General features: G+C 42.2%; 1 protein-coding gene across 1 annotated transcript; it reads left to right on the top strand.

Moving 5' to 3' along the window:
* The first annotated feature begins 17,533 nt into the window (after nucleotides 1-17,533).
* ADGRE1 (adhesion G protein-coupled receptor E1) lies at nucleotides 17,534-94,052 on the top strand. The gene is made up of 21 exons (XM_052643222.1): nucleotides 17,534-17,588; nucleotides 21,302-21,334; nucleotides 24,817-24,963; nucleotides 28,395-28,550; nucleotides 28,663-28,782; nucleotides 31,071-31,217; nucleotides 58,725-58,865; nucleotides 58,952-59,098; nucleotides 62,872-62,960; nucleotides 64,517-64,600; nucleotides 70,746-70,923; nucleotides 72,003-72,122; nucleotides 76,057-76,256; nucleotides 76,917-77,087; nucleotides 79,715-79,909; nucleotides 83,772-84,007; nucleotides 86,420-86,486; nucleotides 87,185-87,276; nucleotides 88,330-88,498; nucleotides 88,614-88,718; nucleotides 93,653-94,052. The coding sequence occupies exons 1-21, from the start codon at nucleotides 17,552-17,554 to the stop codon at nucleotides 93,656-93,658; spliced, it is 2,640 nt and encodes an 879-aa protein (XP_052499182.1). The 5' UTR covers nucleotides 17,534-17,551; the 3' UTR covers nucleotides 93,659-94,052.
* Nucleotides 94,053-113,300: the final 19,248 nt, after the last annotated feature.

Below are 113,300 nucleotides of genomic sequence, written 5' to 3'. Positions count from 1 at the left end.
GTGATGGGACCAGCTGCCATGATCTTAGTTTCTTGAATGTTGAGCTTCAAGCCAACTTTTTCACTCTCCTCTTTCATCCTCATGAAGAGGCTCTTTAGTTCTTCACTTTCTGCCATTAGAATGGTATCATCTGCATATCTGAGGTTGTTGATATTTCTCCCAGCAATTTTGATTCCAGGTTGTGATTCACCCAGCCCAGCATTTCACATGATATGTTCTGCATGCTGCTGCTGCTGCTGCTAAGTCGCTTCAGTCGTGTTCGACTCTGTGTGTCCCCAGAGACGGCAGCCCACCAGGCTCCCCCGTCCCTGGGATTCTCCAGGCAAGAACACTGGAGTGGGTGGCCATTTCCTTCTCCAATGCAGGAAAGTAAAAAGTGAAAGTGAAGTCGCTCAGTCGTGTCTGACTCTTAGTGACCCCATGGACTGCAGCCCACCAGGCTCCTCTGTCCATGGAATTTTCCAGGCAAGAGTACTGGAGTGGGGTGCCATTGCCTTCTCCGATATTGTGCATAGAAATTCAATAAGCAGGGGAGGAGGGTAAGATGGAAGAAAGAGTTGAGTAAGGAGGTGGTCCTACCTGGAGCCTAGGCTTAGCCTGTTCCCACAGGGCTCCCTGGAGCCTGAATAACACCCCCAAGTTGACTTCACCTTGGGGTGAGATTTTGACCTTCATGACCATCGGTTATTGGCCATGGGTTGGGTCTGAGGGTTTGTGCAGGCATTGAACTGAAGAGCAGTTGTCTGCAGAAGGGGAAGCTGTGAGCTGTTAGCAGGCAACACCCACAGAAACTGAAACTGGGGGATGGGTGCTCCAGCAGCTAAAGGTGGCTGGACAAGGCCACCAGCAGTGTCCGTTACAGGAGACTTGGGTTAGTTTAGGATGACTGGAGCTTTGGAGGGATGAGGGAGCAATGAGGCCAGAGGCGGACCAGTATAAGGCTAGTCAGGGTCTTTGTGTGTGTGTGTGTTTGCATTGTTCTTCTTTTAATTTTTAAAAATTTACTTATTTTTAATTGAAGAATCATTGCCTATGATATTGTGTTGGTTTCTGCCATACATCAACATGAATCAGCCAGAGGTATACATATGCCCCCTTCCTCCCTCCCGCTCCCGTCCCATCCCACCCCTCGAGGTTGTCGCAGAGTCCTGGTTTGAGTTCCCTGAGTCATACACCAAATTCCCACTGGCTATCTGCTTTACATATATTAGTATATATGTTTCCATGCTGCTCTGTTCATTCATCACACCCTCTCCTTCCTGCCCCTGTGTGCACAGTCTGTTCCCTAGCAGTGCCATGTTTCTAGGTTTCATGTATATGCACTAGTATACAATATTTCTTTTTCTCTTTCTGACTTACTCCACTCTGTGCAAAAGGCTCTAGGTTCATCTATCTCATCAGAACTGACTTAAATGTGTTCCTTTAAATGGGTGAGTAATATTCCTTTGTATATATGTACCACAGCTTTTTTATCCATTTGTCTGTTGATTGACATCCAGGTTGGTTCCATGTTCCAGTAATCATAAATAGTGCTGCAATAAACACTAGGGTCCATGTGTCTTTTTCAATTATGGTTTCCTCAAGGTATGTGCTCAGTAGTGGGACTGTTGGGTCATATGGTAGTTGCATTCCTAGCTTCTTAAGGAATATCCATACTGTCTTCCATAGCAGCTGTATCCATTTACATACCCAGCAACAGTGCAAGAGAGTTCCCTTTTCTCCAAACCCTCTCCAGCCTTTATTGTTTGTAGAGTTTTTGATGATGGCCATTCTGACCAGCATGAGATGATATCTCATTGTAGTCTTAATTTGCATTTCTCTAATAATGAGCGATGTTGTCACCCTGCTTATTTAACTTATATGCAGAGTACATCATGAGAAACGCTGGACTGGAAGAAGCACAAGCTGGAATTGAGATTGCCGGGAGAAATATCAATAACCTCAGATATGCAGATGACACCACCCTTATGGCAGAAAGTGAAGAGGAGCTAAAAAGCCTCTTGATGAAAGTAAAAGAGGAGAGTGAAAAAGTTGGCTTAAAGCTCAACATTCAGAAAACGAAGATCATAGCATCTGGTCCCATCACTTCATGGGAAATAGATGGGGAAACAGTGGAAACAGTGTCAGACTTTATTTTGGGGGGCTCCAGAATCACTGCAGATGGGGAGTGCAGCCATGAAATTAAAAGACGCTTACTCCTTGGAAGAAAAGTTCTGACCAACCTAGATAGCATATTCAAAAGCAGAGACATTACTTTGCTGACTAAGGTCCATCTAGTCAAGGCTATGGTTTTTCCAGTGGTCATGTGTGGATGTGAGAGTTGGACTGTGAAGAAGGCTGAGCACCGAAGAATTGATGCTTTTGAACTGTGGTGTTGGAGAAGACTCTTGAGAGTCCCTTGCACTGAGAGCTATCCAACCAGTCCATTCTGAAGGAGATCAGCCCTGGGATTTCTTTGGAAGGACTAATGCTAAAGCTGAAACTCCAATACTTTGGCCACCTCATGCGAAGAGTTGACTCATTGGAGAAGACTCTGATGCTGGGAGGGATTGAGGGCAGGAGGAGAAGGGGACGACAGAGGATGAGATGGCTGGATGGCATCACTGACTCGATGGACGTGAGTCTGAGTAAACTCCGGGAGTTGGTGATGGACAGGGAGGCCTGGCGTGCTGCGATTTATGGGGTCGCAGAGTCTGACATGACTGAGCGACTGAATTGAACTGAACTGAACTGAACTGAGTGATGTTGGGCATCTTTTCATGTGTTTGTTAGCCATTTGTGTGTCTTCTTTGTAGAAATGTCTGTTTGGGTCTTCTGCCCACTTTTTGATTGGGTTGTTTGTTTTTCTGGTATTTAGTTGCATGAGCTGCTTGTATATTTTGGAAATTAATCTTTTATAAGTTATTTCATTTGCTGTTATTTTCTCCCATTCTGAAGTTCATCTTTTTGCCTTGTTTATGTTTTTGCTGTGCAAAAGCTTTTAAGTTTAATTAGATCCCACTTGTTTATTTTCATTTTTATTTCCATTACTCTAGGAAGGAGGTCATAGAGGATTTATGTCATAGAGTGTTGTGCTTGTTTTCCCCTAAGAGTTTTATAGTTTCTGGTCTTACATTTAGGTCTTTAATCCATTTTGAGTTTATTTTTGCAAATTATTTTTATTTTTTATTATAATTTTATTGGAGTATTGTTAATTTACAAAGTTATATTAGTTTCTGCTATACAGCAAAGTGAACCAGTTAAACATACACATATCCACTCTTTAAAATTCTTTCCCCATATAGGTCATTACAGAGTGTTGAGCAGGATTCCCTGTGCTATACAGTAGGTCCTTATTAGTTATCTATTTTATATGGAGTCATGTGTGTATGTCACTCCCAATCTTCCAAATTATCTCCCACCTACCTTTTCCCTTATGACTCTATTTCTGTTTTGTAAATAAGTTTATTTGTACCATTTTTTTTTTCAGATTCCACATATAAGCGATACCAGGTGATATTTGCTCTTCTCTGTCTCACTCAGTGTGACAATCTCTAGGTCCATCCGTGTTGCTGCAAATGGTATTATTTTGTTCTTGTTTTTTAGTGGAGTAGCATTTCGCTGTGTATAAGTATCCCGTCTTCTCTCTCCGGTCCTCTGTTGATGAACATGCAGGTTGCTTCTGTGTCTTGGCTGCTGTGAACAGTGCTGCTGTGAACACTGGGGTGCACGTATCTTTTTGAATTACGGTTTGCTCTGGGTATATATGGCTTCTCAGATGGTATATATGGTGGCTCAGATGGTAAAGAATCTGCCTGCAGTGCAGGAGACCTGGGTTCAGTCCCCGGGTTGGGAAAGCCCCTGGAGAAGGGAAAGGCTACCCACTCCAGTATTCCTATCTGGAAAATTCCATGGAGAGAGGAACCTGGTGGGCTATAGTCCGTGCAAATAGTCAGACACAACTGAGTGACTGAGACTCTCACTGGGTGTATTAGGCAGGGTCTTGAGCGCTGAATTAATGAGCCTGCACTTCATCCTGAGGTTAATAGGGAGCCACGGGAGGATTTAGGGTGCAGGAGGAAGATAGCTTAGTCAGGCAGGGCTGCCTGGAGCCACCCCTCACCCCACACTCTCTATACTAGTACAGTTGAGTGACGTCTCTGGGGCCTCTCCAAACTGACTTCTTGAGTCATGAATGTCCGTTCAATTTCCTCTTTGCCAGGAAAGTCACAAAGGTTAGTCTTCCGCAAGTCACTTGAGTAGAGTTGAACATTTCCTTCCCTTTCTTCTCTCCTTACGCCCCCGCTCATCCCTAGAGGATCTCTGCCATCCAGATTTCATAGCCTGGGTCACCTCTTTAGTGTTTGAAGGATGACTGCCACCTTCAATCTTCAATCACTCACCAGGACCCCAGACCCTCTCTGTGGCTGGTAGAATAATAAGCCTCCCTTCCAACCCCAGACAGGTTGATCATAGTCCCCAGAAATGGTGAATATATGACTTTACACATCAAAAAGGACTTTGCAGGTGTGATGAAGTTAAGGATCCTAAACCAGGAGATTATTCTGGATTATCTGAGTAGGTCTAACATACTCGCAAAGTCCTTTTAAGTGGGACGGAAGGAAGGTCAGAGAGAGAGGGAGATGAAGAGAGAGAGAGAGGATGGAGACAGAAATCTACCTACTTATTGCCTATCTATCATTTACCTATCCATCACCTATTGTCTGTCTATTTATCTATTGTTTGTTAATCTAGCTGTCTATCAATCCATCCAGCCATGGAGTGAATGTGTGTAATAGCGGGAGAGAGAGATAGGTTTAGAAGATACTGCACTACTGGCTTTGAAGGTGGAGGAAGGGGCTTTGAACCAAGAAATATGGACCACCTCCAGCAGCTGGAAAAGACAGAGAATGGACTCTTCCTTAGAACCTCCGAAAGGAACGCAGCCCCCCTGACACCTTGATTTCAGGCCCTCTGAGACTCATTTGGGATTCTGACCTCCAGATCTGTAATGTAATAGATTTGTGTTGTCCCAAGCCACTAAGTTTGTGGCGATTTGTTTTGGTGCAGCAGGAAACCCATACACCACCTCATCCCACCCCCATCACCCCTGGGGAATCTGTGCTTGATTGAAAAACCTTCTGATTCTTTAGTCCAATCTCCAAAGGTCAATTCCTCCGTTGGTCCCAGACTCCCTGCCCACATCCAGACATTCCCCTCATTCTGCTGTTCCTCTCCATCTCCACAGCCCTTGCCCTAGTCCAGGTCATTACCCTTTTCTTCTCCCCATCTCCCCACCCATGACCACATCCTGCCTGACACCCATGCTACACAGCGCGAGTGTTGTAAGATACCAGCGTGACCGTTCCTCCCTTGCTGAAATGTCTTCTATTGCCCTGCAGGGAAGGTCTAAACTAGCTCACACGTACTGGAAAGTCCTGCCTGAAATGAAATTGCTGACTCTTCCAATTCAGTCATTACGGGTACCACACCTTTGATGAGTAATTGAGACCACATAGCACAGCGGGATAATAATAATGTCAATGATAACGGATAGTGTTGAGCATTTTTTTTCTTTTTTGGTTCGGAAGGATTTAGGGTTTTATCATATTACCCTTTAAACCATGTGATGTAATGATTATCCTTTAAAAGAAAAAAAACTGACAAGGACTATTGCTTCTAAGTGTATCAGTTAGCTTTTGCTATGTAACAAGTTGCTCTCCAAATGTAACAGCCTTAAAACCACACATTTTTATTTTCTTTGCAGTTTCTGAGGGTTGGGAGTCTAAAGGTGGCTTAACTGGATAGAGTTGGATCAGGTCTTCTCAGGAGATCATTGTCAAGTTATTGGTTTGAATCTTAGCTCCCCCTCTTGCGGGCTTAGCTGCCCCTCAAGTGCTACTTGAGTGTCCCCACAACATGATAAACTAGCTTCCCCCCAACCCCACCCAGTGAATTATCCTGGAAAGAAAGAGGAGAAACCACCACGACTCTTATAATCTCAGATGCCTCAGACACCACACAACGTTACATCTTTCCTTTTCCTGATCTTTAGAAGCAAGTCACTCTGTCTAGCTCATACCCAAGAAGGGGAGGATTAGGTTCCCCCTCTTGAAGGGAAGAACATCAAAGAATTTGAGTAACAGCCAAGCCTTGGAGCTTTCCCTGTGTGCCAGGCTCTCTTCTAAGAATGTCACAGCCACTCCTCTGATGCTCACCTCAACCCCAAGAGATAGAGCCTACTATTATCAAGCCCATTTTATAGATGGTAATGTTGAGGCAGAGAGAAATTAAATGCCGGAGAGGGCGTGGAGAAAAGGGAACCCCTCCTACATTGTTAGTGGGAATGTAAATGATATAGCTACTATGGAGAACAGTAGAAAGTTTCCTTAAAAAATGAAAAAAAAATAGAGTTAGCATATGATCCTGCAATGCCATCCCTGGGCATTTATCTGAGAAAAGCACAATTCAAAAGATACACACACCCCGATGTTCATAGCAGCACTATTTACAGTAGCCAAGTCATGGAAGCAACTTAAATGTCCATTAATGGGTGAATAGATAGAGAAGATGTGATATGTTTATACACTGGAATATTGTGTGTGTGTATGCTAAGTCACTTTAGTCATGTCCAGCTCTTTGCAACCCCATGGACTGTAGCCTGCCAGGCTCCTCTGTCCATGGGATTCTCCAGGCAAGAATATTGGAGTGGGTTGCCATGCCCTCCTCCAGGGAATCTTCCCAACCAAGAGATCGAACCCAGGTCTTCCACATTACAGGCAGATTGTTTACTGGATGAACTGCTAGGGAAGCCTATGAATACAGGAGAGGGTGGTCAGTCTTCTCAAGGGGCTCTTCCCCACCCAGGAATCAAATCCACGTCTCTTGCATCTCCTGCATAAGCAGGTGGGTTCTTTACCACTAGCCCCACCTGAGAAGCCCACAGTGGAATATCACTCAGCCATAAAAGGATGAAATGCCTTGTGCAGCAACATGGATGGAACTTAGTATAGGAGACAGGAAGAGTAAAAGAAAAGCAGCCCTTGGCAAGGGCTGCAAGAGAAATTTATAATGATAAACTGGATGCTATCAGGCATGAGACTCTTGGGACAAGTCCAGAGGAAGCAGTTCATAATCTTGAAAACAAGATATGGTTCTGGGGTCGGAAAACTGACCCCAGACTGTTTCTCAACTGGCGTCTCAGAGTCACGTGTTTTACGTATCTGGTGTAAAATCTATAGATACGAATATTAGTCTTAGTTACTGATTAGTTATTGATTACTGTTTCCTAATTACTCAATGGCTAATGATCATTTTGTTCTTTGGCCCTGAAGGCGACACGAGTTAGAGTTTAACTCACCGCTTATTCTTTCATTCATGGCTGAAAGTATAATAAAGCTGTCTTGGATTCAGTTTCAGCACCTTCACTTTGGAGCGGTGTTGGTCCCCTGATCCTCGCTTTTGTCTGAATTCTGTGTCTCGTTTCTCATTCTCTTGCCGTATCACTCTTTCAGAAACCCTGCTTGTCGAGCTGGTCTTGGCGCCTTAGATTATCATACTAAGTGAAATATTTAATACAATAAATCAGAGAAAGACAAATGTTATATGATGTCACTCATAGGTAGAATCTAAAAGATCATACAGATGAATATATTTACAAAACAGCAACAGACTCATCAACATAAACAGCAAAGTTATGGTCACCAAAGGGGAGAAGGGAAAAGGGTTAAATTAGGAGTTCGGGGTCAAAATATACACACTACTATATATGAAATAGGTAACCAACAAGGACCTACTCTATAGCACAGGGAAATATACTCAATATCTTGTAATAATCTAAAATGGAAGAGAATGTTGAAAAGGAATATATGTATATATGAATCATTTTACTACACACCTGAAATAAAACAAATTGTAAATCAACTATTTTTCAATAAAAATAATAAAAAAGAAGAACTTGCCCAGGATCACACATAACCAGCAAGTCGTGCAGACAATATCTGAACCTGCAACAATCTGATGCCAGAGTCTTGTGTTTATCTTCTTCTGCTGCTGCTGCTGCTAAGTCACATCAGTCATGTCCAACTCTGTGCAACCCCATTGATGGCAGTCCACCAGGCTCCTCCATCCCTGAGATTCTCCAGGCAAGAATACTGGAGTGAGTTGCCATTTCCTTCTCCAATGCATGCATGCATGCTAAGTCGCTTCAGTCATGTCCAACTCTTTGCGACCCTGTGGCGCTTCTCTTAAACATGACACAGCTCTACTTACCCTTCTTCTCAGTGGACTTTGCAGGCTTGTAACTGCAGCCTCACCATGTAGGGTCTCTTGATGAATGGTCAGAACCACTAATGAATCTGCTTCAGTCATTGTAACTCCAAGGTGGTTATTTTGCCTTGCACAGAGCAGAAACGAGAATATAAAAACAAGCAGGGGGACTTTCCAGGTGGGCCAGTGGTAAAGACTGCATTTCCACACACTGTTGTATTTAAAATCGATAACTGATAAGGACCTACTGAGCACAGGCAACTCTGCTCAATGTTATGTGGCAGCCTGGATGGGAGGGGAGCTTGGGGGAGAATGGGTACATGTATATGTGTGGCTGAGTCCCTTTGCCATTCACCTGAAACTATTACAGCATAGTTTGTTAATTGGCTATGTGCTATGCTTAATCGCTCAGTCATGTCTGACTGTTTGTGACCCCATGGACTATAGCCCACCAGGCTCCTCTGTCCATGGGGATTCTCCATGCAAGAATAGTGGAATGGGTTGCCATGCCCTCCTCCATGGGCTCTTCCCAAATCAGGGATCGAACCCAGGTATCCTGCATTGCAGGCAGATTCTTTACTGTCTGAACCACCACTCCAATACAAAATAAAAAGTTTTTAAAAAATGAATGAGAGAAAAAAATAAACAAAATAGTAGGACAAAAAAAAGACCACACTTTCAATGCAGGGTGCAAAGGTTTACTGGTGGGTGAGCTAAAATCCCATATTTCTCATGATGTTGCCAAAAAATGAAAGAAAAAAAAGCAATAAAGTAACATTTCTTAGAAACCATTGGTTCTACAAATAAATCTAGGACTGCTGCTGCTGCTAAGTTGCTTCAGTCGTGTCCAGCTCTGTGCGACCCCATAGACGGCAGCCCACCAGGCTCCCCCGTCCCTGGGATTCTCCAGGCAAGAACACTGGAGTGGGTTGCCATTTCCTTCTCCAATGTGTGAAAGTGAACAGTGAAAGTGAAGTTGCTCAGCCGTGTCTGACTCTTAGCGACCCCATGGACTGCAGCCTACCAGGTTCCTCCATCCATGGGATTAAAACTGTTTAAAAAATAAAAGTGGCTATTATAAACAGTGCTGCAATGAACATTGGGGTACATGTGTCTCTTTCAATTCTGGTTTCCTCAGTGTGTATGCCCAGCAGTGGGATTGCTGGGTCGTCAGTTCAGTTCAGTTCAGTCACTCAGTCGTGTCCGACTCTGCTGGCGCACAGCACGCCAGGCCTCCCTGTCCATCACCATCTCCCAGAGTTCCCTCAGACTCACGTCCATCGAGTCAGTGATGCCATCTAGCCATCTCAAACTCTGTTGTCCCCTTCTCCTCCTGCCCCCAATCCCTCCCAGCATCAAAGTCTTTTCCAATGAGTCAACTCTTCTCATGAGGTGGCCAGAGTACTGGAGTTTCAGCTTCAGCATCATTCCCGCCAAAGAAATCCCAGGGCTGATCTCCTTCAGAATGGACTGGTTGGATCTCCTTGCAGTCCAAGGGACTCTCAAGAGTTTTCTCCAACACCACAGTTCAAAAGCATCAGTTCTTCAGCGCTCAGCCTTCTTCACAGTCCAACTCTCACATCCATACATGACCACTGGAAAAACCATAGCCTTGACTAGACGGACCTTTGTTGGCAAAGTAATGTCTCTGCTTTTGAATATGCTATCTAGGTTGGTCAGAACTTTCCTTCCAAGGAGTAAGCGTCTTTTAATTTCATGGCTGCAGTCACCATCTGCAGTGATTTTGGAGCCCCTCAAAATAAAGTCTGACACTGTTTCCACTGTTTCCCCATCTATTTGCCATGAAGTGATGGGACCAGATGCCATGATCTTCATTTTCTGAATGTTGAGCTTTAAGCCAACTCTCCTCTTTTACTTTCATCAAGAGGCTTTTTAGTTCCTCTTCACTTTCTGCCATAAGGGTGGTGTCATCTGCATATCTGAGGTTATTGATCTTTCTCCCGGCAATCTTGATTCCAGCTTGTGCTTCTTCCAGCCCAGTGTTTCTCATGATGTACTCTGCATAGAAGTTAAATAAGCAGGATGACAATATACAGCCTTGACATACTCCTTTTCCTATTTGGAACCAGTCTGTTGTTCCATGTCCAGTTCTAACTGTTGGTTCCTGACCTGCATATAGGTTTCTCAAGAAGCAGGTCAGGTGGTCTGGTATTCCCATCTCTTTCAGAATTTTCCACAGTTTATTGTGATCCACACAGTCAAAGGCTTTGGCATCGTCAATAAAGCAGAAATAGATATTTTTCTGGAACTCTCCTGCTTTTTCAATGATCCAGCCATAAGGCAGGTCTATTTCCAGTTTTTAAGGAATCTCCACACTGTTCTCCATAGCGGCTGTACTAGTTTGCATTCCCACCAACAGTGTAAGAGGGTTCCCTTTTCTCCACAGCCTCTCCAGCATTTATTGCTTGTAGACTTTTGGATAGCAGCCATTCTGACTGGCATGAAATGGTACCTCATTGTGGTTTTGATTTGCATTTCTCTGATAATGAGTGACGTTCAGCATCTTTTCATGTGTTTGTTAGCCATCTGTATGTCTTCTTTGGAGAAAAGTCTGTTTAGTTCTTTGGCCCATTTTTTGATTGGGTCGTTTATTTTTCTGGAATTGAGCTGCAGGAGTTGCTTGTATATTTTTGAGATATACACAATAGAATATTACTCAGCCATTAAAAAGAATACATTTGAATCAGTTCTAATGAGCTGGATGAAACTGGACCCTATTATACAGAGTGAAGTAAGCCAGAAAGAAGAACACCAATACAGTATACTAACGCATATATATGGAATTTAGAAAGATGGTAACGATAACCCTGTATGCGAGACAGCAAAAGAGACACAGATGTATAGAACAGTCTTTTGGACCCTTTGGCAGAGGGCGAGGGTGGGATGATTTGGGAGAATGGCATTGAAGCATGTATATTATCATATGTGAAATGAATTGCCAGAGCAGGGTCGATGCATGATACAGGATGCTTGGGGCTGGTGCACTGGGATGACCCAGGGGGATGGTACAGGGAGGGAGGTGGGAGAGGGGTTCAGGATGGGGAACACGTGTACACCTGTGGTGGATTCATGTTGATGTATGGCAAAACCAATACAATATTGTGAAGTAATTAGCCTCCAATTATAATAAATAAATTTATATTAAAAAAAATAAAAGTGGAACTTTCATTCCAAAAACACAGGTGTGGTCTTTGCACCTAAGTTTTAGCTTAGAGCAGATGTTTTGGGAGCCTGCCCACACCTGTGATGATCTTCAAGGCATGCTAGACTAACACCTGCCAGTCATGGCATTTTGTTACCAGCAGGGTTGGTATGTTATGAACTGGAGCCCATTCTATCTGCTTGGAGGCCAGGTCTTGGGTTCTGTGTGTGTGCGTGTGTGCGCTCATCTGCTTGGTTGTGTCTGACTCTTTGTGACCCCATGGACTATAGCCTACCAGACTCCTCGCTCCATGGGATTCCTCAGGCAAGAATACTGGAGTGGAGTTGCCATTTCCTCCTCCTGGGGATCTTCCCAATCCAGGGATTGAACCGGAGTCTCCTGCATCTCATGCATTGGCAGGTGGATTCTTAATTGCTCAGCCACCTGGGAAGCCCAAGTCTGGGGCTGACACAGCCTTAATCAGTGACTTGCAGTAGCTGGTGGAGAAATACCCCAACTCCTTCGCCCCTCGGTTGGGATAACTCTGAAGTGTGCTCTAAGCTGCCTTCCAGACGTCCCCAGCCACCTTAAGTTTTAGTTTCTACTAGATAACTTGCTTGAGAACATCCACTGTATGTTCTTTCCCTTCCCTCTCTCACTTCCCCCATCCCCAGCTGGAGTTTTCTGGGGTCACCTCTCTGGTGAACTATAATATATGGAAAACCCCAAAAGAACTTTTTGGCCAACCCAATGCTTTCACTAGAATCCTTGTCTCAGTGTCTAAATCTGGGGGACCCTAACTAAGACATTCCTAGATCACCATATTTATGAGATAGCGTGTGTGTGTGTGTGTGTGTGTGTGTGTGTGTGTGTGTGTGTGTGTGTGCTGGGTTGGGGATGGTGCTAGGAATGGGATATGAGTATCACTGTCCAGTGACCAGATATTGTAGGGAAATGAAAGCAAGTAAAATGGTGAAAACTCTAGACCTTGGAGTCAGAGGATCCTGGATTCAAATCTTGGGTCCAGGTAATCTTGGACAAGTCATGTCGCCTCTCCAAGCCTTGGTTTCCATTTTTTAAAAGTAATTTCATTTATTTATTTGGGGCTGTGCTGCCTCTTTGCTGCTGAACAGGCTTTCCCCTAGTTGTGGAAGGCAGGGGCTAATCTCTAGTTGTGGTGCACAGGCTTCTCATTGTGCTTGCTTCTCTTGTTGTGGAGCAAGGGCTGTAAGGCACTTGGACTACAGTAGCTGCAGCTTCTGGACTCTAGGGCACCGGCTCAGTAGTTACGGTGGATGGACTTAGTTGCTTCTCGGCACATGGGATCTTCCCAGACTAAAGGTGGAACCCATGTTTCCTGCATTGGCAGGTGGATTCTTAATCATTGAGCCACCAGGGAAGCCCTTGGTCTCCATTCTAATTGTACTTTTTTTTTTTTTTTGGTGAAATAGGCAGGGGTAAGAATCCTTACTATATGACATTGAATGATGATGAAATTAAATTTTATTGGAAACATGTTTCACACAGTGTCTGATGATTGATGGCTATGATGTTTGTATGGGGCAGGTTGAGAGGGGACCCTTGAGTGTGGGGCTTGCTTCCTTGAGGTTAGGTAGTGGTAGCTTGTTTATTACTGGGTACAATAAAATAAATGGGCTTTCCTCAGTGGCTAAAGAACCTGCCTGCCAAAGCAGGAGACATGAGAGATGCGGGTTCAATCCCTGGGTCAGGAAGACCCCCTGGTTGAGGGCACAGCAACCCACTCTGGTATTCTTGCGTGGAGAATCCCACAGTGAAAGGAGCCTGTAGGGCTACAGTCCATGGTCACAAAGAGCTGGACAGGACTGAAGCAACTTAGCAGGCATGCAATAAAATGAGGTGATGAGAGATGGGAGATAGAGCTTGGTAGGGGTAAGGAAACAGTGAGTGGGAAGAAAAGAGAGAGGGGGAGACAGACCCACACGATGACACACTAGCCAGATGATCTTATCTTCATTGTGGAGAAAGGAGACTTCGAGGCTTGTCAGAGTGTCCTTCCTGAGTAGAGGCAACTCAGCAGAAAAGGGCGTGATGCTCCGGCTGCCTTGAGCAATTCTCGCTCTGCCCTCCCCTTCTCTCCACGCCCTCAGTTGTTGAAAAGCCTGGGAGCAGAGGAAAAGTACTCTTCTTTGAATGGCAGGACCTGCACGATGTGGAGCCTCAGTTTTCTCCTCTTTTGGGGTGAGTGTGAGGTGGAATAGGAGGCCTGGGGGAAACAGACTGTGAGGAGGAGGGGGACCTCGACTGTCCAGCCAGGACGTCATGATTCTAGGCCGGATGCTGTACAACTTCATTGGGGAAACTTTGACTAAAAAGTCAGCCCAGGGAATTCAGCCATCAAGGAAGAGTTTTGTTACAGTCCTTCATTTGGCATGTATTTCCTGAGCACCTACTATGTGCCAGGTACTGTTTTAGGCACCAGAGATAGAGCCGTGAATGAACAGACAAGGTTCCTGCCCTTGAGAAGCTGACATACCGGTGAGAGGAGGCAGGAAGAAAGGAAACCTCTGACGGTAATAGCAACCTTCTAAGTTCCTCAAACGGACTGCATTCAACCTTCACTAAATTCCTCTGATATCAGGTCTTGAAAAATCCCATTTTACAAAGGAGAAAAATGAGGCAAAGGAGATGAAATAACTTGCTCAAGCCCACTTAGCTTGTAAGGGGTTACAGCCAGGATTTAAAACTGGGCAGCCTGGTGACTCAGATGGTAAAGAATCTGCCTGCAATGTGAGAGATGCGAGTTCAGTCCCTGGGCTGGGACGACCCCCTGGAGAAGGGAATGGCTACCCCCTCCAGTATTCTTGCCTGGAGAATTCCTTGGACAGAAGAGCCTGGTTGGCTACAGTCTATGGGGATGCAAAGAGTTAGACACAACCCAGCAACTAACACTAACAACCTGGTTGCGGAGTCTGCAATTTTTTTCTAAACTGTGCTGCTCCAAATAACAAACAAACAAAAGCATTTCAGGGAGTGACAATTGCTAGGGAAGAAATTGCCGTAGAGTGTGACTAGGGATTATGTGATGGGGGAAGTCAGGGAAGCTATTTCTGAAAAACAGTGAGATGGAGTCAACCTTGTTATTTTTCTTCAGATGTCAGCTTTTTCTGGGTTTGATTTTTTTTTTACAGAAGTATTTATTTATGTATAAGTCTACGCCATGTCTCAGTTGTGGCATGTAGAATCTCTTTTGGTTTCGGCACATGGGATCTACTTCCCTGATTGAATCTGAGTCCCCTATATTGGAAGCTCAGTGTCCTAATCACTGGATGACCAGGGAAGTCCTCTTACAACAAAATTTTAAACCCAAGCATTTTGACACTAGAGCTGATATGCTTAAACATGATACTTTGCTGCCTCTAAAATAATTAAAGAGCAAGAGAATTTCAGTTAGAGATAAAGCTTCCTGATGGCTCAGTTGGTAAAGAATCCTCCTGCAATGCAGAAGACCCGGGTTCAATTCCTGGGTTGGGAAGATCCGCTGGAGAAGGGATAGGCTACCCACTCCAGTATTCTTGGGCTTCCCTTGTGGCTCAACTGGTAAAGAATCCGCCTGCAGTGCAGGGGACCTGGCTTCAATTCCTGGGTTGGGAAGATCCCCTGAAGAAGGGAAAGGCTACCCATTCCAGTATTCTGGCCTGGAGAATTCCATGGACTGTATAGTCCATGGGGTCACAAAGACTAGGACACGACTGAGTGATTTTCAAACAAAAAACAAAAGAAAGGTAGGAGTTAGGTTCCTTGGGACTTGCTGACTGGCAGGCTGCATTAGAAGGAGCAGGTCACTTGTGGACCTCAAGTGCTAAAATGCAGACTTGCTTCTTTGACGTGTCAGCATTAGTGCTGGCCATTAGCACTCCAGTTCTGCCCTTAATATGCAAAGAGTGGTGACGATGACGGTGGTGATCGTGATGGTGGTGGTGGTGACAATGGCGATGCTGAAGATGATGATGATGGCAAAGCTATGGTGGTGGCGGTGGTGACGATGAAGATGATGCGATTATGGTGGTGGTCGTGATGGTGACAGAGAAGAGCTTAATGCTGGAGTAGCTGAACTGCCTTTTAAACATTAAAAAAAAACAAGAATTGTGGACTTCCCTGATGGTCCAGTGGTTAAGACTCTGTGCTTCCACTGCAGAGGGCCCTGGTGTCATCCCTCGTTGGGGAACTATGATTCCCCTGTGCCGAGCGGCTTGGCCAAAATAAAATTAAGAATCGTCTTACCCTCCCATCCAATTTAATACTATGGATATACTATGAACTTCCCTGGTGGCTCAAATCATGAAGAGTCTGCCTGCAATGCAGGAGACCTGGGTTTGATCCCTGGGTAGGGAAGATCCCCTGGAGAAGGGAATGGCTACTCACTCCAGTATTCTTCCCTGGAGAATCCCATGGACAGAGGAGCCTAGTGGGCTATAGTCCATGGGGTCACAAAGAGTCAGACATGACTGAGCAACTAACACTTAACACATGGCAGCTCTATGGATATACTATATACTTATTTATATATTATATGCATAACTGTATGTGTTCTATATGTAAAAGAGCAAGATTCTTTTCATCTCTTCACAAGAGCCAAGGTTTGCCTTTTTAAGGGAGAGGTTATTTTCTTTGAGAATGCTTGTTTAAATGTATGTTTTAGAAAAAGAAAAAAAACTTGAACGGACAGAAACCCAAGCTATAAGTTAGTAATTGTATTTAAGTAATTACAACCACTGAAACATGTGATTATAGTTTTAAAGCATTGAAATTTCTTTGCGAACAAGTTGTAGAGGCTCCTTCTCCGGCATGAAATAAACTGGAAGTGTAAGGATAAATCTCCCTGAGGCAGATACAGGCTGGAACCTGAGAACTTAGAAGGTGGACTTTCATTGTGTTGGTCTCCGTTTTCTATTTTGCCTTATAACTCTGATTTCATTGGTTCATAAACTTAAGTTTTACAGCCTGTTACTGAAAGGTGGTGAGCCCAGCTGCTCACTGCTCAAAAGCCAGCAAAAAGGCCAGGTTGGCGGAAAGTTTGCTTTATTTCAATGTTGGCAGCTGAGGAGGGAGGGCAGACATCTGCCCAAAGGCCAGCTCCCCTACACTGGCAGCCAGTGGAACAAGAGTTTTCATGGACAGAAGGAGGAGGCTACACACAGAAACAGCGCAGTCGTCGTTGACAGTCATCTTCAATTTGGTCATCAGTGGTCTAACCAGTGTCACCTTGGTTGTTTTAGGTACAGCCAATCTTCAGTTCCAGGATGGGTTTATTGTCATCTCTTTGAGGCCAGTTCTCAGAATTGTGGCAGCTTATGCCGTGGCTACTGTCTGGCCCTCATGCCGTTAACTTCTCCACCTGGTGGGGCTTTCAGAATAAGACAGCTCACAGGCTGTGGCTCAGAAAATTGTCTGTAGCCCTTGAGAAGGAACTGAAAGTGCCTGACTATGCTTAATGACTGCATTAATCATTATTTGCTCTCCTTTGTTTCTGCCTGTTCTCGTTTCTCGGATTAAACTGATTCTTTAACTCAAATTTTCCGCAGATAAAAGGCAGGCAGAGGACATGGAGGTTGGGGGGAGGCACAAGGACTGTAAGGTCTTGCTCCATTTCAAAGCCCAGAAAAAAAAAATGTATGTTTTTGAAAATCAGCTGGAACTCTCCTTAATTGAAAAGGAAATGAAGGTAATACAAACAAAGTGAGAAACAAAGATAAAGTGCCGAAAAGCAGGAATGGTTGCTGTGAAGACTAGATAATAACTCATGCTTGTCACTCAGCTGGGGCTTTCACTGAGGCTCATCAGATCTGTTTCTAGGGACTTCCCTGGTGGTCCAGTGGCTAAGACTTTGAGCTACCAATGCAGGGGACCTAGGTTGGATCCCTGATCAGTGAATTAGATCCTGGCACAACTAAAGAGTTTGCCAGCCACAGTGAAGATCAAAGACCCCCTGTACTGCAGCTAAGACCTGGTGCAGCTGAATAAATTAATAAATATTTTTAAAAGCCCTGCTTCTATGAGACCACTCCAGGAGTAATTTTTCAGGTTGAGTCCAAAGAACTTCTTGATGCATCATGGTGTTTTTCTTTCTTCACAGGGTGTTGTGGTATATACACCTGGGGAATGCTCACATTACCCTCACTGGGATCAGTGACAAGGCGTAAGTTGGGCGAACAGACTCCATATGCCCAATGTGGTGGGGAGGAGATGCTTCTGTCCCAGGAGGCTGCACCACCGCTGGACACTTGCCACGAGCTAGTTAGTCACCAAGAAAGGGATAACATCCTGTCTCCCGGTTCCCACCTGAGCTCTTTCCCTTGTACCTTAAAATTGCTGTGTGACCTCAGGCAAGTCACACAACCTCTCTGATCTTCAGTTTCCTCAGCTGCAAAATACAGGTAACAAGGGTTCCTATCCCACAGGAATGTTGTGAAGCTTAAACCCAAAGAGGTAACTTTGTCAATCATCTGGCTTCATAAATGGTGGTGCCATGGGCATGGGTATGGAGTTTAATCAAACTACAACTCAATGTGAAAAGAAATGCATTTCTGGATGTTTTGTTAAGTATTCTCATCTTCCACACAAGCTCCTGCTGGATTCAGGAAGAGAAACATTGTCAGTTCTTAATGTTGTCAGTGTCTCAGTTTTCTGGTTCAGCATTGTTTGGGAAACTCAGTCTATATCGTAGCAAGAGTTAATCTTTCAAATTTTCTCACTCTACTCTTGTTCCTACCAAGATGATGTGTGGGTGTTGTCCCAGAGGAAGCCTGTGGGATCTTGCAGCTGTGAAGTATGGACTCTGAATGAGTTGTTTTGTCCATTGGTAAAGCATGGTAACAACACTGGAGTAAACTAATGTATATTTACCCCTGAGACCTGGCTAGAAAACTTACTGCATTTGTTAGAGTACCCCAAGCTAATGCAACAAATACACTCCAGTCAGTGGCTCAAGAAAAAGAAATTTAATTCTTGTTTGTTCAAGAGTCCAGTGAGGATATCTCTTGCTAGTGGGTGGTTTTCTTACATGAAGTGATTCAGGAACCCAGATGCTTTCTGTTTGTGACTCAGCCACACTAGTGCCTTGGAGTCTCTGCAGATAGTGGAGAAGGCACATTATTAAAACTCAGGCTTGGCAGTGACACTTGTCACTTCCACTCGGGGTCGCATGACCATGCCTGGATGCAAGGTGAGCTGGGAAATATAGTCCATGGCTGGGTAGTTGCCTTCTACTGTCAATTTTATACCACAGAAAGGAAAGCGTGGAGTTTTTGTTTGATCTTGGGCTACTGAGCTATCTCTGGCACAGTTAGAGCCCATTTTAATGCAATACTATGCAGCTGTTGGAAAGCATGAGTTCAGTCATGTGAACTGACTTGGCAAGTTGCTCCAAACATTATTTTCTTAATTTTTTTTAAATTATAGAAATAAACATTCAAAGGTAGGAAAAATAGTATAACAAACTCTCATGTACATATTGCCCACCTTCAACACTTGGCAAATTTTGCTGCTCTTGGCTTGCAAGACTTACTGTAACATGGAAAAAAAAGTTATAAGCTAAACAGAGTGGTGGAAAAGAACTTTCAATGAACATGTTCTAGATCTGCAGTAGTCACTGGTCAGTGGGGCTCCTGAGAACTTGGAGTGTGGCTAGTGTAACTGAAGAATTAATGCTCCATTTTACTTAATTTTAACAGATTTCAGTATAAACAACCATCTACTGTATTGGACCGTATACTGCATGATACCATTCACATGAAGCAAATTGTGTGAATGTATACATTTATTTATATTTAACATATTTACATGACTGAGTTTGTGAACAGGACTTAACCTAGAAGTATTCCCTCTTTTTGACAGTGGTGACCTCTTGGTATAAAACGGAGCACAGGGAGATCTTCACTTTTAATTTTATATATTTCTGCACTGTTTGAGTTTTTTACAATAAGTAATTATTATCTTCTTAGCAAAAGATGAAAGGAAATGAAACAACAGATACACAGCACTATATATAAAACAAATAAGCAACAAGGTCCTATTGTATAGCACAAGGACCTATATTATTCAGTATCTTGAAATAATATATAATGAAAAAGAATATATATACATACATATATGTATAGATACGAATCATTTTGCTATATCCCAGAAGCTAATACAACATTGCAAATCGACTACAATAAAGAAGGAAACAAAGTTCAGTTGAGTTGCTCAGTCGTGTCCGACTCTTTGTGACCCCTGTGGACTGCAGCACGCCAGGCTTCCCTGTCCGTCACCATCTCCAGGAGCTTGCTCAAACTCATGTCCAATGAGTTGGTGATGCCGTCCAACCATCTCATCCTCTGTTGTCCCTTTCAGGACCAGCACCTGCTTTTGGTTAGTTTCCAAAGAAACAGAGTAAGAGACGAGGATGCTTGTGAGTAACTTACTAAGGGAGGACTCCCAGGAGACCCTTGTAGGGGAGGAAGAGGAGCAGGGATTGGGACAGGGGCAGGAACAAGTCATTCAGAAGGTGTTTCAGGAAAGTTTCAGTCACAGCCTGATCCTGCCAGGAGCTCTGGAGTATGAATTACACCAGAGGCTGTTACACTCCCGCGTGTGTCAAGCAGTGCTTCTAGGCCAGCGAGACAGTGTGAGATAGGACACCAATTAGGTGAAGTGAAAGAGGGCAGTATCAAGAATGGCTGTTAGCTCCCCTACCCATTTTTTTAAACTTTTTTTTTTTTTTTACTGCACTGCACAGCATGTTTGATCTTAGTTCCCCCACCAGGGGTTAAACCTGTGGCTCCTGCGATGGAAGCAGAGTTTTAACCACTGGACACCAGGGAATTCCCCCACCCCCTTTTTAAGTGCTTCCCAGGTAGTGCTAGTGGTAAAGAACCTGCCTGCCAATCCAGAATAGTAAGGAGACATAACAGACACAGGTTGGATCCCTGGGTGGGGAAGATGCCCTGGAGGAAGGCATGTCAACCCACTCCAGTATTCTTACCTGGACAATGTCATGGACAGATGAGCCTGGAGGGCTACAGTCCATAGGGTCGCACAGAGTTGGACATGACTGAAGTGACCTAGCACACATGTACCCTTTTTTAAAAACTGATTTTTAAAAATCGAAGTATAGTTAATTTACAGTGTTGTGTTAGTTTCAGGTGTCCAGCAAAGTGAGATATATATATATATATATATACCTTTTCATATTCTTTTCCATTATAGGTTATTACAAGCCATTGAATATAGTCCCCTGTGCTGCATAATAGGTCTTTGTTTTCTATTTTATATACAATGGTGTGCATTAGCTAATCCCAAAGTCCTCGTTTATCCCTACCCGACCCCCTTTCCACTTTGGCAACCATAAATTTGTTTTCTATGTCTGTGGGTCGATTTCTGTTTTGTAAATAAGTTTGCCTGTGTCATATACTTAAAGATTCCACATATAAGCCATGTCATATGATAGTTGTCTTTCTCTGATTTACTTCACTTAGTATGATAATTTCCGTTGCTGTAGATGGCACTGTTTCATTCTTGTTTTTGGCTGAGTGATATTCCATGGCACATATGCACCACATCTTTATCCATTCATCTGTGGATGAACGGGGGTTACTTCCATGTCTGGCTATTATGAATAGTGCTGCCATGAACACTGGTATCCACCCTTTGTTACCTGGCAAGGGGTGAAGAATTCATGAGGAGTTCCTTCCACCTCCCCGATGAAGGTAAATCCTCAGGAAGAGCCTGGGTTTTCCTCTTTACCTCTCCACTCCCGCTTTCGCAACTCACCACCGTGATCACTGGTGTCCAGGAAAACAAGGAGCTTGCTTTGAGACAATGGGGCATGGCCAGCTCTCAAAAAATCTACTGACTTCTCTTTTCTTGCAGATGAGCGGCCAAGGCGGTCGTCGTCGGATGTTGGTAAGAGACTCCCCCAGCCTGAAGGCAATTAGACCTTGGGCAAGTGCCTCTGTCTCTTGGTTTTGTTACCTGATTAATATGTATAGTGTAATGTGTGTGTGCTAAGTCGCTTTAGGCATGTCTGACTCTTCGTGCCCACCAGGCTCTTCTGTCCGTGGGATTCTCAGGCAAGAATACTGGAGTGGGTTGCCAGGCCTTCCTCCATGAGATCTTCCCCACCCAGGGATTCAACCTGCATCTTTCACCTCTCCTGAATTGGCAGATAGGTTCTTTACCACTAGCACCACCAAAGTGCGGACTCAACTCTATGTGGAGTTGTCACGAGATGGGCTGTGGAATCGCCTTTCCTGGGTCTGAATCTTGGTTCTAGGGCTCACGCCCGTGGCAACTGTCACGGCAGTCCGAGCGCATGTTGGAAAAGAATTTCCAGACACAGAGCATTTCAGAAGGGAGTATGTTTATAAACAGCAAGGAGCAGAGATAATAAAAGTGAAAGTGAAAGCCACTCAATCATGTCTGATTCTTTGAGACCCCATGGACTGTAGCCCACCAGGCTTCTCTGTCCATGGGATTCTCCAGGCAAGAATACTGGAGTAGGTTGCCATGCGCTCCTCTATGGGATCTTCCCAACCAGGGATCGAACCCAGGTCTCTTGCATTGGCAGGTAGATTCTTTACCATCTGAGCCACCTGGGAAGCCCACATATAAATATGTGTAAAGATTTATTGTAAGGAATTGGCTCACATGATTCTGGCAAGATCTGCAGACCAGAGAAAATTTGGAGAACAGAGCAAAGGTGAACGTGGCTAGTGGGACCAGGTCGAAGATGAGCCAAGAAGGCTGACAGGTGCCCGGTCACACAGGACTGACTGTGCTGCTACTCTGGTTTGGGATGGATTTGAGTTATGAGAGGTAGAGCTAGAGGAAAGTAATAGGAAACTCAGAGTTGAGAGATCACAAGTGGTAATACACCAGAAATCTGCAAAGAGAAGTTTTGCCTCTGCAGATGAAAGAGGAAGCTGGAAATGAGTAGAAAGAGAGAACCCGAGGCATTATGCAGGGAAGGGAAATAGACAAAGCATGTTGTAGGTGTCAAAGAGTCTGGCTGTCAAGACCTTAGTAATGAAAAGCCATAATTTTCATAGTTTTTAAAATCAATGACTAATGACTTTACAATGGTGATTTCTGCTGGACAGTGAAGTGAATCAGCTGTAAGTATACATGTATCCCCTCCCTCTTGGGGCCCCCGCCCCCTGTCCCACCCATCTAGGACACCGCAGAGCACTGAGCTGAGCCCCCTGTGCTAGACAGCAGTTTCCCACTGGCTGTCTATTTTACACATGATGATACCTATGTCAATGCTACCGTCTCAGTTTGTCCCGCCCTCTCCTTCCCCTGCTGGGTCCACAAGTCTGTTCTCTGTGTTTGCGTCTCCATTCCTGCCCGTAAATAGGTTCATCAGTACCATTTTTCTAGATTCCATACACAAGCATTAATATATGATATTGTTTTTCTCTTTCATACTTACTTCACTCTGTAAAACAGGCTCTAGTTTCATCCACTTTACTACAACAGACTCAAATTTGTTCCTTTTTATGGCTGAGTTGTATTCCATCATATAAATGTACCACAACTTCTTTATCCATTCATCTGTCAATGAGACATTCAGGTTGCTTCCATGTCCTGGCTATTGTAAATAGTGCTGCAATGAACACTGGGATACATGTGTCTATTTGAATTATGGTTTTCTCAGGGTATATGCTCAGTAGTGGGATTACTGGGTCATATGGTCATTTTATTCCTAGTTTCTTCAGGCTCTACTACAAAGCTACAGTCATCAAGATAGTATGGTACTGGCACAAAGACAGAAATATAGATCAGTGGAACAAAATAGAAAGCCCAGAAATAAATCTACGCATCTATGGACACCTTATCTTTGACAAAGGAGACAAAAATATACAATGGAGAAGAGACAATTTCTTTCACAAGTGGTGCTGGGAAAACTGGTCAACCACGTGTAAAAGAATGAAACTAGAACACTTTCTAACACCATACACAAAAATAAACTCAAAATGGATTAAAGATCTAAAGGCAAGACCAGAAACTATAAAACTCCTAGAGGAAAAGATAGGCAAAACACTCTCTGACATAAATCACAGCAGGATCCTCTATGACCCACCTCACAGAGTAACGGAAATAAAAGTGAAAAGAATTAATGTCAAAAATGTACAAACAGCTCATGCAGCTCAATTCCAGAAAAATAAATGACCCAATCAAAAAATGAGCCAAAGAACTAAACAGACATTTCTCCAAAGAAGACATACAGATGGTTAACAAACACATGAAAGGATGATCAACATCACTCATTATCAGAGAAATGCAAATCAAAATCACAGTGAGGTACCATCTCACACTGGTCAGAACGGCTGCGATCCAAAAGTTTACAAGCAATAAATGCTGGAGAGGGTGTGGAGAAAAGGGAACCCTCTTACACTGTTGGTGGGAATGCAGACTAGTACAGCATATGGAGAACAGTGTGGAGATTCCTTAAAAAACTGGAAATACAACTACCATACAACCCAGCAATCCCACTGCTGGGCATACACACTGAGGAAACCAGAACTAAAAGAGACTCGTGTACCCCAATGTTCATCACAGCACTGTTTACAATAGCTGGGACATGGAAGAAACCTAGATGTCCATCGGCAGATGAATGGATAAGGAAGTTGTGGGACATATACACAACAGACTATTACTCAGCCATTAAAAAGAATGCATTTGAATCAGTTCTAACGAGGTGGATGAAACTGGAACCTATTGTACAGAGTGAAGTAAGTCAGAAAGAAAAACACCAATACAGTATATTAACATATATATATGGAATTCAGAAAGATGGTAACAACGACCCTATATGCGAGACAGCAAAAGAGACACAGATGTAAAGAACAGACTTTTGGACTCTGCGGGAGAAGGTGAGGGTGAGAGGATTTGAAAGAATAGCACTGAAACATGTATATTACCATGTGTGAAATAGATGACTACTCCAAGTTCGATGCATGAAACGGGGCACTCAAAGTCAGTGCACTGGGACAACCCAGAGGGATGGGAAGGGCAGGGAGGTGGCAGGGGGGTTTGGGATGGGGGACACATGTACACAAATGTCAATGTATGGCAAAACCCACCACAATATTGTAAAGTAATTAGCCTCCAGTTAAAATAGACACATTAATTAAAAAAAACCTCCGTACTGTTCTCTGCGCGTGTGTTTGTGTTAGTCGCTCCGTTATGTCTGACTCTTTGTGACCCCATGGACTGTAGCCCTCCAGGCACCTCTGTCCATGGGATTCTCCAGGCAAGAATACTGGAGTGGGTAGCCATTCCCCTCTCCAGGAGATTTTTCCAAGCCAGGGATCAACCTTCCTCCTCTCCCTTGCAGCTCCACTCGGGGCTCTAACCCAAAGTCCTTCTTCTCTGTTGCCTAGATGTGAATGGGTGTATAGATACCACCTTGTGTCCGGCGTATGCAACCTGCACCAACACTTCAACAAGTTACTACTGTGCTTGCAAAAGAGGTTTCCTGTCCAGCAATGGATTGAAGACATTTAAGGGCCCAGGAGTGGAATGCAAAGGTGAGCTCATGCCCCATCAAACCCCACCCCCTCCTCCCCAGAATTTGGTAGTAAAATCAGATAGAAGCTGGCTGGGCAGCAGATGTAGGTAGGTAAAAGCATTGTTTTCTTCCTTCCTTCCTTCCTTCCTTCCTCTGCCTCTCCTTCTTCCTTCCTTCCCCATCTCTTTCTCTTTCTTTCTTAATTTCTTTCTATTATAAAAATAATTCCTGGTCACTAAAAACTCTAATGATTTTAGAGACAAGTGTTAGAATTAAAAAAAACGAACTTCCTGGTGGTCCAGCCAAGACACCATGCTCCCAATGCAGGGGGACTGGGGTTCGATCCCTGGTCAGGGAACTAGATTCCGCATGCTGCAACTAAATATCCTGCATGCTGCAACTAAGACCTGGCAAAAAAATTCTCATAAAAACAGAAAGAAAATTATGCTGTATGTCAATATACAAAAATAAACACTGATTTTCTTCCTGTCACCTCTCCATGCAAATAATTTTTAATATGTATTGAATACCAGGCCCTGTGTGAAGGTCTTTATGTGCATTTTCACATAGTATAGGCACTGTGATGATCTCCATTGTACAGATGAGAAAACTGAGGCTTAGGGAGCTAAAATGATTTGTTTAGGGTCATTGAACAATTGAACTGGAATTCAAAGCCAGGTCTTTTTGAGTCTAATGGCAGTCTCTCAACCACTTAGCTATTTGTCACACTCCAGATGTGAGATGTTGGGAAATGTATTTAATCTCTCTAAGCTTCAGTCTTTCCATCTGTAAAATGAATGTATAAGAGTACCTACCTTAAAGGATATTTGAGAAGATTAAATGCAGTAATGTATGCAGTGTGCTAGGCACATGTACAGTCCCAAGAGCTACCATTAATAGAAAGAATAGAAACTAAAATAATTTCTAGAATGAGCTAAATTTTAGGTCTATATTCCTTATATTTAGACCCAAACTCTCCTCTTGACAGTAAAGGTCTGACGATGCCTCTGACATAATTTGCAAGGGTCTGCAATCTATTTCTGTAAGGGGCCAGATAGTAAATGTTTTGGAGACTGCAATTTGTATGATCTCTCTCTTAAGTACTCAATACTCCAGTTTAGTGCAAAAGCAGCCATCAATGATACATAAATGAATGAGTGGAAGTGTGTTCTAATAAAACTTTATTTATACAAACAAGTGACAGTCCAGATTTGATTCATGGGCTATAGTTTATTGAGCTCTGAACAAGATTTCCATTTAATAATTTATTTCCATTATTATAGTTCCCAGGGAGCTCCAAACATCCTTTTCTTAAAAAATTAGTTATTATTGAAATATAGTTGATTTAAAATATTATGTTAGTTTCAGGCATTATATATATATAGATAGATATGTATTCTTTTCCACTATGGTTTACTATAGGATATTGAATATCATTCCCTGTGTTATTCAGTAGGACGTTGTTTATCCATCCTATATATAATACTTTGCATCTGCTAATCCCAAACTCCCAATCTACCCATCCCCACCCTTGGCAACCACAAGTCTGTTCTGTATATCTGTGAGCCTATTTCTGTTTTGTAAATAAATTCATTTGTGTCATATTTTAGATTCCACATATAAGTGATGTCATATGGTATTTGCCTTTTTCTGTCTGACTTACTTCACATGGTATAATAATCTCTAGGTTCATCCATGTTGCTACAAATGGTATTATTTATTCTTTTTTATGGCTGAGTAATATTCCATTGTATATACATACCACACTTTCTTTATCCATTCCTTTGTCAATGAAAATTTAGGTTACTTCCATGTCTTGGCTATCGTAAATACTGCTGCTATGAATATTGAGGTATATGTGTCTTTTTGAATTATATTTTTGTCCTGATATACGCCCAAGAGTGGAACTGCTGGATCATAAGCAATTCTGTTCTTAGTTTTTTGAGGAACTGCCATACTGTTCTCCATAGTGGCTGCACCAATTTACTCTCCCATCAACAGTGTGTAAGTGTCCCCTTTATCCACACTCTCTCCAGCATTTATTATTTGTAGAACTTTTAATGATGGACATTCTGACCACTGTGAGGTGGTACCTCATTGTAGTTTTGGTTTGCATGTCTCAAATAATTAGCAATGTTGAGTATTTTTTCATGTGTATTGGTCATCTGCACAAATGTTTTTTAAAAAAATCTTTGGGCTACAGTTTATGGGTTATTCAGTAAACATAGTAGACTTGTTGGGCTCTTGTTTTTAGATAAAGGATGGAAGCAACATTTCCCATCTAGAAAATGGTGGATACTACATAAGAATCTTATATACTCTGTCTTTGACCTGTGGTACCTAATACATTGTGAATATTTTATAGTTCCTTGTCAAATGAAGGAATGTGCTACCTTATTCCTTATGTCAGCTCTAGACTTACTCACCCTGCAGTTGATAGACAATTAGGTGGTTCTAGTGTTTCATTACTTAAGGCTGGAATAAATGTTACTATCTGCATGATAAATACATAGAAAGTATTTATTTAGGGTGATCTGGCAGAGCAGGGGTGAAGGAAATTAGGGGAGGACCACCCCTCAGATGGTAAGGAATCTGCCTGCAATGCGGGAGACCTGGGTTCAATCCCTGGCTCAGGAAGATCCTCTGGAGAAGAGAACAGCTACCCATTCCAGTAGAAGGGCCTGGAGAATTCCATGGACAGAGGAGTCTGGCAGGCTCCAGGGGGTCACAAAGAGTTGGAGATGGCTGAGTGACTTTCACTTTCTTTTTTTTTTTTTCCTTTTCACCCCATGGTACCAAGACTGCACAATTCTATTGGCACTTTAATAAGTAAATTTGTATAATGCGTTTGCAAAATGTTCTGGCTATCTATTTCTGGGTAGCAGCAAACTGTGTGCATTAAAACACCAATGATCATTTATTTCGCTCCTGAATGAATCTTCTACTTGGGCTGAGTTCACTGACAATGGCTTGACTTTGTTCCACATAGTGTCAGTTGAAGTGGCTCAACTGGGAGCTAGAGGATTCATTTTGAAAGAGGCTCACCCACAAGGCTGGCAAGCTGGTGATGGCTGTTGGCTGGTTGCTCTGCCAGGGCTGTGAGCTGGAGGTCTTAGCTCTTCTCCATGAGAGCTGTTTTTTTCATGGCTTATTGAGCTTCCTCACAGTACGGCAATTGAGTCAAGCATGAGCATCTCAAGAGAAGGTGTGGAAGTGTGTGATATTTTGATGACTTATCGTGGTAATTTTAATGACAGTGTCACTACCACCATAGTCACAAGTATGCTCAGATTCAAGTAGAGGAGATATAGACCCCACTGCTTGACAGAAGGAGTACCAAAAAAGGGCATTAAATTAAGGGTATACGAAATAGAAAGCATTGTTTCAGCCATCTTTGGAAAATACAAACTGTATTTGAAGATTTGTAACTCTGACTCTTTTTCCCTCCAGATATAGATGAATGCTCTCAAAGGCCCACACCATGTGGCCCTAACTCAATCTGCAGAAATCTGCCTGGGAGATATAGGTGCAGCTGTATGACTGGTTTCTCTTCTCCCACTGGAAATAACTGGATCTCAGGAAAGCGAGGCCGTTTCACCTGTAGAGGTAAAGGGCTCAGACATGGGTCTTTGGTGGACAGCTCCTACTGTTAGGAACGTGTGTTCTAACTTTAGACAACTAACGTTTTGTCTGCTCACTCTCCTCCACTGCTCTTCAGACTTTAATGAATGCCTCTCCCTTGGGGTCTGCCCTGAGTATTCTGAGTGCATCAACTCTTTGGGAAGCTACTGTTGCAGCTGCAAAGTTGGATTCACCTTTAAAAACTCCATCTGTGAAAGTATAGAGAATCTGATCTTTTTTACCTTCTCAATTAACGGAGAGCTTTGTTTGATGATCCTATGAAGTAAGGGTTATGATCCTCATTTTAGGAATGATCCAACTGAGGCTCAGAGAGGTAAAGTCCCTTGCCCAGAGATACACAGCTATTAAGTAGAAGAATGTGGATCTGAACTCCCATTGAGTGTCTACTGGTCTTTCTTGATGGCTCAGTTGGTAAAGAATCTGCCTGCAATGCGGGAGACCTGGGTTTGATCCCTGGATTGGGAAGATACCCCGGAGAAGAGAAAGGCTACCTGCTCCAGTATTCTGGCCTGGAGAATTCCATGGACAGTCTATGGGGTCACAAAGAGTCAGGCATGACTGAGCAACTTTCACTTCACTCTTCACTCTTGAGTGTCTACTATGAGTTAAGCAGTGAATCAGGCAGGACTTGAGAGTAACAGGGAGCTCTATCATTAGCATGATTCACACCTTTCCACTCCTGAGGGGAGATATTAACAACATCTGGAGATATTTTTGGTTGTTCAAACTGGTGGTGGTGATGGGGTGGTTGGTGTTACTGTCATCTGGTGGGTAGAGAACAGAGATCCTGCTAAACATCCTCCAATGCACAGAGCAGCCTCCCTACAACCAATAATAATCTGGTCCTAAATATCAGTAGTCCTGGGGAAAGCTCAGAACCAAACATCAAAACTTTTTCCTAAAAGATATTTAAATGAAGACCTGAAAGTTCTTTTTCTTTCTTTCTTTCTTTCTTTTTTTTAAAATACTTTTTGGCTGCTCCACATGGCATGGAGGGTCCTAGTTTCCACACCAGGGACTGAACCCGTGCCCCTTGCATTGGAAGTGCTGAGTCTTAACAACTGGATCAGCATGGAAGTTTCACCTGAGAATTATTCTTGATTCTCCTTTCCCTTTCATATTAAATCTGTCATTATGTCATTGGGCAATTGCTGCTACTGCTAAGTCACTTCAGTCGTGTCCGACTCTGTGCAACCCCATAGACAGCAGCCCACCAGGCTCCCCTGTCCCTGGGATTCTCCAGGCAAGAACACTGGAGTGGGTTGCCATTTCCTTCTCCAATGCATGAAAGGGAAAAGTGAAAGTGAAGTCGCTCAGTCGTGTCCGACTTCGCGACCCCATGGACTGCAGCCTATCAGGCACCTCCATTCATGGGATTTTCCAGGCGAGAGCACTGGAGTGGGTTGCTGTTGCCTTCTCTGCATTCTATCTGCTAAATGTGTCTTAAATCTCTCCACTTTTCTCTCTCCTTGGTTTATGTACCATCATTAGTACTGTAACCACCTCACTAGTCTCTCCATTTTTCTAGTGTTACTCCATCAAATTTATCCTCCACACTGAAGCCAGAATATTCTCATGAAGAGATAAGGGCTCCATCTTCCCGAGTCTGCTGCAGCACTATTATATATTTAAAGGGAGGGTGACTCCATCAAGCAATGCATGGAGTGGCTAAGCTCTTATCATATCCTCTTTGCTTGGAGTTGGAGATATTTACAGTCATCTATGACTTTTGCAATCTATTTGTAGCAGTTAGCTATTGCTGAGTAACAAAATCACCCTGAAAGTTAGTGACTAAAACAACAACCATTTATTTAGCTCTCTGGATTCCATGTGTTGGCAGTTTAGGTTCGGCTCTGCTGGTCAGTTCTTTCGGTTTCCACTGGGCTGGTCTATATGTGTTTCTGGGCAGCTGTGTGTCAGCTTCGCTTATCTTGGCTGGGCTGTCTCACATACCTGGAGCTCATCTGGGATGATTCATCTCTCTTCCATCTTGTCTTTTTTTTTATTAGCCTGGAGTTGTTCATATGGCACAGGCAAGGGGCCCAGTGTAGGAGTAGAAGGACATAGATTTCTCCATATCTAAGTTCTGAAGTAGCACCATGTTGCTTGCCCTGTATTGACTGGCTCAATGCAAGTCATAGAGTCAAGGGCTGGGGACCCAAACCCCACATCTGAAAGAGCAGAGTAGCAAGGTAACACTGTGTAGCACAAACCTCATCCAAAATAGTGGACACAGGGAGAATTAAAGGATGACAATGATCTGCAATCAATGATCATTATTGTTTGAAACTATTTGTCACTCTTTTGTGTGCATAAAGTTGGCCTGAATGTATTCTCATGGCCATGCCTAACATCAAGGGAGGTTAGGGAGAAGGGGAAAGTCTGGATATTGGGGCAGGTCAGGTGGAGACAATCTCGTGTTTGTAGTGTCCCATCTTTGCTGCTTCTCCTTCTTTGACATGGGTTTTCATTTCTACTCACCAGATGTGGACGAATGTGCCAATCCCAGAAGTTGCCCAGAGCATTCGACTTGCCACAACAGTGTTGGAAGCTACTCTTGTGTCTGCAACCCAGGTTTTCAATCCAGAAGTGGAAGGAAAAGTTTCCAGGGGCGAGGAGAGATGTGTGAAGGTATTTAGAGGGGTCTTCTGGGGAATCAAGTCCAATGTATTTGAAAAGACAGGAGTGGTGGGGAGAAGTTGAGGTGGGTCTTAGCTGAGTTCAAAGCCCTCATATGCAAAGCTGAAACCAATAGCAATTGATTCATTCATGCATTCATTCAACAAACACTTCTTGAGCACCTACTATATGCCAAGCATTATTCTAGGGATGGAGGATACTGTGATAACACAGAAAAAAAACATTTATTTTACTGGAACTTCTTATCATGGTGACAGAATTAGACAACAAACAAAATATAATCATGTATTTGGGCTGAGTTTGCTGCTCATGGCTTGACATTCTTCCATGCAGTGACAGTTGTGTTGGCTCAACTGGGGGCTAGAGGATCCACGTTGAAAGGGGCTCATTCACAAGGTGAAGGTGGTGCTGGCTGTTGGCTGGCAGCTCTGCCAGAGTTGTAAGCTGGAGGTCTAAGTTCTTCTCCACGAGAGCTGTTTTTTTGCATGGCTAGTTGAGCTTCCACACAGTATGGCAGCTGAGTCAAACATGGGCATCTCAAGAGAACCAGGTGGAAGTGTGTGATATTGTGATGACTTGGCATGGTATTTTTATGACCTAGTGTCACCACCACCACAGTCACACGCATCCTCAGATTCAAGGGGAGGAAATATAAACTTCATTGGTTGATGGAAGGAGTATCAAAGAAAGGACACTGAATTAAGGGCATTAGGAATGAAAGACATTGTTTCAACTATCTTTAGAAAATACAAACTATTTCCCAAGATGAAGAAAATTTATAACTGTTGACTCTGGAAATAATTGGATTCCTGGAAAGCCAGGTCATTTCACCTGTACAGGTAATGTGCTCAGGCTCTCAGGCATGGATCTTTTGTATACAGCTCCAATTGTGTTGGGTGCATACGTTTCCTGGGGGCTTCCCAGGTGCTAAAGAACCGGCCTACAAATGCAGGAGACACAGGTTTGATCCCTGGGTCAGGAAGATCCCCTTGAGGAGGGCATGGCTACCCACTCCAGTATTCTTGCCTGGAGAATCCCATGGACAGAGGAGCCTGGTGGGCTATAGCCCAGAGGGTCACAGAGACTCAGACACGACTGAAGTGACTTAGCATGCATGCACACATATGTGTTCTCACCTTAGACATCTAATCTTTATCTGCTCACTCTTCTCCGCTGCTCCTCAGGTGTTAATGAACGCCTTTCCTGTGGGGTCTTCCCAGAGCATTCTGAGTGCACCAACTGTTAAGCTACCATTGCAGCTGCCAAGTTCAATTCAGCTCTAACATCCTCAGTCAGTGAATGTGTGGAGAATCTGATCTTCTTTAGCTATTCAGTTAATTAAGAACTTCATTTGATGATGCTATGAGGTAGAGATGATGATTTTCTACCTGATTTTGATTGGAGATATTTGAAGTCATCTCTGATGTTTCTGGTCTATTTGTAGCAGTTAGCTATTGCTGAGTAATAAATCATCCCAGAGGTTAGGGGCTGAGACAGACACCATTTCGTTGTCTCTTCACCATGTGATGGCACTTTGAGTTGGGCTCTGCTGGTCAGTTCTTTAAGTGTTGACTGAGCTTGTTCCTGTGTTTGTGGTCAGTTGTGTGTCAGCTTTGCTGATCTTGGCTGGGCTGTCTCACATATCTGGGACTCATCTGGGATGATCCATCTCTCTTCTACTTTGTCTTTTTTGTTGTTAGCCTGGGGTTTATTCATATGATAGAGGCAAGGGGCCCAGTGTATAAGCAGAAACGAATAGGCTTCTTGAGGTCTAAGATTGGAAGTGGCACCACTTTACTTCTGCTGTACTTATTGGTTCAAAGCAAGTCACAGAACCAAACAGTGTGAAAAGGTGATGAACCAAACCCCACATCTTAAAGAGAAGAGTGACAAGGTTGCATTGTGTAGCACGAGCCTCATCCCAAGATGTGGACAGAGGGAGGAGTAAACGATGACAACCATTTCTGCAATCAGTGATCATTATGGCTTGAAAGTATTTGCCACCGTTTTGTGTGTGCATACAGTTGTCCACAGTTTATTCTCACGTCATGCCTCACTGCAAGGGAAGTTTTAGAGAAGGGGAAAATCTGGGTATTTGGGAGCATCAGGCGGCAAACAGGTGGAGTGAATCTCCTGTTTGCAGTCCCCTGTCCTTGCTTCTTCCTCTGACTTGATCTGGGTTTTCATTTCTACTCACCAGATGTGGACGAATGCGCCAATCCCAGAAGTTGCCCAGAGCATTCGACTTGCCACAACAGTCTTGGAAACTACTCTTGTGTCTGCAACTCAGGATATATAACCAGAAGTGGAAAGAAGAGTTTCCAGGGACCAGGGGAGACATGTCAAGGTAGGTGCAGGGGTCTTCTGGGGAATCAAGTCCAATCTGTTTGGAAAGACAGCAGTGCTGGAGGAAGAGTTTAAAGTTGAGGTAGGTCTCAGCTGAGTTCAAAGTCTTGTTTGCAGAACTGAAGCCAATTCATCCCTCATGCATTCATTCAACGAACACTTCTTGAGCACCTACTATATGCCAAGCATTATTCTAGGGATGGAGGATACTGTGATAACACAGAAAAAAACATTTATTCTACTGGAACTTCTTATCATGGTGAGAATCAGACAACAAACAAAATATAATCATGTATTTGGGCTGAGTTTGCTGCTCATGGCTTGACATTCTTCCATGCAGTGACAGTTGTGTTGGCTCAACTGGGGGCTAGAGGATCCACGTTGAAAGGGGCTCATTCACAAGGTGAAGGTGGTGCTGGCTGTTGGCTGGCAGCTCTGCCAGAGTTGTAAGCTGGAGGTCTAAGTTCTTCTCCACGAGAGCTGTTTTTTTGCATGGCTAGTTGAGCTTCCACACAGTATGGCAGCTGAGTCAAACATGGGCATCTCAAGAGAACCAGGTGGAAGTGTGTGATATTGTGATGACTTGGCATGGTATTTTTATGACCTAGTGTCACCACCACCACAGTCACACACATGCTCAGATTCAAGGGGAGGAAATATAAACCTCATTGGTTGATGGAAGGAGTATCAAAGAAAGGACACTGAATTAAGGGCATTAGGAATGAAAGACATTGTTTCAACTATCTTTGGAAAATACAAACTATTTCCCAAGATAGAAAATTTGTAACTGTGACTCTGGAAATAATTGGATTCCTGGAAAGCCAGGTCATTTCACCTGTACAGGTAATGTGCTCAGGCTCTCAGGCATGGATCTTTTGTATACAGCTCCAATTGTGTTGGGTGCATACGTTTCCTGGGGGCTTCCCAGGTGCTAAAGAACCGGCCTACAAATGCAGGAGACACAGGTTTGATCCCTGGGTCAGGAAGATCCCTTTGAGGAGGGCATGGCTACCCACTCCAGTATTCTTGCCTGGAGAATCCCATGGACAGAGGAGCCTGGTGGGCTATAGCCCAGAGGGTCACAGAGATTCAGACACGACTGAAGTGACTTAGCATGCATGCACACATATGTGTTCTCACCTTAGACACCTAATCTTTATCTGCTCACTCTTTCCCACTGCTCCTCAGGTGTTAATGAACGCCTTTCCTGTGGGGTCTTCCCAGAGCATTCTGAGTGCACCAACTGTTAAGCTACCATTGCAGCTGCCAAGTTCAATTCAGCTCTAACATCCTCAGTCAGTGAATGTGTGGAGAATCTGATCTTCCTTAGCTATTCAGTTAATTAAGAACTTCATTTGATGATGCTATGAGGTAGAGATTTTTATTTTCTACCTGATTTTGATTGGAGATATTTGAAGTCATCTCTGATGTTTCTGGTCTATTTGTAGCAGTTAGCTATTGCTGAGTAATAAATCATCCCAGAGGTTAGGGGCTGAGACAGACACCATTTCTTTGTCTCTCACCATGCATTGGCACTTTGAGTTGGGCTCTGCTGGTCAGTTCTTTAAGTGTCGACTGGGCTTGTTCCTGTGTTTGTGGTCAGTTGTGTGTCAGCTTTGCTGATCTTGGCTGGGCTGTCTCACATATCTGGGACTCATCTGGGATGATCCATCTCTCTTCTACCTTGTATTTTTTATTGTTAGCCTGGGGTTTGTTCATATGATAGAGGCAAGGGGCCCAGTGTATAAGCAGAAACGAATAGGCTTCTTGAGGTCTAAGATTGGAAGTGGCACCACTTTACTTCTGCTGTACTTATTGGTTCAAAGCAAGTCACAGAACCAAACAGTGTGAAAAGGTGATGAACCAAACCCCACATCTTAAACAGAAGAGTGACAAGGTTGCATTGTGTAGCACGAGCCTCATCCCAAGGTGTGGACACAGGGAGGAGAAAATGATGACAGCCATTTCTGCAATCAATGATCATTATGGCTTGAAAGTATTTGCCACCGTTTTGTGTGTGCATACAGTTGGCCAGAATTTATTCTCACGTCATGCTTCACTGCAAGGGAAGTTTTGAAGAAGGGGAAAGTCTGGGTATTTGCGAGCATCACGTGGCACACAGGTGGAGTGAATCTCCTGTTTTCAGTCCCCTGTCCTTGCTTCTTCCTCTGCCTTGATCTGGGTTTTCATTTCTACTCACCAGATGTGGACGAATGTGCCAATCCCAGAAGTTGCCCAGAGCATTCGACTTGCCACAACAGTCTTGGAAACTACTCTTGTGTCTGCAACTCAGGATATATATCCAGAAGTGGAAAGAAGAGTTTCCAGGGACCAGGGGAGACATGTCAAGGTAGGTGCAGGTGTCTTCTGGGGAGTCAAGTCCAATCTGTTTGGAAAGACAGCAGTGCTGGAGGAAGAGTTTGAAGTTGAGGTAGGTCTCAGCTGAGTTCAAAGTCTTGTTTGCGGAACTGAAGCCAATTCATCCCTCATGCATCCATTCAACAAACACTTCTTGAGCACCTGCTATATAGAAAAGAACTATTCGAGGAATAGAGGATACTGTAGTGAGTAACACAGGCAAAAATATTTGTTCTCCTGAAACTCCTTGTTGAGGGTGGGGAGAACCAGATGATAAGCAACATACGTGCATACATCCACTATTTTGGCTGACTTTGGTGATGATGACTTGACTTTGTTCCACAAAGTGTCAGTTGAGCTGGTTCAGCTGGGGGCTAGAAGATCCACTTTAAAGGGTTGCTCACTCACAAGGTGAAGCTGGTGCAGAATGAAGCTGTGGGCTTGAGGTCTTAGTTCTTCTCCACATGAGCTGTTTGTTTTTTTTTTTTTCTTTCATGGAGAATTAATTTTATTTATTTATTTATTTTACTTTACAATACTGTATTGGTTTTGCCATATATTGACATGAATCCACCACAGGTGTATACAAGCTCCCAATCCTGAATCCCCCTCCCACTCCCACCCCATATCATCTCTCTGGATCATCCCCATGCACCAGCCCCAAGCATCCTGTATCCTGTATCGAACATAGACTGGCACTTCATTTCTTACATGATAGTATACATGTTTCAATGCCATTCTCCCAAATCATCCCACCCTCTCCCTCTCCCTCAGAGTCCAAAAGTCCATTCTATACATCTGTGTCTCTTTTGCTGTCTCGCATACAGGGTCATCATTACCATCTTTCTAAATTCTGTATATATGTGTCAGTATACTGTATTGGTGTTTTTCTTTCTGGCTTACTTCACTCTGTATAATTGGCTCCAGTTTCATCCATCTCATTAGAACTATTTCAAATGTATTCTTTTTAATGGCTGAGTAATACTCCATTGTGTATATGTACCACAGCTTTCTTATCCATTCATCTGCTGATGGACATCTAGGTTGTTTCCATGTCCTGGCTATTATAAACAGTGTTGCAATGCACATTGGGGTACTTGTGTCTCTTTCAATTCTGGTTTCCTCGGTGTGTATGCCCAGCAGTGGGATTGCTGGGTCATAAGGCAGCTCTATTTGCAATTTTTAAAGGAATCTCCACACTGTTCTCCATAGTGGCTGTACTAGTTTGCATTCCCACCAACAGTGTAAGAGGGTTCCCTTTTCTCCACAGCCTCTCCAGCATTTTTTGCTTGTAGAATTTTGGATCGCAGCCATTCTGACTGGTGTGAAATGGTACCTCATTGTGGTTTTGATTTGCATTTCTCTGATAATGAGTGATGTTGAGCATCTTTTCATGTGTTTGTTAGCCATCCGTATCTCTTCCTTGGAGAAATGCCTATTTAGTTCTTTGGCTCATTTTTTGATTGGGTCGTTTATTTTTCTGGAGTTGAGCTGCATAAGTTGCTTGGATATTTTTGAGATTAGTTGTTTACCAGTTGCTTCATTTGCTATTGTTTTCTCCCATTCAGAAGGCTGTCTTTTCACCTTGCTTATAGTTTCCTTTGTTGTGCAGAAGCTTTTAATTTTAATTAGATCCCATTTGTTTATTTTTGCTTTTATTTCCAGTATTCTGGGAGGTGGATCATAGAGGATCCTGCTGTGATTTATGTCAGAGAGTGTTTTGCCTACATCCTCCTCTAGGAGTTTGATAGTTTCTGGTCTTCTGTTTAGATCTTTAATACATTTTGAGTTTATTTTTGTGTGTGGTGTTAGAAAGTGATCTAGTTTCATTCTTTTACAAGTGGTTGACCAGTTTTCCCAGCACCACTTGTTAAAGAGCTTGTCTTTACTTCATTGTATATTCTTGCCTCCTTTGTCGAAGATAAGGTGTCCATAGGTGTGTGCATATATCTCTGGGCTTTCTATTTTGTTCCATTGATCTATATTTCTGTCTTTGTGCCAGTACCATACTGTCTTGATGACTGTGGCTTTGTAGTAGAGCCTGAAGTCAGGCAAGTTGATTCCTCCAGTTCCATTCTTCTTTCTCAAGATTGCTTTGGCTATTCGAGGTTTTTTGTATTTCCATACAAATCTTGAAATTATTTGTTCAAGTTCTGTGATAAATACCGCTGGTAGCTTGATAGGGATTGCACTGAATCTGTAGATTACTTTGGGTAGTATACTCATTTTCACTATATTGATTCTTCCAATCCATGAACATGGTATATTTCTCCATCTATTAGTGTCCTCTTTGATTTCTTTCAGCAGTGTTTTATAGTTTTCGATATATAGGTCTTTAGTTTCTTTAGGTAGGTATATTCCTAAGTTTTTTATTCTTTTCGTTGCAATGGTGAATGGAATTGTTTGTTTAATTTCTTTTTCTACTTTCTCATTATTAGTGTATAGAAATGCAAGGGATTTCTGTGTGTTGATTTTGTATCCTGCAACTTTACTATATTCATTGATTAGCTCTAGTAAATTTCTGGTGGAGTCTTTAGGATTTTCTATGTAGAGGATCATATCATCTGCAAACAGTGAGAGTTTTACTTCTTCTTTTCCAATTTGGATGCCGTTGATTCCTTTTTCTGCTCTGATTGCTGTGGCCAAAACTTCCAGAACTATGTTGAATAGTAGTGGTGAAAGTGGGCACCCTTGTCTTGTTCCTGACTTTAGGGGAAATGCTTTCAAGTTTTCACCATTGAGGATAATGTTTGCTGTGGGTGTGTCATATATAGCTTTTATTATGTTGAGGTATGTTCCTTCTATTCCTGCTTTCTGAAGAGTTTTTATCATAAATGGATGTTGAATTTTGTCAAAGGCCTTCTCTGCATCTATTGAGATAATCATATGGCTTTTATTTTTCAATTTGTTAATGTGGTGAATTACACTGATTGATTTGCGGATATTGAAGAATCCTTGCATCCCTGGGATAATGCCCACTTGGTCATGGTGTATGAGCTTTTTAATGTGTTGTTGGATTCTGATTGCTAGAATTTTGTTGAGGATTTTTTGCATCTATGTTCATCAGTGATATTGGCCTGTAGTTTTCTTTTTTTTGGCGTCTTTGTCAGGTTTTGGTATTAGGGTGATGGTGGCCTCATAGAATGAGTTTTGAAGTTTACCTTCCTCTGCAATTTTCTGGAAGAGTTTGAGTAGGATAGGTGTTAGCTCTTTACATTTTTGGTAGAATTTAGCTGTGAAGCCGTCTGGACCTGGGCTTTTGTTTGCTGGAAGATTTCTGATTACAGTTTCAATTTCCGTGCTTGTGATGGGTCTGTTAAGATTTTCTATTTCTTCCTGGTTCAGTTTTGGAAAGCTGTACTTTTCTAAGAATTTGTCCATTTCTTCCACGTTGTCCATTTTACTGGCATATAATTGCTGATAGTAGTCTCTTATGATCCTTTGTATTTCTGTGTTGTCTGTTGTGATCTCTTCATTATCATTTCTAATTTTATTGATTTGATTTTTCTCTCTTTGTTTCTTGATGAGTCTGGCTAATGGTTTGTCAGTTTCATTTATCCTTTCAAAGAACCAGCTTTTGGCTTTGTTGATTTTTGCTATGGTCTCTGTTGTTTCTTTTGCATTTATTTCTGCCCTAATTTTTAAGATTTCTTTCCTTCTACTAACTCTGGGGTTCTCCATTTCTTCCTTTTCTAGTTGCTTTAGGTATAGAGTTAGGTTATTTATTTGACTTTTTTCTTGTTTCTTGAGGTATGCCTGTATTGCTATGAAGTTTCCTCTAAGCACTGCTTTTATAGTGTCCCATAGGTTTTGGGTTGTTGTGTTTCATTTTCATTCGTTTCTATGCATAATTTTATTTCTTTTTTGATTTCGTCTGTGATTTGTTGGTTATTCAGATGTGTGTTGTTTAGCCTCCATATGTTGGGATTTTTAATAGTTTTTCTCCTGTAATTGAGATCTAATCTTAGTGCATTATGATAAGAAAAGATGCTTGGAATGATTTCGGTTTTTTTTTTTTTTAATTTATCAAGGTTAGATTTATGGCCCAGCATGTGATCTATCCTGGAAAAGGTTCCGTGAGCACTTGAGAAAAAGTGAAATTCATTGTTTTGGGGTGAAATGTCCTATAGATATCAATTAGGTCTAACTGGTCTATTGTATCATTTAAAGTTTGTGTTTCTTTGTTAATTTTCTATTTAGTTGATCTGTCCATAGGTGTGAGTGGGGTATTAAAGTCTCCCACTATTATTGTGTTATTGTTAATTTCCCCTTTCATGCTTGTTAGCATTTGTCTTACATATTGCGGTGCTCCTATGTTGGGTGCATATATATTTATAATTGTTATGTCTTCTTCTTGGATTGATCCTTTGATCATTATGTATGCTGCCTACAAGAGACCCAAATCAAAACAACGGACACATATAGACTGAAAGTGAAGAGCTGGAAAAACATATTCCACGCAAATAGAGACCAAAAGAAAGAAGGAGTAGCAATACTCATCTCCGATAAAATAGACTTTAACACAAAGGCTGTGGAAAGAGACAAAGAAGGCCACCACATGAGCTGTTTTATCATGGCTCTTTGAGCTTCCTCACAGTATGGTGGCTGAGTCAAACATGAGCATTCCAAAAGAACAAGGTGAAGATGTGTGATAGTTTTATGACTTAGCACAATACTTTCATGAGCTAGTGTCACCACTGCATAGTCACAGAGATGCTCAGATTAAAGAGGAGGAGATATAGAGCCTGCTCAATGGAAGACGTACCCAAGAAGAGACACTGAATGAAGGGCATATGGAAGAGAAGACATTGTTTCAACCATCTTTGGAAGATCCTAGTTGTATTTGAAGAAACTGTGTAACTTTGACTCTTTCTCTCCAGATATAAATGAATGTTCTCAAAGGCCCCCACTTTGTGGTCCTAACTCAATCTGCAGAAACCTTCCAGGAAGGTATGAGTGCAGCTGTTTGACTGGTTTCTCTTCTCCCACTGGAAATAACTGGACCTCTGGAAAGCCAGGTCATTTTGCCTGTACAGGTAATGAGCTCAGATTCTCAGGCTTGGGTCTTTTGTAGACTACTCCTATTGAGTTGAGTACATAGTGTGCTAAACTTGGACACCTAATCTTTGGTCTGCTCACTCTCCTCCACTACTCCTCAGACATTAATGAATGCCTCTCCCATGGGGTCTGCCCAGAGCATTCTGAGTGCACCAACTCTTTGGGAAGCTACCGTTGCAGCTGCAAAGTTGGATTCAGCTCTGGAAACTACACCTGTGAATGTACAGAGAACCTGATTTCTTTTAGCTACTCCCTTAATTAAGCACTTTAGTTGATGATCCTATGAGCTAGAGACTTTGATCTCCATTTTAGGAATGATCCAAATAAGGCCCAGAAAGTAAAGTGACTAGCTCAAGGATACACAGCTAGTAAGTAGAAAAACACGGGTTTGAACTCTTGTTGAGGGTGTACTATGAGTTGAGCAGTGGGCCAAGCAGTATTTGAGAGCACTGGAGGACTCATTCCCTAGCCTGATTTTTGCCCTGCTGGGGGCGCGGGTGGTATTGACAATGTCTGGAGACACTTTTGTCCAAACTGGTGGTGGTGCTGTGTTGGATGTGTAACAGTCATCTGGTGGGTAGAGACCAGAGATCCTGCTAAACCTCCTCCAATGCACAGAATAACCTTCCCGCAAGCAAGAATGCTTGATCCCAAATGTAAATAGTACTGAGATAGAGACACTCCTTCCCAGGGAGATCTCAGACCCAAATGTTAGAACTTTTCCCTGAAAGGTATTTTCATGAACCTGTGAGTTATTCTTGATCCTTGCTCCTTTTCCATATGAAATGATTCATCATGTCATTGGGCAATCTACCTGCTAAATGTGTCTCGAATCTCTCCAGTCTTTTCCATCCTTGGTTTAGGTCCAACATTATTGCAGCAGTCTTCTCATTGTTTCTAATGGTGCTCCCTCAAATCTATCATTTACACTGCAGCCAGTATGTAACACTCTCACCTGGAGTTAAGGCCTCCAGTTTCCTGAGTCTGCACAACACTATTATTTATTTATAGTGAGGATGGATCTTGGGTACCTCATCTTGAAGTTAGAGACATTTGAAGTCATCTCTGACATTTCTGATCTATTTGAAGAAGTTAGCTATCGCTGAGTAACAAATCACCCCAAAAGTTACTGGCTGAAACAACTGCAATTTTTAATTTCTTGATTCCATGATTGGCACCTTAGGTTAGGCTCTGCTGCTCAGTTCTGGTCTCCCCTGGGCTTTTCATGTGTTTGTGGTCAGCTGTGTGTCAGCTTTGCCAATCATGGCTGGGCCGTCTCACAAATCTGGGACTCATCTGGGATGATCCATCTCTCTTTCCCTTTGTCTTTTTCTTATTAGCCTGAGGTTTGTTCAAATGGCAGAGGCAAGGGGCCCAATGTATGAGCAGAAGCAAATAGGTTTCTTGAGGTCTAAGTCTGGAAGTGGCACCGCATTGCTTCTGCCATTTCAATTGGACAGTGCAAGTTATAGAGCCAGCTAGAGTCAAGGACTGGTCAACCAAACTGCATGTCTTAAAGAGAGGAGTGACAAGGTCACACTGTGTAGCACAGACTTCATCCCAAAGTGCGGACACAGGGAGGAGTAAAAGATGACACCCATTTCTGCAATCTATAATCATTACAGTTTGAAACAAATGCCAGCCTTTTGCTTGCATACAATTGGCCAGAATTTATTCTCATGTCATGCCTAATTCCAAGGGAACTTAGAAAGATTGAGAAACTCTGGATATTGGTGGGGGGAACATCTGGTGTAGAACAGGTGGGATGAATCTCCTGTTTGCAGTGTTCTGTTCTCACTGCTTCTTCTACCTTGACCCGGGCTTTCATTTCTACTCACCAGATGTGGATGAATGTGCCAATTCCAGAAGTTGCCCAGAGCATTCGACTTGCCACAACAGTCTTGGAAGCTACTCTTGTGTCTGCAACCCGGGTTTTCAATCCAGAAGTGGAAGGAAAAGTTTCCCTGGGCAAGGAGAGATGTGTGAAGGTATTTGCAGGGGTCTTCAGGGAATCAAGTCCAATGTGTTTGAAAAGTCAGAAGTGGTGAGGAGAAGTTGAGGTGGGTCTTAGCTGAGTTCAAAGCCCTCATATGCAAAGCTGAAACCAATAGCAATTGATTCATTCGTGCATTCATTCAACAAACACTTCTTGAGCACCTACTGTGTGCCAAGCATTATTCTAGGGATGGAGGATACTGTGATAACACAGAAAAAAATATTTATTCTACTGGAACTTCTTATCATGGTGAGAGAATCAGACAACAAACAAAATACAGTCATGTATTTTGGCTGTGTGCTATCTGACAGAGTTTGCTGCTGATGGCTTGACATTCTTCCATGCAGTGACAGTTGTGTTGGCTCAACTGAGGGTACTGGATCCACGTTGAAAGGGGCTCACTCACAAGGTGAAAGTGGTGCTGGCTGTTGGCTGGCAGCTCTGCCAGAGTTGTAAGCTGGAGGTCTATGTTCTTCTGCATGCTGCTAGTTCACTTCAGTCATGACCGACTTTGTGCGACCCCATGGACTGCACCACCCAGGTTCCTCTGTCCATGGCATTTTCCAAGCAAGAGTACTAGAGTGGGTTTCCATTGCCTTCTCAATGAGAGCTGTTTATTTTCATGGCTAGAAGAGCGTCCAAACACTATGGCAGCTGAGTCAAGCATGGGCATCTCAAGAGAACCAGGTGGAAGTGTGTGGTATTGTGATGACTTGGCATGGTATTTTTATGACCTAATGTCACCACCACCACAGTCACACGCATGATGAGATTCAAGGGGAGGAAATACAAGTCTCATTGGTTAATGGAAGGAGTATCAAAGAAAGGACATTGAATTAAAGGCATTAGGAATGAAAGACATTGTTTCAACTATATTTGGAAAATACAAACTATTTCCCAAGTTAAAGAACATTTGTAACTCTGTTTTCTGGAAATAATTGGTTCCCTGGAAAGCCAGGTCATTTCACCTGTACAGGTAATGTGATCAGGCTCTCAGACATGGGGCTTTTGTGGACAGCTCCGATTATGTTGGGTGCATACGTTTTCTGGGGTTTCCCAGGTGCGAAAGAACCGGCCTACAAATGCAGGAGACACAGGTTTGATCCCTGGGTCAGAAAGATCCCCTTGAGAAGGGCATGGCAACCCACTCCAGTATTCTTGCCTGGAGAATCCCATGGACAGAGGAGTCTGGTGGGCTACAGCCCATAGGGTCACAGAGATTCAGACACGACTGAAGTGACTTAGCATGCAGCACACATATGTGTTCTCACCTTAGACACCTAATCTCTATCTGCTCACTCTTCTCCACTGCTCCTCAGAGGTTAATGAACGCGTTTCCTGTGGGGTCTTCCCAGAGCATTCTGAGTGCACCAACTTTTAAGCTACCATTGCAGCTGCCAAGTTCAATTCAGCTCTAACATCCTCAGTCAGTGAATGTGTGGAGAATCTGATCTTCCTTAGCTATTCAATTAATTAAGAACTTCATTTGATGATGCTATGAGGTAGAGATTTTTATTTTCTACCTGATTTTGATGGAGATATGTGACGTCATCTCTGATGTTTCTGGTCTATTTGTAGCAGTTAGCTATTGCTGAGTAATAAATCATTCCAGAGGTTAGTGGCTGAAACAAACACCATTTCTTTGTGTCTTGACCATGTGTTGGCACTTTGAGTTAGGCTCCGCTGGTCAGTTCTTTAAGCGTTGACTGGGCTTGTTCCTGTGTTTGTGGTCAGTTGTGTGTCAGCTTTGCTGGTCTTGGCTGGGCTGTCTCACATATCTGGGACTCATCTGGGATGATCCATCTCTCTTCTACTTTGTCTTTTTTGTTGTTAGCCTGGGGTTGGTTCATGTGGTAGAGGCAAGGGGCCCAGTGTATAAGCAGAAGCAAATAGACTCCTTGAGGTGTAAGTTTTGAAGTGGCACCACTTTACTTCTGCTGTACTTATTGGTTCAAAGCAAGTTACAGAACCAGAGAGAGTGAAGAGATGGTGAGCCAAACACCACATCTTAAAGAGAAGAGTGACAAGGTCTCATGGTGTAGCACGAACCTCATCCCACGGTGTGGACAGAGGGAGGAGTAAACGATGACAGCCATTTCTGCAATCAATGATCATTATGGCTTGAAAGTATTTGCCACCGTTTTCTGTGTGCATACAGTTCGCTAGAATTTATTCTCACATCATGCCTCACTGCAAGGGAAGTTTTGGAGAAGGGGAAAGTCTAGGTATCTGGGAACATCAGGTGGCAAACAGGTGGAGTGAATCTCCTGTTTGCAGTCCCCTGTCCTTGCTTCTTCCTCTGCCTTGATCTGGGTTTTCATTTCTACTCACCAGATGTGGACGAATGTGCCAATCCCAGAAGTTGCCCAGAGCATTCGACTTGCCACAACAGTCTTGGAAACTACTCTTGTGTCTGCAACTCAGGATATATATCCAGAAGTGGAAAGAAGAGTTTCCAGCGACCCGAGGAGATATGTCAAGGTAGGTGCAGGAGTCTTCTGTGGAATCAAGTCCATTCTTTTTGGAAAGACAGCAGTGCTGGACAAAGAGTTAGAAGTTGAGGTAGGTCTCAGCTGAGTTCAAAGTCTTGTTTGCAGATCTGAAGCCAATTCATCCATTCGTGCATTCATTCAGCAAACACTTCTTGAGCACCTGCTATATAGAAAAGAACTATTGAGAATTTCACCTTTTTCTCAAGTGCTCACTGAAACTTCTCCATGATAGATCACATCCTGGGCCATAAATCTAAACTTGATAAATTAAAAAAAACCGAAATCATTGTAAGCATCTTTTCTGACCATAATGCATTAGGATTAGATCTCAATTACCGGAGAAAAACTATTAAAAATTCCAACATATGGAGGCTAAACAACACACTTCTGAATAACCAACAAATCTCAGAAGAAATAAAAAAAAAAAACAAAAAATGCATAGAAACTAATGAAAATGAAAACACAACAACCCAAAACCTATGGGACACTATAAAAGCAGTGCTTAGAGGAAGCTTCATAGCAATACAGGCATACCTCAAGAAACAAGAAAAAAGTCAAATAAATAACCTAAGTCTATACCTAAAGCAACTAGAAAAGAAAGAAATGGAGAACCCCAGAGTTAGTAGAAGGAAAGAAATCTTAAAAATTAGGGCAGAAATAAATGCAAAAGAAACAACAGAGACCATAGCAAAAATCAACAAAGCCAAAAGCCTGTTCTTTGAAAGAATAAATAAACTGACAAATCATTAGCCAGACTCATCAAGAAACAAAGAGAGAAACATCAAATCAATAAAATGAGAAATGAAAATGGAGAGATCACAACAGACAACACAGAAATACAAAGGATCATAAGAGACTACTATCAGCAATTATATGCCAATAAATGGACAACGTGGAAGAAATGGACAAATTCTTAGAAAAGTACAACTTTCCAAAACTGAACCAGGAAGAAATAGAAAATCTTAACAGACCCATCACAAGCACGGAAATTGAAACTGTAATCAGAAATCTTCCAGCAAACAAAAGCCCAGGTCCAGACGGCTTCACAGCTGAATTCTACCAAAAATGTAGTGAAGAGCTAACACCTATCCTACTCAAACTCTTCCAGAAAATTGCAGAGGAAGGTAAACTTCAAAACTCATTCTATGAGGCCACCATCACCCTAATACCAAAACCTGACAAAGACGCCACAAAAAAAGAAAACCACAGGCCAATATCACTGATGAACATAGATGCAAAAATCCTCAACAAAATTCTAGCAATCAGAATCCAACAGCACTTTAAAAAGATCATACACCATGACCAAGTGGGCTTTATCCCAGGGATGCAAGGATTCTTCAATATCCGCAAATCAATCAATGTAATTCACCACATTAACAAATAGAAAAATAAAAGCCATATGATTATCTCAATAGATGCAGAGAAGGCCTTTGACAAAATTCAACATCCATTTATGATAAAAACTCTCCAGAAAGCAGGAATAGAAGGAACATACCTCAACATAATAAAAGCTATATATGACACACCCACAGCAAACATTATCCTCAATGGTGAAAAATTGAAAGCATTTCCCCTAAAGTCAGGAACAAGACAAGGGTGCCCCCTTTCACCGCTACTATTCAACATAGTTCTGTAAGTTTTGGTCACAGCAATCAGAGCAGAAAAAGGAATAAACGGCATCCAAATTGGAAAAGAAGAAGTAAAACTCTCACTGTTTGCAGATGACATGAGCCTCTACATAGAAAACCCTAAAGACTCCACCAGAAAATTACTAGAGCTAATCAATGAGTATAGTAAAGTTGCAGGATATAAAATCAACACACAGAAATCCCTTGCATTCCTATACACTAATAATGAGAAAGTAGAAAAAGAAATTAAAGAAACAATTCCATTCACCATTGCAACGAAAAGACAAAATACTTAGGAATATATCTACCTAAAGAAACTAAAGACCTATATATCCAAAACTATAAAACACTGCTGAAAGAAATCAAAGAGGACACTAATAGATGGAGAAATACACCATGTTCATGGGTCAGAAGAATCAATATAGTGAAAATGAGTATACTACGTAAAGCAATCTACAGATTCAATGCAATCCCTATCAAGCTACCAGCAGTATTTTTCACAGAGCTAGAACAAATAATTTCACAATTTATATGGAAATACAAAAACCTCGAATAGCCAGAGCAATCTTGAGAAAGAAGAATGAAACTGGAGGAATCAACTTGCCTGACTTCAGTCTCTACTGCAAAGCCACAGTCATCAGGACTGTATGGAACTGGCACAAAGACAGAAATATAGATCAATGGAACAAAATAGAAAGCCCAGAGATATATGCACACACCTATGGACACTTTATCTTCGACCAAGGAGGCAAGAATATACAATGAAGTAAAGACAATCTCTTTAACAAGTGGTGCTGGGAAAACTGGTCAACCACTTGTAAAAGAATGACACTAGATCACTTTTTAACACCACACACAAAAATAAACTCTAAATGGATTAAAGATCTAAATGTAAGACCAGAAACTATAAAACTCCTAGAGGAGAACATAGGCAAAACACTCTCCGACATAAATCACAGCAGGATACTCTATGATCTATCCTCCAGAATTCTGGAAAAAAAGCAAAAATAAACAAATGGGATCTAATTAAAATTAAAAGCTTCTGCACAACAAAGGAAAATATAAGCAAGGTGAAAAGACAGCCTTCTGAATGGGAGAAAATAATAGCAAATGAAGCAACTGACAAACAACTAATCTCAAAAATATACAAGCAACATATGCAGCTCAATTCCAGAAAAAGAAGCGACCCAATCAAAAAGTGGGCCAAAGAACTAAATAGACATTTCTCCAAAGAAGACATACAGATGGCTAACAAGCACATGAAAAGATGCTCAACATCACTCAGTATTAGAGAAATGCAAATCCAAACCATAATGAGGTACCACTTCACACCAGTCAGAATGTCTGCAATCCAAAAGTCTGCAAGCAATAAATGCTGGAAAGGGTGTGGAGAAAAGGGAAACCTCCTACACTGTTGGTGGGAATGCAAACTAGTACAGCCACTATGGAGAACAGTGTGGAGATTCCTATAAAAATTGCAAACAGAACTGCCTTATGACCCAGCAATCCCACTGCTCGGCATACACACCGAGGAAACCAGAATTGAAAGAGACACTTGTACCCCAATGATTCAACAAACACATCTTGAGCACCTACTGTATGCCAAGCATTATTCTAGGGATGGAGGGTACTGTGATAACACAGAAAAAAATATTTATCCTACTGGAACTTCTCATCATGGTGAGAGAATCAGACAAGAAACAAAATACAATCATGTATTTGGGCTGAGTTTGCTGCTGATGGCTTGACATTCTTCCATGCAGTGACAGTTGTGTTCGCTCAAATGAGGGCTAGAGGATCCACGTTGAAAGGGGCTCACTCACAAGTTGAAGGAGGTGCTGGCTGTTGGCTGGGAGCTCTGCCAGAGTTGTAAGCTGGAAGTCTAAGTTCTTCTCCATGCTGCTAAGTCACTTCAGTCATGTCCGACTCTGTGCGACCCCATGGACTGCACCACCCAGGTTCCTCTGTCCATGGCATTTTCCAAGCAAGAGTACTAGAGTGGGTTTCCATTGCCTTCTCAATGAGAGCTGTTTATTTTCATGGCTAGTTGAGCTTCCAAACACTATGGCAGCTGAGTCAAGCATGGGCATCTCAAGAGAACCAGGTGGAAGTATATGATATTGTGATGACTTGGCATGGTATTTTTATGACCTAGTGTCACCACCACCACAGTCACACGCATGATGAGATTCAAGGGGAGGAAATATAAATCTCATTTGTTGATGGAAGGAGTATCAAAGAAAGGACATTGAATTAAAGGCATTAGGAATGAAAGACATTGTTCCAACCATCTTTGGAAAATACAAACTATTTCCCAAGATGAAGAAACTTTGTAACTCTGTCTCTGGAAATAATTGGATTCCTGGAAAGCCAGGTCATTTCACCTGTACAGGTAATGTGATCAGGCTCTCAGGCATGGGTCTTTTGTATACAGCTGAAATTGTGTTGGGTGCATACATTTCCTGGGGGCTTCCCAGGTGCTAAAGAACCGGCCTACAAATGCAGGAGACACATGTTTGATCCCTGGGTCAGGAAGATCCCATTGAGAAGGGCATGGCTACCCACTCCAGTATTCTTGCCTGGAGAATCCCACGGACAGAGTAGCCTGGTGAGCTACAGCCCATACGGTCACAGGGATCAGACACGACTAAAGTGACTTAGCACGCATGCACACATATGTGTTCTTACCTTAGACACCTAATCTTTATCTGCTCACTCTTCTCCACTGCTCCTCTGAGCTTAATGAGCGCCTTTCCAGTGGGGTCTTCCCAGAGCATTCTGAGTGCACCAACTGTTAAGCTACCATTGCAGCTGCCAAGTTCAATTCAGCTCTAACATCCTCAGTCAGTGAATGTGTGGAGAATCTGATCTTCTTTAGCTATTCAGTTAATTAAGAACTTCATATGATGATGCTATGAGGTAGAGATGATGATTTTCTACCTGATTTTGATGGAGATATGTGATGTCATCTCTGATGTTTCTGGTCTATTTGTAGCAGTTAGCTATTGCTGAGTAATACATCATCCCAGAGGTTAGTGGCTGAAACAAACACCATTTCTTTGTGTCTTGACCATGTGTTGGCACTTAGAGTTGGGCTCTGCTGGTCAGTTCTTTAAGTGTCGACTGGGCTTGTTCCTGTGTTTGTGGTCAGTTGTGTGTCAGCTTTGCTGGTCTTGGCTGGGCTCTCTCACATATCTGGGAATCATCTGGGATGTTCCATCTCTCTTCTACTTTGTCTCTTTTATTGTTAGCCTGGGGTTTGTTCATATTGTAGAGGCAAGGGGCCCAGTGTATAAGCAGAAACAAATAGACTTCTTGAGGTGTAAGTTTGGAAGTTTCACCACTTTACTTCTGCTGTACTTATTGGTTCAAAGCAAGTCACAGAACCAGAGAGAGTGAAGAGCTGGTGAACCAAACCCCACATCTTAAAGAGAAGAGTGACAAGGTTGCATTGTGTAGCACGAATCTCATCCCAAGGTGTGGACACAGGGAGGAGAAAATGATGACAGCCATTTCTGCAATCAATGATCATTATGGCTTGAAAGTATTTGCCACCGTTTTGTGTGTGCATACAGTTGGCCAGAATTTATTCTCACGTCATGCCTCACTGCAAGTGAAGTTTTGAAGAAGGGGAAAGTCTGGGTATTTAGGAGCATCAGGTGGCAAACAGGTGGAGTGAATCTCCTGTTTGCAGTCCCCTGTCCTTGCTTCTTCCTCTGCCTTGATCTGGGTTTTCATTTCTACTCACCAGATGTGGACGAATGTGCCAATCCCAGAAGTTGCCCAGAGCATTCGACTTGCCACAACAGTCTTGGAAACTACTCTTGTGTCTGCAACTCAGGATATATATCCAGAAGTGGAAAGAAGAGTTTCCAGGGACCAGGGGAGACATGTCAAGGTAGGTGCAGGGGTTTCTGGGGAATCAAATCCAATTTGTTTGGATAGACAGCTGTGTTGGATGAAGAGTTAAAATTTGAGGTAGCTCTCAGCTGAGTTCACAGTCTTGTCTGCAGAACTGAAGCCAATTCATCCATTCATGCGTTCATTCAACAAACACTTGTTGAGCACCTACTGTATGCCAAGCATTATTCTAGGGATGGAGGAAACTGTGACAATACAGAAAAAACATTTATTCTACTGGAACTTCTTATGGTGAGAGAATCAGACAAGAAAAAAAATACAATCATGTATTTGGGCTGAGTTTGCTGCTGATGGCTTGACATTCTTCCATGCAGTGACAGTTGTGTTGGTTCAACTGAGGGCTAGGGGATCCACGTTGCAAGCGGCTCATTCACAAGGTGAAGGTGGTGCTGGCTTTTGGCTGGCAGCTCTGCCAGAGTTGTAAGCTGGAGGTCTAAGTTCTTCTCCATGAGAGCATGGCTAGTTGAGCTTCCTCACAGTATGGCAGCTGAGTCAAGCATGGGCATCTCAAGAGAACCAGGTGGAAGTGTGTGATATTGTGATGACTTGGCATGGTATTTTTATGACCTAGTGTCACCACTACCACAGTCACACGCATGCTCAGATTCAAGGGGAAGAAATATAAGTCTCATTGGTTGATGGAAGGAGTATCAAAGAAAGGACATTGAATTAATGGCATTAGGAATGAAAGACATTGGTTCAACTATCTTTGGAAAATACAAACTATTTCTCAAGATGAAGAAAATTTGTAACTCTGTCTCTCTTTCTCTTCAGATATAGACGAATGTTCTCAAAGGGCCCCAACTTGTGGTCCTAACTCAATCTGTAGAAACCTGCCAGGAAGGTATGAGTGCAGCTGTTTGACTGGTTTCTCTTCTCCCACTGGAAATAATTGGATCCCTGGAAAGTCAGGTCATTTTACCTGCACAGGTAATGTGCTCAGACTCAGGCTTGGGTCTTTGGTAGACAACTCCTATTGAGTTGAGTACATGGTGTGCTAAACTTAGACACCTAATCTTTGGTCTGCTCACTCTCCTCCACTGTTTCTCGGACATTAATGAATGCCTCTTGCATGGGGTCTGCCCAGAGCATTCTGAGTGCACCAACTCTTTGGGAAGCTACCGCTACAGCTGTCATGTTGGATTCACCTCTAAAAACCTCATCTGTGAAAGTATAGAGAACTTGATCTTGTTTTTTAGCTACTCAGTTAATTAAGAATTTTATTTGATGTTCCTATTAGGTAAAGATTACGTTCCTAATGATCCACTTGAGGCTCAGAGAGGTAAAGTCATTTATCCAAGGATACACAGCTATGAAGTGAAAGAAGCTGAATTTGAACTCTGTTGAGTGTCATCTATGAGTTAAGCTGTGGCTCAGGCAATACTTGAGAATACTTCATGGCTCAAGCTCTAGCCTGATTTACACTTCACTGGTGGGAGATATGACAGTATCTGGAGATAGTTTTGGTTTTCCGTTCTGGTGATGTTGGCGGGTAGTTTGTGTTAATCAACTGGTCAGTCTCTGGGTAGAGACCAGAGATCCTGTTAAGCATCCTCCAATGCACATCACAGCCTCCCCACAACCAAGAATAATCTGGTCCCATGTGTCATTAGCACTGAGATAAATTCTGTCCTGGGGAAAGCTCAGATCCAAAATTCAGAATTTTTTTCTTGAAAGGTATTTGTATGAAGATCTGAGAGTTATTCTTGATATTCCTTTCCCTTCCATATTAAATCGGTCATTGTGTTTTGGGCAATCTACCTGCTAAATATGTCTTGAATCTCTCCACTCTTTTCCATCCTTGGTTTAAGTTCCATCGTTATTACAGTGGCCTCCTCACTAGTCTCTCCATTTTTCTAGTGTTGCTTTCTCAAATCTATTCTGCACACTGCAACCAGAATACTGTCACCAAGAGATATGGGCTTCAATTCCTGAGTCTGCTTCCTGCAGCATTATTAATTATCTGAAGGGAGGGTGATTCCATAAGCAAGGCATAGAACGATCAAACCCTCAACATATTCCCTTGGCTTGGAGTTAGAGATATTTTGAAATCATCTCTGACACTTCTGATCTATTTGTAGCAGTTAGCTATTGCTGAGTAACAAATGACCCCAGAAGTTAGTGGCTAAAACTACCCACCATTTGTTTATTTCTTAACTCCACATGTTGGAAGTTTAGGTTGGGCTCTGCTCTGGTCAGTTCTTTAGGTCTCCACTGGGCTAGTTCATGTGTTTGTGGTCAGCTGTGTGTCAGCTTTGATGATCTTGGCTGGGCTGCCTCATACATCTGCAGCTCATCTAGGATGATCTGTGTCTCTTTCACTTTGTCTTTTTCTTACTATCCTGGAGTTTGTTCATGTGACAAAGGCAAGGGACCCAAAGAATGAGCAGAAATAGGTTTCTTGAGGTTTGTTTGGAAGTGCCACCACGCTGCTTCTGCTGTATCTATTGGCTAGTGCTAGTCATAGAGCCAGGTAGAGTGAAGGGCTGCAGAATCAAACTCCACACGTTAGAGAGATGAGTGGCAATGTCACATTGTATGGCACAAGCCTCATGCCAAGGTTGGACATAGGGAGGAGTAGAACATGACAGCCATTTATACAATCTATGATCATTATGGTTTGAAACTATTTGTTACCTTTTGTGTGCATATAATTGGTCAGAATGTATTCTCATGGCCGTGCCTAACTTAAAGTGAGGTTAGGGAGAAGGGGAAACTCTGGATATTGGGGAGGGTCAAGTGGAGATAATCTCCTGTTTGTAGTGTCCCATCTTTACCATTTCTTCTTCTTTGACATGGCTTTGATTTCTACTCACCAGATGTGGATGAATGTGCCAATCCCAGAAGCTGCCCAGAGCATTCGACTTGCCACAACAGTCTTGGAAGCTACTCTTGTGTCTGCAACACAGGATATGAATCCAGAAGTGGAAAGAAGAATTTCCAGGGACCAAGAGAGACATGTGAAGGTAAGTGAAGAATCAAGTCCAATCTGTTTGCAAAGACAGCAGTGGTGGGGAAGAAGTTGAAGTGGGTCTCAGCTGAGTCCAAAGCCCTTGTCTGTAGAGCTGAAGCCAATAGTCAATCATTCATTCATGCATTCATTCTACAAATACTTCTTGAGCACCTAGTATATGCCAAGCATTATTCTAGCGATGAAGGATACAGCAGTGAGTAACGCAGGTAAAAATTACTTGTTCTCCTGGAACTTATCTTAAAATGTGGGGAGAGGAAGGTAACAACAAAATGCATGCAGGAAAATCTTGTGTGTCAAGAATAGTTCAAGGAAAGGTGAATAGGGAATACATGAGGGTGATGCTGTTGTTTTAATAGAGTGGTAGGGAGAGGTCATGCTGAGAAGTTGATTTTTGATATAAGACCTGAGGGAGTGAGATACTGGGTGTCTGGGGAAGGGTGTTCTAGGAAGAGGAAACAGTAGGTGCAGTGGTGTGGAGGCAGGATACCAGCCAAGACACTAAGCTCTTCCAAACATGTGTTCGTTCAGTCCTCCCAACAAATTGATGGTACAATGGTATTTTATACCCATCTTACAGATGAGGAACAGCCTCCATTGTGATGGAATCACCAAGGTCAAATAGAAAGGAAATAAGAGAGTTAAGATTCAGCTCTTCCCAGTGTGACTTCATACCCCAACCACCATGCCCTTTTGCCTCTGAATCAGGTTGCAAACACTAGCATCTCAGGATGGGCTTGTGCAGGACAGATATCAACTTAATCCTCAAATTCCCAGTCTCTGAGACTCAAGACAGCTTGGAAAGCTGTCATGTAAAAACACCAGAGCCAGACAGAACGTGGATTTAAATCGCAGTTGTGCTTTTCATAAGATATGTGATTTTTCACAGTTTTGAAGCCTCAGTTTTCTCCTCTGAAAAATGGGAATATTAGTTTGCAATTCATAGGGCTGCTGTGAGCTTTCATGAAGTGGATGCCTATAAAGATTTTCCTCATTGCCTGCCATAAAGAAAGCGCAACACGTTTGCAGTGCATTTTTTATGTTAGCTAGTGAATACGTCTGTAATATTTGCTCTGCCCCAGATTCCATTCTGAGTATTTAAAGATACTTATTGTTGTTCAGTCACTAAGTCATGTCTGTCTCTTCGAGGACTGCAGCATGCCAGACTTCCCTGTTTTTCACTATGTCCCATAGTTTGCTCAAACTCATGTCCATTGAGTCGGTGATGCCATCCAACCATCTCGTCCTCTATTGTCCCCTTCTTCTGCCCTCAATCTTTCCCAGCATCAGGATCTTTTCTGATTAGGTGGCCCTTCACATCAGGTGGCCAAAGTGTTGGAGCTTCAGTTTCAGCATCAGTCCTTCCAATGAATATTGAGGGTTGATTTCCTTTAAGATTGACTGGTTTGATCTCATCATCTTATTTCCTCTGAACTCAATTGGGTGGGTTCTATTATTGCTTTCATTTCAAAGATGAGGAAACAGAGACACAGAGAGATGAATTTTCTTATCCAGTGTATTAGTTCAGACTGCCATAACAAGGTACCATAGATTGAGGGTGGGGGCTTCACCAACAGAGATTTATTATCTCATAGTTTTGGATGCTGGAGGTCCAAGATTAAGTATCAACATGTTAGGGTTCTGGAGAGAGCTCTCTTCCTGTCTTGTACACAGCTGCATTCTTGCTGTGTCCCCACACAGCAGAGAGAGAGAAAGAGCTCTTGTGTTTTACCTCTTTTTTTCAAAAGTATAACATGTATTTCTTTTTTACACATGGTTGCATCATATTTATTTTGCTGTGTTGTGTCTTAATTGTGGCACTCATAGTCTTCCTTGTGGTGCATGGAGTCATTAGTTGTGGTACACATGCTCAGTAGTTGTGGTGTGAGGGCTTAGTTGCTCCATGGCACGTTGGATATTAACTCCCTGACCAGGCATTGAACCTCCATCCCCTGCATTGCAGGGCAGATTCTTAACCACTGGACCATCAGGAAAGTCCCTCTTCCTCTTCTTTTTAGGGCATTAATCCCATCACGAGAGCTTCACACTCAAGATCTTATCTAAAGCTAATTGTTAACCACATCCAAATGCCATCCCACTGGGGGAGAGGAGGGCTTCAACTTGTGAATTTTGGAGAGACATAATTCACTCCATAATATCCAGTAACACACAGATTATAAGGATCAGAGCCAGGCTTTGAACTCATGACATCCATGCTCTCTACCCCTCCACCTGGATATAGTGATTCCTTGGAAAGGAATTGAAATTCATTAACAAAAGAGGGGACTGATGAATTTGAGGCTGAGGGAACACAGGTGAGAGAGAATGAGCCTCATGAACCGACAGGTAATCGATGAATTTGAATCATGAATTATGAAGGCATTAGAAGCAAAATATGAGAGACTTCCCTGGCAGTCCAGTGGCTAAGACTTCACCTTCCAATGCAGTGAGAAAAGGTTTGGCCCCTGGCTGGGGAGTTAAGATCCCACTTGCCTCACAGCCAAAATCCCAAAACATAAAACAGAAGCAAAATTGTAACAAATTCAGTAAAAACTTTAAAATAATGTTTGGTCGCTAAGTCATGTCTGATTCTTTTGCGACCCCATGGACTTGTAGACTTCCCTGTCCATGGGATTATGCAGGCAAGAATACAGGACTGGGTTGCCATTTCCTTCTCCAGGGAATCTTCTGGATCGAAGGATCGAACTCATGTGTCCTGCTTTGGCAGGCAGATTCTTTACCACTGACCCACTAGGGAAGACTTGGTCCACATTAAAAAAAAAAACAAAAAAAAAAAACAACTTAGGAAAAAAAAAAGAAAGGAAAAGATGAGCTCAGCTGAGAACAGACTCTCAGGGTCTTACATGTTCTAATGAGGAGTGTGGATTTTGTCCTGAGCTGTGGGGGATCCTTATCAGAAGATTTGCATGGGTCACACACACGTCTCTAAATGCTTTCTTTTCGTAGTGACACAAATGAATTTAAGAAGGTGAGCCTGAAGGAGTCAGGGAAACCCATTGGCTTTAGCCAGTGATGGGGCTGTGAACTGCTACTGTACTCTCATCATTCTTCTGCATTTTGATTTTCTGCTTAGATGTGGACGAATGTTCCAGGAACTCAACTCTTTGTGGTCCCAATTCTGTCTGCACCAACATCCCAGGAAAATACAGTTGCTCCTGCTTGCCAGGGTTCTTTTCACCTGGAGTGTGGAGCCCTGAAAAGCCTGAGGCTTTCAAGTGTGCAGGTAACTCTTCCAGCCATTTTGGGGACTTCTCAGTGGGTGTCAAACTACCCTGAAACATGGTGACTTATCAAAACAGTCATTTGTTCTTTTAAAAAAAGTATTTATTTATTTGGGTACTTTGGGTCTTGTTGTGGTACATGGGATCTTTCGTTGGGGCTTGCAGGCTTAGTTGCTCCATGGCATTTGAAAACTTAGTTCCCCAACCAAGGATTGAACCTATGTCCCCTGTTTTGGAAGATATATTCTTAACTACTGGACCACTAGGGAAGTCCCCAGTCACTTGTCTTTGCCCATGATTCTGTGGGTTGACCATACAGTTTTTTTGGGGCCCTACCATGGTTGGCAGGTCCAAAATAACCTTGCTTACATGGCTGGTAGTTGGCAATGGCCTCTGGCTGGGAGTTCAGCTGGCCCTTCAGTTTTCCTTATGGACTTTTCCTCATGGCTCCTTGGGCTTCCTCAGAGCACTCCAGCTGGCTCAGAAACTCTCAGAGGGACATTGGTTATATGGCCAGGGTTCCTCAACTTTGGTACTATTGACTTTAGGAGCTGGATAGCTCTTTGTTGTGTGTCGGGGCTGCTAACCTGTGCATTATAGGATATTTGGCAGGGTTTTTGGTCTCTACCCATTGGATCCAAGTGACCACTAAAAATTTCTCCAGACATTGCCCAAGGTCCCTCAGTTGAGAACCACTAGATCAACAAAATAGAGATTTCTTACTCTCACACCAATCCAATACAGATATACTTGGCCGAGGGGCAACTTTCCTCCATGGAGTGATATAGGGAACCAGTCTCTTTGTATCTCTTGGTTCTTCTATCCCTTAAGACATTAGAATTCCTGGTTCTAGGAACTTCCCTGGTGGCCCAGTGGTTAAGACTCCGTGCTCTCAATGTAAGGGGTGCAAGTTCCATCCTTGGTCAGGGGACTAAGGTACCACTTAAGCCATGTGGGCGTGGCCAGAAGATTTTAAAAAGAAATTTCTGGTTACAGTCAGTAGTGGGGAAAAAGAGAAAAGGTACAGCAACTTCTTAACCCCTTGGCTCAGAAGTTACACATCATACTCCTTCACATTCTATAAGTGAAAGCTAGTCACTTGATCCCATCTAGCTGCAGAGGATTCTGGGAAATGTAGTCCCTGGTTGGGCTGTTATGTTTTAGCAAGAACTCTGTGCTTTGAGGGGCTTCCCTGGTGGCTCAGTGTTAAAGAATCTGCCTGCAATGCAGGAGGTGCAGGCGATGTGCATTCCATCCCTGGGTGCGGAAGATCCCCTGGAGGAAAACATGGCAACCCACTCCAGCATTCTCCCCTAGAGAATCCCATGGACAGAGGAGCCTGGTGGGCTATAGTCCACAGGGTCACAAAGAGTTGAACACGACTGAAGCAACAGAGCACATGTGCACCCTCTGCTTTGAAAGGGGAAGCATGATTTTCATTGGCTTGGTGACCCATCCTGCATCATGCCTGGTCTCTACTCCACAGATGTTGATGAGTGCCTTGACAGGTGCCTTTTCAATGGGACATGCACCAACACCCCTGGGAGCTATTTTTGCACCTGCCACCCTGGCTTTGCACCAAGCAATGGACAACTCAACTCCAAAGATCAAAAGGCAGACTGCATAGGTGAGTAGGAAGTTTGCTGGACCTCCTTGGAAAGAACTATATCCTTACTCCTCTGCACTGTTTTATATCTTCGAGTTTTTTTGCAGATATCGACGAGTGCCTTCAGGATCCCTCACGATGTGGCCCAAATTCTGTCTGCACCAACACCCTGGGCTCCTACAGCTGTGGCTGCATTGTAGGTTTTCATCCCAATCCAGAAGGCTCCTGGAAACATGGCAACTTCAGCTGCCAAAGTAATAATCTCCTTACATGTCTTGGCAATGGAATCTGTGTCTTGCTTTGTAGAATTCTCACTTCTTCTCATTCTGTGGATTTTCCTATTTTTTTTTACTTTATCTACATATTCTCTTATTTTCTGTTCACTTGTTCATTCATTAATCACTCATTTGATAAAGTATTTTTGGAGCAACTGCTAATTAATGAATTCAACAGTCCCCTGCACTATGTCCTCAGGATTTAATATCTACTACTGCAGGCAAGAATCCCTTAGAAGAAGTGGAGTAGCCATCATGGTCAACAAAAGAGTCCAAAATGCAGTACTTGGATGCAATCTCAAAAATGACAGAATGATCTCTGTTCGTTTCCAAGGCAAACTATTCAATATCACAGTAATCCAAGTCTATGCCCCAGCCAGTAATGCTGAAGAAGCTGAAGTTGAATAGTTCTATGAAGACCTACAAGACCTTTTAGAACTAACACCCAAAAAACATGTCCTTTTCAGTATAGGGGACTGGAATGCAAAAGTAGGAAGTCAAGAAACACCTGGAGTAACAGGTAAATTTGGCCTTGGAATGCGGAATGAAGCAGGGCAAAGACTAATAGAGCTTTGCCAAGAGAACGTACTGGTCATAGCAAACACCCTCTTCCAACAACACAAGAGAAGACTCTACACATGGACATCCCCAGATGGTCAACACCAAAATCAGATTGATTATATTCTTTGCAGCCAAAGATGGAGAAGCTTTAAAGAGTCAACAAAAACAAGACCAGGAGCTGACTGTGGCTCAGATCATGAACTCCTTATTGTCAAATTCAGGCTGAAATTGAGGAAAGTAGGGAAAACCACTAGACCATTCAGGTATGACCTAGATCAAATCCCTTATGATTATACAGTGGAAGTGAGAAATAGATTTAAGGGCCTAGATCTGATAGATAGAGTGCCTGATGAACTATGGACTGAGGTTCGTGACATTGTACAGGGGACAGGGATCAAGACCATCCCCATGGAAAAGAAATGCAAAAAAAGCAAAATGGCTGCCTGGGGAGGCCTTACAAATAGCTGTGAAAAGAAGAGAAGTGAAAAGCAAAGAAGAAAAGGAAATATATAAGCAACTGAATGCAGAGTTCCAAAGAATAGCAAGAAGAGATAAGAAAGCCTTCCTCAGCAATCAGTGCAAAGAAATAGAGGAAAACAACAGAATGGGAAAGACTAGAGATCTCTTCAAGAAAATTAGAGATACCAAGGGAACATGGAACATTTCATGCAAAGATGGGCTCAATAAAGGACAGAAATGGTCTGGACCTAACAGAAGCAGAAGATATTAAGAAGAGGTGGCAAGAATACATAGAAGAACTGTACAAAAAGATCTTCAAGACCAAGATAATCATGATGGTGTGATCACTCACCTAGAGCCAGACATCCTGGAATGTGAAGTGAAGTGGGCCTTAGAAAGCATCACTACAAACAAAGCTAGTGTAGGTGATGAAATTCCAGTGGAGCTATTTCAAATCCTGAAAGATGATGCTGTGAAAGTGCTGCACTCAATATGCCAGCAAGTTTGGAAAACTCAGCAGTGGCCACAGGATTGGAAAAGGTCAGTTTTCATTCCAATCCCAAAGAAAGGCAATGCCAAAGAATGCTCAAACTACCACACAATTGCACTCATCTCACTCGCTAGTAAAGTAATGCTCAAAATTCTCCAAGACAGGCTTTAGCAATATGTGAACTGTGAACTTCCAGATGTTCAAGCTGGTTTTAGAAAAGGCAAAGGAACCAGAGATCAAATTGCCAACATCCACTGGATCATCAGAAAAGCAAGCAAGTTCCAGAAAAACATCTATTTCTGCTTTATTGACTATGCCAAAGCCTTTGACTTCCAACAAACTGTGGAAAATTCTGAAAGAGATGGGAATACCAGACCACCTGACCTGCCTCTTGAGAAACCTATATGCAGGTCAGGAAGCAACAGTTAGAAGTGGACATGGAACGACAGACTGGTTCCAAATAGGAAAAGGAGTACGTCAAGGCTGTATATTGTCACCCTGCTTCTTTAACTTCTATGCAGAGTACATCATGAGAAACACTGGGCTGGAAGAAGCACAAGCTGGAATCAAGATTGCCAGGAGAAATATCAATAACCTCAGATATGCAGATGACACCACCCTTATGGTAGAAAGTGAAGAGGAGCTAAAAAGCCTCTTGATGAAAGTGAAAGAGGAGAGTGGAAAAGTTGGCTTAAAGCTCAACATTCAGAAAACGAAGATCACGGAATCTTGTCCCATCACTTCATGGGAAATAGATGGGGAAACAGTGGAAACAGTGCCAGACTTTATTTTTGGGGGCTCCAAAATCACTGCAGATGGTGACTGCAGCCATGAAATTAAAAGACACTTACTCCTTGGAAGAAAAGTTCTGACCAACCTAGATAGCATATTGAAAAGCAGAGACATTACTTTGCCAACAAAGGTCCGTCTAGTCAAGGCTATGGTTTTTCCAGTGGTCATGTATGGATGTGAGAGTTGGACTGTGAAGAAAGCTGAGCACTGAAGAATTGATGCTTTTGAACTGTGGTGTTGGAGAAGACTCTTGAGAGTCCCTTGAACTACAAGGAGAGCCAACCAGTCCTTTCTAAAGGAGATCAGTCCTAAGTGTTCTTTGGAAGAATGATGCTAAAGCTGAAACTCCAGTATTTTGGCCACCTCATGCAAAGAGTTGACTCGTTGGAAAAGACTCTGATGCTGGGAGGGATTGGGGGCAGGAGGAGAAGGGGATGACGGAGGATGAGATGGCTGGATGGCATCACTGACTCGATGGATGTGAGTCTGAGTGAACTCTGGGAGTGGGTGATGGACAGGGAGGCCTGGCGTGCTGCAATTCATGGGGTCACAAAGAGTCAGACACGACTGAGTGACTGAACTGAACTGAAGACAGACATGATAGCTACCCTCATGGAGCTTATAGTCTAGGGAAGGGAGCACATGCATTATTATTTAATAACCACAATGAGTGTGATAATTGAAAAATTGCAGTGCACTTTGTTGTGCATTGTGTAGTGGGATATTTAATATGCTCTGTGAAGTGCCATTTAAACAGAAATTTGAAGGAAGAGTGCAGATTATTTAGATGAAGAGCAGAGATCATGGTGCTCCAAATGATAGCATGTGCAAAGGCCCTGAGCCTAATGCAAAGTGAGGAGGGCATGGGAAATGGCATTTACTTCATCTGAGGATGTGGGCATAAGTCAGCTTCTACAGGACTTGTGTGCCGTGTAAAGAATTTTGTAGTCTTTTTGCTGAGAACCACAGGGAACTTTGAAAGGTTTAAAAATTTTAAAGTTATGGACTATTTGATGTTGTAAAAGTATAGATAACTTATATGGAGGCAAAGGGGTATAATAATAAAATGAGTATATCTTAAGTCCTTAGCAACTTAAGAACTAGAACATCAGCAATGCCAATGCATATCCCTGAGTCCTCTGAAGAGAGGCCCACTTGGAACTTTGTAATTCCTGAACTTAAAATATTCCCTCTCTAAACATTCCTTGTTTAGTATGGTTTGCTTTGGAGCTTTATAAAAATGGTATTGTATTATGTATAGTTTTTTCTGACTTGCTTTCTTCACTTGCTATCATGCTTCTCAGAATCACTGCTGTAGTGTGTAGCTATAATTTGTTCATTTTCACAGTTGTATTGTATAACATGGCAATGGATGGATTTCATGCAGGGGATGATGAACGCAGACTTGTTGGGGTTAAGTTTGATTTGGTTGCTTTTGTTTTCTTAGGAGGGATTCCCTTCAAGTGTAAAGATGATGTGATAGGCAACAACATGCAGGTCCAGTTATGCCATGTGGGAGCAGCAGAGGAGCCTAAATATGTAAGTATTTTTGAAGGTTCCTAGTTTTAGAGGTTTTTCCCAGAAGGCACTTAGGTAGGATGTTGTCCTGCAGCTTTTACTAAGACAAAAATTATCATGGCCTAGACCAGATAGATGTGTATTTCTCTCTTTGTAGCAATCTGAATGTAAGCTGCTGAGATCTGACATGATGGCTCCATAATACCATGGATGATGGCTCTTCCATCATCAACACAAGACTCCCTTATTGTGGCCCAAAATGGCTGCTGCAGCTCCTGCCATCAAGTTTGCATTCCAGTTGGTGGGCAGGGGAGAAGAGCAAGTGAAAGGCACAGTCCTTCCATTTAAGCATATGACCTGTATCACTTTTGCTTATACCTAGCTTCAAGTAAAGCTGGAAAGGAAGGACATTTGCCTTTCTAAAACTTGGGAATTCATTTACTCAAACAAGTAAGAATGTTGGAGTCTCACTTTTTGTGAGGTGTATTGCTGCATCTGTCTGATGTGGAATGGATGATACACAGCCTCCAAGCCAGGCAAAGAGGAATCTGGATATCTTGATTTTCTAATGAAGTCATTCTAGTGAGTAAAGATTCCAGAAGCATTTTCAGAAATTGATATCACTATATTAAATATAAACTTATAAATTAGCTTTGGAATTCCGGTGTACTTCAGACCACAGCTGTTTTTTTTTTAATTGTGAAATATCACATAAAATTTATCATTTTAAAGCGTACAATTCAGAGGCATTTAGTACACTCACAGTGGTGTGAAAACACCACTTCTATCTCCAAAGCTTTTCATCACCACCAAAATAAACCCTATATGCCCATTAGCAGTTACTCTGTCTTCCCTCCTGTCCTCAACCCCCCAAAAACAGTGATCTAATTTCTATCTCTATAGACTTGTTCATTCTGGATATTTCATATAAATGAAATCACATACTATGTGGTCTTCTGTGTCTGGCTTCTCTCACTGCATCATGCTCTCAAGGCCCAACCATGTTGTAGGGAATATCAGTGCTTCAGTCCTTTTCATAGCTGAATTATATTCCAATTGGACCACTGGTTTTTTTCCCACACATTTTCTGTCTGTTTTTGTTCTTGTTGTTCAGTCACTTAGTCGTGTCAGACTCTTTGCGACTCCATGAACTGCAGCACACAGGTTCTGCACTTCTTCACTTCTTTACTATCTCCTGGAGTTTGTTCAAACTCATGTCCATTGAGTCAATAATGACATCCAACCATCTCATCCTCTGTCACCCCCTTCACCTCCTGCCTTCAATCGTTCCCATCATCAGGGTCTTTTCCAATGAGTCGGCTGTTCACATCAGGTGGCTAAAATATTGGAACTTCTGTCTTGTTACCCCACTCAATAGTTTTGCTGTTGGTTGATGGTTTCTTTTCTTACTTATGGGAGAGAAAGGTGCTGTGATTCCAATTCTGACTGAGGGTGAGTTTTTATTTTCCTGAGAATACTATAACCTCATGACACCCAGGAATTCAAGACCACCCCCATCAGGTTGTGCATTTCATGCTTGTTCAATGCTCACAGATGCTCTTCCTGCTTGGATACAGGTTTCCTTTTGTGCGCTGATGAATGACACCCTCAGCGTTCTGGACAATGTCTGTAAAAACAAAACCACCGTCGTCTCTCTGAAGGTAACACTGAAGTCTTTGCAATTGTGTTTTGAGTTTTGAACATCTTGGGGGATACCTTGGGTGTAGAACATCCTCTTTAGCATAAAACAGTTGTGAGTCAACATTTAATCTACTCCAGCTGTAAGGTTTGAAAAATTAACATGCAGAAAAATTGCCTTTTTTCTGTACAGTTTTGTGGGGTTTATTACCTGAGTAGGTTTGTGTAATTACCACCCACAATTAGACAATAGAACTGTTCCATCCCTCTCCCGCAACAACTTCCATGGTTTTCCTTTTTTTTTTTTTACTTAAAAAATTTAAAAAAAATTTTTTTTGGCTGCATGGCATGTGGGATCCTAGTTCCCCAACCAAGGATCAAACCTGCACCCCTGGCAGTGGAAGTGCAGAGTCTTAACCACTGGACCATTGAAGAAGTTCCTTGGGTTTCCCCTGTATAGCCATGTATTCAATCCCTTCACCATTAGCTCCTGTGAATTCCTGATCTGTTCTCTATCATTTTAGTTTTATCTTTTCAAGAATGTTTTGCAAACGGAATCACACAATAAGTGGCCTTTAGAGTCTCGCTTCTCTCAGTAAGCACTGTGTTTTCAAGTTTCATCCACTTTGTAGCATGTGTTAATGCTTCACTCCTTTTTGTGGCTGAGTAGTATCCCTTTTTCTGGGTGGACCACAGCAGGTTTATCCACTCATCTTTGAAGGATATTTTAATTGTTTCCACCTGACCAAGATCTCTTCATTCCTCCACCCCCACTTCAACTTTTGGTGATTATCAATAGAGCTACGATAAACATTTGTGTGTGTGTGTGTGTGTGTTTGTGTGAATCTGAATTTTCATTTCTCCAGGGTAAATACCTAGAAGTGGAATGACTAGATCATTGTAGTTGCAGATTTTATTTAGATCTTTTTGTTGATATATAGTTGGTTTACAGTGTTGTGTTAATTTCTGTCATACAGCAAAGTGATTCAGTTACACACATATATACATTTTAAAAAATATTCTTTTCCATTATGGATTTATCATAGGATACTGAATATAGTTCCCTACATTTGCAGATATTAAACATTAATTTCTATTAAGTCTTTAAGTTGCAACTAATGGTTGTTGTTATTTCATTGATAAATCTAAATGAAAATAAGAATAACACTTTCATTTGTATTCTGGTGAATTTTAAATTAATTAGTATAACATTTATTCATGAAGTATATATTCATTCATGGAGTTTTTAGATTAAATTTGTATAAAAAATGAGCCCTTTCAACAAACTTATTTAAATTCCTGCAAACATTTTCTACCATGTTTAGATATATTCTCATTTCTCCCCAAATTTTAAGTACTGAGTGAAGATTTACAAACCTAAGGCAAGTTTACTATACCCTTACATGTCATGTGTGCCAAGTCGCTTCAGTCATGTCCAACTCTTTGCAACCCTTTGGAGTATAGCCCGCCAGATTCCCCTGTCCATGGAATTCCCCAGGTAAGAATACTGGAATGGGTTACCATCTCCTCCTCCAGGGGATCTTCCTGATCGAACCCGCATCTCTTATGTCTTCTGCGTTGGCAGGCGGGTTCTTTACCACTAGCACCACCTGAGAAGCCCTTACTATGCTCTTAAAGGATTTATAAATCCAATTAACCACACATATGAGTATAATAATTCAGGTTTTTAAAATGTGCAATGCAGTATGTCAATCTTAAAATTATTCTCTTAAATTGTTCAGATAAAAATCACAAGTCTAATTGCTTTTTGGCATGAAATCATCTGGTTGGTTTCCTTCTCTAATACATCAAATTGTTCCAACCATTAAGGGACAGATTTCCACATTAAGCCAAAAGATTAAAAGATGTCCTAAAATTAACACACATATTTCACTATTATGGAGTTTTAGCCTGCCTGCCATTTTTTTCTTTTCTGAAGATATAAAATAAACTTCCTAGCTAAGATGAATACATTTAATGTCAAAGGGAGTTTTGATGATATTTCATCTGCTACAGAATTGAGAATCACACTTTTTCAGGATGATTCTAGTTGAGATTCTTCTGCTGCCTCAGTGGAGAGGGACCCCAAATTCATACCTTTCATTTGGGATATGGTTACAAAACTCAGTACATTCTATTTTTCCCAGACAAACATCTCTCAAGTTTCACTCTGACTCAGTTTTTACTGAAGTTTTTCATCTTCTCATCATCAAATTTGGGTAGATAGAAATTGGTTTCCCTGCTAAGATTTCTGTTAATTTCCTTCACCATAGGACTGGATTCAATAAATTTCTTCCCTTCATTTCTAAGGTTGTGAATTATTTTCTGATTTTTTTTTGTTGGGGTCACATTTTATAGTCAACTTATTGATAATCAACAATCGAAGAAATAGTATCAGCATTAATATTAATATAATTATTGCTATTCTTTCCTTAACTCTGTTCCTTAGACAGAACCAAATGTTAACCTTTAGATGTGTATCTTTCCATATCTTTTTTTACTTTGTGAATACATGGAAAACAGATCCACACCGCATGCACGCACACACACACACACACACACACACACACATTGAAGCATTCATTGAGTACCTACTGAGTGGTTTATAACAGTGATTAAGAATCCAACCTCTGATGTCAGATCCCCAAGGTTCAAATCTTTGTCCTGCTACCTATAAGATATGTACTCATGTTTTCCTATCCAAAGTGGTATTAGCAGTAGCCTCTATTTCATAGTTATCATAAAATTAAATAATATATATAATATTATTCAAACAATATATAATATTTAAATAATATATGTAATAATTAAATAATATATAATATATCAGAAAATTAAGTAATACATAAGATTATATATAAAATATATCATATATAAGAATACATAATTTAATATATATGCTACATATAAATTATATATATTATGTATTATATATCATATATAGTATGATATATAATATATATTGCATAATATTATACATTAAATATTATATTATAATGTATATTAAAATTATGTTATATTATATAAGATATATAAGATATCTTATATATAAATATATATCTTATAGTATATATATCATATATATCTTATATATCTTATATAAGATATAAAATATATAAAATATATAAAATATAAATATAAATATATAATAATATATAAATATAAATTTTATATAAATATATTATATATAATATAATATATAGAATATATAGAATATAAATATAAAATATATAATAATATACAATATATGAATATAATAAATATAAAATATAAATATAAAATACATATTATATGTGTGTTATATATTATATTTTATTATATATTCTATATGATTATATAGAATATATTATATATTATTATATAATATTTACATATGCTATATTAAAACTATATATTATTTATATATATAATTATATATTATATACAATTCATATAGTATTTAAATATATAATATATAATAATATATAATATAATATATAAATTATGATATAATGCAATATATGGCTCAGATGGTAAAGTGTCTGCCTGCAATGCGGGAGACCTGGGTTCAATTCCTGGGTTGGGAAGATCTCCTGGAGAAGGAAACGGCAATCCACTCCAGTACTCTTGCCTAGAAAATCCCACGGACAGAGGAGCCTAGTAGGCTACAGTCCATGGGGTCGCAAAGAGTCGGACACGACTGAGCGACTTCACTTCACTTCACTTCATACTATATATAATATAATATATACTGTATATAATATAAGTTAAATATAATTAATTTAATTAGAAATTAAATAATATTAAAATAATATATAAATATATTTATATATGAACATTCACATATATTTTATATAATATATAACATTTATTAAATAATATATTATTAAATAAATAATGTATATAATAAATATGTATTATTTTATAAAATAAAAATAATATATAACATATATATAATTAAATAATATTTATATAACCAATACTTGGTTCACAATAAGTATTAATTATATTTATTTTAAAATCTCAGTTAGTGCCAGAAACATAAATACCATAAATATGAAAGTTTAAATTAAAATGCTTGCTGTTTTAAAAGCAAAATGAGATAATATAACACATGGTTCTGTAACAGATTTATAGACTTAGAGAACTAACTTATGGTTATGGGGGGATAGGTGGGGAGAGATATAGATTGGGGGTTTGGAATTGACATGTACATAATGCTATGCTTAAAATAGACAGCCAGAGTTTCTGGCTTTTCCCTGTAGAAAACAGGAAACTCTGCTCAATATCCTGTAATAACCTAAATGGGAGAAGAATTTGAAAAAGAATAGATACTTGTACATGTATCACTGAATCACTTTACTGTACATCTGAAACTAACACAATATTATTCATCAATGATCAGTTCAGTTCAGTTCAGTCGCTCAGTCGTGTCCGACTCTTTGCGACCCCATGAATCGCAGCACGCCAGGCCTCCCTGTCCATCACCAACTCCCGGAGTTCGCTCAAACTCACGTCCATCGAGTCAGTGATGCCATCCAGCCATCTCATCCTCTGTCATCCCCTTCTCCTCCTGCCCCCAATCCCTCCCAGCATCAGAGTCTTTTCCAATGAGTCAACTCTTCACATGAGATGGTGAAAGTACTGGAGTTTCAGCTTCAGCATCATTCCCTCCAAAGAAATCCCAGGGCTGATCTCAATGATACTCCAATATAAAATAAAAAAATTTTTAAGAGGAAATATAATTGTAGACTCACAGGAAGTTGCAAAAATAGACAGAATCCTTTGCAAACTTCCAAATTTCCCCGGTGGTGACATCTCATATAATGAGAAAATGTCAAAACCAGATAAAACACAACAAATGTGATTCTGTACTTTGCTTTACTTAAAAATAGCTCATGAACCTTTCTGCTTGCTAATATATATGGGTATGCTATATCATTCTTTTATTAGCAACTGCCTATGGAGCTTCCCCTGTATATGGAAGATCCCCTGGAGAAAGGCATGGCTGCCCACTCCAGTATTCTTGCCTGGAGAATCCCATGGACAGAGACGCCCGGTGGGCTACAGTCTTTGGGGTCACAAAGAATCAGATATGACTGAGTGACTAACACTTTCACACTATCCCATGATTTAATTTAATTTTATTTATTTTTTAAAAACTGAACAAACACCTAGGGCTCGTATCTCAGCTCTTCCCAATTATTTCTCACCCCAAGCCAGAGGAATCCCAAGCGGTATAAAAATGCTATGTTGAGGGTGCTGGTGTTCATAGGTAAGTTGGCCTAAGGAAGCAGGCTGGCAGTGGGTACCCCAACACTAGGAGGTGAGGAGGCTAGGTGGTTTATAGGGTTACTGAGGTACCTAAGGGTAATATTCCAGCTCATGAACTCCTTTATAGAATTTTAGAGCTTGGTCCCCTTAGCTGTGATCGCAATTCCCAGATCCAGGTTGGCCCTCTTACAGTTTACCCAAGCCTAGCGCCTCCAAAGGATAGTGGACCTGCTGGGCAGACAGGGCTTTGCAAAATCACCGATTTGATTTTAGCATGTTTTATTTAACCAATTGCTTGGACATTCAGGCTTTCCAGATTTTTGCTATCAAAAACCATGCTGAGATGAACATCATTACACAAGATCCTTGCACAATTTTAAAGTATTTCTTGAAGGAGGGAATTCCCTGAAGGGAAATTGCTGAGTCAAAAGGGTACATGTAATTTATAAGGCAACAAGTGCTGACTTACTGCACGCCAAGTTGCATCCCCAGTAGGGCTTCCTGAATCAGGAAAAAGAGGCTGAGGAAATGTCTTTCTTTTTCTTTTAAGATTTTTTTTAAAAGTCTTTATTGAATCTGTTACAATATTGCTTATGTTTTGGGGTTTGTTTTTTTTTTTTTTGGCCAAAAAAAAAAAAAAAGAATGTAGGATGATGTGTAGGATCTTAACTCCTCAACCAGGGATGTGTGGGATGTGGGACATGTGGAATCTTAGCTTCCCAACCAGGGATGGAACCCACGCCACCTGCACTGTATGGAGGAGTCTTAACCACTGGCCACCAGGGAAGTCCCTAGTGAATGGCCTTTTAAATTCTTCATCATCCCAGACTGTCAACCCATTCTCATGGTGAGAGATGGGGGACAACTGCTGTTTCACTGATGAGAGAAAGAGCAAACACATACCTTTCCTTGCAGAATACAGCTGAGAAATTTGCCTCTGTGATTGAAAACACATCCAAGTGGTCCAACTTCACCAAAGAAGAGACCTCTACACTGGCCACAGTCTTGCTGGAGAGCGTGCAAAGCACCACATTGGCAGCTTTTCTGAAACCCTCAGCGAATGTCAGTCAGACTATTCAGACGAAACATTTAGGTAGGATATACCTCTGGTGTCAAGGTCACATCCGGGGGCTGACTTAGGTGGGTGACTTTGACATTGTGATTCCCCATGGCTTTCTCATATACCACATCCAACTTGTGTCTCCTGCATTGGCAGGTGGATTCTTTACCACTGAACCACTTGGGAAGCCCTAAAGAAGAGTGGAACACGGGAAAATCTGTAGGAGAAGGGATCAGAAAAGAGAGAGGCAGATTTTGTAGACAAATGCAGGCTTCCCTGACATCTTAGTGGTAAAGAATCTGCTTGCAATGCAGGAAATGCGGGACACCTGGGTTCGATCCCCAGGTCAGGAAGAACCCCTGGAGGATGAAATGGCAATCCACTCCAGTATTCTTGCCTGGGAAATCCCATGGTTGGAGGAGCCTGGCAGGCTACAGTCCAAGAGATCCCAAAGAGTTGGAGGTGACTGAACACATAGTAGGGAGTCACAATGTTACTTGAGATAATGAGAGGGAGTGGGATTGAAAAGTTTGAGAATAAACACAGTGTCATCTAGCTTATATTTTTAAAGGACACCTCTGGTTCCATTAGCTATCTTGTTTTCATGAAAAGCCCTGTAATTATTGCCATGTTACAGGTAAGAAATCTGAGGCTCAGAGAGGTTAAGTCACTGGTCAAGTTTACACAGCAGGTGGGTGGTAGAGCTGGGCCCCTAGTTTGTGACTGCAGAACCTGAGCCCTTTTCCACCCTGCTGGGCTTGCTCCAGACCCTCCCGATTTACTTTGGTTTGGGAAAACCAGTCTAACTTTGACATAGTCAGAGGCTCATGACTCTGTTATCTTCCATCCTCGTTCACTTCAAGGTCATTTTTCCCTGAAGCATCTCCTGAGATGTGAACCCTTACTCCTAGAGTTCCAACTGGGTTTCAGATTTGTTTGGTGCCTCCATCTGCCTGCCAATCAAGGGCCTCAAGGTCTTTCCCATGACCCATCATTCTCTCTGTCCTTTCCCTCACTTGCAACTAGAGATGCATTCCTTTCTTGGCCAGAAACCAAATTCAGATCCCACTTTCTGGGTGAGCTCCTGCCACTTCTCCCTTTCTCCCTTTTAGATATTGAGAGCAAAGTGATCGACAAAGAATGCACTAAGGAGAATGAGACATTTAAGTTGAAAGCAAAAGGGGATGAAATGAAGATTTGGTGTTCCACAATCGAAGAATCGGAATCCACAGGTACAAACCCATTCCTGAGAAACAAAGAGGAGGGTTATGGTGCATTCAAGCAACAAATACTAATGGATTGATTGCTTTTTAGAAAAATTTAATTTTTAATGTTTTTTAATTGGAGTGTACTTGCTTTACAACGTTGTGTTCATTTCTGCTGTACAACAAAGTGAATCAGCTATATGCATGCTCAGTCACTTAGGCATGTCCGACCCTTGGCGACGTCATGTACTGTATAGTCCAGCAGGTTCCTTTGTCCGTGGGATTTCCCAGGCAAGAATACTGGAGTGGATTGCCATTTTCTTCTCCAGAATCAGCAATATGTATTCATATATCCCTTCCCTCCTGAGCCTCCCTCCCACCCTCCCCATGGATTGACTGCTTTTTAGACCTTTTTAAAATTAAACAAAATTTTTATAGTAAGCCCTTATTGGTTGGGCTTCCCAGGTGGCACTAGTGGTAGACTCTGCCTGTTAGCGCAGGAGATGCAAGAGATGCGGGTTCAATCCCTGGGCCAGGAAGATCCTCTGGAAGAGAAAGTGGTGACCCACTCCAGTATTCTTGCCTGGGAAATCCCATGGACAGAGGAGCCTGGTGGGCTATAGTCCATGGGGTAGCAAAGAGTCAGGTCAGACTCGACTGAGCACAACAAAAACAATATTTTGTTGGTTATCTGTTTCAAATAGAGCAGTGTGTTCCTATCAATCCCAAACTCCCCCTTTGTATCCTTTGCCCAGACTCTCCCCATCCCGATCCACGCAGTTACCATAAATTCATTCTCTACGTCTGCAAGTCTGTTTCAGTTTTGTAAATAAATTCATTTGGATCAGTTTTTTTTTTAATTCTGCATATAAGTGACATCCTATGGTTTATTTCCTCTGTCTGACTTACGTTGTATGATAATCTCCAGCTCCATCCATGTTAATGCAAATGGCATTATTTCATTCTTTTTTATGGCCGAGTAGTATTCCATTGTTTATATGTACCATATCTTCTTTATCCATTCATCTGTCCATGGATATTTAGATTACTTCTATGCCACACACTGAAGAAACCAGAATTGAAAGAGACACGTGTACCCCAGTGTTCATCACAGCACTGTTTATAATAGCCAGGACATGGAAGTAACCTAGATATCCATCAGCAGACGAATGGATAAGAAAGCTGTGGTACATATACACAATGGAATATTACTCAGCCATTAAAAAGAATACATCTGAATCAGTTCTAATGAGGTGGATGAATCTGGAGCCTATTATACAGAGTGAAGTAAGCCAGAAAGAAAAACACCAATACAGTATACTAACACATATATATGGAATTTAGAAAGATGTTAACAATAACCCTATATGCAAGACAGCAAAAGAGACACAGATGTATTGAACAGTCTTTTGGACTCTGTGGGAGGAGGCAAGGGTGGGATGATCTGAGAGAATAACATTGAAACATGTATATTATCATAGGTGAAACAGATCACCAGTCCAGGTTTGATGCATGAGACAGGGTGCTCAGGGCTGGTGCACTGGGATGACCCAGAGGGATGGGATGGGATCGGGAGGGAAGGGGGAGAGGGGTTCAGAATGGGGAGCACATGTAAACCCATGGCTGATTCATGTCAATGTATGGCGAAACCACTACAATATTGTAAAGTAATTAGCCTCCAATTAAAATAAATAAATTTTTTAAAAAGTTAAAAAAAAAGAAAACCCAAACAACAAAAGAAGATTGCTTCCATGCTTTGACCATTGTAAATATTGCTGCAATGAACATTGGGGTGCCTTTATTTTTTAACTTTAATTTTTTATTATTTTGAGCAAATATTTATATTCCCTCGTGGCTCAGAGGTTAAAGCGTCTGCCTCTAATATGGGAGACCTGGGTTCGATCCCTGGGTTGGGAAGATCCCCTGGAGAAGGGAATGGCAACCCACTCCAGTATTCCTGCCTGGAGAGACCCATGGATGGAGGAGCCTGGTGGACTACAGTCCACGGGGTCGCAAGTATTTATTGAAAATAAAATAGTGATACAGGCAGAAATAGCCCATGCCCTCAGGGAGTTTACCATCTTCTAGGGAAGTCAGACATTAAATAATCTCTGGGAGTAGAGTCTGGAAGAGTGTGGATATTTGTATATGTATGGCAGGTATATGCAAAAGACCCTGATGCTGGGAAAGACTGAGGGTAGGAGGAGACGGGGGTGACAAAGGATGAGATGGTAGGATGGCATCACCAATTCAATGGACAGGAGTTTGAGCAAACTCCAGGAGATAGTGAGGGATAGGGAAGCTTGGTGTGCTACAGTCCATGGGGTGGCAAAGAGTCAGACACGGCTTAGAGACTGAACGACAATGGCTGATTTACATTGGTACACAGCAGAAACTAACACAACATTGTACATCAACTATATCTCAACAAAAAATTAATTTAAAAATAATCTTACAATATGGGAGTGACAAGATGTTTCCTGTCTAGTCAGCAGCCATTGGTCACATTTTGTTATTGAGAGCTTTAAGTGTGGTTAGACTGTGAGTGTAATATACATACTGGATTTCAATATCTTGGTGCCAGAGATGAAGGAATTAAAATATCTTATTAATAATTTTTAGAATGACTACATGTTGAAATGAAAATATTTTGCAGGTAGTGAGTTAATATATAACTTAAATAATCCCCCCACCTTTTTTTTTTTTACTGTTCTGAAATGTGGTTCCTGGAAAATTTCAAATTACACATGTGACTCATACTAAATTTCTAACATACAGTGCTAATCTGTATCAGGAATTAGCAAATGCTTCCTGTAAACCGTGGTTAGTAAATGTTCAAGGCGTTGAGCGCGATAGGATCTGTTGCAACTCTTGCAACTGTGTACTCAGGGTGCGCAAAAGCATTCCTAGGCCATATGTAAATTAATGGGTGAGACTGTGTTGCAGTGAAATTTTTATTCACACACACACACACAAAAACAGGCAATGGGGACTACCTTTAAGGTCCATTGGTTAAGAATCCACCTACCAATGCAGGAGACGTGGGTTTGATCCTAGGTCAGAGAAGATCGTACATGCCTCAGGGAAATGAAGCCTGTGTGCCACCACTACTGAGCCCATTCACTGGGGCTACTGCAGCCTGCATGCCCTAGAGCCCATGCTCTACAACAAGAGAAGCCACCACAATGAGAAGCCCTTGCCTTGCAAGTGGAGAGTATCCCTACTCCCTGCAGCTAGATAAAGCCTGCTTGCAGCCACAAAGACCAGCACAGCCTAAAACATTTTTTTAATTAAAAAAAAAAAAGCAATGATGGCCAGATTGGCTTGTAGGTCATTGTTCATCACTCCCATGATCTATATGCTGTCTGGATGGCCCAGGAACAGGCTAGGACACAGACCACCAACATTGAAAGGGGAAGCCCACCAAAGAGACTGAAAAACAATAACCATAAATATGAGAAGGGAAACTTATTTCCCACTGCTGAGTTGAATCGTCCCTTAAAAACAACATAAATTCAAATTAATTTTTAAATGTAGCCAAGGTTTTTTTTTTTTTTTTTTTTTTAGGTAATATCACCTCAGGATTTTTTTTCAAGTTGATTTATTTATTTGGCTGTGTTGAGGCTCTGTTGTGGCACATGGTCTCTCTACTTCTGGTGCTTGGACTCCTGCGGCTTGTGGGATCTTAGTTCCTTGACCAGGGATCAAACCTGAGTCCCCTACATTGCGAGGTAGATTCTTAACCATTGGACCACCAGGGAAGTCTCAGATTTTTTTTAAAGTTTCTGATGAGAGTTAACTATCTGGAAGTCCACTGGTGTTTCAGTCCTCAGAGGAGGCCAGTGAAGGTGCAGAAATATGTGAGATATTAAAGTATGTGTGTATGTGTGGATGAGTTGGGTCATCTGTAATAGCTACTAAGCAAATGATTGGCTTTTTTTTAATTTGGGGGAAATTTCAGGGATCAACGCGGTGGCTTTCGTTTCCTTTGCGGGCATGGAGTCTATTTTGGATGAGCGCTTCTTGCAAGATCTTCAGATCCCCTGGGCCAACTCTAAGAAGAAGCTGAAGATGAATTCTCGCGTTGTTGGGGGCATCATAACAGGAGGGAAGAAAGACGGGTTCTCTAAACCAGTCATCTACACTCTGGAGAACATCAAGGTTGGTGACAGGGTTTTCACTGGGCCCCCAGCTATCTACTGGGAACTCCACATCCTCTATTGGCTAAACTCTCATTTTTTGACAGGGACCCATTATGCAGAGCTTCCCTGGTGGCTCAGTGATGAAGAATCTACCTGCTAATGCAGGAGATGTGGGTTTGATCCCTGGGTTGGAACATTCCCCTGGAGAAGGAAATGTCAACCCACTCCAATATTCTTTCCTGGAAAAATCCCATGGACAGGGGAGCCTGGTGGGCTACAGTCCATGGATTCGCAAAGAGTCAGACATGACTTAGTGACAACATTAAGCAGCAAGTGTCCACAGTTTCTGATAACTCAACCACTTCCCAAAATCCACTGCTAGAAAAATGAGCTCTTCTATTTCAATGTGGCATTTTTCCATTCATCAATGGGAAAGGTTGAGGTTAGATTAAGTAACACTGATGCAGGAACATTTACATGAACTTTATTTATATTAATTATAACCAAGTTAATAATGGATACAGGTCTGGCACCCAAGACATTTCTTTTTATCACTGCATGTTGAAATATCAGCATTTTTCTCCATTCCGTAGAGAACGTGCCCACATCTTCTTGAGGCTGGTCAGGTTGAATCCATTCAAGATGGATTCTCAGGCAACTAAAGGCTCTGAATTTTCAGCCAAAGCAGGATTTTGAGAGTGCTATCTGCGTTTCCTGGAGACCGGATGTGGAGGGAGGCAGATGGACACCATCAGGCTGTGTGCTCCTTGAAGCTTCCAAGACACATACTGTCTGTGGCTGTAATCGAATGGTGAACTTGGCCGTCATCATGGCTTCTGGGGAGGTCACGGTCAGTAATGACGCTCTGTAGTCTGGGTCCTCAAATCCAATGGGAAAATACTGATTAACATTCATTGTGTGCCTCTCATGGAATTGGGCATTGTGGGAGGGAGTCATGGGGACAGAAGGGGTGTGTGCCATATCTCTGCCCTTAGAGAATTCATGGTCTGGTTGAGAAGCTATGCTATGACACTTATATATGAAATGAGAACTGACCCTAAACAGGTGCAGGCACAAAAATAACCAGAAACCCCACTTACAGAGCACCTGGGCTTCCCAGGTGGCGCTAGTGGTGAAGAACCCACCTGCCAATGCAGGAGATATAAAGTGATGTGGGTTTGACCCCTGGATCAGGAAGATCCCCTGGAGAAGGATATGGCAACTCATTCCAGTATTCTTGCCTGGAGAATCCCATGGACAGAGGAGCCTGGCAGGATACAGTCCATGGGGTCGAAAAGTGTCAGACACGACTGAAGCGCCTTAACACACACTATGTGCCTGACTCTTTAGCTGTTTTTAGATGCACTTTTCAGGACAGGAGGCTGGACTTCAATAGTCTGTTTAGTCATGAAGCCAGTAATTAGTAGAGATGGGATTCAAACCCAGGATGGTCTCAGTCCAGAGGTCTTTTTCTACAAAATCGTCTATAGGCATACTTCATTTTATTGCACTTTGTAGATATCATGGTTTTTTTTTTTTTTTTTCAAAAAAAAGAGAAAACAAATTGAAGGTTTGTGGCAACCCTGTGTACATTGAGCAAGTCTGTTAGCACTGCTTTCCCAACAGCATTTGCTCACTTCATGTCTTTGTGTCACATTTTGGTCATTCTCGCAATATCTCAAACCTTCCACCAGCAAAAAGATTATGACTCACTGAAGGCTCAGATGATGGTAGCATCTTTTAGCAATAAAGTGTTTTTTAATAAAGGTATCTACATTTTCCAGACATATGCTATTATACACTTTAAATGTGTATGGTGAGTATGGTGGCATGTAAACATAACTTTTATATGCACTGGGAGATAAAAATTCATGTGACTCATTTTATTGCCAATATTTGCTTTATTACGGTGGTCTGGAATTGAACCTGCACTGTCTCTGAGGTCTGCCTGTAAATGGTGCAAGAATTTGTGTTACAGAAACTGAGAGTTGTGTCACTGAGAACTGGGGTTAAGTCCGGGAGGAGGTGGAACATGAAATAAGACTTGGTGAGAAGTTAGATTTGGTAGAGAGGAAAGACAGGCTCCTTAGTGCTGTGATGGTTATCCTTGTCTATAGCAGGATCCCAAGTTCAGTTCTCTGCCAAGCAGGTCCTAAATTGCTACTTAGAGGAATGTAAGGCTTAAGACTTAAGAAAATTCGATCCAGAGCAAGTCTAGCTTTGTTTCAAGTCCCATCTCAATCACTTCAGAGCTGTGTTTCCATTGGCATATCACTCAGCCTCTCTGAGCTGAGCCAAATTTTTTCATCTTAAAAATGAGAACAAGAGAAAAATGATGACTCAGGAGTTCCCTGGCAGTCCAGTGATTAGGACTCACCACTTTCACTTCCATGTCCTGGGTTCCATCCCTGGTCTAGGAACTGAGATACCACAAGGTGTGGCCAAAAGACAAAAACAAAAAATTAAAAGCATCAGCATTTAATTAGGGAAAAAGAGAAAAATGATGATGAAAATGAACATTTATGCATGTTTTCTGCACTGTTGTAAGTACTTTAAGCATTTTCATTGAATCCTCTTGGAATTATTCCATGTGATCATTACTGTTAGTATCCTCATTTTAACAGAGGAGGAAATGGGCACAGAGCAGTTAAGTATCTTGCCCAAGCTTAAACAGCCAGAAACTGGCAGAATTGTAGTCTTAACCACTACATCACAACATCATAGAGAAGCTGGTGCCTGGCATATCTTTAACACACAGAAAGCACCCCAATAAAATTAATTACAAATAATGGCATAGGGAAGGACTCAACTTGTCACCTCCACTCCTGGAAGTTGGAGCATCTTGGAGCACCTATTATCAGCCTTGTTTCAGTGCAGGTAACAGGAACCTCTCAAGGTATGTCAAGCAGGAAAGTATTTAATACAGGGGCTTAGATGCTCACAGAAATCTTGGAAGGGATGGAGGACTTGAAGTAAGGGGTTCTGCCACTTGAATTTGGCTTCAAGATCACCCCCTCTGCAGCTGAAACCCAGAGGTCATAAATTACCTTTGGCATTTCACCCCACATCCATGAAATTAAAGATCGGATAGTCAGAATGTGGAGTCCAGCCATAGCTCACTCCTGTCTGCAGAAAACTGGTATCTGCCTCCATCCTGCCTTTTAAAACCTTCATGTGTGCATCTCACTGGAGAACCTAAATGATGCTCAGGACCTTAGCCCCAAGAGCTTATGGGAAATGCAGTTTGCAGGTGTCTTACCCTGTAGGAATAAGACATAGGAGAGGGATGAGAATGGGTGCTGAAGGATGCCGAAGGGTGATGATGAACAATATCTAGTTCACACCACCGAGCGCCCGAGGGAGAAAAGGCTTCCAAGCTCTATATACCCAAGCCAAGAGTCTGGAGAGTTCTTTTTCCTGCCTGGGGGTTATAACTGGTCATTCTCTGAGGCCAACAGTGTATCTCTTTTCTGACAGATGGAGTTCACCCTGTACCTCATTAGTCATGTCGGCACGATCATCTCACTGGTGTGTCTTGCCGTGGCCATCATCACCTTCCTTCTGTGTCGTACCCTCCGAAACCAGAACACCTACATCCACCTGCACCTCTGCATATGCCTCTTCTTGGCCAAGATACTGTTTCTCACTGGTGCGGACAAGACCGACAACCAGGTCTCGTATCCCTCCGGCTTTGTCCCCATCCATCCCCATCATCTCCCCATCTGCTTCTGCTCATCCTCACCTAACTCCCTCAAAGCTAGTTTCCACCTCAGGACCTTTGCACGTGCTTTCCCCTCTTCCCATACTCATCCGCCAGCTTCTAGTTGATGCCTTCTTGTGATAGGTCTCAGTTTTGAATGATTTTCCTGATCATGTTATGTATGGGGGTGGTCTCTCTTCCTACTCTTTAAGCCTTTGGTTCTTACCCGGGCTGATTCTGTGCCCTCAGGGGACACTTGGCAATATATGGAGATGCTGTTAGTCGTCACCTTTGGGAGGGGATGCTGCTAAACATCTTACAGTGCACAAGACGGTCTCCCTTATCTACCCATTGCAGAAAATAATGAGGCAATAGTGTTACAAATAGGGACTTCCCAGGTGGCTCAGTTGGTAAAGAATCCCCCTGCCAGTACAGGAGTCACAGGAGACCCGGGTTCAATCCCTGGATCAGGAAGATCCCTGGAGGGAGAAATGGTTATCCATTCCATTCCTGCCTGGAGAATCCCATGGACAGAGGAGCCTGGTGGGCTCCTCTGAGGTTACAGAGAGTCAGACATAACCGTACACAGCACAGCAGTAGCAGTGTTATAAATATTAGTAATGCTGCTGCTGCTGCTGCTGCTGCTGCTAAGGCGCTTCAGTCGTGTCCGACTCTGTGCGACCCCACAGACGGCAGCCCACCAGGCTCCCCTGTCCCTGGGATTCTCCAGGCAAGAACGAACACTGGAGTGGGTTGCCATTTCCTTCTCCAGTGAATGAAGGTGAAACGAGAAAGTGAAGTCGCTCAGTCATGTCTGACTCTTCGTGACCCCATGGACTATAGCCTACCAGGCTCCTCCATCAATGGGATTTTCCAGGCAAGAGTACTGGAGTGGGGTGCCATTGCCTTCTACAGTTGAGAAATTCTTTGTTTAAAAACTGAAATATAGTTGATTTACAGTGTTGTGGCAATCTCTGCTATACAACAAAGTGACTCACTTATATACATATGTACATTCTTTCTTAATATTCTTTTCCATTATGGTTTATCACAGGATGTTCAGCATAGTTCTCTGTGCTGTACGGTAGGACCTTATGTCTATCCATTCTAAATTTAATAGTTTGCATCTAACAACCCCAGACTCCCAGTCCATCCCTCTTCCTCCCCCCAGCTGGGCAACAATGAGTCTGTTCTCTATGTCTGTGTTCGTTTGTATCATAGTTTAGATTCCACACATAAATGATATCACACGGTAATTGTTTTCTCTTTCTGACTTACTTCACTTAGTGTGATCATCTCTAGTTGCATCCATAGGTGAGAAATTTTACTTTTTAATCACTCTATTCTGCATCTTTCCCCAGCACCTATTAATATTTGAAACCATACTGATTTGTTGTTGTTGTTGTTTAACTTATTGTGTATTACCTCTTCCACAAGATTGTGTGCCCCATGAGAACAAGAACTTTTGGCCAATTAAGCTCCAATAACCGTGTCCGAAACAGTAGGTTTTTGGGGTATTTCCAAAGGAAGCACTACTGACATTTCAGGTACGATGATCATTCTTAAAGCAGAACTACCCTCTCACTATGGGATGTTTCACTTCCTAGACCCCTTGGGAACCAAAGGCTAGTAGCACTCCCCACCTCTCATCATGGGACCAAGGGTGAACAAAATTTTCCTGTAAAGAAGCAGATAAAAATATTTTTAATTTTTCAGATGCCGTGGTCTCCGTTGGCAACTATTCAACTCTGCCATTTCATTTTATTTAATATAAATTTATTTATTTTAATTGGACTTAATTACTTTACAATATTGTATTGGTTTTGCCATACATCAACATGTATCTGCCACAGATATACACGTGTTCCCCATCCTGACCCCCCTCCCTGCCCCCTCCCCGTACCATCCCTCTGGGTTGTCCCAATGCACCAGCCCCAAACATCCAGTGCTGCTGGGCATACACAACAAGGAAACCAGAATTGAAAGAGACACGTGTACCCCAATGTTCATCGAAGCACTGTTTATAATAGCCAGGACATGGAAGCAACCTAGATGTCCATCAGCAGATGAATGGATAAGAAAGCTATGGCATATATACACAATGGAGTATTACTCAGCCATTAAAAAGAATACGTTTGAATCAGTTCTAATAGGTGGATGAAACTGGAGCCTATTATACAGAGTGAAGTAAGCCAGAAAGAAAAACACCAGTACAGTATACTAACGCATATATATGGAATTTAGAAAGATGGTAACGATAACCCTGTATGCGAGACAGCAAAAGAGACAGAGATGTATAGAATGGTCTTTTGGACTCTGTGGGAGAGGGAGAGGGTGGGATGATTTGGGAGAATGGCATTGAATCATGTATAATATCATATATGAATCGAGTCACCAGCCCAGGTTCAATGCAGGAAACTGCCATTTTAACATGAAAACAGCCATGTTTTTGTTTAGTCACTCAGTCATGTCTGACTCTTTGCAACCCTGTGAACTGTACCCCGTCAGGCTCCTCTATGCATGGGGCAAGAATACTGGGGTGGGTTGCCATTTCCTTCTCCAGGGGATCTCTCTGACCCAGAGACTGAACCTCCCCCCACCCATCTCCTGGCACTGGCACACGGGTTCTTTACCCGCTGAAAGCAGCCATACAGAATACATAAATGGGGAAGGATGTGTGTCAGTGAAATGTTAATGACAAAACCTGCAACCCATCCATGGCTGTAGTTTGTGGATCCCTTCCCCTCCCCCCACCCCTGTATCTTCAAACATTCCCTAAAGTAGGGTGGTCATCTATCTGTTTTTCTCTCAAACTCTCCCAGTTTTAGCACTGGAAGTTGTACATCCTGAGAAAACTCATTTCTAGGGAAACCAGAATGATTGGTGTCCCTACTAAAGGGATGGAACTACCTGTAGTGAAGAATATATCTATAAATATTTGTGGACTGAATGAAGAGGCTGTATTTGGGGAAGTCCAGTCAAAGTAGCCCCTTTATGGTTTTTTGTTTTAATTTTATTGGAAGATAATTGCTTTACGATTCTGTGCTGGCTTCTGCCATACATCAACATGAATCAGGGAAGGAGGCTTGACACAACCCTGAAAGAATGACATAGCTGTTGAGGATACAATATAAACTGATTAGAGCCAACTAGGTCCAAGATGGCAGAAGATTCAACTTGCAGTAGACCTTGAGCCTCATTATACACTACTGTAATACATTAGGATGCTAAATGACCACCCATGGGCACCCAGGCCCACCATCAAAGACCAAAAAGTGGGCAGTGGTCCAATTCCTGGAAATCCCTGCTCCTTCCCCCAAATATATAGTTGAAATAATCTTCCTACTTGTTAGCCTATGAAATTACCCAGCCCATGAAAACTAACCACAGCTGCTTTTGCCTTTTGAGATGGACAGAATACTGTCATGGAATGTGTATGTGTGTTTGTGTGTGTGTGTGTGGTGTGTGGTATGCTTGCTCAGTCATGTTTGACTTTTTGTAACCCCATGGACTGTAGCCCACCAGGTTCCTCTGTCCATGGGATTCTCAAGGCAAGAATACAGGAGTGTGTTGCCATGCCCTCCTCCAGGGGATCTTCCCAACCCAGGGATCGAACCCACGTGTCTGCAGATTCTTTATCACTGAGCCACTTGGGAAGCCATATGGAATGTATAGATACACATTCTAAATAAATAATGCACACTCTAAGTAAATCCACTTCTTACCTATCAAAAGCAAGAACAACAGTGACAGAGGAGTCACTTCTCTGCCCTCTTTCTCTGAACATACTCCCTGGAGTAAGGGAGACTGAAGGTGCCTGATTCTCCTCTGCAGATGGGCTGCGCCCTCATCGCAGGCTTTCTGCACTACCTTTTCCTTGCGTGCTTCTTCTGGATGCTGGTGGAGGCTGTGGTGCTCTTCCTTATGGTCAGGAACCTGAAAGTGGTGAATTACTTCAGTTCTCGAAACATCAAGATGCTGTATCTCTGTGCCTTTGGCTATGGGCTCCCAGGGCTGGTGGTGGCTGTCTCTGCTGGCTTACAACCGCATGGTTATGGGATGTATAATCGGTAAGTGACATTCTTCTCTTTCCCTGAAAATTATTGCTATTATTAACTATTCCATGGTGATAATTAAATGAACACACAAAAGAGCAATAACAGGAGCAGTAGTCATGGCTACCATTTATTGAGCTCTTACTTTATGGGCTGTAGGTCTCAGGGCTGCCATGGGCAAAAGCACAGGTTGTGCACTGCACAAATCTGGAAGCCATTGATTGCACTATAGTATCAGTGGGTAGTGGCAATGTAAACAGTAAACTTGACTGCGAAGTTTTCAGTTTCTGGACTCTAGAGCCAACTTGCTTGGGTCTGGATCCTGGCTACACCACTGTCTAGCTATGCTGCCTTGGGCAAGTTACTTAAACTCTGTATGCTCTCATTTCCTCATCTATTATATGCAAGCTGATGACAATGCCTATATTATAGTGTAATTGTGAGTGTTAAATGAGTTAGTATCTGCAAAATATTTAGATAGTGCCTGGCACAGTGTAAAGCATTATACATGTTATTGTTGCCACTATTCTTTTGCCATGGTCTCTTTTTTTTCATTTAGTTTTTAATTGGAGGAAAATTGCTTTACAATGTTGTGTTGGTTTCTGCCGTACAACAATGTGAATCAATCATAATTATGTATATGTCCCCTCCCTGGTGAACTTCCCTCCCCTCTACCACCCCAGTCTCTCTAGGTTGTTACAGAGCACCAAGCTGGGCTCCCTGTATTACCCAGTGGCTTCTCACTAACAACCCCATGGACAATAGGAGCCTGGAAGACTATAGTCCATAGTGTTGCAAAGAGTGAGACATGACTGAAGCAACTGGGCGTGCATGCACTCGCTATCTATTTCACACATGATAGTGTGTATATCTCAATGCTACTTTCTCAATTCATCCCACCCTCTCCTTCCTCCACTGTGTTCATAAATCCGTTCTCTACACCTGCATCTTCATTCCTTCTCTGCAAATACTTTCGTCAGTACCATTTTTCTATGCATTAATATACGATATTTGTTTTTCTCTTTCTGACTTACTTTGCTCTGTATAACAGGCTCTAGGTACATCCACCTCACTACAACTGACCCAAATTCGTCCCTTTCTATGGCTTAGAAATATTCTGCCATGGGTCTGTTTTAAAGTGAGGTAGGTTTATCAAAGATTCTATGTGAAAAGATAGTAGTTATAGTTGTTTAGTCGCTCAGTTGTGTCCAGCTCTTTGTGACCCCATGGACTGCAGCATGCCAGGTTTCCCTGTTCTTCACTATTTCCTGGAATTTACTTAAACTCATGTCCATTAAGTCAGTGATGCCAGCCAACAATCTCCTCCTCTGTTGTCCCCTTCTCCTGCCTTCAATCTTTCCCAGCATCAGGGTCTTTTCCAATGAGTCAGCTCTTCTTATCAGGTGGCCAAAGTATTGGTGCCTCAGCTTCAACGTCAGTCCTTCCGATGACTGTTCAGGATTGATTTCCTTTAGGATTGACTGGTTTGATCTCCTTGCAGTCCAAGGGACTCTCACTCTCCAGTACCACAGTACAAAAGCATTAATTCTTCAGCGCTCAGCCTTCTTTATGTTCCAACTCTTAGATCATATGTGACTACTGGAAGAACCATAACTGACTATATGGACATCTGTCAACAAAGTCTGGGCTCACTAAAATCATTCTTTTCATTTGCATCCCAGCTATCTGGGGCCAGTATCCTGGTTTTTCACATCCCCACCCCTAGGTCCTCAGTGCTCACTGAGGGGAGTGGTTTATGGCTGCCTGATAGCAGGTATTGTTTTTCCTGATTGCCCTCCAGGCTCAGAAATTCACTTTTGGAGGGCTGGAATCACTGATGGCTATGACATCCTTGTTTACTGACTCCATTTCTCACTTCATTTCTATTAACAAATAATTACAGAATGCCTCATCCATGCCAGGCCTTGCACTGAGTGCTGGGTATTCAGAGATAAACAAAAAATTCAAAGTCCAAATTCTCCTGCAGCTCATAGTCTAGTAGGGAAAGATAGACAATTTAAACAAACAACTGAGCAAGATAATTTATGATACTGATAGATGTTATGGGGAAAAAAGGCAGCAAATTCTGCTAGGGAAGGACCAGACACAGTGTAACTTTTCAGAGGAGGTGATATTCGAGCTGAGAATTGAATGACAAAGTGTACCATGGAGAATTCTGGAGAGAGGGAATACAAAGGTTATGAACTGAGAAATTATCTCTATCCCAGGTGTGAAGAGAACATTTCAGGAACGTTCACTAAGGAAGAAGGTCTGAAAGAAGAAAACTGAAATGTGACCTGGTCCATCATGAAAATTTTCACTTCAACCTCATCCTCCAATACTCTTCCATAAGCATATCTGGCAGGGTGTGAGTCATTTTAGGGTTAGGACTTTGATACAATGACTGACTCCTGTTTTTCTTCATAGCTGCTGGCTGAATACAGAAACAGGGTTCATCTGGAGCTTCCTGGGGCCAGTGTGCACAATTATAGTGGTAAGCTGATTGCTTGGTTTGGTGTGTTTTGGAGGAGGATCAAAGAGACCCAGGGCTTCCCAGGTGCACTTCGTGGTAAAGAACCCGCCTACCAGTGCAGGAGATGTAAGGAGAGCGGGTTCAATCCCTGGGTTGGGAAGATCCCGTGGAGGAGGGCATGGCAACCCACTCCAGCATTCTTGCCTGGAGAATCCTATGGACAGAGAAGCCTGGCAAGCTACAGTCCATGGGGTTGCAAAGAGTTGGACGCGGCTGAACACGAACACTTATGGTAAGGGAGTCAGCCACTTTCATTTGTCAAATCACTTGCTTTTGTCAGACACTCAAAAACAAGCAGATGAGTGGGAAAGTTCTATAGAGGAAAAAAGGGAAGGCTTCAGGTATGCCCTGCTCAGAGGCTGTTGACACAAGGACTCTACAGGTAGGCTGACTAAATGCAGGGCATCCTAGGGGATCGGTTAGGGTTATATACTGGCTTTTTCCTTTTGGTCCTAAGTTGGAAGCAGAGGCAGAAATGAGGGAGGCTGTCAGGTATCAGTCAAGTCCTGACCATCTGGGGTGGGTTGCTGAAGGAGTTATTGTTTGGCTTCCTGGAGTGGTCACTGCAGATGATAGGTCAAAGTTCCTTTTTCATAAATGGTCTGGCCATCATCCATTTGTATATCCAGCCTTTCCATCCCTTCTGCTTGGCTCTGTAGGTCAATTCCATCCTCCTGACATGGACACTATGTATCCTGAGGCAGAAGCTTTCTAGCGTCAATTCAGAAGTCTCCACGCTCAAAGACACCAGGTACAGTCCAGCCTTCCTTTCCCCTCATCTGCTAGTCCCCTTTCTTTCTTTCCCCAAATATTCACTTGAGTACCTTTTGTAAGCCTGGTCCTGCACTCCAAATGGAATATAGCATAGTGTCTAGATCAGGAAGGCGTGTGAAGCATGCCTTAGCACCATTGCGAGGAGGAACGAGTCTTTCCAATACTCAAATCTGTCGACAATACCTTTTTTTTTAAGACAGAGTATTTCAGTGTAAGGATGGAACACAGTTTATTTAAATGATCTGGTGGCTCAGATGATAAAGAATCCACCTGCAATGTGGAAGACCTGAATTTGATCCCTGGGTTGGGAAGATCCCCCAGAGAAGAGCACTCCAATATTCTTGCCTGGAGAATTCCATAGACAGAGGAGCCTGGCAGGCTACAGTCCATGGGATCACAAAGAGTCGGAGCCCACTGAGTGACTGAACACACACACCAACTCCAAACTCTCATTTCACCCCGCCCCCATACCCCCTCCTGCTTGGTAACCACAAGTCTGTTCTCCGTGTCTGTGAGTCTGTTTTGTAGATGGCTTCATTCGTGCCATATTTCAAAATCCCCACATAAGTGATATCATATGGTATCTGTCTTTCCCTGTCTGACTTACTTCACTTAGTAGGATCTTCTCTAGGTCCATCCATGTTGCTGCATTATCTCCTCCTTCTTTATGGCTGTGTAATATTCCACTGTCTATATGCACCACATCTTCTTTATGCATCCACTGCTGATGACCGTTCAGGTTGCTTCCATGGCTTGGCTACTTTATGTCTAGCCTTTTATTACCACAGACAATATTGCATTAAATACATGTGTCCACACATCTTTGTGACCATGTGTACCTGTAGGCCAATTGCCTTTTCAGTGGCTGTAGGATTAGACTTCCCTACCTCTAGGCTTAGAACCTGTGTTCCACATTGATTCTCACCCAGGTCGCGGGTCATGTGGTGGCAGCCTCAGACTATACCTGGGAGCATGGTGGCCCATGAGGGTGACAGCCAGAACTATATCCTCTGCAAATCTTCCCCTCCAGGTTACTGACCTTCAAAGCCTTTGCCCAGATCTTCATCTTGGGGTGCTCCTGGGTGTTGGGCATTTTCCAAATTGGACCTGTGGCCAATATCATGGCTTATCTGTTCACCGTCATCAACAGCTTGCAGGGGGCCTTCATCTTCCTCATTCATTGTCTGCTCAGCCGCCAGGTGCGTACCTGCGGCCCTCCCAGCCCTGCTCCTTCCAGGGAGCTTATCCCTGCCACGGACACTCCCCCTGTATCTAAGCATGATTCATCTCCCCATGGTGTGTATCCACCTTCAGGTACGGGAAGAATATAGAAGATGCATGGCCAGGAAGACCAAACCCAGCTCTGAGACCCAGACCTCAGGGATCGTACTGTCATCCGTTCCCTCCACTTCCAAAACGGTGAGACTGTGTTGTCTGCATGTTCTGGTCAGACTGAGTGTTATGTGCTGTAAGCTAAGCATTTGTTGTTCGGTCATTCAGTTGTGTCCAACTCTTTGTGACCCCATGGACTGCAACACACCAGACTTTCCTGTCCTTCACTGTCTCCCAGAGTTTGCTCAAACTCATGTTCATTGAGTTGGTGATAACCATCCAACCATCTCATCTTCTGTTGTCCCCTTCTCCTGCCCTCAATCTTTCCTAGCATCAGGGAGTGAGGTGACTCTTCCCATCAGCTGGCCAAAGTACTGGTGCTTCAGCTTCAGCATCAGTCCTTCCAGTGAATAATCAGGATTGGTTTCCTTTAGGATTAACTGGTTTAATCTCCTTGCTGTCCAAGGGACTGTTAAGAGTTTTCTCCAGCAGTGCAGTTCAAAGGCAGAGAAGGAAATGGCAACCCACTCCGGTGTTTTTGCCTCAAGGGTTCCATGGACAGAGGAGCCTGGTTGCAGTCCATGGGGTTGCAAGAGTCACATACGACTGAGCAACTAAACCATCACCACCACAATTCAAAAGCATCAATTTTTTGGTGCTCAGCCTTCTTTATGGTCCAACTCTTGTATCTGTACATGACTACTGGAAAAACCATAGCTTTGACCTTCATGTGTATTAACTCATTTGATAAACTGTGGTATTTAAATGTGGGGGTTGGGGAGCTAGGCTGCCTGGGTTTAAATCCCAGCTCTGCACTGTTTATAATAGCCAGGACATGGAAGCAACCTAGATGTCTATCAGCAGATGAATGGATAAGAAAGCTGTGGTACATATACACAATGGAGTATACATTTGAATCAGTTCTAATGAGGTGGGTGAAACTGGAGCCTATTATACAGAGTGAAGTAAGCCAGAAAGAAAAACACCAATACAGTATACTAACTCATATATATGGAATTTAGAAAGATGGTAATGATAACGCTGTATGCGAGACAGCAAAAGAGACACAGATGTATAGAACAGTCTTTTGGACTCTGTGGGAGAGGGAGAGGGTGGGATGATTTGGGAGAATGACACTGAAACATGTATAATATCATATATGAAACAAATCACCAGTGCAGGTTTGATGCATGATACAGAATACTTGGGGCTGGTGCACTGGGATGACCCAGAGGGATGGTACGGGGAGGGAGGAGGGAGGGGGGTTCAGGATGGGGAACATGTGTACACCCGTGGCAGATTCATGTTGATGTATGGAAAAACCAATACAATATTGTAAAGTAATTAGCCTCCAATTAAAATAAATAAATTTCTATTTTTAAATAAATAAATAAATAAATCCCAGCTCTGCACTTCAGTAGCTGTGCAAACTAAAAAAGATAAAATCATGACTCATGGATATGAAATAAGCATATGTTAAGGATTTTATTTTGCTTATTAATCATTGAAGGAATGAGCAGATGTTGTAACTGGCTGACAAGAGAATGTAAAGAACAGACATGTCTGTGTATTACATCATACATATAATGTATACAATGTATACATAATGCATGCTGCTGCTGCTGCTGCTAAGTCACTTCAGTCATGTCCGACTCCGTGCGACCCCATAGACAGCAGCCCACTAGGCTTCTCTGTCCCTGGGATGCTCCAGGCAAGAACACTGGAGTGGGTTGCTTTTCCTTCTCCACTGCGTGAAAGTGAAAAGTGAAAGTGAAGTCGCTCAGTCGTGCCCAACTCTTAGCGACCCCATGGACTGGAGCCTACCAGGCTTCTCCGTCCATGGGGTTTTCCAGGCAAGAGTACTGGAGTGGGGTGCCAATGCCTTCTCTGATACATAATGCATAGCACTCATATAATGTATACAATGTTCACAATGTATACATAATACATAATATTACTATACTTTTAATATATATATGTATGCTCTTTGTGTTGTCTTTTGAGCCAGTTATAACATCTGCCTGGTTTCCTCACTGGTAAATAAATGTACTATATATAATATAACATAATTATATATCATGTAATTATACACATAATTGTAAATAAACACTATATCTAATCATCCATATTATAATATATAAATTTTATATTTGTTATTGTTGTTTAGTCGCTAAGACATGTCCCACTCTTTGTGACTCCATGGACTATAGTCTGCCAAGCTCCTCTGTCCATGGGGTTTCCCAGGTAGGAATACTGGAGTAGGTTGCCATTTTCTGCTCCAGGGGATCTTCCCAACCCAGGCATTGAACCCATGTCTCCTCCACTGGCATGCGGATTCTTTACCACTGAGCCACCAGGGAAGCCCAACTATATATTAATAAATATAAACATATATATGTATAAATATACATATAAGTATACATATATAAGTATAAATACATAAGTATAAATACATATAAGTATACATATACATATAAGCATACATATACATATAAGTACAAATATATAGTTTCCAGGTAAGAGTACTGGAGTGGGTTGCCATTTACTTCTCCAATAAATACATATAGTATATAAAAATTTCATGTGTAATATATAAATTATGCATATAATTGTATATACAGACTTTATATATGTAATTATTCATGTTGCATAATATATGCATTTCAAATTATGTACTATATAAATACAAATTTATATATATATAAATTGTACATAAAAATTTAAATATATAGACATTATATGTAATTATTCATATTCTTTAATATATATAATGTACATATAATGTAAATATTCAGAAGTTATATAGAATCATTTATATTACATAACACATAAAATTCATAAATGTATTTATTTGTGTTTTAATATATTAATTATAATACATCTATAATCTCAATAATATCTAATGAATGCACAAGTAGAGGCAAACTATTTTTTCCATGAAATTATTTCCCATCACTGTCAGTTATTTAAAACTGATAAAACTGTAAAGTAGTTCCACTATAGATCCGGGCCAGATAACCCAGAGAACGTATCCCCTGACAGCACATCATTTTCCATCGAAGTGCACGTTGTCTTCTACACAGTGGATCTCATCCAGTCTCATGGCTATGCCACCATCTATTAGCAACGACGCCCCAAATTTAAATGATGTGCAGTCCACCCTTGTCTCCTGAATTCTACACTCATATAACCTACCACCTACCAAATGCCTACTTAGATATCTAATAGATGTTTCAGAGGTAACCTGTCCCAAATGAGCATCTCATTTGGAATATGTTACATCATCAGATTCCCCTACCTCTCATTTCCACAGAGGGTCCTCTATTTTTCTATTGTTCAAGAGTGAAGTTGTGAAATTAACGTTGACTCTGCTTAACTCTGCTTTTCCTCTCCCCTTCCCTCATCTCTGCTCCATCAGAAATCCTGATGACTCTTCCTCAAAATAGATCTAGAATCTGCTTGCTTCTCTTTCCCTTCGTTCCTTCTACTGTGGTCCAAGTCCTGTTGTCTCTATCCAGGATGATGGAAATAAACTCAAAAGAGGTCTGCCTCGCTGCCTCTCTAATCTTTTCCCTGCCTTATCTTTGGTCTTCCCTGGGGGCTCAGAGGTTAAAGCATCTGCCTGCGATGCGGGAGACCTGAGTTCGATCCCTGGGTTGGGAAGATCCCCTGGAGAAGGAAATGGCAACCCACTCCAGTATTCTTGCCTGGAGAATCCCATGGACGGAGGAGCCTGGTGGGCTATAGTCCACGGGGTCACAAAGAGTCTGACACAACTGAGCGACTTCACTATCTTTGGTCAGTTCTCCTTGCAGCAACTGGAGGGTGCTTGTGAACACCCAAGTCAGATATCTTCCCGTCTCTACCTACAACACTCCATGGCTCCCACCTCATTCAGAGTCAAAGCCAAAGTCCTCCCTGTGGCCCACACGGCCTTGTCTGATCTGATTCTCTTTTCCTTCCTGTCCTTGTCACCTATTAATAGACCCCTCATTTCACTTTGCTCCACCCACACTGGCCTGCTCAAGATTCTTCAGACATGCCAGGCTCACTTCCTACTTTGGAGTCTTGAACTGAATGTTCTTGAATGCCATGAATGTTTTTGTCCCAACACCCACATAGACAACTCTCTCACTTCCTTCAAATCTTTGTTCCAGTCATTTCTTTTCAATAGACTTTCCTCTGATAACTCTATTTTGTGCAGCTTCCTATTCACCCACCCAGGTATTCATGCTTCTCCCACACCCTTATCTTGATTTTCTTTTTTGTACTTTCTACTTTTTAACACTACAATTTCCTTATTTATTGCATTTATCTTTTGTGGTCTTTCATCTCCTACCAGAATGTCTTATTAATTTTCCCCCCTGTGACATATTCCAAGAACAAGTAACTAAGATCCAGTGACTTAAATAAATAGGAAATTCTTTTTATTGCAAGAATAGAAGCTCAGAATTAGGTGTTGCTGGTACTGCTTCTGTTGCTTAGAAAGTTGCTAAGGATCTAAGCTCTTCCTAGTTTTCCATCTCACCAATAACATACTGACTTTTCATCAGTTATTTTCATGGTTGCAAGGTGGCTGCCATAATTCTAGTCATCATGAGCATGTTCAAGGCAGGAAGAAGAATGGTGGGACAGAGTGGCAAACTCACCTTTCAACCCTCTCTCTTTAACAAGAAACAAAAGTTTTTCCAGAAGCCCCTTAGTGGATTTCCCTTTCACCTAATTGGTCAGAACTGTATCACATGAACACTCATAGTCACAGAGGAATTTGACAAAGCAAGTATTCTGCTTTCTAGCTTCTAGAATGGGAATATCAATAGTCAAGAGGCTGAGAATAGCTTTTGAGTTTGTCAACAGTGCCTGGAGGTAATATTGTTAAATTTTTAATGTTTATCCTTCTAGTCTTTGTTGCCGTATTTATCTCTGCCTGTATTTCTAAGACCTGTGCCCACACACATATGATCCCTGAGTTCAAACTGTACTAATCCTGCCATTGATTCTAATTCTGATTTCTCTCACAGGGTTGAAGTCCCTTCTTGCTTTCAAATACACAATGGAATAACATCTCAGGAAAGCAGGTGCCTGCAGAAGCCTTCTTTGAAATCTCTTCTCAGCTTAATGTGGAAATGCAGTATCTCGCCAGCCCTAGAACTCTCTGGACAATTTGGATTATGGATGATTGGGTGGGGTGGTCTTCCCATGGCTTCCTGTCCTGGTGAGAAAAGAAGAGCTTCTGTTCCAGCTTACCATTTTACCTTCCATGTTCTTCAACTCTGACTTTTCAGAGTTTTGTGGAGACAACAGATCGCAGTGCAATGGCAGGACCAAGAACTTCTGGCTACCACTTTGATTTATCCTCAGTCCATTGATGTGTGGCTTTAAGCATGCCTCTCCAGCTTCTATCACATGCTTCACACACAGAGTAGCCCTCAATAAATGACTTGTTTTCTGACTGGCTGGCTTGCTTTTCAATGAAGAAATCTCCAGCTCTTTTTTAAACGTTTTTTGTTTCCCCCCTGGTACTGGGGTATAGCCGATTAACAAACAATGTTGTGATAGTTTCAGGTGAACAGTAAAGGGACTCAGCCATACACATTTATGTATCCATTCTCCCCCAGACTCCCCTCCCATCCAGGCTGCTACATAACAGTGAGCAGAGTTCTCTGTGCTATACAGTAGGTCCTTGTTGGTTATCCATTTTAAATATAGTGTGTACATGTCCATCACATACGTCCCCCTGGTAACCATTAGTTCATTCTCTAAGTCTGTGACTCCCTTTCTGTTTTGAACGTAAGTTAATTTGTACCATTTCTTTTTAGATTCCATATATAAGGGATGTCATATGATATTTCTCCTTCTCTGTCTGACCTACTTCACTTAGTAGCGCAACTTCTAGGTCCATCCATGTTGCTGCAAATGGCCTTATTTCATTCTTTTTAATGGCCAATAATATTCCATTGTATATACTTACCACATCTTCTTTATCCATTTCTCTGTCCATGGACATTTAGATTGTTTCCATGTCTTGGCTATTTTGTGAACAGTGCTGCTATGAACATTAGGGCATGTACCTCTTCAAATTAGACTTTTCATCTTTCTCAGATATATAAATGTCTGGGAGTAAGATTGCTGGATCATACGATCACTCTGTTTTTAATTTTTTTTTAAGGACTCTCCACACTGTTTTCCACTGAACACTACTATTTATAAAATAACAATTGACTTAAATCAGATTCCCTAAAAGCAGAACGTGGGAGGGGTGATTTTGGTGCTCATGATTTATCGACAGAATGCTCTGAAAAGAGAGAAAAAGTGAAGGAAACAAGATGAAGAATAGAAGGAGCCAGGCAAGTTTACAGTCTTGACTGGAACTTACTTTCAGCCTGATCCATGAATTGTATCTCAGCCTCATCCCATTTTGACACAAGGGAACCAGCCATTTTTTAAAAATCTCTGTCAGTCAATTACTGGCTGTGTGCTGCCCCCACTGTGATGGGACGATGTTTAACAGCTCCTGCTTCATGGGGACCAATTTCTAGCAGAGCGTAGCAGGGCTGGTGGCTCAGACGGTAAAGAATCCCATAGCTAGAATGGGAATGCCTGCAATGCTGGAGACATTTTTGATCCCTGGTCGGGAAATCCCCGGGAGAAGGGAATGGCAACCCACTCCAGTATCTTTGCCTGGAGAATCCCACGGACAGAGGAGCCTGGGCTACAGTCCATGGGATCTCAAAGAGTCAGACACGACAGCGTTTTCAGGAGAAGGGGGCAGACAACTGACCCAAAAGGGGGTCAGGGAGACACACCAACAATAATGACGACTCTGCCCATCCTCATGACCAGCAAACAGAAGAACTTGTATGAGCATTTAGATATGTGTTTGGAGCTCATTCTAATGAGATCCTGAACTGCACTAAAAAGATGTTTATTTCAAATGATGTTCCAAACTTCTCAGACATTCTGATAAAACCTTTCCAGGATTGGGAACTCATGTACACCCGTGGCTGATTCATGTCAATGTATGGCAAAACCAATATAGTATTGTAAAGCAAAATAAAGTAAAAATTAAAATTAAAAAAAAAATAAAAAAATTAGCAATTAAAAAACCATAAAAAATAAAAGATCTTAGAGATTGTTTACCATACCATTTGACTTTTTAAATGATCTTCTACATTCATTTTTAATTGGAGTATAACTTCTTTACAATGTTGTGTTGATTTCTGCTGTATAACATTGTGAATCAGCTCGATGTATATCGCCTCCCTCTTGAGCCACCCTCCCACCTCCTCCCATCCCACCCTTCTAGGTCATCACAGAGCTCTGAGCGGAGCTCCCTGTGCTCTTCAGTAGCTTCCCCCTAGCTATCTATTTTACACATGGCAGCGTATATATGTCAGTGCTCCTCTCTCAGTTCATCTCACCCTCTCCTTCCCGCCCTGTGCCCACAAGCCTGTTCTCTACGAGGGCGTCTTCATTCCTGCCCTGCAAACAGGTTCATCAGTACCATTTTCCATTTGGCTTTATTGAGACTAGAATGCAATGTGTGTTTTTTTTTTAATTGAAGCAGAGTTGATTTAAAATGTGTTACATGGAACTCTGCTCAATGGTATGTGGCCACCTAGGTGGGAGGACAATTTGGGGGAGAATGTATACTTGTAAATAAATGTATGGCTGAGCCCCTTCACTATTCACCTGAAACTATCAGAACATTATTAATTGGCTATATCCCAATACAAAATAAAAAGGTTTAAAAATGTGTTAATTTCAGGTATACATCAAATTAATTCAAATATATATATATCTTCTTTTTCAGATTATTTTCCATTATAGGTTATTTTATTGTTGTTCAGTCACTCAGTCATGTCTAACTCTGCGACCCCATGGACTGCGGCACTCCAGGCTTCCCTGTCCTTCACTATTTCCCAGAGTTTGCTCAAATTCTTGTCCATTGAGTCAATGATGCTGTCCAGCCATCTCATCCTCCATCGCCTCCTTCTCCTCCCGCCCTCAATTTTTCCCAGCAACAAGGTCCTTCCCAATGTGATGGCTGGCCAAAGTCTTGGAGCTGTAGCTTCAGCATCAGTCTTTCCAATGAATATTCAATGTTGATCTCCCTTAGGATTGACTGGATTTATTCCCTTGTGTACCAGGGGCTCTCAAGAGTCTTCTCCAGTGCCATAGTTCAAAAGCATCAATTCTTTGGTGCTCAACCTTCTTTATGGTCCAACTCTCACATCCATCCATGACTACTGGAAAAACCATAGCTTTGACTATACTTGATTCAGACAGTAAAGAATCCACCTGCCAATGCAGGAGACCTAGGTTTGATTCCTGGGTTGGGAAGATCCCCTGGAGAAGGGAATGGCTACCCGCTCCAGTGTTCTTGCCTGGAGAATCCCATGGAGGGAGGAGCCTGGCGGGTTACAGTCCCTGGTGACTCAAAGAGTTGGACATGCAAAGATTCAGACACGACTGAACAACTACCAGTTTAAAGGTTGCTACCAGATATTAAATATGTGCTTAGACTGCAGGGCTTTTATACTTCCAAATACATTTTTGATAAAGGGTTTTCATCTTTTAAAAAATAGGAAAAGCAGCAGAAGAAGACATTTCTAATGCTTTTCTTGGGAGGGTGCACGTCTTCTCTTTTGCACTTCTGAGATCAGCCCTGGGTGTTCTTTGGAAGGAATGATGCTAAAGCTGAAACTCCAGTACTTTGGCCACCTCATGAGAAGAGTTGACTCATTGGAAAAGACTCTGATGCTGGGAGGGATTGGGGGCAGGAGGAAAAGGGGACGACAGAGGATGAGATGGCTGGATGGCATCGCCGACTCAATGGACGTGAGTTTGAGTGAACTCTGGGAGATGGTGATGGACAGCGAGGCCTGGCGTGCTGCGATTCTTGGGGTCGCAAAGAGTCGGACATGGCTGAGCGACTGAACGGAACTGAACTGAACTGAAGGTACAGCATCCAATGCTATTTGCTATTTTTACCCCCAGGCGGCGCTAGTGGTAAGGAAACTACTTGCCAATGCAGGAGACATAAGAGACGTGAGTTCCATCCTTGGGTCAGGAAGATCTCCTGGAGGAGGGAACGGAAACCCACTCCAGTATTCTTGCCCGGAGAATCCCATGGACCGAAGAGCCTGGTGAGCTACAGTCCATAAGGTCACAAAGAGTTGCTCACGACTGAAGTGACTTAGCACACATGCATCTCACTTCTTTATAATCAATATTCCATCTTCTGAAACCTTACGTCGTGAATCATGCCCAACATTGATAAAAATCACCCAGTTTTCACGTAATTTGAAACTCTCAAGCTTCACCTGCCTTGGTTACAAATATGGGTTGGCTCAGTTTCCATATCTAGGTTTGAACCACAGGATCTCAGACTGTCTTCCTTCCTCTTTCTTAGTTCTCAGAAAAGATTCCTCCTCGGGAGTTTGTGGGTGTTGCTGAAGTATTATTTGATATCTGCTCAGGGCATTTTTCCGGAGAAGGCAATGGCAACCCACTCCAGTATTCTTGCCCGGAGAATCCCAGGGACAGAGGAGCCTGGTGGGCTGCTGTCTATGGGGTCGTACAGAGACGGACACGACTGACTCGACTTAGCAGCAGCAGCAGCAGCAGGGTGTGTTTCTCCCATTCTTTTCTCTGCTTTGATCTTGAAAGTCCTTCATATACCTCTCCAGGGTATATTTCCCTGCTCAGCACAGCAATCTCTACCCACGGCACTGAGATGCAGCTTGACCTGGGCTGTAAGAAGCAGTTCTGTACCCATTGCGGGGGCCTCCATTGTCTCCTGGGCTCCAGAGCTGCTGCACTTAGGCACAGAGTTACCTACACTCATGAACACCGCAGCACCATCTCCAGCCTATCCTTAACTTAAGGGGCCACATAGGTCTTTTCAGTTCAGTTCAGTCGTGTCCGAGTTCTTCTGGACACACTGATGCTCTCTACCCTTCTGACGTCTCTCTTGTCTTTTCAGTGGTAACTTCTCCAAACCTCCATATCTATCAGTTCACTCAGGTAGGTGTTTTGGAAGCTTTAGAAGGGTGTATCTTAACCATTATATAGGAGTATGGAAATTCCATTTCTGGTTCAGACCGTATGCCAGGAAAAAAGGCAAGAAGATCTTTTAGGTAGCTGGGAAAACAGGAGGCTTGGAGATGTTTAAAAATTTCATACTTTGCTGTATATCAGAAACTAACGTGTGCATGCGAAGTCACTTCAGTTGTGTCTGACTCTTTGTGACCCTATGGACTGTAGCCCTCCAGGCTCCTCTGTCCACAGGGATTCTCCAGGCAAGAATACTGGAGTGGGTTGGCATGCCCTCCTCCAGGGGATCTTCCCATCCTGGGATCAAACCTGGGTCTCCTGCATTGCAGGCAGATTCTTAACCATCTCAGCCACCAGGGAAGCCCTCTGAAACTAAGGAAACACTGTGCTGCTAAGTTGCTGCTAAGTCACTTCAGTCGTGTCCGACTCTACGCGACCTCATAGACGGCAGCCCACCAGGCTCCCCTGTCCCTGGGATTCTCTGGAGTGGGTTGCCATTTCCTTCTCCAATGCGTGAAAGTGAAAAGTGAAAGTGAAGTCGCTCAGTTGTGTCCAACTCTTCGCGACCCCATGGACTGCAGCCCACCAGGCTCCTCCGTCCATGGGATTTCCCAGGCAACAGTACTGGAGTGGGGTGCCATTACCTTCTCCAAGGAAACACTGCAAATCAACTATATTTTATTGTTTTAGTTGGAAGATAATTGTTTTACAGTGTTGTGTGGTCTCTGCCTTACATCAGTGCAAAGCAGTCATAATTTTATATACACATACAATGGAATATTACTTGCAGCAATATGGATGGATCTAGAGACTGTCATACCGAGTGAAGTAATTCAGGCACAGAAAGACAAATATCATATGATATCACTTATATGTGGAATCTAAAAAAAGGGTACAAATGAATTTATCTATAAAATAAAAATAGAGTTACAAACATAGCAAGCAAACATATGGTTACTAGGGGGTAAGAGGGTGAGAGGGCTAAACTGGGAGGTCGGGATTGACATATAAACACTACGACAAGTAAAATAACTAACTCATTAGGACCTTCTGTACAGCACAGGGAGCTCTACTTGATACTCTGTGATGACCTATATGGGAAAAGAATCTAAAAAAGACTGGATATATGTGTATGTATAACTGATGCTCTTTGCTAACACAATGTAAATCAATTATACTGCAATAAAAATTTTAAAATAAAAAAATTATTTTTATATATATATACACATCCCCTCTCTCTTGAGTGCTCCCTGCCCCCACCCCCCATTTCCACCCCTCTAGGTCATCACAGAGTGCAAGGCTGGGCTCCCTGTATTACACAGCAGCTTCCCACTAGTGATCTATATTGCACGTGATAGTGTATGTATGTCAATGCTACTTTCTCAATTTCTCCTGACCTCTCCTTCCCCTGCTGTGTCCATAAGTCCATCCTCTATGTCTGCATTTCCATTTCTTTGTAAATGGGTTCATCAGTACTTTCTTCCAGATTCCATATATATATATATTAATATATGATATTTGTTTTTCACTTCCCAACTTACTTCACTCTGTACAATAGTCTTTAGGTTCATCCACCTCATTAAAATGGACTGAAATGCATTCTTCTTTATGGTTGAGTGATATTCCATTGTATATATGTACCACAACTTCTTTGTACACTCATCTTTCGATGGACATCTAGGTAGATGGATGTATATAGTTCAGTTTAAAAAAAAAATAGGAAACTTCCCTGGTGGTCTAGTGATTATGATTCCAAGCTTCCATTGCAGGGGGTGAGGTTGGATCCCTGATAGGAGAACTAAGATCTCACCCATGCAGTGCAGTGTTGCCAAAAAAAAATTAGGATTTTAGAAATTTGCAGTGTCATTTATTCATCCTATAAATATTTACTAAGTATCTACTCCCTAGATATGATAATAAGCAAGAAGTACATTGCCTTTTTTTCCATAGAACATACTTTCTAATGGTGAAGGAGACCCATAAGTGGGCTGGATGTTGCCTGTTGACCCCTCCAAAGCCATTCAGTGCTCTGCCTGGAAGGACAACACATCTGGAGTATAACTGTGGACTTTCTTGGCCTCTGGCTTTCAGTTGGTTTTCGCCGATGGGAAACACCAACGGAATATCATAAAAATGGAGAAGAGTGAGGTCAGGGTATTTGTTTTCTTAGCTCCTTCCCTACAGACCACTGTGCAAGGGTTTCTGTCCCCTGAATGGAGATCAGAGCTCCATGATCTGGTATACCGAGTCTTTTCAATTACAATTTCTTACTCCTCGTCTATTCTGATATTTTCTCAGTAGCTTGACATACAATTTCTAAATGTCTTTAAAAAGAAAATGTAGAAAGGAATTGCCTGGTGGTGCAGAAGTCAGGACTCAGCGCTTCCACTGCTGTGGGCCTAGGTTTAATCCCTGGAGGGGGAATTAAGATCCCACAAGCCATGAGGTGCAGTCAAAAAGACGTAGAAGGCTTCAGTTATGCAATTTTTGGAATTAATATTCACATTTTTAAGGGCACAAACTACAATAATTTGTTCTCCCCACCAGCATTTTGCACATTGTAACAACTACACAAAGTGAAAGTTGCTCCGTCATGTCAGACTCTTTGCGACCCATAGACAATACAGTCCATGGAATTTTCCAGGGCAGAATACCAGAGTAAGTAGCCTTTCCCTTCTCCAGGGCATCTTTCCAACCCAGGGATCAAACCCAGGTCTCCCATATTGCAAGTGGATTATCTACCAGCTGAGCCACCAGGGAAGCCCAAGAATACTGGAGTGGGTTGCATATCCCTTTTCCAGTGGACCTTCATGACCCAGGAATCAAACTGGGGTCCCCTGCATTGCAGGCGAATTCTTTACCAGCTGAGCTACAAGGGAATCCCAAATAACTACACGAATACCACAGAAAACAAAAGCCAATGTTTTCATAAAATCCATTCTGGAATTTATGAAAAATAACACCCATCAAAATTCATGAATAAGGGATATGATTTTGCCAAAATCCAAACAGGTCAACCAGATTCCTTGTTTAAATCTGTATGGGACCAGAAATTAATTTAGTCTTAATTTTTTAAGAGATCAAAGTCACATAACATAAAATTTGCCATTTAACCCATTTTATAGTGTATATAATTCAGTGTCTTATCAAAGAGTCAAAATGTGCAACCACATGGGGTCATGTGCAAATCATCATATGATTTTAACCAAAATGTGCAAATCACATGGTGTCATGATTTTAACCATCTTATGTTCCAAGCTTAAAATTAAAGGTGCTGGCTCCTTGAAAGGAAAGCAATGACAAACTTAGAGAGCATATTAAAAAGCAAAGACATCACTTTGCTGACAAAGGACCATATAGTCAAAGCTATGGTTTTTCCAGTAGTCATGCATAGATGTGAGAGTTGGACCATCAAGAAGGCTGAGCACTGAAGAGTCGATGCTTTTGAACTGTGGGGTTGGAGAAGACTTTTGAGAGTCCCTTGGACAGCAAGGAGAACAAACCAGTCAATCCTAAAGGAAGCAACCCTGGCTATTCATTGGAAGGGCCGATGCTGAAGCTGAAGCTCCAATACTTTGGCCACCTGATGCGAAGAGCCGACTCATTGGAAAAGACCCTGATGCTGGGAAATATTGAAGGCAGGAGAAGAGAGTGATGGAGGGTGAGATGGGTGGATAGCCAACATGAACTTGTGCAAACTCTGGGAGACAGTGGAAGACAGTGGAGCCTGGTGTGCTGCAGTCCATGGGGTCACAAAGAGTCAGACATGATTTTGTGACTGAAGAACTAAGAGATTCCAAGCACACTTGGTACAAAGAGTTTGTTTGAAACAGAAGTAGTGGTATACTCTACAGTCAAGGTTCAGTTCATGCCCAGTGAGCCAGGCAAAAAAGAAGTCACTCAGCAGGACCGTTTGACATCAAATCTAAGCTGCCATTCTAATAGTGCAGAGATACTGGGCTTTACTTTATTCTTGTGTCCTGCAGGATGAGACACCTTCATCATATTTTCAACCAATTCCTGCACCAAAACCCACCATTTCAAAGTGTGTGTAGTTTGGTGAGAAACACTTGTTTGTAGATGATGGGCAATGGAGGAAGTGGCATTTATGTTTTGTGCTTTAGGTTCATGTGTTGGTCAAAGGAGAATGTTTCCTTCTTTTCTTGAAATGTAGCTTCCTCTTTCATGACATGGATTAGAAAGGTTTAGCTTCAGGACTTCCCTGGTAGTCCAGTGGCTAAGAATCTGCCTGCCAATGCAGCGGGACTCAGGTTGGATCCCTGGTGCAGGAACTAAGATCCCACATGCCATGGGACAACTAAGCCCGTGTGCCACAATTACTGAGCCCAGGTTCCAGAGCCCATTCTCCACAACAAACGAAGCCATCACGATGAGAAGCTTAGGTACTGCAACTGGAGAATAGTCCCTACTTGCCACAACTAGAGAAAGTCAGCAACACAGACCCAGCAGAGCCCAAGATTTTTAAAAGACTATCTTAAAAAATGAAAAGTTTAGCTTCTTGGTAGAATGGTAGACATGCTAGAGTGCCAAGGTGTGTATTAGTTAGTGACCTGGTGAGAAGCAGCTGGACCAGTCAAGTGAATTAAACAGAGACTTAATGAAGACTTAATGAAGAGACTTCATAGTGTGGGCAGATAAAAGCAATTCTGAACCTAGTTCCAATGTGTGTGGTTTTCACAAAACCATTCTCTGACACCAGCTGGTAGTCCAACAATTCAACCCAATTGTGTTACTGTCTACCCAGAAGTAGCATTATAAGTTCAGGGCTTGGTCCCACACGACTGCCCGCTCCTGCAACTCCCAATTTCAGATGCCAACACAAGTCCAGGTTGTCACCTGTGCTTCTGTCCAAGTGATTATAGATCAGAGGTTCCCACAACCCCCTCCATGAGTTCCATGAGTTTGCTAGAATGGCTCACAAAATTCAGCAAACATTTTACTTACTAGATTACTGATTTCTTATCAAAGGTATAACTCAAGATTTGTCAAATGGAAGAGATGCACAGGACAAGGTGCTAGGGAAGCACACCTTATTTCTGTTCCCTCTTCCCAAATCTCCATGTTCGCCAACCCAGAAGCTCTCTGAATCCCAACCTTTTGAGTTTTTAATAGAGGCTCATTAGACAGGATTCCCTGATGGCTCAGCAGGTAAAGAACCTGCCTGCAATGCAGGAGACACAGGAGACGCGGGTTCAATCCTTGGGTCAAGAAGATCTCTTGGAGGAGGAAATGGCAACCCACTCCAGTATTCTTGCCTGGGAAATTCCAAGGACAGAGGAGCCTGTTGAACCACAGTCCAATGGAGTGGCAAAGAGTCAGACATGACTGAGCATGAGCATGGGACATTACATTGGAGTGACTGATTAAATTATTGCCATTGGTGACTGCTTTGACCTCAAGCCCCTTTCCCTTCCCTGGAAATCAGGAGGATGGGACTGAAAGTTCCTACCTTTCATCATGCGGTTGGTTCCACTGGTAACCAGCCCCAACCATTAGGTACTTTCCCAAAGTCACCTCATAAACATAAACGCAGTTGTGGTAGAAAGGAGCTTGTTATGAATAATTCATATTCACCTCTAGACAGTATATTAAAAAGCAGAGACATTACTTTGCCAACAAAGGTCCATCTAGTGAAAGCTATGGTTTTTCCAGTAGTCATGTATGGATGTGAGAGTTGGACCATAAAGAAAGCTGAGCACTGAAGAACTGATGCTTCTGACCTGTGGTGTAGAAGAAAACTCTTGAGAGCTCCTTGAACAGCAAGGAGATCAAAGCAGTCAATCCTAAAGTAAATCAACCCTGAATATTCATTGGAAAGACATGCTCAAGCTGAAGCTCCAATCCTTTGGCCACCTGATGTGAAGAGTCAACACATTGGAAAAGACCCTGATGCTGGGAAAGATTGAAGGCAGGAGGAGGAGGGGGTGACAGAGGATGAGATGGTTAGATGGCATCACCGACTCGATGGACATGAGTTTGAGTAAACTCCAGGAGATAGTGAAGGATAAAGAAGCTTGGTGTGCTATAGTCCATGGGGTCGCAAAGAGTCAGACATGACTGAGTGACTGAACAACAACAATAATATTCACCTCTATGGCTGTAATGTGGTTTCAGGAATCAAAGACAAGATATGGTAAGAAGAGAAGTTCCCATTGCCCTCATCACTCAAGAAGTTTCAAGGTTTTCAGAAGCTCTGTCCCAGAAATAGGATGAAGACCAAATACATATTTCTTATTTAAAAACACAATATCAGACTTCCCTGGTGATCCAGTGGTTAAGAATCCTCCTGCCAATGCAGGGGACACGGGTTTTATCCCTGGTCTGGGAAGATTTCACATGCCAGGGGGCAATTAACCCCAGGCACCACAGCTACTGAGCCTGTGCTCTAGGGCTTGTGCTCTGCAATAAGAGAAGCCACCTCAATGAGAAGCCTGCACACTGCAACCAGAGAAAGCTTGTGCATAGCAACAAGGATCAAGTGCAGCCAAAAAGAGAAAAGAAATAACTTAATTAAATGATTTTAAAAAACCCACAATACTACAACAGGTTTAAAAGAAACAAAGGAGAGTGGGGCACCCTGGAAGTATAATAGCAGTGGGGGAGGTGGGGTTCTTATAACTTCTTGGCTTAAGCGAGCATCTGGATGGGGCAAGTGTAGCAAAATGGAAAGGGCTTTAGCCTGTGAGAGAAGAATCCAACCACTGTCCAGATATGCAGTCCCTGCCAGGAAGAAGGAGTTGGGAAAATAAATATCCCCATCTCTCTTTTTTAAATCCTTCTTCCCTCCTTCAAGTGGCTTTGTTGTTGTTCAGTCGCTCAGTTGTGTCTGACTCTTTGCAACCCCATGGACTGTAGCACACCAAGCTTCCTTATCCTTCACTATCTCCTGGAGTTTGCTCAAACTCATGGCCATCGAGTCGGTGATGCCATCTAACCATCTCATCCTCTGTCACCCCTCCTCCTCCTGCCTTCAATCTTTCCCAGCAGCAGGGTCTTTTCCAATGTGTTGACTCTTCACATCAGGTGGCCAAAGGATTGGAGCTCCAGCTTCAGCATCAGTCCTTCCAATGAATATTCAGAGTTGATTTCCTTTAGGACTGACTGGCTTCATCTTGCTGTCCCAGGGACTTCAAGAGTCTTTTCTAGCACCGCAATTAGAAAGCATCAATTCTTTGGCACCTAGCCTTCTTTATGGTCCGACTCTCATATTTGTACACGACTACTGGAAAAAACATAGCTTTGACTATATGACCATTTGTCGGAATTTTTCAAGTGGTTACCACTGATATTTATCTTGTTCTTTCTCTTACAAACCCAACTGGAAGAGAGAGCACAAGAAGAGCCTGATTATATGATCCATACAGGGCAACTCCAAGTACACAGAGCAGCATCTAAAAGGATGGTAGGATGGAGAGCAGATTCTTTCACAATCATTCAAATTGAGCGGTCTCATGTTTATTAAAGCTTGAGGGGTTGGCCATACCATATTGAACTGTTCCTTAGATGGAACATTTCCTCCCTTGGTTGGTGAAGGAAAGAACTGGAATCCTGTGATGTGTGACAGGCTACTGCTTGACCAAGGAAGGATGAGATATCTGAAGGAGAGATTAAAGAAGGAGGTCATTAGCAGATTCTCCTGTCTGATGATCTCTGCTTTTGTTGTTTTTCAATTTGTTCATTGGTTTATGGGACACTGCATTATCTGCCTGGATCTCTCTCTAGGGGGCTTTGGATTCAAACTCTCCAAGAGAGACACAACTTGGATAGACTGATCAATCAACATCCAACAGAGAGAACTGCTTTAAGATAGACTTCTCTGCTTGGGATACATCACAGGTTATTGATGCCCATGGACCAAACCATGGTCCAATTCTAAAGGATGGGAGGTGAAGTCACATGGTATGATGCCTGGCAACATGTGTGGAAAGAACTCCTTCCAGTCCACTTTGTGAAGTGTATCAGTTAGACTTCACTGTGCAGCAAACAGTCCCCAAATTTCATTTCCTTAAAATAACAACTGTATTATTCTGTTCATGATTTTGTGGGTTGGCAAGTGATTTCTTCTGGTCTAGTCTACCTGGCAAAATGGCTGTCTGGGGAGGCCTTACAAATAGCTGTGAAAAGAAGAGAGGCGAAAAGCAAAGGAGGAAAGCAAAGATATAAGCATCTGAATGCAGAGTTCCAAAGAATAGCAAGAAGAGATAAAAAAAGCCTTCTTCAGCGATCAATGCAAAGAAATAGAGGAAATCAACAGAATGGGAAAGACTAGAGATCTCTTCAAGAAAGTTAGTGATACCAAGGGAACACTTCATGCAAAGATGGGCTCGATAAAGGACAGAAATGGTATGGACCTAACAGAAGCAGAAGATATTAAGAAGAAGTGGCAAGAATACACGGAGGAACGGCACAAAAAAGATCTTCATGACCCAGATAGTCATGATGATGTGATCACTAATCTAGAGCAAGACATCTTGGAATGTGAAGTCAAGTGGGCCTTAGAAAGCATCACTACGAACAAAGCTAGTGGAGGTGATGAAATTCCAGTTGAGCTGTTTCAAATCCTGAAAGATGATGCTGTGAAAGTGCTGCACTCAATATGCCAGCAAATTTGGAAAACTCAGCAGTGGCCACAGGATTGGAAAAGGTCAGTTTTCATTCCAATTCCAAAGAAAGGCAATGCAAAAGAATGCTCAAACTACCGCACAATTGCACTCATCTCACATGCTAGTAAAGTAATGCTCAAAATTCTCCAAGCCAGACTTCAGCAATACGTGAACCGTGAACTCCCTGATGTTCAAGCTGGTTTTAGAAAAGGTAGAGGAACCAGAGATCAAATTGCCAACATCTGCTGGATCATCAAAAAAGCAAGAGAGTTCCAGAAAAACATATATTTCTGCTTTATTGACTATGCCAAAGCCTTTGACTGTGTGGATCACAATAAACTGTGGGAAATTCTGAAAGAGATGGGAATACCAGACCACCTAACCTGCCTCTTGAGAAATCTGTATGCAGGTCAGGAAGCAACAGTTAGAACTGGACATGGAACAACAGACTGGTTCCAAATAGGAAAAGGAGTATGTCAAGGCTGTATATTGTCACCCTGCTTATTTAACTTCTATGCAGAGTACATCATGAGAAACGCTTGACTGGAAGAAACACAAGCTGGAATCAAGATTGCCGGGAGAAATATCAATAACCTCAGATATGCAGATGACACCACCCTTATGGTAGAAAGTGAAGAGGAACTAAAAAGCCTCTTGATGAAAGTGAAAGAGGAGAGTGAAAAAGTTGGCTTAAAGCTCAACATTCAGAAAATGAAGATCATGGCACCTGGTCCCATCACTTCATGGGAAACAGATGAGGAAACAGTAGAAACAGTATCAGACTTTATTTTGGAGGGCTCCAAAATCACTGGGGATGGTGATTGCAGCCATGAAATTAAAAGACACTTACTCCTTGGAAGAAAAGTTCTGACCAACCTAGATAGTATATTCAAAAGCAGAGACATTACTTTGCCAACTAAGATCTGTCTAGTCAAGGCTGTGGTTTTTCCTGTGGTCATGTATGGATGTGAGAGTTGGACTGTGAAGAAGGCTGAGCACCGAAGAATTGATGCATTTGAACTGTGGTGTTTGAGAAGACTCTTGAGGGTCCCTTGGACTGCAAGGAGATCCAACCAGTCCATTCTGAAGGACATCAGCCCTGGGATTTCTTTGAAAGGGATGATGCTAAAGCTGAAGCTCCAGTACTTTGGCTACCTCATGCAAAGAGTTGACTCATTGGAAAAGACTCTGATGCTGGGAGGGATTGGGGGAAGGAGGAGAAGGGGACGACCGAGGATGAGATGGCTGGTTGGCCTCACGGACTCAATGGACGTGAGTCTGAGTGAACTCTGGGAGTTGGTGATGGACAGGGAGGCTGGCATGCTGCGATTCATGGGGTCGCAAAGAGTCAGACACGACTGAGCGACTGAACTGAACTGAGTCTACCTGGCTGGTCCTGGCTGGTTCTGTCGTACACTTTTGGTCAGTTGGTGGGTCAGCTGTTTGCTGGATGATCAAACAGCCCACTGCTACATCTGGCAAGTTGGCAATCAGGGTGAGGAATTATTGACTAGACAGCCTTGGTTCTCTTCCATATGGCCTCTCATTCTCTAGCAGGTTAACTTGAGCTCATTTACATGGTGATCTTAGGGTTTCAAGTGCATCAGGAGAGGGAAAGCCCCAATATGTGAGCATTTTTCAAATCTCTGCTTGCATCCTGTTAACTTGCTATTCCACTGGCCAAAGTCAGTTACATGGCCAAATGTAGAGCCAGCATGGTTGGACTACACACAAAGATGGGTAATTCTTGCATCTATTCATGCAAATAATCTCTCACTTGCAAACTGAACTTCGAGCACATAGAATGCTCAGAATTTCATGGACTTCTCTTGGATTCAGGCATTTCACTTTAATATTAGGCACTTTCCACTTCACCTCAGCTGACAAAGATAGATCTAAACCTTCTTTAAGTTGCCATGCAAAATACACTTTTTTCCAAGTTTTAATAACTGTAATTTTAAAAATTTTATTGAAGTATGGTTGATTTACAAGGCTGTATTATTTCAAAAGAAACATTTTTTGAGTATCACATGAAGCAAATATTTTGAATACTACCAGGAGGGTTGACTGCCAGCCTACCTATGCAGCCATATCTAGGTATTATTTGAATATTTTACTGCATTGACTCTAAATGATTTATAACAAGAAACGGGAAACTGAAAGATACTCACTACAAGGATGTGAAGCTGAATAAAGCAAACCTTATTTAAGATGGAGGTGGGAAAGCCAGAAAGGGGTGCTGTCATGCCTTATCATTCACTGCCATTTTTAGACCTCAAACAGAAAGAGAGCTACTTTGCATTTTCAACACGAAGACTACTGCTTTATTAGCCAATGGGAGAAAGAAAGGTTTTCTTCTTGCTTGGTGACAGCCCAGCCAATGAGAGATTGTCACAGGTCAGCCAATGAAAAGCCATTACACTTTCAACTCCCAGATTCCTCCAATGGACACTTTGTTTACAATAACCCTTCCCAACTGCTTTTCCCCTCTAAAACAGCAGGTCCTCTCCTTTGTTTCTCTGGACTTACATGGAGTTTTTGCAATAGCATTCTTGTCCCATATTGCAATTCTCTGCTATTTCCAAATAAACTAATTTTTCTGGTAAAATAACTGGCTGTTTCATTTTTTTCTTTATTTAAGAAAATTTTTTATTGACGCATTTACAATGTGACATTAATTGGGCTGTTTTATTTTCAAGGTCAACAGGGATATGTTTCAAAACTATAATAAAACCAAGGCAAGACATCAATCACTAAATGTATATTTGAACTTGTCAAACTAGGAGATATTTGCAATGTTTGTGGTGGATCATACCAAGACTCTTTAAATATGAATGAGAAGACAATTTCAGGACACCATATTAACGGGACCGGTCATGAATTTTACTAGTCAAGTGGCTGAACTTAATTACACTGGGTGAAGGGGCTTCCCCAGTGGCTCAACAGTAGAAGAATCCACCTGCAATGCAGGACATGCAGCAGGAGCCATAGGTTTGATTCCTGGGTCAGGAAGATGCCCTGGAGGAGAAAATGGCAACTCATTCCAGTATTCATGCCTGGAGAATCCTATGGACAGAGGAGCCTGGTGTCTACAGTCCATGGTGTCACAACCTAGTGACTAAACAACAACAATAACATGTTGGGTGACCCTATCTCTAAGACCAGAGTTATGGGTAGTCACTTTGCAGAAGTGGTAAGCTGAGAAATGAAAGGATAATAGGGAACTGGGTAACATAAAGTTTATCACACTCTTCCACACTCTGGACTTCAACCCTCTCATTAAAGGCGCCTTCTCAAAGTTGCACCCATTTTCTGGGCATAGATGGAGATTGGGACCACTTGCCATTACCTGGTTTTCCCCCTTGGCCACCATCATTGTTTCTAAATTCATTTTCTGAAGTATGGTCCATCCTGGTAATGTACTATTTAAATTACTTGGATGAAAAGAGAACTAATGGACCCATTAGCCAAGTGTTCTTACTGAAAGGTTGTTATGGAGCTGTGAAAAATGTTGGGATTCTTGGCCTCCGGAGGAAAGAAATTCAATCCAGGGCCAGTGACGAGGCTTGATCACTTGGAGCTTTTGTGTAATAAAGTTTTATTAAAGTATAAAAGAGATAGAGAAAGCTTCTGACATAGACATCAGAATGGGGCAGAATGAGTGCCCCCCCTGCTAGTCTTTAGCAGGAAGCTATATACCTACAAGCAGACTGCTAATTAGAGAAAGGAAATGTCTCATAACTCAGAGAGGGGCACCAGACCCCTCACACACAACATGCATTTTGAGATAACATTGGCACAAGGTGAGTCATCTCGGGTGATAAAATGATTGACATGAATCTTGAAGAAAGGCAGATTTCCAAGCATATACATAGTCTCATTAATATAGCTTAAGAGAACATTTACATGAGTAAAACATACTGGTTTGTTGAATAAAACATACTGATTTGTCAAGTCATTTCTGAGTCTTAGGCAGAACCAACTTGAAGAAAGACAGTCTAAGGTAAATATGTAATTCATCAACATAGCTTAAGAAAAACATTTCCATAAGAAAAATGCATTGGTTAGCTCAAGGTTTGAGAAAAGTTAAGCTTAGGTGTAACCAGGTGTTGTCATGGCAACACAGAATTTTAAAAGAAACCTTTCAATTTTGTATAGAGAAGGGGAAAAAATCTGATACTTGTCCTCCTGCTGCTTAGTTCAATTCAGTTCAGTCACTCAGTCGTGTCTGACTCTTTGAGACCCAATAGCCTGCAGCATGCCAGGCCTCCTTGTCCATCATCACCTCCTGGAGCTTGCTCAAACTCATGTCCATTAAGTCGGTGATGCCATCCAACTATCTTATCCTCTGTTGTCCCCTTCTCTGCCTTCAATCTTTCCCAGCATCAGGGTCTTTTTCAAGGAGTCAGTTCTTCACATCAGCTGGCCAAAGTATTAGAGTTTCAGCTTTAGCATCAGTCCTTCCAGTGAATATTCAGGACTGAGTTCCTTTAGGATGGACTGGTTTGATCTCCTTGCAATCCAAGGGACTCTCAAGAGTTTTGTCCAATACCACAGTTCAAAAGCATCAATTCTTTAGCGCTCAGCTTTCTTTATAGTCCAACTCTCACATCCATACATGACTACTGGAAAAACCATAGCTTTGGCTAGATGGACCTTTGTCAGCAAAGTAATGTCTCTGCTTTTTAATATGCTGTCTAGGTCTGTCATAGATTTTCTTCCAAGGAGCAAGTGTCTTTTAATTTTATGGCTTTAGTCACCATCTGCAGTGATTTTGGAGATCAAGAAAATAAAGTCTGTCACTGTTTCCATTGTTTCCCCATCTATATGCCATGAAGTGATGGGACCAGATGCCATGATCTTCATTTTTTGAATGTTAATTTTTAAACCAGCTTTTTCACTCTCCTCTTTCACTTTGATCAAGAGGCTCTCTAGTTCTTTTTCACTTTCTGCCATCAAGATAGTGTCATCTGTTTATCTGAGGTTATTGATATTTCTCCTGGCAATCTTGATTCCAGCTTGTGCTTCACCCAGCCTATTATTTTGCTTGATGTACTCGGCATATAAGTTAAATAAGCAGGGTGACAATATATAGCCTTGAAGTACTCCTTTCCCAATTTGGAACCAGTCTGTTATTCCATGTCCAGTATTTCTCAATAGGCAAGTTAGGTGGTCTGGTATTCCAATCTCTTGAAGAATTTTCCACAGTTTGTTGCGATCTACACAGTCAAAGGCTTTGAAGTAATCAATAAAGCAGAAGTAGATGTGTTTCTGGTATTCTCTTGCTTTTTTGATGATCCAATAGATGTTGGCAATTTGATCTCTCATTCCTCTGCCTTTTCTAAATCCAGCTTGAACATCTGGAAATTCACAGTTCATGTACTGTTGAAGCCTGGCTTGAAGAATTTTGAGCATTAGTTTGCTAGTGTGTGAGATGAGCACAATTGTGTGGTAGTTGAACATTCTTTGGCATTGCCTTTCTTTGGGATTGGAGTGAAAACTGACCTTTTCCAGTCCTGTGGCTACTGCTGAGTTTTCCAGATTTGCTGGCATATTGAGTGCAGCACTTTCATAGCATCATCTTTTAGGATTTGAAATAGCTCAACTGGAATTCCATTACCTCCACTAGCTTTGTCCATAGTGATGCTGCCTAAGGTCCACTTGACTTTGCATTATAGGATGTCTGGCTCTACGTAAGTAACCACACCATTGTGGTTATCTAGGTCATGAGGATCTTTTTTGTATTGTTCTTTTGTGTATTATTGCCACCTCCTCTTAATATCTTCTGCTTCTGTTAGGTCCATACCATTTCGGTCCTTTATTGTGCCCATCTTTGCATGAAATGTTCCCTTGATATCTCTAATTTTCTTGAAGAGCTCTCTAGTCTTTTCCATTATATTATTTTCCTCTATTTCTTTGCACTGATCACTGAGGAAGGTTTTCTTATCTCTTCTTGCTATTCTTTGGAACTCTGCATTTAAATGGG

Source organism: Budorcas taxicolor, chromosome 7, assembly GCF_023091745.1.
Source record: "Budorcas taxicolor isolate Tak-1 chromosome 7, Takin1.1, whole genome shotgun sequence".
Taxonomy (NCBI): Eukaryota; Metazoa; Chordata; class Mammalia; order Artiodactyla; family Bovidae; genus Budorcas; species Budorcas taxicolor.
Note: the sequence above shows the minus strand (reverse complement) of the source record. Positions and strands in the feature narration are given on the sequence as shown.

Excerpts from the sequence above, each read along its gene's own strand:
- ADGRE1 (XM_052643222.1), top strand. The coding sequence starts at position 17,552 with ATGCTCACATTACCCTCACTGGGATCAGTGACAAGGC. Across the intron at positions 28,783-31,070 it reads TAAAAACTCCATCTGTGAAA|ATGTGGACGAATGTGCCAAT; the intron begins GTATAGAGAATC and ends TCTACTCACCAG. Across the intron at positions 88,499-88,613 it reads ATTGTCTGCTCAGCCGCCAG|GTACGGGAAGAATATAGAAG; the intron begins GTGCGTACCTGC and ends ATCCACCTTCAG.